The following is a 136,130-nucleotide window of genomic DNA, read 5'->3' on the forward strand; positions in this document are numbered from 1 at the left end:
AGTGCAAGTGTCACTTGCACCCTCTATGTGTTGGTAACATTTTTCCCCAATTCCCACCTTCATATAGTTTCTCATATATATATAGATATATGGGTAATTTGGTCATTTCGTAGAAGCAATCCTTATAGACTTAGGTTTCATTTAGGATGAGAATTGGCTTTTAACTGTTTTAGTTTGGAACTAAAAAGTCTCGTTTAAGTTGGATTTTTTTTACTTTTTTGACTTTTGTGAGAGAAAAAATAAAATGATTATGATTTGGATGTGACATTTTATCTTATTGACTTTTTAGTTTATTTTGTCTTTTTGTGACTATTTTAGCCTTTTAACCCTTAAAACTAACATACCAAATGAGAGCTTAATAATGTAGCACATGTACACTTTTGGACCAAAAAAAATTTAATTTGAATTTATGGACTAAGCGCCCTTCTTTATTCCTTTTTTTTATTTGTAACTAAAACGCTTTTTATTATGAGTTATATTTCAAACATTGCCACTGCTACATCATTTTGATTGAACTTTTTATAAAAAAAATTATATTTGTAAATTGTTTTCTTAAAATTACAAATGGATAACATATGATCATGTAAATAGTAACCAAATAAAATTCAAAGAGAAATGTAATGATCATTGATTTTTTATCACCCTTTTACATCACTTCATACCTGATGTACAAAACATTTTCATTAGAAGTGTAAAAATGGCCCGTAACCCGTGGGCTACCCAAAGCTCACCTACGACTCTGAATGGGCCTGGCCCGGTTAGGCCCAGGCCCGAACCCAGCCTGAAACCTTGGGTCTAGGCCTGGGCCGTCATTTTGAAGCCAGGCCTGGCCCGTGGTCCTGACCTCCTTGGGTCGGCCCGTGGTCCAACCCATTAGCCCACTCAAAGCCCGACCTGAGGCTTAGTGTCTTTTTTAGTGAAAAATAAAAATATTTTGGTGGAAAAAATAAAAATAAATAAATAAAATGTTCAGGCCCACCAAAGCCCGGCTCAAGCATGAGCCCAAGCCCAAGCCCACCGGCCCGGCCGGCCCGAGGCCCGAATACCCCCTAAGTCTGAGACTAATTTTCTGACCCATGGGCCAGCCCAGCTCGATCTGAATTTTGGCGAGAACCCACGAGGCCTGACATGGGCTGGCTCGAGCTCGAGCTCGAGCTCGGGCCCGGGTGGGCCGGGTTACACTCCTACTTTTCATATAATTGGTTTCTTTGTTAGAAAATAATAATTAATGAAAATAAATTATTTCACACCATATACTCTAGTGTTATAAAAGGATGAAAAAAAATAAACAATATATAACATTCCTCAAATTTCAAAGAAAAAGCCTGCAAGGCCAAATTACATGGATTACATGTGTATGGATTACATGTGTTTAGAAGTAAGGGTGGTCATGGGGAATTTTATTTACACTCAAAAAAATTAAGTGAGTCCAATTTTTTTTACACAGTTTATTAAATTATTTAGAATTATAATCTATTCTCAGTACGCTTTATTTTGGTCTCCAATTATTCTTTTGAGGTACACTCAAATAAAACAAATTAAAAAATCAAAATTATTTTTGAAAAATCTTTTGAAAAACCTTTTTTTTATCCATATACATATAGGGAATAATAGGGCGAAGGAGAACAACGAAAGGAGAAGAAAGAGTGAAATTTGTGTTTGCCTTTGCATTCATCAAGCTTGAAGCTTTGAGTTTGAAACTTGAACTTTGCATTCGCATTCACCAATCACTATTCATTGTCATCCACCGGAGCTCGCTCATAGAGTGAATCAGGCTCTTTCTCCAAACTTGAAATTGAATGAAAATAGATGGATTTTTCATGACTTTGTTGGGGTATATCTCCTTATTGGAGTTTGAGACCCAATTGGTTTTGGTTAAAGAATTTTAATTTGGTTTGGTTTGGGTATAATATATTTTATATATATTATATCTAATTTGTGGAAACCCAATTCAATTTGGATACAACTAGGGTTTTGATTAATAGTCCAAAAATCAACAATATAATATATATATATATATATTGTCTTTGTCCCGTGATACAGAGTAGTGGCTGCCGATTAATATTTTTCGGTGAGATCGGTGAGATTGTGCTGGGTTTTTGTCAATTGGGGACTAAGATTGGTCATCAAGTCAATGCTTGGTTCTTAATTTATTGTTGTTGCTACTACCTTGGATTTGAAGCTAATTGGGATTTGTTATTTTGGATCTTCTTCAACTCTGGTTCTGAAGATTTTGGTTCATCTATTTGGTGAGATCTTTCCTCTTGTTTATTTGTGATCATTTGAATTCACCTAAGGGTGGTTTTGTGAGACCATTCGTGTCTCGTTTGTAATCGTTTGGAAACTTATGTGGTTGATAGTGGAATCGGATTTCGATCCCATGAACGTACCTCACATTGAGGGAACCATGTAAAAATTCTCGTGTCGCCTTTGATTTAATTTTTCCGCATCAATTTTTATTCCCATTGATTGATTTACTTGTGGAGAATCACATATTTTCCCTAACAACTGGTATCAGAGCTTACGGTTTATTTGGGTTTATTTATTTGTTTAAATCAATGGAGAGGACTGTGGGTCATATGTCTAGCTTCAATGGAAGCAATTGGATAACTTGAAAAACTAAAATGGAGGACCTATTATTTTGTAAAGATTTGTATGGGCCAATTGAGGGTGATAGTGGTAAACCTAAAGGTATGAAAGATGATGAGTGGAATAGGCTTAATCGAAAAGTCGTTGGTGTAATCCGTCAATGGATTGATGACAGTGTGTTTCATCATGTTGCTACTGAAACTTCGGCACATGATTTATGAAAAAAATTAGAAGGCCTTTATGATAGGAAATCAGCCACAAATACAGCCTTTTCTGTTTCGTAAGTTGGTTAATTTAAAATATAAAGATGGCAGCCTATTCCAGAACATTTGAATGAAATAAAGAGTATTGTTAACCAACTTGCTTCTATGAAAATTATTTTTAATGATGAGTTACAGGCTTTGATGCTACTTAGTTCTTTGTCTGAAAGTTGGGAGACTTTGGTTGTAACGGTTAGTAATTCGGCACCTGATGGAGTTGTCACAATGGGCTAAGTCACTAGTAGCTTGTTGAATAAAGAAACTAGAAGAAAATCAACGAGTTTCTCTCATTCGGAAGCATTTATTGTGAGAGGCCGAAACAAAACAAGGGGGTGGAGTAAGACTCCTCATGGTCGTGATCAAAGCCGTGACAAATCAAGAGATTATTCTTTTTCAAAGAAAGACATTGAGTGCTATTATTGCCATGGGAAAGGACACATGAAGTGAGAATGCCGAAAGCTCAAAAACAAGGAGAAAAGGCATGACAAAAGTGTAGATAAGAAACAAGAAGACACAACGGCAGTTACTACCGATGATCTCATGGTCGTTTGTGAAAATGATTGTATCAATTTTGTGGGCAAAGAGAGCAATTGGGTGATTGATTCTGGTGCTTCTTTTCATGTGACTTCTCGAGTTGATTTCTTCACAACCTACACCAAAGGAGATTATGGTTATGTTCGAATGGGTAATGAAGATTTGTCCAAGATTATTGGCTTGGGTGATGTTTGCTTGGAAACAAATTTGGGCTGCAAGCTGTTGTTTAAAGATGTGAGGCATGTTCCCGACATTCGCCTCAATTTGATCTCTACTGGGAAGCTAGATGATGAAGGCTTCAACAACAAATTTGGTGATGGAATATGGAAGCTCACAAAGGGTTCTTTGGTGGTGGCTAAGTACAAGAAGACTCATACATTTTACTCGATGCAAGGAAAAATTTGTAAAGGTGTTGTCAATGCACTTGAAGATGATACTTCTACTGAATTGTGGCACAAGCGACTTGGACACATGAGTGAAAAGGGGCTGCAAGTTTTGTTCAAGAAAGAGCTTCTACCCGATTTGAAAGGTACACATCTTAAAACTTGTGTTCATTGTTTGGCAGGTAAACAACATAGAGTTTCTTTTCAGAAAAATGTTGCTTCTAGAAAAGAAAATGTTTTGGAGTTAATTCATTCAGATGTTTGTGGTCCTTTGAAAGTTAGAACACATAATGGTGCACTTTATTTTGTTACTTTCATTGATGATTATTCAAGGAAAGTTTGGGCTTTTCTACTAAAAACTAAAGATCAAGTTCTAGAAGTATTTAAGCATTTTCAGGTCATGGTTGAAAGAGAAACATGGTAGAAATTGAAGTGCATCCGATCAGACAATGGTGGTCAATACATTGGGCCATTTGATGAGTATTATCGCAGCCAAGGTATTCAGCACCAAAAGATAGTTAAGAAGACTCCTCAACAAAATGGCATTGCCGAAACGATGAACGGCACTATTGTGGAAAGAACAAGGTGTTTGCTTTCACAAGCTAAATTGCCAAGATCCTTTTGGGGTGAGGCAATGAAAACAGCGGTTGACGTAATCAATTTGTCTCATTCCTATCCTTTGAATGGTGATGTTCCAGAAAGAGTTTGGACCGATAAAGATGTGTCTTATGGGCACTTGAGAATGTTTGGTTACCGAGCTTTTGTTCACATTCCAAAGAATGAGAGGTCCAAGCTTGATAATAAGTCAAGACAATGTATTTTTCTTGGCTATGGGCGTGATGAATTTGGGTATAGATTATGGGATCCAGTCGACAAGAAAATCATTCAAAGCCGTGATGTTGTGTTTCTTGAAGACCAAACAATTGAAGACTTTGGCAAAGGTGATCAACCGGAGCCAAAAACTAGTGATCTCATTGACATGGATCCATCTCCTTCATCTTCGGTGGATGATGAAAATAGGGGAGATGTGCAGCCACCTATTGAAGATGTAGAGGATGATGCTAATCCTAATGAAGTTGAGCCAGAAATTGAGGAAGAGCATCCAACTCAAGAACCACCACCACAACTTGAGTTGAGGAAATCTACAAGGGACCGACAACCTTCAAGAAAGTATCCTCCCAATGAATTTGTGTTGATTTCCGATCAAGGGGAGCCTGAGAGCTACCAAAAAGCAATTAAGCATTCAAAGAAAGGTGATTGGAAAAAGGCCATGGACGAGGAGATGAATTCCTTGCTTGAAAACTAGACTTATGATTTAGTGAAGTTGCCTAAAGGGAGGAAAATTTTGAAAAATAAGTGGATTTTCAAATTGAAGAATGATGGCAAGAATCTGAGGTACAAGGCACGTCTTGTTGTGAAAGGCTTTGGGCAAAAGAAATGTATTGACTTTGATGAAATTTTCTCGCTGGTTGTGAAGATGTCTTCTATTCGGGTTGTACTTGGCATGGCTGCAAGTGTGAACCTTGAAGTTGAACAACTTGATGTGAAGACTGCATTTCTTCACGGTAATCTTGAAAAAGAAATTTACATGGAGCAACCAGAAGGTTTTGTGGAAAAAGGGAAAGAGAAATTTGTTTGCAAATTAAAGAAAAGTTTGTATGGTCTCAAGCAAGCTTCGCGGCAATGGTACAAAAAAAATTGACTCTTTCATGATGAATAATGGTTTTTCTAAAACCACTTCGGACCACTGTGTGTTTGTGAAAATTGTTCGTGATCGCAAAGAGGGACTGATTTGGTTGTCTCAAGAAAGCTACAGTGAGAAAGTTCTTGAGAGGTTCAACATGGATAAAGCAAAGCCGATTGGTTGTCCACTTGGGGGTCACTTCAAGCTTAGTTCGAATCAATGTCCTACAAGTGAGAAAGACAAAAAAGAAATGTTGAAAGTTTCTTATGCTTCAGCAGTTAGTTCTTTGATGTATGTCATGGTTTGTACAAGGCCGGATATTGCTCACGTTGTTGGTGTGGTGAGTCGTTTTCTCTCTAATCCGAGTAAAGAACATTGGGCAGCGGTAAAATGGATTTTAAGATATCTCCGAGGGACTTCGAAGGTGTGTTTGTGTTTTGGGGATGGTAAGCCGATACTTGATGGGTTCACAGATTCTGACATGGCCGGTGATGTTGATTCTAAGAAATCTATTTCGGGGTATTTGATGACTTTTGTAGGGGGAGCTGTGGCGTGGCAATCTAAATTACAAAAATGTGTTGCTCTCTCAACTACTGAAGCTGAATTTATTGCCATTACAGAAGCTTGCAAAGAAGAGTTATGGTTGAAGAAATTTTTGCAAGAGCTGGGTTTGAAGCAAGAAAAGTATGTGCTTTATTTTAATAGTCAAAGTGCTATTCATTTGAGTAAAAGTTATACTTTTCATTCGAGATCGAAACACATTGATGTGAGATACCATTGGATTCGTGATGTGTTATATTCGAAATTGTTGCAACTCGAAAAGGTTCACACAGATGATAATATTTCGGATATGTTGACTAAGACTTTGTCGAGGGACAAACATTTAAAGTATCGAACTTTGGCGGGTATGGTTGATGTTTCCACCTAAGTCGATAGGGGGAGAATTGTTGGGGTATATCTCCTTATTGGAGTTTGAGACTCAATTGGTTTTGGTTAAAGAATTTTAATTTGGTTTGGTTTGGATATAATATATTTTATATATATATTATATCTAATTTGTGGAAACCCAATTCAATTTGGATACAACTAGGGTTTTGATTAATAGTCCAAAAATCAACAATATATAATATATATTGTCTTTGTCCCGTGATATAGAGTAGTGGCTGCCGATTAATATTTTTTGGTGAGATCGGTGAGATTGAGCTGGGTTTTTGTCAATTGGGGACTAAGATTGGTCATCAAATCAATGCTTGGTTCTTAATTTATTGTTCTTGCTGCTACCTTGGATTTGAAGCTAATTGGGGTTTGTTATTTTGGATCTTCTTCAACTCTGGTTTTGAAGATTTTGGTTCATCTATTTGGTGAGGTCTTTCCTCTGGTTTATTTGTGATCATTTGAATTCACCTAAGGGTGATTTTGTGAGACCATTCGTGTCTCGTTTGTAATTGTTTGGAAACTTATTTGGTTAATAGTGGAATCAGATTTTGATCCCGTGAACATATCTCACATTGAGGGAACCACGTAAAAATTCTCGTATCGCCTTTGATTTAATTTTTCCACATTAATTTTTATTCCCATTGATTAATTTACTTGTGAGGAATCACATATTTTTCCTCGCAGACTTTTCATATTACATGCCCATCATGTAAAGGGATTGAAGAAGAGAAACAAATTAACATACTTTTTAATTAAAATATTATATAATAACGTGAACACATCAAGCCTTAATGTTACAAAATAAATAAATAAATAAATAAAAATTCTGAAGTTGGAGAAAGAGAAAGAAAATTCTAGAATTTTTATTCATATATTTATTTGTTTGTTTTGTTTGGTGGGGAATACTGCCACAGAAATCACATAAATCAATAATGGTGAATAATTGAAACTCGGGTTTTATGTATTAAAAAAAAAAAAAAACAATTTCGAGCAAAATGAGCTATAAATTTGAGCAAACACAGAAATCATTACAGAAATCAATAATGGTGAATAATTGAGCCAAACAACTCATTTAAAAACAATTTTATGAATTTTTAATTCTTTTTTGTTTTTTTGTTTCAGTGAATATCTTAAACATTTTAATAATTTTTTTTTACAATTTAATTAGATTCACTTAATCTAAATATACTTAAAATATATATATAATTTGTACAAAATCATTGAATAACAAAAACAAAAAAAAAATTGTCTTGAAATTTTATAATTTTTTGTATTTAATGAATTTTTGAAAGATTTTTGCATAAATTTTATAGTTTTTAAATATATTTAGATGAACTGAATCTTTCTTTCTTTTTTTAAATGATTAAAATATTGAAAAATCACATAAAACAAAAAAAATATATAGATTAAAAATTCAAAAAATTATTTTTGAAAATTTTAAATCAACAAAGTTGGGTTAACAATTCAAAAAAAAAGTCAATAATACACCTGATTGTTGTCGGTTATAAAAGTCAAAAATTGGCTCAACTTTTTCAATGAAAAAAAGGAAAACTAAAAATGCACTTAACTTTCTATAGGCTTCAACTTTTTCAAATGGATAAATTATATGAGATTTATTTGAAGTATAAATTGTCTTATATAATTTAGAAAATTATAAATATTCTTATGGTATAATTTTTTATTTAACAGAATTAATTAAAAAAATAAAATTCATAATTGATCTCCTATATAATAATAAAATTATTTAAATTATTAATTGAAACATATTTCTAATATCATTAAAAACTGTTAATTGACTTAATAATTTATTAATAAAATGAGGAATTTGTTATGAAATTAGAAACATCATGGGTGGATTGTAATTTTCAAAACTATAGAAGTAATTCGTATTTTAATCAAATCTCAGGACATGTATTTATAATTTATCTTTTTCAAATTATAAAATAATAATTTAAAAAAATACTAAAAAAAAAGCCGACCCAAAAGTCTTCAAAGGTGTAGACGCTTAGGGTATGCAATAGGGAGGGAGCTTCTAAAGAATTTCTTGGTCATTGTAATTTGTATCGCTTCTTCTTCCTCCAACGCAAAGACGGTGAGCCCGGTACTGATTTAGGACGTTCCCCTTTCCTTGTTATGATTTTTTCACATTCTATTTTCCTTGCACTTTTCTTTAGGAGAAATCTCCAAGAAAGTACAACCTTTTTGGATGAAAATTATAAATATTTGTGATGTGTGTTACATTAATTTGTGATAAAAGTTATGAATAAAAAGTAAAAGTTACTTGCAATGCAGAAAAAGTATAGTGTTTGTATTGATAAAAGTTATGACATTTTATAATTTATATTATGAAATTTTGTGGTGCGATGAAGTTCATACCATATATATCCCTTTTTACATATTAGCATCTCCCTTTCCTATATAAATCTGTTACGGAAAAATTTACAATGTGCACCTGAAAAGAGACATTCTAAGGTCTCGTTTGTTTTCAGAGATGAATGAAGGGAATTCATAGTAAGCATATTGTTAGTGAGGAGATTAAGTAAAGTTGTGTTTGTTTTGATGATAGTTATTAGTGTAAGAATTGTTAAATTATTTTTATATAAAATAATAAAACAAATAAAAAATATAAAAAAGTAAACATTAATGCTCAAAAAAAATACCCAATATGAAAAAAATAAAAAAAAGTTCTAATCTCCTCACTACTTTTCTAATGCCACCTCACCTCTTCCATCTCAATCTCCCTTCCAACATTTATCTTAATTCCCCCCTCCATCCTAATCCCTTTCCCAACTCTACAAACAAACACAATACTAAATGAGCCCTATCTCTATCCTAATCTCATTCCACCCTCTACACCCCAAAACAAATGGGGCCTAAAGTTATTGTTTTTTTTTTTTGTAGTGAAATTTATAAATATTTGTGGCGTGTCATGCCAATTTATAGTAAAACTACTAACAATGAATTTATGATATCCATTCTAATGTAAAAGTTTTTTTTTTTTTTTTCTTGAAAAAACCTTTTTTTTTTTTGATAAAAATATTATAATTAATGCTACAAAAATTTGTGATGTTATAAAATGCATACCATACACGTCTTTTTTTTGAGTGCACGTAAGCATCTCACAGCCATTACAAATCCAAAACACAACAGTCTTAGGCTCACTTGACTGGGAAGAAATTTCTCGTCACTTTCCTTTTTTGTTTTTTTTTTTTTTTTTTTTTTGAGGAATATTATATTATTTACAACACGAATTTCTCTGTCACTTATCTATTAGTCAGGTGAAGAAATTTCTATGCACTTGTCTATGTAATAGGTATGTAGTAGGTGTTTTTGTCGTCACTTGATTGGGATGAAATTTCACTACAGCTTCTGTTTGCTTTCTATGGTCTCCGTTGACCTTGACCCTCTTTATTCTTTTTAACTTACTACACTAGCATTACATTTACTAATAGTATAATAGTATAAATACTGATCATATTGTTATAAACTCTCTCACCAATTCTCACTCTCATCGTTTTCTTTTTTTGGTAGTAGATTTCATTTCATTCATATATATTGAAGTTACTTGGGTAAGCTGCTCACAAATGAATCCTACTTGCTACCATAACTCTCTTCTGTCTTGTTTAAATCTGCTAGGAAACTTTGATTTCAGATCTAGAATTGTAATTCCCCTTCTTGTTTTTAATGTTTAAATTGTTGGATGACAGATTCTTTAGTTTGGATTTTCTTGTTCTTCATAAAAATGTATGAGTGGTGTTTTCATATGAACATGATTAGCAATAACTGTAAAGCTCCTTCACCATGTATACTTGAATCTAATTTATGAACTTTGAGTATTTGCCTTGCCTTTCCTGTCAATCAGAGTTTTAAATATCGGCCGTTATGTATCGTATCAGCCATTCCGTTAAGCGATTTTGTTTTTGTAATACTGCTATTCACTGAAATATCGGTTGATATTTTTTTGTTACTCTCTGATATCGGCTGATATATGACTGTATCACCTATACCGATATATATCCTGATACCGCTATTTAAAACCATGTCAATTAAGGTTATGTTTGGATTAATGATTTGAGATGAGATTTGTGCAGGGAAAGGAAAGAGGGAGCGAAAAGTGAATGAAATAGAAGTTAAATTTTTGTCATATTTCCCTTTTCTTTTCTCTCAACAAAAATCACTTCTCAAATTCTAGAACCAAACATAGCCAAAGTGTGCCTCCCCTAGCTTTGGACATTTGTATATCCATTTGTTGGTGCTAGTTCTTGACCATTAAAATGTGCAAAAAGATCATACTGTGGTATATGTGACTGAAACTAAGAAAAATAAAATTGCATTTTGTCCATCCATGAGAAGAAAAGTGGCTTTTGAAGGCCTGATTTTGACAAAGAAACACAAAAGAACGTTAGTTTTTAAATCACATTTTTTTGTTCTTTTGGATTTTGATGAACTATTTAAATTTGTTGAAGCAGCATACACAAAAGTTTCAACTTAAACATGGGAGGCAATCCGACCAAACTTGATAGCTACCACGGAGGTAGTGCAAGTGGTTATGGGTCTCATTCTTACGCTGAAAGTTATGTCAATTCTGAAAGAAGGAGGGCACATTCAAGGTATACAAGAATTGGTGATGACTACAGTTCTCTTGACCAGGTATTGCCACTATATCTCTCTTAAATTCAACTTAGATGCATACAATTGATAGCAAGTCACAATCTTGCTCTAAGAATATTATAAAATCATAAAAATTTTGAAAATTGGATTGAGTGCAACGAAGACCTTAGTTAACAAAAGAGAAAACATGCAACAGTTCAGAGGACCAGACAAACATTTTTTTGTTACAGGACCAAACAAATATTGATTCTGCTGTAAAGGGTAGAATGCATTAAATTGGGAATTGGGTTCGGAGTTTCCTTTTCTTTCTGTGCTTTTTCAATAGGTGGCTCAAATTCTCGGTAGCAAAGTATTTTTCCTCTAGGGAAGTAGCTAATGATAATGAAATTTCTGTTAAATTGATTTGATGTTCTAATTTTAGTCTGTTCTCACTCACTGTCCCTAAGTTTATTACAAATGGAAGAAATACTGGGGCACAGTGCTCTTACTGGTCTTACATTGTCTATTACTGCTTAGGATTAGTGTATTGTTACTTTCATTCATCACTAGATTAATGAAGTTATTGAGCTTAGCAATTGAATTTGATACTCATTGCTGCATTGCATAGTCAATATGATATTTTATCCTTGTCCTGTTGTTGGCTCTGAAGATTGAGCTTAGCTAGCAATTTTGTAAATTTAGGATTTAGAACTTGATGCTAAACTTCTAACCATTAACTATAGGTGACAGAAGCTCTTACCCAAGCTGGTTTAGAATCTTCTAATCTCATTGTGGGTATCGATTTCACGAAAAGCAATGAGTGGACAGGTGCACGGTCTTTCGACCGTAAGAGCCTACATCACCTTGGAGATTCTCCAAATCCCTATGAACAAGCAATATCGATCATTGGAAGGACAATTGCTGCTTTTGATGAGGATAACCTTATTCCTTGTTATGGCTTTGGAGACGGTTAGTTTATAGTATAGCTTAATTTATATTCACATAGGATTTTGGAAAAATAGGAGTTTTAATTTGAGGAAACCAAAGCTTAATTAGTTGCATCTTAATTCTGTGTTGCAGCAACTACACATGATCAAGAAGTTTTCAGCTTTTATCCAGATGATAAGCCATGCAATGGCTTTGAGGAGGCACTCTCTCGTTATAGAGAATTGGTTCCACAAATTTGTTTATCTGGTTGGTTTAATCAATCGATCGCTTTTCTTGGTTTCATTGTTCATTGCATATTGGATTTTCATTGCATACAATTCTTTTATGATAGGACCGACATCCTTTGCTCCAATGATTGAAACTGCTACTACAATTGTTGATGCTAGCGGTGGTCAATATCATGTTCTTCTGATCATTGCTGATGGACAGGTAAGTTGTGCTAGACATGTCTCAACTGATTTCAAATGTTTCTTCATTTTTCAAAAATAAATTAAAATTTTCCTTTTAATCTCAAGGGAATTGAGTTTTCTATTCTGCTCTTGCGAGCACGTGGGTCTTTTTTCTCATTAAATCTGATACTGATGATTCTGACCTAATATTGAAGGTCACACAAAGTGCTGGCACTAAAATTGGTAAGTTAAGTTCGCAAGAGCAAAATACAATTAATGCCATCGCCAAAGCAAGGTAAAAATGTATATATATCTAGTGCTCCATGTACTAAGCTATGCATTTTTTCTTCTTCTTTTGATCTGTCCTTCTATTTGTAGTGAATTCCCATTGTCAATAGTTTTGGTTGGTGTTGGTGATGGACCGTGGGACATGATGCAGCAGTTTGATGACAACATTCCTTGTAGGACTTTTGACAATTTTCAGGTTATAAATCAATTCTGAGAATACCCTTAACCTAATCCATATAACTGTTTGTGCTCAATTTTGAATTCAGTGTGTAATGATTTTTATTGTCTGCAGTTTGTGAACTTTACCGAGATTATGTCAAGAAACACCCCAATATCCAAGAAAGAGGCAGCATTTGCCCTGGCGGCATTAATGGAAATACCATCACAGTACAAAGCAACAATAGATCTTCATCTTTTGGGGTAACATATTAGCATATCTAGTTTCAGTCATGTCTTTTCTATACTATCTATCCATCTATACTATTATAAAGAGCACAAGTGACTTGAACGTTTCCCTCACAACTTTTTTTATTCCTAAATTACCCTTCTATAACTGTTGATCTCAAACACACCTATGTGCGCGTGCACACCTTCTAGTTGTAGTAAAATTTACTAATAGATAGAATGGTTAATTATTTTTATTGCAGATGCCAGAAAGGAATTCCTGGAAGAATTAGGCTCCCTCCTCCAATCAGGAACTACAAATCAACCAAGAATACTAAAGTTTATCATACAACTTCTTCTGCTCCTACAGAAAGTAACCCACAAAATAAGGTAGGTCTATTTTGCAAGATCTCATACAATTTTTTCTTTCTTGAGTTTTTACATTATCTTATCTCTCTTTTTATCCTTCTATTTTGCTCCACAGATTTGTCCTGCATGTTTATGGAATAAGAAAGATCTTGCCTTTGGATGTGGACATCAGGTAAATAACAAAACACAATATTAAACGAATTTTAAGCTTTTATGGTCTCTTTATTTATTTATTTAGGGCAAATAACACGGTAGTCCATGTAATTTGGGCATTGTATCATTTTGATCTATACACTTTCAATTGGTTTGACTTTGACCCTTAATTTTAGATTTGATGTCAATTTGGTCCAATTGATAATGCTGGTTATGGTTTTTGATGGACAATGACCACTGAGTTTGTTGAGGTTAACTCACTGAGTTGTGCAAGTTTATAATTTTGCCTCTGAAAACACGACACATGCCACTCATGTGCATATTTTCTATAAAAAAATAAAAATAATAGAAAAATTCTAACAATTGTAATCAATTAGACAATATTGAGGCAAAATCATAAATTTAGATTCAAAATCAAATCAATTAAAATAAAAGAATCAAAATGACATAAATGTAAAAATGATATAAGGACTGCCAATGTAATTTGCTCATTGTTTATTTAATTTTACCTAATTTTCAACCTCAGTAAATCTTTGGCAGATGTGCAATGATTGTGGGAAGAACCTCAACTTATGCCCGATTTGTCAGACCCATATAACCACTAGGATAAGGCTTTATTAGTGACAATCTGAGGTCCAGCAGAGCAGCCTATTTACAACGGTGGGCTTGACAGAATGAAGTTTTGTTGGTTCAATGGTCCTTATCCTATTATAAATACTCTCAATTAGTTCTTGGAGTTCTTTTAGGTACAATCTTTTGTGTATAATGAGTGTTTAATTAGCAAAAACAGAAGACAAGATTTTGGTTTCTTCTGGTTTGATTTGATTTGTTTTTTATCAGGAAAATCTGATGTTGTTTTCGTTAGTAATGTTTAAAGGTAAATGATTATTGTCTTCCATTCCTATGATATGCAAATTGTTGGATTTATTTTTCTTTTTTATATTTTTTTTACATCATGACATGAAAGCAAATCATGGTGGTTGTTTGGTGCAGTTTATCTGAGATGCTTATAACTTTTTTTATTTTAGTAGTATGTGACAGACTATTTGATATAACTTTTGCTAATAGTTTATTAAGCAAACCAAAGCAAATCAAGCCTTAAGTTTCATCAAATGGGGGTTGTATAAATCCTTCTTCTCCACTTGACTTTATCTAATGCTATTTCGTTAGTCAAATTAAGAAGATTCATATCTCTATTTACTACAGTAATCCACGTTAATCAAGATCTACCCATTTTCCTTCCCATAACACTACCATCTACCTTCACTATATCGCATCTCTTCACTACTGCATCTATTGGTCCGTTGTATATAACCAAATCATTTTAATCTATTCTCTCTCAACTTATCTTCTATCAGTATTATTCCTACCCATTCTTGAATATACTCATTCTTAACCCTATCTTTTCCAGTCTTGCCACACATCCACCTTAACATCATCATCTCAACAACATTCATCTTATCTACATGTTATTTCTTAGTTGCTCAATATTTCGTCTCATACAACATCGCTGGTCTAATAGTCGTTCTATAGAATTTTCCTTTTGGTCTAATGGGTACTCATTTATCGCACAATACTCTAGACATACTCTTTTACTTAAGCCACCTCGCCTTAATTATGTGGACCACGTCTGCTCCAATCTCCCCAGTCGATGTGATAATCGATCCTTAAGAACGAAAATATTCACTCTTAAGTAGTTATTGGTTCTCAATCTTCACTTATCCTCTGTTTCCATTGTGACTGTTACTAAAATTACACTTCATATACTCTGTCTTAGTTCTTCTTTCTAAATTCTTTAGATTCAAATATTTTTTTCTAAATCCCCAACTTAGTGCTAACTCATTCTCTAGTCTTATCCACTAACACAGTATTATCTGCAAAAAGCATACATCGTGGAGCGTCATCCTGATTATTGCTCGTCAACTCATCCATAACTAAAACGAAAAGATAAAGACTTAAGGTTGTTCCTTGGTATAACCCTATAGTAATTGAAAATTTACTCGTCTCTCTAGTAGTCGATCTAATAGTGGTCACTGCACCTTCATACATATCTCTAATCATATCAATGTAACATTTCGTCACCCATTTCTTCTCTAACACCCACCAAATGATATCTTTAGGTACTCTATCATATGCTTTCTCAAGATCGATAAAAAAACCATATGAATGTCTCTTTTCTTTTCTCTATACTTTTTTATTACTCTCCTCAAAAGATAGATCGCTACCATTGTTGACCTACCAGGTATAAACCCAAATTGATTCTCTAACACCTCTGTTATATCTCACAATTGATGTTCCATCACTCTCTCTCTCACACACTTTCATTGTGTGACATATTAACTTGATTCTTCTATAATTGGTGCAATTTTGGACATCTCCTTTATTCTTATATATTGGCACTAAAATACTCTTCTTCCATTCCTCTAACATTTTCCTAGTTAACAAAATTTTGTGAAATAACCTAGTCAACCAAACAATCCCCTTCTTACCCAAACATTTTCACGCTTCAATAGGTATGTCATTGGGTCCTAAAGCCCTATTCAATTTCATCTTCTTAAATACAAACTTCACTTCAAAGTCCCTAATCCTATGATAGAACTTATAGTCCTGATTTTCCTTATTACTGTCCACTTTCTCCCATTTTGACTTACCTCTATGTTCCTCATTTAACAACTTCTCAAAATAGTTATTCCACCTTTCCTTAATCTCTTCATCATTCACCAACACCTTAGAGTCATCATCCTTAATGCACTTAACCTGATTAAAATCTCTTATTTTCTTCTCTCTTATCTTAGCAAGTTGGTATATCCGCTTCACTCCTTTTTTACTATCTAGTCTAATATATAGGTCATCATAGGCTTTCAACTTTGTCTCCCTCATTACTTTTTTGACCTCTTTATTGGTCAATCTGTAACGCTTAAGATTTTCATCAATTCTGTCATTCTGCCACTTTTTAAAGCTTTCTTTTTCGTCTTTATTACCGTTTGGACCTTCTCTCTCCACTACCAAGTTTCCCTAAAGTTAGATTCTTTTCCTTTCGACTCTCTAAGAACTTCCCTTGAGATTCTCCTCATACAACTAGCCATCAAGTTCCACATAGTGTTAGAATTATCTTCTAAGTACCAAGTACCTTCTTTATCAATTATATTCTTAAATGTGTCTAGTTTATCCCTTTTTAGGTTCCACCATCTAGTCATGTGATGCCTACTATCTTTCCAAACTTGGTATTGTCCTTTAAAGCATAAATCTAGTAACAAAATTCTATGTTGAGACGTCAAACTCTCTCTAGGAATCACCTTACAGTCACTGTATTTTAGATGATCCCATTTTCTTACTAGAAAGTAATCTATTTGGCTCCTAATTGACCTACTCTTGAAAGTTATCAAATGCCCATCTCTCTTCTTATACATAATATTGGCCACCACTAGGTCACTTAAATAAATTGAAAACAATTGATTTCTGAAAGTTGGGTGAGAGATGTTTTTAACTTCTACTTTTGAATTATCAACTTCTAACTTACAATAAATTACACTAAATAACACTGTCATTTTTTGGGAGCCTCTATTTACACACCACCATTTCTCTCATCCCACAACATTTCTTAATTCACACCACACAAAAAAAAAAAAAAAAAAAAACAAAGCAAAACAAAACAAATAATCTCTCAATTCACATCACCAAATTCCTAAAATATCTTCATTTTCATCATTCTTCTACCAACCCAAACCCTAAACTACCACCACCTCCATTGCCGGCGTTGGAGTTGGAGCCAGAGCCAGAGCTAGAGCTAGAGCCATAACCCTAACACCGTCGGCTGCCTTCTTCTCCAGCGGCCCCCTCTTCTCAGCCACTATTTTGCTCGTGCTACCACTTTTTCCTCCTCAGCCTTTCGTCGTAGCCCTTTTTCTGGCCACTTCTCTCAATTCACATCACCAAATTCCTAAAATATCCTCGTCTTCATCATTCTTCTACCAACCCTAACCCTAAACTACCATCATCTCCATCACCGATGCTGGAGCCAGAGCCAGAGCCATAACCCTAACACCGTCGGCTGCCTTCTTCTCCAGCGGACCCCTCTCCCCAGCCACTATTCCTCTCGCGCCACCACCTTTTCCTCCTCAGCCTTTCGTCGTAGCCCTTTTTCTGGTCACCGCTGCCTCCCATCACCACTTCTCTTCCGCAACCCCCTCTCTTGTTGTCATTCTCTCCTAATGTTCTCTATCTCTGGTAACACGATATGCATTACGACGATATGGGTTGTGATGGTGGTGTGGTGGTGGGGAAACAGGACTGGGGGTCTCCGATAGGGGCTAGGAGGCTATGATGGTGACCTGAGAGGAAAGTCATCGTCGTGGTGACGCAAAGACAACATGCAAAGGTGGAAAACCGATGGCATCAACCTTTTCAGTTACTGTAGCCTCCATAACCAGCCTTCTCTCATCTTTTCTTTTTCTTCAAGTGGATCTGGGTCTTTCTGTCTACTGGTGATGGTAGTGGCTAGTGGTGAAGATCAAAAGGGATGAAGGAGGTGCTGCTAGCATGGGAGAAGTTTTGGGTCTTGTTTGCCCCCACTGCCACCGCCACCGCCACCTAGGGTTTGTAGCGGCAAAAAATGGTTTCGGAGGTTTAAGTTGGTTTTAATTGTCCACTTTGGTAATTTTTTTGAGAGGCAAAATAATAATTAAAAAAATTTAAAAATGGTACGAGATAAGAGAAATGGTGGTAAAATGTAGATAGAAGCTAATTTGTTTAGAATCCAAGCTTGGAAACTATCCAACACTCCCTCCCTACCTCAAGTGTCATTTTTCCGTGCGCCTACTAACTTTTGTGGAGTCCCTTCAGCTGTAAGAACAGTGACTCGGCATATTTTTCAGTAGACACGTGGCCTCAAAATGTTGGACAAAAAAAAGAAGATTGAATCAAACCAGAGGTCTCAACGCCTTATTACTCCTACCTCCTAATAAGTAGATTTATTATCTAATACGTCTTATAAAAAAAATTATCATAAAAAGGTCATTATTTATAACTTTTAATAATAATTTATAAAAATTATGACAAAAAAAATTTATTAATTATTAATTTTTAGTGATATATATATAAAATTATCACAAAAAAATTATTTTTAACGACAATTTTACTAAGACTTATTTTCAATAAGACTTGATGAGAATTAAGTCTAATTATTAAGATCTATTCGTAGTTTACCCATTTAATAAAGGATTATTTTGAAAAGTTAGTTAAAATTTGGTTTTTTGATTTTTTGGATTTTTTTTTTTTTTTTTTTGAAAAAATTTATAAAAAAAAAAAGTAGAAGGTAATGTGGCTCAAAACAAGTTAAAAATCAAAAATTGACTTTAATTATGCTCCTAAATTGTTTTGTGAAATAATTATTCTGTTATAATAATAAATAATAATTTTATTTGTGATGTAATTTTATTTGTTATAACGGTGAATAATAATGGATATTTTGATAAAATCATCACTCTATTTCAATCTATTTTAGTAAATCAAATGGTAGTTTTTTTTTTTTTTTTTAACCAAGGCTTTTGGCATAGTGGTTGTGTAATTTTCCTTATGGTGTTAGGTTTCGGGTTTAACTCCTATAGAGAGAAACTAGATATCTTTTGTAGTGATGATTTATTTCTTTCTTATTATAGAGATTATGATTATTGGGCTTAGGCTTGGGTTTGTGGTAATTTACTTCTCTTATGTTATAAAGGTTGTATGCAGTAATTGTTGGGTTTAGGCTTAATTTATCGACTGTGTTAAATTTTATTAACTTTCTAATTATTGTGAAAAAAGACTAAGTACGTTTGGTTTAGTTTTGGAATTATGATTTAAGTATGAAATTGTATTTTGAGTTTTAAGTTTTTGAATTATGATTTGAAAAGAGAAATTTTTTTGGATTATGAGTTTTGAAAATAGTTTTGGGATGATTTGTACCTTTTTCTTTTTTTTTTTTGATTGATTGATGTATAGAATGTGAGAGAGTGGAGAAATGAGAGACAAAAAGTGATTGATTAATTGATTAATAATAATAAAATAAATAAATAAAATAAAATAAAATAAGAGAAGAAAGGAGTTTTGAAATTAATTTGGAATTGTATTAAATTTATTGGTTATAAATTTTGATTCGAATCATGATTTGAAAACAGAATTGAATTTTAAAAATTAAACCAAACGTTGCCTAAATTTTTGTTAGCAATAGCATTATTACCGGCACACTTTCAAATTTAATAGTATTTTTTGTGTGTGTGTGTGTGTGTATTGCAAAAATAAACCAATGGGCTTAACTTTATTTCACACAACTTTTTTTTTTTTTTTTTAATGATCGGGTATCCGGGCCAGTTTATACATATCTTGACTAATTATAGGACCTATGCAAAGTACCATCTCTACGTGGATCGAGCAAATCTCGAACAGAGCCTGTGAGTATGGCCCCAATGAGTTGATAGTACCCAGTGGAAGTTGAACATGAGACGTGAAGGAAATACACCCCTAAATCCCAAGCTGCACCCACTAGGTCAGGCCAACCCTAATGCAAGGCAAGCAAGACTACCACCGCGGGCCCCAAATACTATTTCAAAAACAAGGTCCCAAAATAATTTTAATTTGAAGTTATCTTTGGTTAATTATTTCAATTTTAACTACTTTTTTTTTATTAAAATGAAATAATCATTTCAACAATAATGTCCATCATGATGTTTAGTTTACTAAAAGATAAAAATAAAAAATAAAAAAAAGACAAATTACGGCATTAGTCCTTGTACTTTGATCCTTGTAATTTTAATTGGCTTGATTTTGATTCTGAATTTATATTTTGTTTTAATTTGGTCCAATTGATTACAACTCTTAGCATTTTTTATGAAAAATATATATATAAGTGACATGTGTCACATTTTTTAGAGAGATTATAAATTTATTAACCTCAATGAGTTAATCTCAATCAATTCAATTATTATTTTCAGTGAAAAACACTATGGTATTATCAATTGGACTAAATTGATATAAAATAAAAAATCAAAAATTAAAATTGTACCAATTAAAAGTATAGAGATCAAAATGATACAATGGATAAATATAAGAATCACTAGTATAATTTGGTTTATAATTTATCTTGATTCTTATTCAATACTCCATTTTTTGAAGAGAGATTGACTGTAATAACCCCGACTCATAATTAGCTACTAATCCGTAATTAATGATGCTAATGAGAGGATTAAAATAAATTATGTGTTTATTCTGTATTTTGCATGATTTTTGGCTTTCTATCTGTTGCCTGTAGAAATATCTGTTTGGATTTTCCACTTTAATATGTAAATTGAAAGCCTTATCGGCATCCGAAAACGAAATTGACTACACCGATATGTTATTTGGAATTTTTAGAACCATATGGTAAATTTTATTAAAATTTAATTCAGTCTGATTAATTAAGTCGTGTTTGGTTAGCCTAATTTTCTAATTAGTGTATTTTTAGCATTATAGCTATGCATATGAGCCTTAAGCTCATTTGAGCTCATTTCTTTCATTTCCTTTAGAGCAAAAATCTGAGATTTCACCTTAGACAGAGAGTATGTGCATTCTAGAGAGAGAGAAGAAGAGATTGAAGAGGAATTGAAGGAATTCACCAAGATTGTGCAAGTACCTAGCTAATTCAAGACTCTAGGTAAGATTACAACCTCTAGATTATGTAACTAAGTCATTTAACATGAAATTTCTTCAAAATTATGAGTTTAAAGGTGTATATTGAGCTTAGAATAGAGTTTGAGTTGCAATTCATGCATGCATGTCTATTTTCTTACAAATTGAGCATGATTTCCAAGAATTCTCTCTTGCATGTTTGAAATTCATCTTCATTTAGGGAAATCATCAAGTTCCAAGTTGTTTTGTGTGGTTTGATCATGTTTTGAGGAGTTTGATGCAAGAAAATTCATGCACGTTGTGTTCATGAACATTCATCATGTTTTAAGTTCAAAATGTGAGCTTTTGACAAAACCTTGGGCCATGATTTTATGAAATGATCCTAAATTCTTCATGTTTTACAAGTTTACTATGTTATCTCAAGTTTTGGGGCCCAAGAGATGTGTTTTGGAAGATTGAATTCGAGTTTTGAGCTTGGTGATCAAATCTGGAAATTCCAGAATTTGCATCCACGCTCGAGCGTGGGAGTTTACGCTCGAGCGACCACTCTGAGTGCGTGCACTCTGCTCGAGCGACCAAAAGTTCACTCGAGCGTGAATTGCAAACTCCCAGAAGTTTCATGTCGTTTACAGATCACTCGAGCAAAGGAATGTGCGCTCAAGCGACCATTCACATTTTGTATGTCCGCTTGAGCGTGGAAGTTGTAGCTCGAGCGTAGATTGAGACCAAACAGTACTTTCTCCGAGTTTGCAGATCGCTCGAGCGAAGAAAGTCTCGCTCGAGCGACCCCTCTCATTTTGCATGTCCGCTCGAGCGAGGAAGTCTACGCTCAAGCGGGGACCTTATTTTTAGAAAATTTGCCTAAGTGTTCTAACTCATGTTTTGGCATCCTCATTGCATCTTAGGCATTCCTAAGACCTAATTAAGCTTTGATAATGAGGTTATGGATTAAAAACACACTAAGTGAAGAATGTTCTAAGTTATGAGATTCAAGAGTGTGTTTTGAGCAATGTGTTAAGCAAGAAACCTATGTAAAGTAAGCTAAGCCGTGTTGGCCACATGAATGTGTAATGATAAGACATACTTGTGTTATGTATTTTGTGATTGTAGGCCAAGACTCGAGAATTGATTGACCGCTTACTGGAACCACTATGAGTAACGTTATCGTAAAGATACGTTTATATGAAATTATGTTCCAAATAAAATGTGATAAGCTATGATTTCTGAAATGATATCTGTTTACGTGAACGAACATCCCAAGTTTGAAATCTATTATGGCATCCATAGATAGTCCCAAGTCATGGGGGACGACATGAAAATGCGAGTCCATGACATACAAGTAATTACCAGATCTCGTTAGCCACTTCATTGTGGTGATATGTGTTTAATCGGTATCCGGAACCGATTACTCTAGTCGGAAGACATTCTGTAATGTGTTCTATGGGATGTACCATTATTATGTTCTGATATGAGAATGATTATGCTATGATCTGTTTTCTGCTTATGATATGTTCGGATTTCGTTCACTAACCTCTTTACCTTAATGTTATCCACTGGGCTCTAGCTCACTGTTTATATATATGTATATGTATAGGTGAGCATTCTGGAGTTCAAGTCTGGAGACTTTTTGTCTGGATCTGTGTTCTGTTGTCAGCCAGCCATTGTGCCTCACGTGGAGGTTCCCGAAGTGTCCTGTGTTCATGTTCTGTTGGTTCTGTGTATATATATGACTTGATGTAATTTTGTTGGCTGTACTTCAGATACTTTAATGTGTGTGGGTATAATGTATGATTGACTTTTGACTATGTATATAAAATTTTAAATATTCTGTTTCATATAAGTCAGCACAGCTCATTGGACAACTATATTTATGTATTTGTTTCTGCTAGCCCCTTATTATATGCTTATCTGTTCAGAGGCCTTCGGTAATCTAAGGATTACTGGCCGGTTACGATGCTAAACCTATAGGGGCGGGTTTGGGTTATGACATTGACCAATAAGTCTCATATTTTGGACCTGTAATCCATATAGTCCCATATTTTTTCTTGTAATCCATTTAGTCCTTTTAAATGTGTAATGACTCATTTACCCACCACATTAAAGTGTCACATTTGGAAAAAGTGTTGGAAAATAATGGTTTTCGGCAACTTTAATTCGAAATTAAAGAGGGACCCAACCGCCGGTTAAGGTGGGTCTGAGTAGTTTTGCATTCTCTCAAGTGAGAAGATTACAATATAAAAATGATGGGCCGAAACCATTGAGGTGTGAATGAGAATTGCCTCATAAAGTGGACATCAATAAACGTTGGGCTTACATTTGGACTTAATCTTAGTTTAGACTAGGCCTAGACTTGTGCTTGTGCTTGTATATGTATTGGGTTTGGTCTTGGACTTAGACTTGGACTTAATCTTAAGCTTGAGCTAAGTTATGTTGTGTTAGGCTTAGCTTGTGCATGTATTTGAGAATTGGGTTTGGATCGAGTTGTGACCTAATATTGGTATCCATTGTGTAACTCATCTAGTTGGTTTATTCAAACATCATTATATACATATTTATTTGTATATATTAAGCATATGGGAGGTTAAGACCTTTGTAACTCTCATCTTTTGATGGTGAAGTTGATGACCATATTAGTGGCATAGGTTTTCAACCTTTGTAACTCTAGCCCTAATGGCTAGAATTGATGGCCATGGTTAATGGCATTTGATGAGCCTATTGATGTATAATCTTTATGGCTAGGGATTCCCCTACTTGTATAAATAGAGGCCTTTCCCCTCCAACTTGAAATATATAAGTTTTGAGAGTTTTTTTTATGGAAAATAGAGATGGTGTTTTGATAAAGAGTTGGAGATGGTTTTTACACCAAAGAAAATTTTCCTATCTTCTTTTGCTAGTCCCTTCTTTGGTTCTTGTTAGAGAGAGTGCAACCATTATCAAGTTCACCGAAGCTATTCAGAAGGTGCTTCTGCATTAGCTGGTTTTAACCGCCGTATCCTGGGAGACAGAAGTCGACATACCTCCAGCACCCATGGTGAAGCGGCTAATCTGTTTTAAGGACACTGTGGTATCACACAGGCTTCGGTTTACTTCTTACTACTAGTTTTATTTTATTATGAATTTCTGTAAATTTTAGTATGTTCTTATTCTGAAATTCAAAGTGGTTGTTCAGAATGAAACTATTTATTTAATTTAAGTACACAATTTCACAACAAACTTAAAACAGATGATGTATTTCTCATGGAAAATAAATAAATAGATTCATATGTAATTTATATCTGTAAGTCCACTATTTTCTTGGAAATTCATACTTGTAAATCATGCTTTTTTGACATGTTGATTATTTTCTAGATTTTAGTTTTCGTACATGATTTAATTTTCGAATTATTTACATGTTAATTTCTCAATGATTATTGTTTTGTAACAAGCATATATAATTTTGCCTATTTAAATGTTTGTAACTTGTTTATATTTATGTACATAGTTAATGTATAAATTAAACTATCAATTTAATTTTTTGGAGTTTTAGTTTTATAATTTTACATGCTTATGGAAGTTACAAATTAGGAGTTTACTGTTTTCTATGCACATGTATTTGCATAGTTTCATTAGGCTGCCTTTGATGACTAGATCTCTAGCATATTTGGATAATCTGATTATATGAGTACTAATTTAGTTTTGTATCTTAGCATGCTCATGATTTATAGCTTTATAATAAAATTTGCATGTTCAAAATTCCTGGATTTTAATTTTTATTACATGCTTATTGTTTCTATAGTTATGTGTATGATATTTACATATTAATTGTCTTTAAAGTTTTAATTTAATTTAGGAGTTACATATTTTAATTTAAAGTTTTAATTTAATTATGGAGTTACAAACTTTATTTTAAAAGTTTCAATTTAATATTTAGAGTTATAAAGTTTGTAATTTGTTTGGGTGAATTAAATTTTGAATTGAATTTATTTATTTGGAGTTATATGTCTAAATGTTTATTGTGAATTAACTTCATTCATAACTCATGGCTATTAACTTTTAAATTAATTGTGAAGTTACATATATTTAGTTATGTAACTCATCTAGCATTTTAATTCATTGGTTAATTTGATTATTCAATAGTTGGCTAGATGGTTTCAATTAATTTAGTACATTTACATTTTGTTTAGATTGTTTGGTTTGTATTTTCTTGTGTTTTCTGCTAACTTTCTTTACAGGAATACTTATGCGAAAGGGAATGGAAAAATAAATACAAAACCAAATGAATAATATTTGGGGTGTCAAAACAAAAAGTCTGGACAACTAACCTTTGTGATGAACAGGAATTTCTAAGCGTGGAAAAGATTTTGGATCTTGATGGATTGGCTATTTTATTTAAATGGTTGAAGCATTTTTTGCTTGAGATTTAGTTGGTTTGTTTACCAATTTGTAGTAGCAAATTTTATTTGCTTGTATTATCATTTTATATGCATGTATTTGGTTGTAACAATTTTTAAATTGCTTGTAAGTTTGGAACTTGGCTTGGTTTTCTAGAATAGAAACCAAAGTGCTTAGCTTTGGCTAAAGAGTAGTTCTTATTTGTTCAGAAATGACAACTAAGACGGATTTGGTTTCAAACCTTTGGGGTTTGAGGAAGTCTTTGGGTTTAATCATTTTATTCCCAAAGTGTTGAAAAACCAAGTTTGGAGAAAGTCTTTGGTTATAATCTGATTATTTCCAAAGTGTTTTGGTTGGAAAAAGAAACCAAATTTTAGCATTAGCTGAAATATTTTTGAGTTTATTCAGAAATAATAGGCTTAGTTCCGGGAGTACCGGTTAACTTTTATGAGTGGTATAACTCTGGTAGTAAATTTTGTTTGCTTGGGAATTGGTTTGTTATAACCTATAACCTGGTTTATTCCCTGGAAAACTTAATTTTAAATTTGTTTCCCATGGACTAGGAGTCAACATGCTTTTGAAAGTTTTGTCAAAAGGTTAATTGGGTTTTAAGTGGGACCGATGTGACCCCTCCAGTCTTCCTGGGAACATTCTTGACCATGTTCGATTCTAGGTTAAGTGGTAAGACTAATTTTGAATTAAATTTCCAACTGTGGATTTTCTAGTGTTAAGCTTGTTTTCTGGAAAAACAGAATAGTGAAATTTTGTTGTAACTTTTCAGAAATGGCTTCAAGAAGTGACAACAGAAATGTTGTTTCACCTGTCAACCTTAAAGCCTTGCGAGGTTCTTAGAAGAAAATCTAGAGAGATCAAGTGTGAGTAAAGGAAATCATAAGATTGCATGATAACATTTCTGAATTAATCAGAGGCAATTAGTATGTTATCCTTGTGTCAATTATAGCATATATGATTGCTATGTGACTTTGCTTGAAAGCAAAGATGAGACAACCCATTAGGATGGGTGAATATATTTTTGAATTTTTAAATTCCAAATATATTCTTAAATTGGTGGCTCCTAGTGTGGTTCCTAGGAGGTGTTAGACCACTGGCTACACAGTTATGAGATTGCGGTTCCTAGTAGTAGAGAGGCTACTGATCATATGTCAAGACATGCTGATTCCGAGTAATGAAAGAGTCCATTGATCTATGTTAGGACATTGTGATTCCTAGTAGTAAAGTGACCACGGATCACAAGTTAAGACATTGTGATTCCTAGTAGTAATAAAGTCTACTTACCACATGCTGAGAAATTAGTGATTCCTAGTGATAAGACTACTGACCATGTTATGAAGTTCCGAATAGTAGACTATAGAACATTGGATTTGTGTTTCCTAGTAGTAAGACTATGGGCTTCAGAGTGATAGGTTGGACCAAATATATTTAGGTGCCTAATTCGGTTGATGACAGTCTGAGAATGTATTTACTGTGATATGATTTTGAGAGTTTCATAATCATTGTGACACAAGGAATTGTTTAAAGACCCTGTATGAATTTTCGGAAAAAGGCCAAAAGCCTTTGTATAAATTCAACAAATGTGGGGGTGTCATGTAAAAGGTGGGAATACCTAAACCCAAGAGGGTTAGGATAAGCCTAAAAATCCGTTGACTTTATATTCAACGGTTGTGCACAATATAGCAGTGCATATCGATTTCTTGTGGTTCAATCTGCTATTCCAGATATACACAAGAATACTATCATGGAATCAAGAAATGCATCTTTCTTTAAAAATGTATTCTGAGTTCCATGAAAGAAGTTGAAAGTGACAATGATCACATAGCTGATCAAACAGATGATCAAATTGAGGATTTAAATGAGCCGAGAAGGAGTAAGAGGGCTAGGACTACCAAGTCCTTTGGCCCGGACTTCTTGACTTATATGTTTCATAATCATTAAAGTCATGTTACTATACATCAAAGCAACATTTTGTTCTTTTAACAAAAAAACGGGAGGTATGAGGGAGTTTTGCAAGGATTGAATTTTTTTTTTTTTTTTTTTTTTGTCATTTTGACAAAAAAAAAAAAACAAAAGGTGTGAGAAACTTGTGGCCAAATCTCCCAATAATAAACACGTAGGCATAATAAAAAATATGGGACCTTCATTAGAATGGGCCCAAGGCAACATGGCTTTAATGACCTTGCACTTGGGCCGGCCCTGGTGAAGGGGTTGGAGAGAGGGGGATCGTTGTGGTGAAGAGATTAGGGAGAGAGGGTCACATTGGTGAGGGTGTTGATAGGATAGAGGTAATTTTGTTACGAAGTGAGGTGTCAAAAGATCTTTTGGGGGATCAAGGAAATGGGAGTCCACATAATTTTTGTGGGGTAAGCTCGCACACACTTGCTAAATACAAATAACTAGATATGATTTTCCATTACGTCCTGGAGGTCTCTGGCTCAGCAGCCTAACCTCGTTTGTCAAATTGTCTCGTCACCCTATCATTTGGTAAACTAACTGGCATCACACACATTCTTTTAGACAGATTATACCCCCCAGCCCCCTCCTATATTTTTGAGGGATGAGGGGAGGGAGGAGATTCTTTTTACCACTATTCTTTTTTTCATTTTTTGTTTTCTTATCAAAGGTGCTAATTTACAACTTCCAAGCCCACCTCAACTCACCAGACCATGAGCTTGAGCTTGAGCATGAGCATGAACATGACAATAGTATCACAATCTCCAAGAAGTGTGCAATTCAATGCCTGCTTCTTAGGATCCAGCACTACTCAGAGGATACACGTACACCCACATCCATATCCCATATGTGAGTGTAGGGGTGAGGGTGGTACATCATGGTCATCATCGCAGTCAGTGCAATTTCATGACAGAAGTACAGAGAGGAGGAGACATTCTATGTTTATCAGTCCAAAACCAAAACCCATCATTGAAGATGGAGTTCTCAGCATTAATGGCAAGGATGTACTGACTGCAGTTCCAGATAATGTCATTCTCACCCCATGGACTGATTCAGCAGCATTTTTGGGTGCCACTGCCACCACCACCAATAGGCATAGGCATAGGCATAGCTATTCCCGACACGTTTTCAAGCTCGGTGTCATTCAGTAAGCTCTTTATTATATTGTTAGCTTTTCACATTCAATTTCCCTTAATTTTCCCATATGTATATGTATGTATATAGATTAATCATAATAGGCTTGGACCTTAACTCACAATGGACTGCAATGTTCATCTGCAAGATTTATTTTGGTTTGTGCTTGCTTCAATCAAATATGTACAAATACTCCAATGTTATGGTTTATTATGAAAGTTGTACACCATTTAAAATCAGGGAATAGAAACCACAAAATAGAATTTATAACCCAAAAAATGAAATTCATTCAATGACTTGGAGATGATCCATTTTCTACTCAAACATGCCCCGTGAAAGATGCATGCTAATGCCGCAGTACCATTTTACAAGGGGGAGTTCAGAGTTCTTCAAAATTCTACTTATGCGTCCATCATTCTCTAAAGAAAAAGTCTAGGAACACATAAACCGATCATATAACCAGATACAACCATCTCACATGAGGAGGGTCCCACACCCATGTGAGAGAGTTGCGTCACTAGTGCATATATAGTTGCAGCAAAAGTAATGGGAAAGATGTGTTTGGTGGTTGATACAGGGATGCCAGATTGCTATGTTTGTTTAGAGTTAAGCTTTGGTGGATGATACCTCGGGTGGGAAATTCAGCAAGTGACATTCCTGTTGAAACCCAGATGTTGTTGATGGAATCAAAGGAAGCACCAACTTCTAATCAACCTAAAGGATCTATCTCTTATATTGTTTTCTTGCCATTCTTAGATGGTGAATTCAGAAGCAGTTTGCAGGGAAACTCTGCCAATGAACTTCAATTTTGTGTTGAAAGTGGTAAGAATTTTTTTTTTTAAAAAAAATTATTCAGTAAATCCATTTATTCCATTGTGTGGATATGACCTATCCAAAATTCAACCACAATTCAATATAGAAGATAAACCTTGCGCGAAGCACTACCAAAAACCATATCTATATTCTGTATATCTAGTGTGTGTGGTAACAGTCTGTTCCAAGTTACTGACACTCTTCTCATTTGCTTTCTCTTTAATTGACATGGGCTGCCTATCAATTCTATAGGTGACCCTGCTGTTGTTGCATCAGAGTCTCTAAAAGCAGTTTTTGTGAATTATGGAAACAATCCATTTGATCTGATGACGGAATCTATGAAGTAGGTGGCCCATCTTAGTGACTTTTAGATAATTACATAGTTTATAAGTTGCTGTTGTAGTATGGCAGCTAAAATTCACAAGTTGGGATTCTCTGCAATAATCCTAGCTTGCAACAATATTGCAATGTTAGTTTAGGAGCCCAAAACATAATCGTTAGATGTTTAAGAGTGGTTTAATCTTGCAGTGATTGTGTTTTGAGCTCCTAAACTAACATTGCAAGATTATTGCAATTTAGAATTATTTTAGAGAATCCCAACTCAAAATTCACAGGGGGTCCAAGCAGCTCGCTTGGATCTGAGTTCAATTGACAATACATATGCAACTCCCACAGCCAACTTCTTGGGATTCCAATGCGTGTAGCAGCAGGATACTAGACAATTGACATTTTTATAAAAACAAAAATGGTAATGAAAATATGCAGGATTTTGGAGAAGTACAGTGGGACCTTTACTGTCCGGGAAAGAAAACAGGCAAGTCAGCCTACGAATTAAAATTTACTGAGCCTGCTCAATCTGGTCTTAGTAAATTGATTGAAAGCTCTGTTGTTGCTTTCTTATGCAGATGCCTGGAATGCTCGATTGGTTTGGTTGGTGCACTTGGGATGCTTTCTATACAGACGTAAATCCACAAGGAATCAAAGATGGCCTGAAAAGGTTAATATAAAACCTTGTATAATGATATCATTTTGCTTCCATTAACTTTCTGCAAGTTTGTCTTTCGTTGCTTTTGCTCTAAACAAAAAAAATGTTTTGTATTTTTGAATAATTATTACTATATGAATGCACAGCTTTTATGGGCACTGTATGCTTAACTCTATCTCCCTCACAACCACAGCTTATCCGAGGGAGGCACTCCAGCAAAATTTTTGATAATTGATGATGGGTGGCAAGATACATCTAATGAGTTCCAGAAAGAAGGGGAGCCTATAGAAGAAGGGTCACAGTAAGTTCGTACATGCCTTTTCTTGATCAATAGAAAGCAAAGCATATATATATATATATATATGTATGTACCCTCTGATTGCATTGCTCAAAACTGCAGGTATGGTGGCCGATTAGTCAGCATACAAGAAAACTATAAGTTCCAGAAAACAACAAATGAAGCTCCAAGTGAAGCACCTACCAATCTTAAAGAATTTGTTTCCGACATAAAGAGAAATTTTGGCCTCAAGTATGTTCTCTTTAGTTTCATCTCCCTCCCCTCCTCCTGTTTCCAGTAGGTGAAATATAACCTAAATTTTTTCCTGCATTTCTCACCTTTTCCATCCCCCTTCCAAATCCCTATCCAAACCCATGATCCAAACACGGCCTCAATGATCTTCCTGACAAAAGTATCAATCTCATCGTTTATATTGCCAACATTAAATAAGTGAATTAATATCTGTGATTTGGTTTTCATTTCATCAGGTATGTCTATGTGTGGCATGCGCTAATGGGATACTGGGGTGGACTTCACCCGGATGCTCCTGGGACCAAAAAGTACAATCCAAAATTAAAATTTCCAGTGCAGTCACCGGGGAATCTTGCACATTTAAGAGATATAGCAATGGATTGTATGGAGAAGTATGGTGTTGGTACAATTGATCCAGACAAAATATTTGAATTTTATGATGATCTACATAAATATCTTGTCTCACAGGAGGTGGATGGGGTTAAGGTTGATGCACAGAACATATTGGAAACCATAGCAACTGGGTTAGGAGGCCGAGTCACTTTAACTAGACATTTTCAACAGGCACTTGAGAAGTCCATAGCCACCAATTTCCAAGACAATAGCATAATCTGCTGCATGGGACAGAACACAGATTCCGTTTACAAGTAAGAATATGCACACAATCTCCTCTACTGTATCTCAATACGTACCTAGTATCAGTTTAAATAATTTAGAAAACATATAAATGTTAAGAATCAATTAATCTGTTTAGATATTTAAAATAACCAAACAATTTGTACTCTTTTAGGTATTGGGAAAATTAAATGTGCCTGCCAATTCAGAATAAATTGAAATTTATTTTTACATTCATGTGTAGCATCTTTGCATACCACAATAATTTAGATATGATAGTGCCCAACATGTTAATGCCTCCTAGTTTGAAATATTTATCCTGCTCAAGATTTCACAATTATATGTAATAGTGCTTTTGTTTGTAATTTGGTGTCGCAGCACAAAAAGAAGTGTCATTACACGTGCATCTGATGACTACTATCCGAAAAATCCAACAACACAAACACTGCACATAGCTGCTGTGGCTTATAACAGCATGTTGTTTGGTGAAATTTTTGTCCCGGATTGGGACATGTTTTATGTACGTATGATATGGCCTCTTTTTTTTTTTTGTTTATTACTAGACTTTCTTTCTCTTTTGTTTTTTGGCTTATTGTTTTAACATTTGTGCAATTTCCTTTAACATTTTTTAGAGCCGCCATAATGCAGCTGAGTTTCATGCAGTTGCCCGAGCAGTTGGAGGATGTGGAGTCTATGTTAGGTAAGTTTATTTTAAATGTGAATCTGATGACATATCAAACCTTAACTTTCCTCGGAAACAGAAAATATGGAAATCCAAAGGTGAAAGAAAACATATTGAAATTAAAAGAAGCATGGATTGGATTTAGCTCCCTGATCTTACCTTGTACAGGAGAAAACTACCCCTTTCTTTGACCAGTATTATTTTGTACAAGGAATTGGTTGGCCTGAGCAGTCATCTTAAGATTTTCTGACTTCATTCCATAGTTATTTTTAATCACTCAACTACCCAAAATCACTTCTTTACTTATCCAACTTATCATAATTTTTCTTAGCATATAGCTTTCATCTTTTGAGACTTGCAAGTAGCATGTTATGTTCTTGGTGATCCAATTGTCCTTTAATTTCAAATGGGAGATCCAATTGTCCTTTAGTTTTAAACATTTGGATCCAACAGTATAACTGATTTCCTGAATTTTTAGCATAGCTTCTAAGCATGTGGTTTATTGTGCTATTATTATCATTAGAAGCATATATCTTGAAGAGAAGGACCAAGTCTATGGATTGATCTTGTAGTCTGTTTTAAGCATCAATAATCTTTCATTGTCCTTGATTACATTGCCAATTCCAATAACAAGAATTATTCGATCGTTCTACAATTTCTACATTTCACTGGGTTTTTTTTTCTCCATTTTATGCCCTTGGAACTTATGGTTTTGCCAAGGAATTCAATTATGAATCGTTTTTTCAAAAATTCTTCTTTTTTCCCGTATCCCTCTTTTCCTTCACTTTCTGCAGAAAAGGTTAGAAAAAAAAAAAAAAAAAAAACACTTCCTTCTTAATAATATGTTGAGTATATCACTGCTGATATAACAGTGACAAACCCGGGCAGCATGATTTCAAGATACTGAAAAGGCTTGTACTTCCTAATGGATCATTGCTGAGAGCTAAATACCATGGGAGGCCGTCCCGAGATTGTTTATTCAACGATCCAGTTATGGATGGAAAGAGGTATTTCCTAACCAGCTATACTATATATAGTTGTGTACCCTTCTTTTATTTATTTGTTTGTTTATTTTTGTGTCTGTGTTTTCCTCTCAACATCTCATATGTTTGCTTTTCTTACGGTTAGTCTTCTGAAGATTTGGAATCTTAACAAATATACTGGAGTTATTGGCATCTTCAATTGCCAAGGAGCGGGAAGCTGGCCGCGTCTAGACAATCATGTTCAGAAGGATGTTAGTCCTAATCTATCTGGACACGTATCTCCTGCTGATATTGAGTATTTTGAAGAGGTTTGCGGGAAGTCATGGACAGGAGATTGTGCAGTATTCTCTTCCATCACAGGTATAACTATTTTTTTTTTTTTTTTAAGTGCAACAATGCAGTTATAGAAATGTTTTAATGTTTGATTTATGGGTTTTTAAGATTGGACTAAATATGTGTAATTCTATTAGATTGATCTTCTTCGACATTGTTTTTATGTTGTGGTCTAATTTCAGGGTCTCTGTCTCGATTATCAGAGCAACAATCATTTGCAGTAACACTAAAAATCTTGCAGTGTGATGTATTTACTGTATCTCCTATCAAGGTTAGGTTGGCTAGTCATGTCTGTAGTTGTACCTCACTTTCCTGACCTGATAAAATTTATAATATGTAAAGTTCCCCGTGCGAAAAATGAATTCTCCTTGTGATTTTTACAGGTTTACAATCAAAAGATTCATTTTGCACCTCTTGGATTGATAGACATGTATAATTCTGGAGGAGCTATTGAGGCAATGGAATTTTCTAAAGATTTGTCCGCTTGTAGAATCAGTATCAAAGGAAGAGGGGCGGGTCGTTTTGGAGCATATTCCAATCAAAAACCAAAATTTTGCTACGTGAATTCAAGAGAAGAGGGGTTCGATTTCAGAAGCGAAGACAATCTTTTGACTACAATAATTCCACATGAGGCGAATTCTTGGAACATTACCATTGGTTATTGAGGCCTTATTGTTTCAATGATGTCAGTGCCAATGATATCTCCCACCCAGTCCCCATGTAACATGGCATCTACTGTTCGAGGGAGGGACAATGCATCTTTTGTGGTGAAGCAGTGTCCTCTGTTGGCCGAATAATAGTCACTTTTACAAATTCACAATAAACTGAAAGCATGGGAAAGTTTATTGTATATTTTTACAGCTGATGTAGTAAGCAAACATGAATTACATTTTCAGATAGGAACACCATTTTAAATGGATATCTCTATACTAATTACATATGCGAGCACATGATTTAGTATCTAATAGTGTGGTGGCTTCTCCTTTCACGTGACAAACTTTTCTATCCTAAAATAAAAAAATATTATTTGAAGGCGTGAGTAAGATTTGAACATTTGAACTCAAGAACTTAGGTTTCATTAAGAACACTCTTTTCATTTAGACAACATACATATTATTATATCAATTTCTTTATTATTTATTTTTATACTTACTTATCTGAATTGCACACGCATTGCGTGTGCCACCCATACCTGAAGTGTTGGCACACAGGATTGAAACAATTAGATTGGCTGTTTGCTTTATAATAACATAGATAGATAGATAGATATATGGATGAGCATGCATCCTAACTTAGGGAGTTTGTTGCTAGTGGGCTTAGTGTGTGAGGGACACTTGGCATCTTGAAAGGAAGTCCTAGAATGTGGGTGTGGTGGTTGCAAACCACCATTAGTGGTAGGAGACTTGTCAAGAGGGCTGCAAAACCATGAATTAACATGGTTTCAACACCATGAATTAACATGGTTCCAAACAGTTGAGACATGTGGCAACCCTTGATTGAAAGAGTCGGTCACTACCCGACAATTATGAATCATCGGTTAGTGGCTAACCCAAGAGTTAACTATCATGGGGCCAATAAATAAATTATGTGAAGATGGGATTCTGTCAAATTCAATACACAATTTACTCGGACTACTTTTATACCCGTTCCGTACTGATCAACAAGTTTTCTTAAGTTTAGTAGTTCGTTTCCACTTGTATTTCCATTCCTTCTTCAATGGTAATGCTTGTTAGCTTCAGTCTTAATGCATAAATGTTCTACTTTTAATTTTAAGCCCAGTGTTTCCTTTTCATTTCAGTTCACACACACTTGGGGAAGTGTTGAAGTTCACTGAATTATGGCAACAAACGAACAGGTGGTTTGGCCCTTGAAGCCACACATGGTGTATTGATTAGAAGTCAGTCTGCGATTACACATTGGATCAGGTCACAAGTCTTGGCACACCCGCACAATCAGAAATCTCCGTAAGGAGTTGTTGCAGCAGTGACATCTTGGTGCCAATAGGTTCTTGGAAGCTTAGTCGTACCCTTCTCGTTTATGAGTCCTCGACTTCCATCCCTTACATTTGGTTCAATGCTTGGGTTGGGCCAACAAAATGACATCATGAACCAGTCTGGATGGTAGAACTGGGTTGGTCTCCAACTGATTCAAGTTGATCCAGTATTCTTTCTTTTCTAAGCAAAATGTCCATATGGTGCAATCTAAAATCTTAAATGAACTGGGTGAGTATGGATTGGATTAGGCGGTATTTGCCATTCCTATATGTTGAGGTGATCACAATTCAAGCTACAGAATAATCTCTTATGAAACTCAAAAGTTTTACCATTTCTCTTTTGGCATTTTATAACTTGTTCTTCAAATGTACATGGCATTTACAGTTTGGTGCCAGCACAATGGGCCCTATGAATGGAGGTAACAGTCTTAACAACAATCCTAGCCTGGCGGCCTCTAAGCAACGATTGCATTGGATACATGAGCTTCATGAACGCTTCCTTCATGCTGTAGCACAGTTGGGTGGCCCAGATCGTGAGTCATCTTGATCTTAATCTTAAATGAGGAAAAATAAATAGATGAAGAAAAGAAGGATAAGAACATAATTTGTAACCAAACATGCTAAGCAAAATTTGTAACCAAACATGTTTTTAGAAATTTTCTTCCAAAAACATGTTTCAAAACACAAACCAAACACACCAATGTTTCCTTATGTTCAACTTCTTTCTTTTCATTTAGAGTTCTTCTCATAACAAGAAGTATTTGTTGGATGACTGTTCACGGCCATTCTATGACAACTTAAACAACTGAATGTCAAAAATGCATTTATTTTTAAATGTGACGAATCCATATATCTAGATTTTGGTTTCAGCTCAATTGGGCAAAACTGATTTTTGAATCACTTTTCAGCAACTGGGTGATTTTAATTGAAAATTGAAAATTTATACAATTTTTACTGTTGATTCCCCCTAAAGGGCTTACACCAAAGGTGTAGTTAAGAGTATAAAACCAACAAGGTGTAGTCAAGAGTAACGGATTTACAAGGTCAAACGATTTACCACTTCAAGAACCATCTACAAGCATGTATTGTTTCATTCTGTCCCACAGATTTTCTTCAGGATCTTTTTTCCACCCAAAAAATAAAAAATTAATTGTCTTCTTTGTGACTTACAGTAGTTATGTTATGCTTTCTAATTTGGATTGTTCATCATAAGTAAATTAGCAAATTGACCATAGTTGTATATAACTATATGTTTGTGAACATTTCCGCATGCAAAAGGGGTGGTCAAATGTTCCTGCCCAAAAATGTGTTTGGATCCCATAATTTTCAGAGTGAATAATTCAGCAATTTAATCAGCCTTCTATGAAATGGTCTAAAAAAATACTCCCCCATTTTTTTGGTCCACCTTTCCATTTTAGCCTGTCCTAAAATGTTTGTCCACTTTCTATTTTTGGATACTAAATTTTGTTAGATTTTCAAAATTTCTCATTATAAATCATTATAAACACATTTTAAAATTCAAATAGAAGGGCAATGGAGGAAAAAATATTCAAAATTTGAATTATACTATAATGATTGCATGTCTCCTCAATAAAAAATTTCTATGATGGACAAATAAATTGGCACAGAGGGAATACTCTAATGTACAGTTGAGAAGTCTAAATAATGAAGCATTATGAAGCAGATAATGAAGCATGATGAGGCTGACAAGATTACATAATGAAGCATTTAGTTATGCTCATGCAGCTTGCTATTTGAGAAGTGTTCTCATCTCTGTTGGGAAACAGTAGACTGAGAAGCACTCCAGCTGCAGTAGGAGGAGTACTTGAAGAAGATATAACTGAAGAGCAACGACGACTCGGTGGTCTTCTGCCCCAGCAACAGGTGCCTAACTACCCAAGAATCCACCCAAATTTCTGAGTCCCGCTTACTGGAAAAGACTCGTGCCCCAGCCAAGCGCTTTTCTGTTGATGAGCCACCTACTATGGATTCCAATAGCCATGGCAGTATGCCATCTGAAAGCCCAAAAGAGAAACACAAAACCCTCTGTCCTTCATCACTCCAAATCCTCCCCCACCCTCGCCCTCCTCTACCTCAGACCCTTTCCATCACTTCCCACACCACTTCCACTTTTTAAATGTCCCTTACGACAAAAAGAGATTTGCTTGGCTTTTTGCTTAATTTTGAAATGCAAAGAGTCGGAAATCTGTAGACAGCTAGTTAGTTGACTCAACATATGGAGCTGTATAAAGTAAATATGGATTCATAGGAATATATATTTCTATATAGTGCAAGTACAATGGTTTCGGTACCTACATCCAAGTTTAGATGTAGGACATCTAGATGAGTATGTGTATTGAGTGTATTATGCTTTATATATGCTCTTATTGATGTATTATGTATGTAAGTACGTACATTCATATAGGCATAGTAATCATGTTTTTGGTTTCTTTAAAACATGTACATGCAGGTACAAACATATGTATAAGCATACATATGGGAATTTGAGGCAAACTTGGTTCACACTTGAACTAAATTTCAATTCCAAGACATGGATTCTGCACCCACTTGACATGAGAGAGAGAGAGAGAGAGAGTTCATTAACCTGTGAATTTAGAAAACACATGACAGCTGAACAATGCCCTAAAATCAAAATCAGATCATAACCCATGCTTGCATACTGTGTAACAGAGATAAATGATACAAGGACATGATGGAAGACTTGAAAAATAGCACAAAAGTAATGAAACAGTTACAGCTACATACAGTACTGTTGCAAGAAGCTATCTACCTACAGTACAGAATTAGTCATGAAGAGCGATGCCTCCTATGGTTAACTTGCCTCAAAATGCAAAGACGAAGACGTTGGCTAAGGGCTTCTAGTTTTTCAAATTTATCACGTTTTGGCTTCTTTGAATCTGTAAGAGCTATCTTTTTCTTCTTCTTTGTCTTCTTCATACTTTCCTCTTGTGACAGGTCTGACGGTTTAAGTGGAACTTTTCGAAGAGGTGTGGCAAGCACTTTTACAGTTGTCTAGAAATGATAAAAGAAGTTGCTTATTAAGGAGTATAAGATCAGAAATGAAGTAAACAGATCAATAATACAGATTACTTAACTACAAAATATATATATATATAATTCAAGTGCAAGCCATCAGGCAAGCTAGTATTAATTTAGTTTTGCTAACAGTGTGCCTGAAACATGCTAGCTACCTGTAATACTTATGAGCAAAAGTTAGGGTAATGTCCAGCCAAGATCCAGCAATTGGTAGAACCGTTTATGGTCAGGAGGGTGTAGTATACAGAAATCAAAACTGTAAAGGGATGGTGCAGAAAATATGATGGTTTTTGCTTTGTTGGGTTTTGGGGATGGGGGGGAGGGGCATCCAATTTTCGGGGTGAAGAATGCATTTTGGTTTCAATAATTCCAGATGCTTTTAATAAGCTGGAGTGAGGGAACACAATTCATGATTAAGGGTTCAATTTTTTATTTTTTATTTTTTTAATTATTAATTTTTTTTTTAACCAGCCTGGAAGACCAACTCAAGTGGGAAGGTAGAAGATTCTGCCTAACATCCAAGGCATGTTGTAAGTGATTAAAGCTCCGTTTGTTTCGCCGTAAAATATTTTTCATGTAAAATGATTTTGTCCAAAAATACATTTTATTTTTGTTTTCCACAGCAAAAATCTTAATAAGGAACCAATTATAGAGTAAATTCTAAAAATAAAAAGGATAAAAGATAAATGATATTCATATATAATTTTTATGTAGAATTAAACACAAATGATGTGGCAATGTCATTCTTACAATTATGGACTATAGTAATGAGAATTTTAACAACTTTCAATAAGCAAATATGAATGTCACACATCATTATATATAATAATTTTTTTTTTTTTTTTTTTTTGATAAGTAATCATTATATATAAATTTTGTGTATACAAATTCTGTTTTTATATCATTACTAAAGAATAAAATAAGACAATGATTAAATGTAACAAAAATAAAAATTCCAAAACCTAATTCCGATCAATTGCTCAATCATAATATGTATATGTATAGTGTTAAAATCCACCTACTCTCCACCTACTTCACCCACTTAAACCTGCTCCACTAAACCTAACCCACTACACCACTACCACCTCACCTACTCCACTAAACCTAACCCACTACACCACTACCACCTCCACTTAACCTACTCCTTACCTACTACACACTCACCCTCTTCTATATATAGGAATCATGAATCATTGTAATATATATCAATATAAATCAATCAATAATACAATTCTCTATTTCTCTTTATACATTAAATTTCTACATGGTATCAGAGCAAGGTTAAGCACTTAGTATTTTTCGCTTCACCGGCGGGCGGCAACCTCGCCTTAGCCGCCCGCCGGACCTCAACCTATTCCGCTTATTTTCTACACATACCTTCCCATCACTGCCTAAATCCTCTCTCTTGAGGCCAATGTGAATTCCTCTTCTTCATAATCTGCACTAACTGTGGCATCTTTTCCTGGGGCAAACTCTGCAACCCAACACTCAATCTATGCTTCTCCTCCATGCTCATTTGCCTCTTGTTAGGATCCTTCGCCTTCGGCTTTGGTTTGGGCTTCGCCACAGCCTTGAGCTTTACTGCAGCTTTCAGCTTCACGGCAGCCTTCGGTTTCACAGCAGCTTTTGGCTTTGCAGCTGGCTTGGCCTTTGCCGCTGGCTTGGGCTTCACAGCGGCTTTAGCTTTTGGCACAGCAGCTTTTGTCTTAGCCGGAGCCTTCTTTTCCTTTTTCGCTTTTACAGCCTTCGGCTTTGCTTCCCTCTGGTGGCTCCCCAGGTTCCACCTGAGCTGCATGATTCATTTATAGCTGCAATTGATAAGGGAAGTATTAGAACAATGCCCAATAGAAGTATGCCAGCTGCTCCTTACCCTACTCCTGGAGCACTATTAATAGGTGATGCTTTCAACATGCGTCATCCTTTAACTGGTGGAGGAATGACTGGAGCCCTGTATAAGGTGTTTTGTGCATCTCCTGATCAAGCAAGGAAGGAAATGCGTGAAGCATGTTTTGATTATTTGAGCCTTGGAGGTGTGTGTTCAACAGGACCAGTGGCTTTACTCTCTGGTCTAAATCCTAGCCCATTGAGCTTGATACTCCATTTCTTTGCTATAGCCATATATGGTGTTGGCCGTCTCTTGCTACCATTTCCTTCCCCTAAGCGCCTGTGGATAGCAGCTAGATTATTTTTGGGTGCATCGGCTATCATTTTTCCCCTCTTTCTCTCGCATGGGCTTGTCCCCTCTCTCTCCTCCGTTTGATTTCAAAATCCATTATTTTTATTTATTTTCTCCAAACCACTTTCCTTATTTCCCCCATCTTTCATTTTGATTTCAAATATATTTTTATTATTTCTTTCTTTATTTTTCTTTCACATTATTTTTTAATCTTTTTCAAATTCCATTCATACCATATAGCTTTGCACACCAAACCATCTTTTATTCATCTCAGGGATCAACCCCGATCACAATTTTAACAAAAAAAAAAAAAAAAAAAAAAACAACCACAACAACACAAACCACAACACCACAAGATTTGTTTTCTTTTCTGCAGACGGCCACCCAGCGACCTCACTTTTTCGCCTATTCCGCCGGTCTTTTCTTCTTGCCTCCGTCCTGGGCGGCCCTTGACGGTGTTGCCTCCGTGTTTCCCACTCCACTGGGCACGATCACTCCACCCTGCTCCTCCACTACAGCATATGGCGGACCTCCAAATCGGAACATAACGGTGGCCTTCCGCTTCAGCTCCTTATTTTCCGCCTTTAGCACACTTATCTCTGCTCGCGCATCCTTATACATGCGTTGGAGCAGAGCCAGTTGGGCTTTTAACTGCTGCACCTCATTTGTCCTACTCTGCAGCCGGTGCGACAAGTTTGTGACCGCAGTCATAGTTTCAACACAGGACTTCAATGTATACTGATTAGCTTCAATATCCGTTTGCACTGCCATTTTTTGCTCCACCGACCGCATCGGAAAGTTCAACGGAGCAAAACCAGAGGTGTTTGGTTGAGGTTCACAGGCCACCGCACCAGTTATCTCTCTTGTTGACTCGTTGAGGTCGGGAAAGAGAGTGAGCAGACCACGGGAAGAAGAGGCTATGTTCTGGGTAGCTGAACGGGAAGAAGAAGCCATGTTTTTGGGTTGCTGAGTGTTTCAGAGAAGGGTTGGTTACAGAATGTTACAGAGAACGAAGAGGTTTCAACTGGTTTGTTATGCTTCCAAGCCTCAGACTTCGCTTTGGTTTATAAAGACAGAGACGACGAGGCCGACACGCGCTCTGTCAATCACGTGCATCGCCGCGTGTCAGGCGCCCCTTTTGATGGCTCGACGCTTTCTGTCGGGCACGTCTTTTGATGAAGTGGGCGCGCCTTTTGATGGCACGCCTTTTGATGGCACGCCTTTTTATGGATTGGGCACGCCTTTTGATGGCACGCCTTTTGAAAGATTGGGCACACCTTTTGAGGATGCGACTTTTTAAGGGTCCGACAAGACTCTGTAAACTGTCCCGACATTGATTCCGGTTAGCTCCTTCATGGGTCCGACAAGACTCTGTAAACTGTCCCGACATTGATTCCGGTTAGTTTCTACAAGGGTCCAGCAAGACTCCGTAAACTGTCACCACAACTGTCACAACATTGTCTGCTACAACGGTCCGACATGACCCCATAAACTGTCTTCTACATCGGTCTGACACCGCCATCCAGTGTCCTCTACACCGTTATGACACCACCATACAGTGTCCTCTACATGGTTATGACACCCCCATACAGTGTCCTCTACAACGTTATGACACCACCATCCAGTGTCTTCACCAATGGTCTGACACGACCATACAGTGTCTCTTATCCTCTTTTATTTTTATGTATTTTCTTGTTTTGTTACTCTCTCCAAACTCAAGTTGGTTAGTTCCTATCCCCCTTGAGTTTGCGGGGGGCTGTTAAAATCCACCTACTCTCCACCTACTTCACCCACTTAAACCTACTCCACTAAACCTAACCCACTACACCACTACCACCTCACCTACTCCACTAAACCTAACCCACTACACCACTACCACCTCCACTTAACCTACTCCTTACCTACTACACACTCACCCTCTTCTATATATAGGAATCATGAATCATTGTAATATATATCAATATAAATCAATCAATAATACAATTCTCTATTTCTCTTTATACATTAAATTTCTACATATAGGTATATATATATGGAGAGAGAGAGAGAGAGAGAGAGAGAGCGCGCGCAAAAACGTTCAATGTGTATGAAAGTAATGAAACTTGATATGTAAGTAGTATCAACTGTGAAGAGTAAAAAAAATAACTTGTGGAATTATTAAACGTAAATCATTTCACACTACATGATGTAAAATATTTTACTTATTTTCTGGCCAACCAAACAACGAAAATTAGGTAAAATATTTTACAGCAAAACAAACAAAGCCTAAAAGAAAAATAAGGAGTAAAACATTACAAGCAACTCTGTGCAAAGGTATTTGTGTGTGTGTGTGTGTGTGCGCGCGCGCGCGCGCATGTGTGTGTGAGAGAGAGAGAGAGAGAGAGGACCTCGTGGTTGTTAGCGGCAAAGCAATCTGATGATTGTTCATCATCGCTCCCCAAAGATGAGCATCTTCCCCAACTCTCTCTGTTTGAGCTTGTATACGAGCAACATTCGTCATTCTGGCCAATTTGCTTATCCTGAGACAAGAAATGAAGAACTCCCATAAAAACATCTTATTGAACAACAAAATTTACTCAAAAATTCAAGTTTTGGCATGGGCTATGTTTCCAGCCCAAGACCCATCTGTAGCAGTAAACATCAGAGGTAGATGAGTATCGAAACAGGCAGAAACAATTTTAATATTGCATTAAACTAAAACAAAAGTGTAGGACTTTAGACGAAGGAGTCAGTTTGGTTTTCATTTTCAATGTTCCATTTTTCATTTTTGCTTTTTATGTTTTCACAAATAAAAACAATGAATAGTTCAGAAACACAGAATTTTCATAGATTTTTTTTTTTTTGGATAAATACAGAATTTTCAAAGATTTAGAAGGGGTTAATTACATTTTATCCCCCTCAGTTCGGCTCAAAAACATATAAGCCCCTTGTGGTTAATATATATATATATATATAACCTCTCTATAGTTGGGATTAAAATGCAAAAGGGAAATTCTATTTGTACACCAGCACATCACTCAGCAGTACACACCATTTGGTAATTTTTTTTAGGGGAAAATTCACTTTATTCCCTTGAGGTTTCGCCTTGGAGAACTTTACCTCCCTATAGTTCAAATATAAGCAGAGACCTCCTCCCTTATGGTTTTGAACAAAGTGCTATTGTTAGTTTTTCCGTTAAATATAACGGAAGGTGTGTCACACTCTCAAATTGAGAGTGGACAATGCAAAAGTCCCAAGTCAAAGTCAAAAATTGAATCAAATGTCAATAATACCCTCATATTCATCTTATTCTCCAAATTAAATCTTAATCCTACCCTAACCCTAACCCTAATTGTCATCCTTTATCAACAATTTAATTTAATTTAAAATGTTATTAAATGAGAAATTGAGTTAAAAATTAAATAGTAGAATAAGGTAATTTTATTTTAATAAATTAGAGTAACTAGGTTAATTTATGGTTTAATTTAATATAACCAAATCAAACCAAGCCTTAAGTCCCATCAGATGAGGTCGGCTACATGAATCCTTCTTCTCCACGCGGCCCTATCAAAAGCCATTTCGTTAGTCAAATTAAGTAGATCCATATCTCTATTTACAACGCTAACCAACGTTAATATAGGCCTATCCCATCCCCTAACATTTCCATCTACCGTTACAACATCGCATCTCTTCACTACTGTCTCTGTTGGTCTCCTTTGAATATGACCAAACCATCTCAATCAATTCTCTCTCAGCTTATCTTCTATCGATACTACTCATATCCATTCCCGAATACACTAATTCCTAATTCTGTCTTGTCTAGACTTGCCACACATCCACCTTAGTATTCTCATCTCAACCACACTTATCTTATCGACATGTTGTTTCTTGGTTGCCCAACACTCCGTCCCATACAACATCACTGATCTAATAGCCATTCTATAGAACTTACCTTTAAGTCTAGTGGGTATTCGTCTATCGCACAGTATCCCAGACGCACTTCTCTACTTACACCATCACACTTTAATCATATGGGCTACATCCGCATCAATCTCCCCCGCTGTTGTGACAATACATCCTAAATAACAAAAATGTTCACTCTTAGGCAGTTTTTGGTTCTCAATCTTCACTTCTCCTCTGTTTTCATTGTTACTGTTACTAAATTTACACTCTGTGTATTCTGCCTTAGTTCTGCTTATCCGAAATCTTTTAGATTCAAGAGCTTTCTCCAAATCTTCAACTTTGTATTAACTCCTTCTCTTGTCTCATCTACTAGTACTATATCGTCTGCAAAAAGCATACACCATTGCACATCATTCTGGATATTTCTCGTCAACTCATCCATAACTAAAGCAAAAAGAAAAGAACTTAAGGTAGATCATTGGTGTAACCCTACAGTGATAGGACTTATGGTTTAATTTAATATATATATATATATATATGTAAATGTTTAATTTAAAATTTTATTAAATAATAAATTGGGGTAATTTTATGGTAATAAATTAAGGTATTTAGGTTAATTTATGATTCAAGTTGTTAAATATATATTTATATGTTTAATTTAAAATGTTATTAAATAAGGTAATTTTATAATTAGGGTGTTTAGTTTAATTTATGATTTAATTTATTAAGGCCTCGTTTGGGAACAGGCTAATTTAGTAACTTTTTGGCTATTTGGCTAAAAAAGTAGATAAAAAAAACTTATATGTTTGGGATGACTTTTTGGCTAATTACGAAAAGATGTGCAAAAAGTAGAGAGAAAAGAGAATCTTTGACTTTTTTGTATGAGTTGTTGACTTTTTGGCTAAAAAGGTAACTTTTTGGCTTTTTGGCTAAAAAGGTAAGTCTCCAAACGGGGCCTAAATATATATATATTCATATGTTCAATAAAAAATGGTACTAAATAAGGTAGTTTTATGGTGAAAAATTAGGTATTTAGTTTAATTTATGATTTAATTAGTTATATATATGCTTATTTTAAAATTTTATTAAATAAGAAATTAGATTAAAAATTAAAAATTAAAAATTAGATTAAGATAATTTTATGGTAATAAATTAAGATGTTTAGGTTACTGTTTAATGTAAAATGCTATTAAATAAGAAATTGGATTACAAATTAAAAATTAAAAATTAGATTAAGGTAATTTTATGGTACTAAATTAGGGTGTTTAGTTTCGTTATTTAGGATTGATTATCACAACAGCTAGGGAGATTGTATCGGATGTAGTCCATAGAATTAAGGCGGGGTCACTTAAGTGGTGGAATGCGTCTGAGGTACTGTGCGATAAACAAGTACATATTAGATTAAAATGAAAGTTCTATAGAATGACTATTAGACCAATCACGGTTTCGGTTACTGTGCGATAAACGAGTACATATTAGATTAAAAGGAAAGTTCTATAGAACGACTATTAGACCAACCACGGTTTCGGTTACTGTGCGATAAACGAGTACCTACTAGATTAAAAGAAAAGAACTATGCGTATCAGTAAGTTTTTTTCAAATTGTGTGAAAAATTAAAAAATCACAATTTCGGTTACCGTAACTATTACACTACGACCTTTACATCCCGCGAGTGCAACTGCGCCACTACAATCGCTTTTGGAAACCTTGCCACCGCCACTAAGGAGGATAGCGTTCAGGTAACCATTGACAATTTTGATGCTCAATTTCTCGAAAGAGGAGAAAGAAGAGAACGAGGATGGAGGGAGGTTGGGGAGGGGGCTGTGACAAGAGGTTTGCAATGGGAAGGGGAGGCGGTTGGGGATGGGGTGGCGGCCAGTAGCGGTGGTTGTTGAAAATAAGAATTAAAATGTTGGATATAGGAATTAGAATATTTCTATTTTTGGTAGATTGTATAAAATCCGTAATTGTATGAATCACGGATTTAGAGCCTTGTTTATATTGTTTCCTAAATTGTATCATGAATATATTATATATACATGGCCTCTACCTCATTCATAGGTAAGCCAATACCATTCTTTTCATTTTTCTTGGTATCAGAGCCAAACCCTAGCCACCCTCTCTCTCTCTCTCTCTCGATAGTTTACAGCCACACCCACCACTCCAACAGCCCTTTCCTCCCTTACCCATCCACTGACAACCCTTTCTCTTCCCTCTACATTAGCTAACAATCCTTTCTCTCCCCTTCCAGCACCTCTATAGCTCTCTCCACCTATTGTCAAGGGTTCTTTGAGTGCCAACTAGACCCCTGCTGTATTGGGTCTAGTTCGATAGCCCTTTTAGGGTAGTGTGAACCTCTTTTTACCCTTGTAGGGTTCTTATTTTAATGTAATAAGCACTTTTTTGTGTTTACTTTGCTCATTGGGCTACCGGGTTTGTTCGGTAGCATTTATTTCGATAAACCGTTAAGTTTTTTTCGGCTTCTTGCAATGTTTCGGACTGTTTTGCTGTGATTCTGTGTTTTTCAGCCCCTATTATTCCACCATGACTGAACCATATCTTCTTGTCTCTTTTGATGTACCCACAAAACCTGTCCTAGTTAATTCTAATTTTTCTCTCTCACCATACTCCTATTCATCATATTACGAGTGTGGTGTTGAATAGGAAATATTTTGCCTCATGGAACAACTCCCTTAAACTCTATTTAGAGGGAAAGGGGAAGGCCCATTGGCTTTACCTTCTACCACCTAGACAGTTGCGACAGACCCTACCTATGCCCAGTGGGATATTAATAATTGTACTATCTTCGGATGGATGTTCAACTCCGTGGAGATGGTAAACCACATGTTCCTTTATTGCGGCATAGTTTTGATTCTATGGCGTGTCTTGTCACAGATATATACTTATGCTCATAATGATGCTCGCATTTTTAAGCTCTATCAGGATATTGCTCGTGCCTTCCAATCTACTTTGGGACTTTCTATGGCAGGGTTCTTCAGATCTTTTCAAGCTCGTTGGGAAGAGTTGGCTCAATATGAGCCCTTAACTGAGTTACTAGCATATGCTGCCTCTTCTGTCCACATGCCTTGCTCGCCAGCACACTTAATAATTTTTTATGGGTTTAAACTCTGAGTTTGAATCTCTTGGAACCCATATTTTAAACACATCACCCATGCTATCCCTCTACGAGGCCTTTGCCACCATTGATAGTGATGAGCGTTGTAAGCATTTGGTTTAGCCGAGCCCTCCTACCGTGTCTACAATTTCATCTAATCAGATGGCTCTTGCTGCAAAGTCTGGTTCTCGAGGTTCTACTAGTTCAGTTACTTGTCATCATTGTGGTGCTTCTAATCATGTTAAGGCTCGTTGCTTCAAAATTAATCCTAAATTGAGGCAACATTCTTCTCATCCTTGTCATACTAGCACCCCTCGCACTGCTACTTTAGTAGAGGCTACTCCTACTCTTGGGTCTCCTAATATCCCTAATTTACAAGAGTTACAGACTCATATTTGTCAGCTTCAGGCTCAGCTTAGATCTCTCACTGCTAGTTCTCATAGCCCATCGTATTCCACTACTACCACCCTTGCTACAGGTACTTCTGCTGCTTTCTATGTTCGGTCTACTTGTCCCTTATAGGTTTCGGATTCTGGGGCTAATGATCATATGACGGGTGAGTTTTCCTTTCTTTCTTCTCTAGTCCCTACTACTATTGCCCAATCTGTGTGTCTTGCTGATGGTTCTTCATCTTATGTTCGTCATAAGGATGTAGTGTCTTTATCCCCTACCATCACATTATCGTCTGTTTTACATGTTCTAAATTTTGCACATGATCACTTATCCATTAGTCTTTTGCCAAACAATTTAATTATGTTGTCATCTTCTTACCCTTTTCTTGCCTTTTACAAGACCCGAGTTCGAAGAGGATTTTTGGCAAGGGCTATAAGCGTGATGGACTTTACTATTTTAGGGATCCATCAGAAGAGCATTCCTCTTCTTCTTTAGCTATTTTTCAAGCCTCTGTTTTGCCTGCTTCCATGCCTTATATTTTTAATATTCAGACTTTAGGATTACGGCATGCTCATATGGGTCATGTTAATTTTCAATATTTATGTCAACTTTTTCCTTCATTTAATAAAACTTGCAAAGATTTCAAATTTCATTGTATGGTTTGTGAGTTGTCTAAGCATACTTGTACTAGTTATATCCCTCATTGAACTCGTGCTCCCAATGCTTTTACTGCTTTTTCTTATCATAGATATTATGTCACTTTTATTGATGATCACACTAGGTGCATTTGGGTTTATCTACTGTGTCGTAAGTCTGACGTATTTCTCATTTTTGTTCAATTTTTACAAATATTTGAAACTCAGTTTCATACAATTATTAGGAATATTTGTTCTGATAATGGTAGGGAATATATTTCTAATGAATTTCGTTCATATCTTAATCAAACTGGTATTCTTCAACAACTTACTTGTCTTCGGACCTCTGAACAAAATGGTGTTGCTAACTACAAAAACCGTCATATTATGTCTATTGTTTGGTGTCTTCTTCAGGGTATGGGTGTTTCCAAGTCTTATTGGCATATGGTTGTCCTTACTGTTGTTTACCTCATTAATAGGACCCCTAGTCATGTGTTGCATGGTCTCACTCCATTTCATATCCTTGTGCTCACTACCATTATGTTTCTTCTCTTACCTTGTGTCTTTGGATGTACCTCTTTTGTTCAAAATCAGAGTCTCACTCGCACTAAGTTAGCTGACACATCTATTCATTGTGTCTTCTTAGGGTACTCTTCCATATCCAAAAGGTATAGGTGTTATGATCTAGTATCTCATCACTTTTACTACACTTTAGATGTTACATTTTGTGAGGATCTTCCTTTCTTTGGTACTAACCCTCCTTTGTAGGCTTCTCCTCCCGTTACTTCCAGTGTTCGCCTAGTGGACATTTTAGACGAGATTGAGGATGAGGTTGTTCCCCTCTCTCCTTCTCAACCTTCACCTCCTTCCCCCTTTATTGCAGGTATACTTTCATCGCCCACGCACTCAACTGCACACTACCGCCTCTCCGATCTCTGGGTCAAGTAACTCTTTTCCTTTAGCTCAATCTCCTCCACCTCCTCGTTGTTACCCACCTCGGGATCGACATCCTCCAGATCGTTGGGGTTATTTGAGTAGTACTAATCATCCCATTTCCCAATCTCTTTCACATGACTGAGTTTCCAATTCTTATTGTTCTTTTCTTAGCAAACTTGAGTCGGAGTCCATTCCTCGTTTTATGTTCAAGGCCCTTCAGAATCCCAAATGGGTAAAGGCTATACAGACTGAGATGGTAGCCTTAGAACAGAATCACACTTGGGATCTTATACCTTTACCTCCTGGGGCAAGCACTCTTGGTTACAAAGAGGCGTTCACTATAAAGTACCTTACTGATGGCTCAATTGATCATTACAAAGCCCGTCTGGTGGTCAAAGGTTTCACACAGATCCCTAGCAAGGATTTTGGCGCCACTTTTGCCCCTATCGCCAAGCTTACTTCTGTGCATCTCCTTATCTCTCCTGTAGTATCACATTCTTGGCCCCTTCATCAGCTTGATGTCAAGAATGCGTTTTTTCATGAGGATCTCTTTGAGATGATTTACATGGCTCCTCCACCACAGGTTTCAGGCTAAGGAGGAGTATTTGGGAAAAGTGTATCGGTTACGCAAATCTTTGTATGGTCTAAAACAATCTCCACTAACATGATTTGGTCACTTTAGTTCTGTTATCATATCTATGGGCTTTATTCAGTGCCACTCAGTAGGTCAGTGTATAGTCTTGTTAGTTTATGTGGTTGACATTATTCTCACGAGTGATGGCTCTCTTAGCATTGGTCAAGTAAAGAAGGACTTGAGCCAAACTTTCGATATTAAGGATCTGAGATGTCTTAAATATTTTCTGGGAATTAAAGTGGCTCGCTCAAGGCAGGGGATTTCCTCGTCTCAAAGAAAATACACTCTGGACTCGCGTTTCACCGATATTGACTATGCAAGATCCAGGACTAATCAACGTTCCACTTCTAGCTTTTGTACTTTCTATGGTGACCATCTTATATTATGGAAAAGTAAGAAATAAGCAATTGTTTCTAGTTATTTTGCAGAGGCTAAATATCGGGCTATGGCACATGGGTCATGTAAGATTTTTTGGCTTCACTCTATTATGGCAAAGTTGGGTTTTGAGGAGTTGCACCTTCCTATTTATTTTGTGATAGAAAATCTACCATTATATTATCCCTTGATTCTGTACTTCATGAGCGTACCAAACATATTGAGGTTGACATACATTTCATTAGAGAAAAGGTTCGGACTAACATTGTGAGTCCATCCTTTGTCTCTTCTTCTTAGCAGTTAGTAAACATGTTCACAAAGTCTGTGGACAGATGTTACTCTAGTCATCCATTAACAAGCTACGTTTGTTGAATGTCTTCACGCCAGTTTTAGGGGGAGTGTTGAATATAGGAATTAGAATGTTGACTATAGAAATTAGAATATTTTTATTTTTGGTAGATTGATAAAATCCGTGATTGTATGAATCATAGATTTAGAGCCTTATTTATATTGTTTCCTAAATTGTATCACGAATATATTATATATATATGGCCTCTACCACATTCATAGATAAGCCAATACTATTCTTTTCGTTCTTTTGTGGTAAGCGTTAGGGTTAGCGTTTGCTGGAGACAAGAGGGTAATTTCGTATTATATGAAAATTGATATCAAAAAATTCAATTTGTGTTGTGTGGTGTAGTACTTGGCAGTGTGTACTAAGACAATAAATACTTTGAAAATAGAATTTCCCAATGCAAAAACATGACAGAACTAGTTTGTGTGAAATGTCTAAATTAGCCCAACTCTTTTTTCCTAATTTCTATGTGCTTTTGTTCTATTGTCAAATGTGTTATGGGTCAAACCTAAATTAGGACATACCCATTTGAACCTCTCTCTCTCTCACACACACACATCTGACAATAAATATTATCTCCAACAACTGCTGTCCTCCATCATTCTTTTACTTTATTTTCATTGTTTATCACCTCATCCACAAGACTATGAACAGACCGACATGAGAATGGGTCCACTTAGAACAAATGGATTTCGAGTCACCCATCAATTGGAAAATACTGCTGTCTAGAGGACCTCCCAACAAGAATGGCGATATAAGAAGTAATAACACATATGGCAAATGGATTAAGAAAAATCTATAAGGCAAGTAACAAAAGCTGCCCATGAACCAATAATATTCACAAGAAACAGAGTAGCTGTCATGGAGTAGAAAAAAAAAAGCCGGCAGAATAAAGGAACAATAAAATAGGCAGAGAACTTGCAGATGTTGGGTGTAATGTGTGTGAGTGCATGGGTGTGTGTTGTGAATTTAGAGAGAAAAATGAGAGATAAGTAGTGTGGTTGGCGGTAGATGTCGGGCGCACACCATGGAGACCAACCACTGTCAGACATACGCCTTTGGCCCCCAGCCTACTCCTTGACACAACCAGCCAAGCACCATCATTTTCATCTCTGAATCTTCATTTGCCTCTTGTTTTATCATACAAAAAAGTAAACCATTTCCCACTTTAATTCTCCCATTCTCAATCTCATTTTTTCTCTCTACACTTCCATCACTCCTTTACAGTAAATCATGTGACGTACTCCCTTCGGGTCAAGACCTCACAGTCAAACCAAAAAAGTAAAGTAGAGAATGAAGATAGCTAGTAAGAAAGTAAAAAGAAAGAGAGACTTCGGCAATGGCAGTCGAAGCACGGTGGAGGGTTAAGGTGGTGCAAATTGTGAGGAACTAAGAGGCATGGACACAAACACATGGCACGCAACAGACACAACACAAATTTTCAAAAATGTAGGACATGAAACGTGAGAGACACGTGCAAAGCACATAATTTTATATAACTAATACGTCCTGTTTTTTTGATATTATGTGTACTCTATCAAAAATTTATTCTCAGCGTGTCCAACTTCTTCTAGCTTGTCTAACACGTGTGCAGAGCGAGTCCATGTCGGACACAGATATGTGACCACCGGAGAGGTGTCCATGCTAGGTGAGGAATGGAGAAGAATAAAAAGATAACGAAAGTTTTAAGCAAGGGTAGTAAAGTAATTTTGTTCTTCAAATTTTATCTATCTTATCACAAATATCATGCATTTTGAGAAAACACACTGTTATCTTGAACAGATTTCAATAATTTTGCACTTAAATTAATCCTCAACCTTAAGGGGGTTATGTGTAGAATTCTGGATCACATGGGGGGTTAAAGTGTAATCAACCCAGTTCAGAAAACAACTTTAACAGGGTGTTTTCAAGAACAGGGTGTTTTCAAGAAGCTTTCTAGAATAGTTTTTGATTGCCAATGAAGTTTTCCGTATCAGTTTTCAGTTTTTCTACGATCGAGAATAGAAAACTGTTTCTGAAAATGATACCACACATGCGTGTTCTTCTAGGAAGAACTATCTTCACGTCAAACCCATGTGGAAGAACTTTGAGAAAAGAATAATTCAGTGGAAATTGGGGAAACAAATTACTAAATGGCAGATTTTTTTTATTGTAACACATGGAAAAAAATAAAACAATTACAAATGGGGTGGAATCCTCACCACACTCCCCCTCTCCCCCAATCCCAGCCACCAATGGCCACCACCGTGACCCCGCCCCAAATCCCCATTGCAAGCCACTGTTATATAGCTTCGGTCTTCATGTCCTCTCTTTTCTTTAATTTTTGCTTTATTTCATTGTTGTTGATGATGATTAGGCAGGCCAACAAGGAGGGATGGTGGGAAAGGGTGAGTAAAGAATGATTGGGGCTGGGGATGCCGGGGGAGCAGTGGCCGATGGTGGGAGGGCAAGAGGAGAGAGAGGGAGAAGGAAAGAGAAAGGAGTAAAAATGGGCAAAAAAATGGCATTCCATGATTTTGCTTTCTTCTGTTCTTTCCATTCCTAGTGTAAATAAAAATAATAACAAAAATAAATAAATAAATAAAATAATCATCATTTTGTAATTTGTTGCCCTAGATTCCACTTAATTGTTATTTTCCCAAGAACTTCTGGGTTCACAAAGAACTAGTATCAATCAATGGCTTTATATTGGGAATTGAACCCATTTTTTAGAGTTAAAGATAATTTAAGATTTGATGAATATCCTGAACTAAAATCACCTGCATTTCTGATGGATCATCCCCAACAAGTGCATTAGCTTCATTGATCATCGAATCCTGCAGTTACATAAACAATTAAGAAATAACAATATAGTTCATACAAAAATAATGATTAGGGGAAAAAATGTGACTAAACCAGGAGAGCTCATACAATTACACTTGCAACGGGGGCAACATCAGTAAGAAGCTCACTGACAGATTTTGTGGTTGAAATGCCAGGTGGAGCAGATGAAGAACTTGCAACATCAGTACCCACAGTTCGAAGACCAGCAATTATCTCATATAGCAGACTCTGAAAACAAAAGAAGCTGATATGTTATAGTTGATTTCCCATAGTTCAGAAAAGAAGAGAAGAATGAACAATAAAATAGAGACACACAGACAGTCAGAGAGAGAGAGAGAGAGTTCCCACAAACTTCATATCATGACACTATATGTGAAGAAAAAACAAAATTTTTTTTTTTTCTTTTCGGGTGAATAAAATAACAAAATAGCCTTTACAACAATTCATAATAACTTACACTCCCCCCTCAAAGTGGTGTAAAGCAGTCATATGCTCAGCTTGGACAAATTAACATGAAAGCTTTTGCTTGGTAGTTGGTATCCTTTTGCCAAGGCATTAGCAAACTAATCTCCCATTTTCACAGAAGGGGTAAAATATCATATCATACAGGATTGTGAGCAAAGTTCATAATTGTTTTCTTATTGCAGTAGAACCTTATGGGATCTTTAAAGACAAAACCTAATTCCTCATAATTTTTGGCCAAGTAGTTCGCAAACTCCATAAGCCACTGCTCTAAACTCAGCTTCCACTCTTGATGTAGCAACAAGTGATAATTTCTACTTTGTTAAGTCACTAAATTACCACCCACAAAAGTACAATAGCATGACACGGATCTCTTTTTATTGAGCCTACCCATTCAGCATTAGTTTAAGACTCGTCTGTAAACCATGTTTCAAAAACAGACAACCTTCTCCATAACAGATTTTACCTACCAAACAATCCAAAAAAACTGCTTCCAGTTGAGAGGCATGATTGCGTGCATTTACTGACTTACACACTCACTGCATAAGCAATATCATGTTGAATGTGTGTTATGACAAATAAAAATGAGTTTCATCCATTGATGTCTGGTATCGTCCTGCATCCACACTAGCAACCTTGACGTCTTCACCTAGTTTGTGATTACATTCAATAGGTCTTACAAAAGATCCAGGATGTACTTTCTTTGAAAAATAAAAATGATTCAGAGTCTCCACTTGACTCCGTCTCTTAGTAGCAAGAATCGTTTCAGATGGCGACGACTCTGAGGAAAAAGCGCGATTTTGCACTTCTGAGGAAGAATCGCAGCAGAAACGCAAATCTGATGCGAGAAGGGAGCACTATTGAGAGAGCAAGGAGAGTACCTGATCGCTGGCTTCGATCCTCTATTCGACGACTTCGATCTCGCCGTTTGACTTCCCTGTCGAAGCCCTAGTCTTCGTCCCTCTCTTCGAAGCCCTAGGTCTTCGTCTCTCTCTCTCTCTCTTCTCTTACCCTCGATCTCCTCTTCGTCTCTGCTTCTCTCTTTCTTCATCTCTGTTGCGCCTCTTGCTTCTCCCTCTCTCGATCTATTATGTTCTCTCTCACTCTCACTCTCTCTCTCTTTCTCTTTCCCTCTCCGTTTTCATTGTTTTATAAACATATAATTTATCATATAATATATATATATAATATAATTTATAAATTATAAATTATAATATAATTTATCATAAACAATGTAATTTTTATTTGTAAAATAAAAAATTATTTATTTTGTCATATATAATATAATTTTTATTTATTATTTATTTTTTTAACAATTATTTCTTAACTTTGTAACATATAATAAATCATCTAATTGTTTAAAAGAAATCTATTTAAATCATATATAATAAAAAAATCTTAAAAAATTTATAAAATAAAACATCTAATTTTTATTTATTATTTATTTTAACATAATTTATTATTCATTATAATAAATAAAATATAATTAATAAAAATAATACATAAGCGCTCCTAATTTACGACTCCTCTAAATGGCAACATTTCCCCGCGCCCGCTCCCGCTTCGTGCAACTAAGTTGTATCCATATTCTAGTATATAGCCTCTCAAACTATGCTCTTAGGTATTGCTTTAGTTATATGGTCATGTCACAGGATAATAATACATGATTCAGAGTCTCCTTGGCCTTCTAATACATAATGCACCAGTTGGGCAGCATCACTCCCTCTTACCCAAGTTATCCAATATCAAGGCTGCATCAAAAGCTGATTTCAAAACAAAAACAATACCTTCATAGGAACCCTGGCACTCCAAATGATCTTCCAATGGAAATTAGCTCTACAAGCATCACTTAGGAGATGATGAAAGGACTCAACAGAGAACCTCCCACAATTAATTGCCCAAACCATTATATTCTGATGTGTTCTAAACATTTTATTCTGACGTGTTCTAAAGCCCAGCTCCTCATATAGAACCCGCAAGAATTCTCCCATCATATCCAATTCCCAATCCCACATCCCCCAAATAAAAGTAGGTTCCCACATTGTACCTGTCTCTTTGATCCTTGGACAATCTAAAACCCAAGATTCCTTATCCAAAGCAATCTGGAATAAGCTCAGAATAGTGAAAAGCGACATGACGTAGGTGGGTAAGCTCGCCAATGAAACTCTTGTTAAGTGTCAGCTTCCCTCCCCTTGTAGAGATACTGTCTTTTCTACAGCCAGCCTTTTCTCCATTCTTTCAATGATATAGTGCCAAACAGAGATAGCTTTGAAGGAAGAGCTCCCATCTAAAACGAGGATTTGTACTCCTAAGGAGAGAGGCGGTTTGGGAGTTAGAAAGTTAGTTGTGTTTAATCGGGCTCTTTTGGGGAAATAGTTGTGGCGTTTTGTTAAGGAGTGGGAGAGGCTATAGAGGAAGGTGGTGGTGGCCAAGTATGGGTTGGGAGGGGGGTTACAAATTGGGTGGGCCAATCTCATGGCCAAGGTTTGTGGAAGGGGATTTGGTTAGGTCGGAAGGAGTTTCAAGACAGGATTTGGTTTAATGTAGGGGTGGGGTATAGGGTTCGTTTTTGGCAGGACAGGTGGTATGGTAGGTTGTCCTTGGCGAGGATGTTTCCTTTAATATATGATTTTGCAGCTGATGGTGAGGAGGTGGTGGCCTCTATTAGGGCTAGGAAGGGGTAGTCGTTTGTTTGGTATGTTCATTTGCATCGTGATGTTCAGGATTGGGAGCTAGATCAGTTAGTGGATCTTTTGGGATTTTGGAATGGAGTGCATGTTGGGGGGGGATGGGGTGAATTCTTTGGTGTGGTATTGTCCAAGGTCTAAAGGATTTTTTCGGTATCTTCATTTTATAGTGTGAATGTAGGTGATGATGTTGTTGTTTTTCCTTGAAAGTGTATATGGGTGACGGGGTTACAATCTAAGGTAGCTTTTTTCGTTTGGACGGCATCTTTGGGCCGCATTGTGACTATTGACAATTTAATTCATCGTCTACACGTTTTGGTGAATTGGTGTTGTATATGCTATGGGGATGCAGAGACAGTGGATCACTTGTTTATTCATTGTCCGGTTGCGTCTCGGTTTTGGATATTGATTGTTGCAATTTTCGGCTTGGTTTGGGTGCATCCAGGCTCCATGTTGTGTGTGTTGCAGAGTTGGGGTGGGGTTAGGGTTGGGAGAAGGCATCGGAAGGCTTGGTTATTTGCTTCCCATTGTTTACTTTGGTTGGTTTAGATGGAGCGCAATAAGTGTGTCTCATTCAGGTCCTCAGTTAGAGAGCTAGCTTCTTCTGATGTTACACAATTGGGTTATCGGTTCAATAGATCCAGATGTTTTGGCTTTTATAGATTTTGGGGAGGATTTGATTAGCTAAGTTTTTGGGCCCTTTGAGGGTTTTCTATTCTTTGTTTTTTTTTTTTTTGCATCGCCTTGATACTTTTCTAATAAAGTTTGATTATTTATCTCAAAAAAAAAAAAAAAAGAGCTCCCATCTAAAACTAGTTCTCCTCCGGTCTTTGAACATCCTGAACAGTACTTACTGGAATGATTTCACTCTTGCCCACATTTACTTTGAGTCAAGAAACAACTTCAAAACATACAAGTACACATCTCAAATGCCTAAGCTCTTCCTCCTCTGCTCCACAAAAGATGATGGGATATCAACAAACAAGTGAAACACCATTTCAAAAGTGCCACCAATTCTGCCTACTTCAAACCCCATAATCATGCCCCTCTCAACCGCTCTACATAAGAATCTACTCAAAGCCTCCATCACTAGGATGGACAAAAGGGGAGATAATGGATCATCCTATCCTATCTCACGCCGCTAGGTCTAGAAAAGTAACCTGTTGGAGACCAATTAACCAAGATTGAAAACATTGCTGCCAAATGCACACAAACACACACGTGCGCGCGCACACACAGAGGAAAAAAAAAAAGAATCCACGATCTCCACCTATCCCAAAATCCATCCTTTACATCATATAAATTAGGGAACCCAAATTTACATTATCATATGCATTCTCTAGGTCTAGTTTTCATATCACACCTAAGGCTCCACTCCTAATTCTTGAATCTACCACTTCATTAGCAATGAGAACCACAACTAAAATCTATCTTGCATTAACAAAAGTATTTTGGGAATCCGAAACCACTAATCCCACCACATTCCTCAATCTCAGGGCCTATTATTGATGCATCCCATCAAACTTGCCATGCTCATTCAAGTACTGAAATAAAGCCAGTACCCACCCTCTCACAATGCTCCAACCTGCAAGAAGAAAATCCGTGGTCATCTCGTCTAGTCCAGGTGCTTTGTCCCCGTTGTAGTCTCTAAGAGTTGCCACAATCTTCTCTTTAGAAAAAGATTTTTCCAATTCCGTTATATTACATCTGCTTAGAAAGAGAAACAAACTCTAAGCCATCCAAACAAGGACTCCTTTCGCAATTCTCAGTATGCAACTGCTTATGGAAACAAACTAGCTCCTCCCTGGATCTCCTCCTCCTCATCACCACTCCATTCACCCTGACACTTCCTATATGGTTGCACGGTTGCACCTCCTGTGGGCATTAGCTATCTTGTGAAATATATATATATATATATATATATATATATTTCTATCTCCTTTAAGCCACAAGAACCTAGCTCTCTCCCTTCAACTAATCTCCATCTAATTTATGCCCATATGCTTCAATTCACATGAACTTTCAGCACGCATGTGATCTTATTTATAGTCTGTGGGCTATTTGAAGGCTCATGGACAGATTTAATGTGTTGCATTTTATGGGTAATTTATTTACCTGTGTTTGTTTGTCCTAGCCTCTCTGGGCTGTGACGGTTATTTTAAGTAGGCAAGGTTTTAGTGTTCAGAAGTATGCTATTGCATTTTTTCAGTACAATGCTTCTGACCATGTGAGCGTAGACTGCATATCCCTAAGTAAATTATGGCCCCCGTCATAACTGGACTTAACTGTATATGCAGTGCAGAGGTGTAGCTCAAACTCCCAGCCTCTTGCTAGGAGGATTGGGACAACATCATTAGACCAGTTGCAATCAGAGCTCATTGGTTCTACTTGAGATGTGTAGGCACAAATTCTTAAAGCTGGGAGTAGAAGTAAGAAAACAAAATTTTAATTAAAAGGGAAGCAAGCTCAGAGCTGTTAAGTAGTCCATCAAAACAATATTTACAAAAGATACATTATGAAATTAAATTACCTCATCCATACCAGTGCTGACTTTTAAGTCCCCCAAATCATAATATTTCTCAAGCTTACTTGCATGAACAGAAGAAACTCGAGGGGGATGAAGGATGTTATGGAAGAAAATGGATACTGAATCATAATAAAACTGTGGTCGAGAAGAGTTGTGATCACCATCAAATTTTATTATATTTTTATCCCCCTGCACAAATCACAAACAAATGGTAAATATTTTATAAAGGTTATTACTTTAAGAGAAGACCATAGATATTTGGATTAGTTAGTACCACATATGACTTAAAGATGCGGTCAGAGTGGTGAGGTTGAATAAATTTGTCATCATTAGCATGTCCAAATAAAGCAGGAATAAATGTTTTGGGTGCAACCTGCACACGTTATGCAACATAAAAAATATGAAATAATAATGGCCAAAATTATTTGCACAATTTTACATATCATACAGGAGAAATATGGACACACACACACACCCAAAAAATAAACAGTTGTATCCAGCTTAATTTGTATAACATATTAAGTAATAAATTTCACAATCAATATAAAATTCTCCTGTAAAGTGATTTGTTGGATTCATAAATTAGTTGAACCAAAAAAAAATATAATGATGGTAGGATAGAAAGGCCAAAGTCATCATTCTTGAGGATGAATGCACACAAACCTGTATACAATTAAGGTCCATAATATCAAATTTTGCCTTCTTTTGAATTACCCGCCGCATGTACTGTACTGCAACCTTAACCTGATGGAAGAGGGAACAAAGAAATATAACTATATGATCAAGGATTATGATTTTTCTGTGAGAATATTCGGTTTTATGTATATATGGGATTTATGTATATATGGTAGTATATATATATAAAACCGAATATTCTCACATTTTCATGGGTATGTGAAACTCAATCCTAACAATGAAATGTTAATGCTAATTAAATGCAACAGTCCAACATGGATAGCTATCATATAAAGGTATTTTTATTTTGGTTTTTCCTTCCAATTAATAACAACAAACATATTTTTTAAGGTTGAGATTAATATGGTACTAGGAATGAGACCCAAAGTTCATGGCACTGTAGTGTCTAAGAAATACAGCGCAACTCAACGAAGATGTGTCCCTATCTACTACTTGGGGTCGCCTATATGAATCAAGTCCACATTCAGCTTGAACAAGGGACCATAATTTTAGTTAAACCACAAACTAACATATCTTTTGTTAGTATCTTAACCCAAGTTAATTTTGATCTTCTTCATCCCTTAGTATTATCCACAGCACGGTCAATGTCAACCTTCCTAATTGGGCAACAATCAGTCCTCTTTGAACATGGACAAAACCATCTTAATTGAGTTTTTCACATTTTATGTTCAATAGTAGAGGACGAATTATGTTATTCCTAATTTCATCTTTCTTAGTTTTGTTGTACATCCACGTCCACCTCAACATCCTCATGATTGGCTTATGAACATATTTCTTGAATATTGGAATATTTGTGCCTTTATGCACTCTTGGTCTAGTAGTCGGTTTGTAGAATTTTACTTTTGACCTCATGGGCGTGCATCAATCACACAATACTCCGAAAGCACTCCTACACTTTGTAACATCATTACCAACCTCTGTCTCCATATGCATAATCAAGGCTAGGTATCGAAATTGTTCATTTTTTGGTATTTATTGGCCTTCAGTTATAAACACCCCCCCATTTTTATTTTCTGTTTTAACTGAAATTAATGCAACATATTCAATTTTTAATCATACTTAGACCCTTTTCACATTCTACTTGAACTTTTAATTGAACATTTTCCCCTACATTTGTTTTATTCGATAAAACAACATGAAGAACAATAATAAAAAAAGACAAGGGCTTAACGTTGGCCTTTGGTGACCCTAATGCAGACCTTCAGCAATAGGGAAACACAAGTTTCTCCTACGGATACAGTTGTTCTCGCGTGGCCATAGTTCCATCATACAAGTCCTTTATCATTTCAATATATCTATTTGTGACTGCTTTCTTTTCCAAAGCTGACCATATTATATCTCTAGAGACCTTGTCACTGGCTTTCTCCAAGTTTATAAAACCAATCGAAGATCTTTCATTTTTTCTTATACTTTTTCATTAATCACTCTAATAAATAAATCACTTTGTGCACTATGCCAAAGATTAGGTGTGCACCTAATCTTTCCCCTCTCAAACACACATTAATGTATACTAATTGGACGTTATTTTATTGTTAACCTCCTGAGTATGAATCAAATTGATTTTATAATGCTATTGTGTCAAGTCTCACTAAAGGCTTAATCACTCGATCTTAAAAGTTTTATAAGATGATCCATAACCTCAAATAGCCCTATATTTTGTACAACTTGAAGTATCTCTTCCATTTCTATACATGGGTATTAAATACTTTGTCACTACCAAGGTTTGAAAAGTGGTTGTGGTTGCGAAGTGTAAAGGCCGTAACGTAATGGTTGCAGTAATCGGAACCATAAATTTTTTTATTTTTTGCACAATTTGAAGAAAACTTACCGATTCGGCATTTTTTTTTTTTCAGAATCACATTTATTGGGGTTCAAAATAAAATTTGATCAATTTTTGTTAACTTTAAAGTATGATCTAACATATGTCACTATGAAGCACGAACACGGACACGTACACGTATACGGACACGGACACGGACACGGCAATTTTTGAAAAATAGGGACACGGAAACGGTAGGGAACACAGTAAATTTTTTAATTTTTTTTATAAATACTTTTATTTTTATTTATATATTATATTTTTTAAATAATGTGTTATTATTAATTTATTTTTTATTTTTAATTGATATATATTATAAATAAATAAAAAATATAACAAATAAGGAATAATAAAATATGTTAAAATAAAGAAAAAGAAAATTTTAATATTTTATTTTATAATTTTTTTATTATATGATTTAATTAGATTTTTTTTAAATAATTGGATGATTAACTTTATTTATTATATGTTAAAAAGTTTAAGAAATAATAATTTACAAAAATTATTATCATATATGATATTTTAAGAAATAACCATCAGATATTTTATTATATATGATATATATATATATATAATATGATAAATCATATTATATATATTATATATGATCAGAGAGAGAACAAAGACGAAGCCCTCAGAGATCGAGATCGACAGGCGAAGGCCCCAAATGATCGAAGCCCTAATCGAAGCCCTAATCCAATCCAACTACAAAGCTACTACCACTCGATGTCGAAGTCGAAGTCGAAGGTGAAGGCTAGGGCTAGAGCAAAGCTGCTACCAGGTCTCTCTGTCTCTCTCTCTCTCTTCCCTTTACGATCCCATCTTGGGCTAGAGCAAAGCTGCAACTAAGCCCATAGCGTGTCCAAATTTGGACACACGTGTCCCCGTTGTGCCATTTGCAAAAAAAATAAATTAAATTAAAGAGACACGCCACGTGTCCCTGCCGTGTCCCCGTATCCGAAACCGCCACGACTTCCATTTTGGCATGTCCATGCTTCATAGATATTTCATATTTTCAAATCACTATAAAAAGAGCTTTTTAAATTTTATTTTAATAGTTAATGATTTTAAGAATAATTGATTTTAAATGTCTACAAATTATTTTTTACCAATACCTAAACTAACTGAATAAAAAAATATTCACAATTATTGAATGAAAAGATTATAAAATAAAAAGTGTGCCATAAATTTAAAAAAAAAAAATCATATAAGATTTTTTTCTTTGGGATTGAATCACTTGAGTATTTTTTTTTTTTTTTTTTGGTAAGCTTTTGTTTTTTTTGGGGGGGGGGGAAATGAAACTATTCAGAGTATTATAAAAGTGCGTAACGGACCATTACAGCCGTTACATAACACCGAAACGGCCATTACACATGTGAATTTCCATCACACCACTACAGTGGCCGTAACAGGTGGCGGTAACTGATGCTTTTAGAGAGTAACCAACTTAGGGTTTGATAGGATATCATCCCCTATTTATATTAATGAAGATCAAAGTTTGTAAAAATTACAAGGGAGCCCTAAGGCATAGAATAATTACAAACTAATAACTCATATAATAATATAATAATATAATATGCTAACACTCCCCCTCAAGCTAGTGCGAAGATATCACTCATGCCCAGCTTGCCTAATATGTCATAAAATGGCTTATTCCCAACCCCCTTGGTGAAAATGTCAGTAAGTTGTTCACCAGACTGGACAAAAAGAATACAAATGGTACCACTAGTGAGTTTCTCCTTAATGAAGTGGCGATCAATCTCAACATGTTTTGTCCTGTCATGTTGAACCGGATTGTGAACGATGTTGATAGCGGCCTTATTATCACAGTATAACCGCATGGAGTCCGTCTGATCAATACCTAGATCACTCAACAATAACTTGATCCATAAAAACTCACACACCCCTTGTGTCATAGCTCTAAACTCAGCTTCTGCACTTAACCTGGCAACCACATTCTGTTTCTTACTCCTCCAAGTAACTAGGTTGCCTCCAACAAAGGTGCAATACCCTGAAGTCGATCTCCTATCAGTTACGGATACAGCCCAGTCAGCATCTGTATAGGCTTCCACACGAAGATGATCATATTTTGAAAAATAAAGACCCTTACCAAGAGCAGACTTCAAGTACCTCAAGATTCTCATGACAGCCTCAAAGTGAATCTAATGAGGAGCATGCATAAACTGACTAATCACACTGACAGCAACAGCAATATCAGGACGGGAGTGAGATAGGTAAATGAGCTTACCTACTAATCGCTGATAGCTCCCCCTATCAACAGCTTCTCCCCCTTCATCATCTCCTAATTTCTTATTGGGTTCCAGTGGAGTGTCACATGCCTTGCAGCCAAGCATCCCAGTTTCTTTCAACAGGTTAAGCACATATTTTCTCTATGAGATAAATATCCCATCCTTGGAGTGAGCAACTTCAATTCCCAAAAAATACTTCAAGCTTCCCAAGTCTTTGATTTCAAACTCACTAGCTAAATATTTCTTCAACAGAGGTATTTCCCCACTATCATTGCCCGTAAGAACTATGTCATCTACATAAATAATAAGTGTTGTAGTCTTACCATGTGAGGAATGTTTCACAAACAATGTGTGATCTGCCTGACTCTGTTTGAAGCCATATTTAAGCATAGCCGGAGTGAATCTCTCAAACCAAGCCCTTGAAGACTATTTGAGACCATATAATGACTTCCGAAGCTTGCATACTTTGCCTTCTGTCTAATGGTCCTCAAAACCAGGAGGAATGTCCATATATACCTCTTCTTTGAGATCACCATGGAGAAAGACATTCTTGACATCAAACCGATAAAGCGGCCAATCTAGATTAGCTGCTAGAGAGAGAAGTACTCTGACTGAATTCATCTTAGCCACGGGTGCGAAGGTCTCCTGATAATCAATGCCATATGTCTGAGTGAACCCTTTTGCCACAAGTCTTGCCTTGTAACGCTCAATAGAACCATCTGCTTTGTGTTTCACAGTATACACCCATTTACATCCCACAGGTCGTTTGCCCGTAGGTAACTCAGTCAATTCCCAAGTGCCATTCTTCCTAAGTGCTTTCATTTCCTCAATCATGGCTAGTTTCCACTCTGAGGTTGCAAGAGCATCTTGAAAATGGTTTGGAATGCTAACAAAGGAAATATTTGACACAAACACTCTATATGAGGATGACAAATGAGAGTATGACACAAAATGTGAGATAGGATGTTAAGTACAAGATCTCACACCCTTCCTCTTGGCAATAGGAACATCAAGATCAATGGACTCAAGAGATTCAAAGTTATCTAGACTCTCATCAGAAGCAAGAGATGGCAATGGAAGAGCAGAAGTGGTTCCTTGTATCCAGTTAACTTTCTGTCTGTCTATGTCCCGAACATAAACATGCCCTTCCCTATCCTTGGTGACATTGACATTGGGTTCTATAGTCCCAGTAGAAGAGGGTGGTGCAAGAACAACTGGTTCCACCATAGGAATCATAGGACTCACTTCACACCAAGGCTCTCCCGGAAATGAGGACTGTGACACCGGAGAGGACAAGAAATAGGATTGGGACTCAAAGAAAGTAACATCCATGGACACAAATCACTTACGAGAAGAAGGGTGGTAACACTTATACTCCTTTTGAGTAGGAGAGTAACCAAGAAAAACACATTTGAGGGAGCGAGGGTCCAACTTACCACGAGTAGGAGAGTGATTATGAACAAAACAGACAACCAAATATTTTGGGAGGAATAGAAAACAAGGACTAGGAACCTAGGAGAACTTGAAGAGGAGCTTGTTTTTGCAAGACCTGGGTAGGAAGACGATTAATAAGATGTGCAGCAGTGAGAACAGCGTCACCCCAATAAGGCCGAGGCACACTCATAGAAAAACACATGCACCGAGCCATGTCTAGAAGATGACGATTCTTGCGTTCCGCCACCCCATTTTGTTGAGAGGTATTGGTGCAAGAGGTCTGATGGATAATGCCATAAGTAGAAAAATATTGTCCTAACCCAGAGTCTATGTACTCCCCTCCGTTATCAAAGCGAAATAGTTTGACAGTAGCCCTAAACTGAGTACAAATCATCTTATGAAAATTGCGAAACACACAAAAAACCTCACTCTTATCTTTCATGAGATACACCCAAGTAGTACGAGAAAAATCATCAATAAATGTAACAAACCATCGATGGCCTTTCACAGACATAACACGAGAGGGACCCCAAACATCAGAATGTATTAATGAAAAAGGAACTAAACTTTTATTAAAACTTGGAGCAAAAGAAGCTCTGTGTTGTTTTCCAAGTTGACAAGACTCACAAAGAAATTCAGCCACATGATGATTTGCGAAACCAAATGGAAATAAATGGTTAAGTAAATAAAAAGAAGGATGCCCAAGACGCCAGTGCCACAACCATAAATCAGCGGGGGTAGTAGAATGCGTGGTGGAAGAATAAGCAAGCTTGTCCAGTTGATCCAGGAAATAGAGACCATTTTCTGCACTTCCACTACCAATCGTCCTCCTCGTGACAAGGTCCTGAAAAAGACAATGATTAGGAAAAAACGTCACACTACAATTCAAATCCTGGGTAAGACGACTCAAGGATAACAGATTAACAGAAAAATTGGGAACATAGAGGACAGAAGATAGAGGTATGATAGAAGTGACTTGAACTAAACCTTTCCCAGAAATAGAAAAAACAGTACCATCTGCAATCTTAACTTTGTCCTAGCCTAAAGAGAGCTTATAGGCAAAGAAAAGATCAGAGGAGCCAGACATATGATCTGAGGCACCGGAATCAATAATCCAAGGCAAAGACTTATGAGACAGGAAAACACAAGGAAAAGATGCCAAGTTACCTGAGCGGGCAAATGACGAGGAAGATGTACTGAGAGCAGTAGAAGACCGGCGGTCCAGCGATTAGCGCAGAGCATCCTCAAACTCAGAATCAGAAGCTTGGCCTACGAAAGCAGAATTAGAATCAAGTGAATCAATGGCACTAGACTGATGAGCCCGGGAAAATGAGCCACATCCTCTAGACTGGCCTGACCGACCTCCTCTAGAACCAGACCGATCACCTCGACCCCCGGATGGAGTCCCATGAAGCTTCCAACACGTTTCACGAGTATGCCGCGGCTTCTTACAATAATCACAGAATACAGACTCCTTAGCAGCAGACGGAGGGATGGGAGTCAGGCTGAGGCCAGCTTGAGGGGTAGACAGTAATGTTGAGCAGTCAATAGAGACAGGGGACATCATAGCAGACCGGCGACTCTCCTCATTCTGTACATAGGTAAATGCCTCCTGAAGTGAAGGAAGAGTGTCCATACCCAGAACTCGACCCCTAACTGGATCATACTCCACATTTAGGCCTGCCAGAAATTTAAAGACCCGTTCCTATGCGATGAACTTCTTATACCCGACAGAATCAGCTGGGCAAACAAGCTTATAGTCTTGCAGGTGATCAAGGCGTTTCTAGCTGTTGGTGAGAAAGGTGAAATACTGAAGAACAGTCTGCTCCCCCTGAAAAGAGCTCTCAATAGAGCGGTGCAACTCAAAAGCCTGTGAGAAATTCCCTTTGCGGGAATAGGTGATAGCTATAGCATCCCAAACATCCTGGGCAGTCTCCAAAGACAAGTAACCCTCACCAATTTCTGGAACCATCGAATGAATAAGCCAACCCATAATCAAAGAGTTGGTAATCTCCCATTGGTCATAACCCAGGTCAGTGGTGCCAGGTGTCTGTATCCTGCCATCAACATACCTCATCTTCCCTCTGCTCTTCAAAAATATAGTCAAACTCTGAGACCATGCTAGATAGTTCTGACCATTAAATAGAGAGGTGGTGATTTTCAGACTAGGGTTGGGGTTATCAGGCATGGTAGTAGGTACAATGGGACTCTCACTCCTAGGTGTTTGAGAGGTAGGGGACACACTGGTGGAATCTGCCATGGATATTATACTACCGAACCCGCAACAAACTAGTGGCAATCACAAATCCGGAAGGTGATGGTGAAAGAATAGGCACAAGGACCACTATAAAGACATGATAAAATTAAGAAAACATAAAATTATTTATTTTTTATTTTATTTTATTTTATTTTTTGGGACAAACTGTGTTGAAGATCAAACAGAGCCTATACACGACATATTAGAGGTAAGACCAAACAGAGGGTATACCAGAGACTGAAGATCGATTGAAGATGAGGCGACAAAGGAGATCGATCGACTGAAGATCGACAAAGGACAAACTGAAGATGAGCAGAGGTGATCGACGAAGTGACGAAGTGACGAAGTGATCGACTGAAGTGACGAAGTGGAGATCGACGAAGTGACGAAGTGACCAAGCAGAGGAGATGAGCGACAACTGAAGCTGCTTGATGGCATAGAATAAGTCGACTGAGGCAGGGAGGACTACCAGGAGTAGTCGACACCAGCAGATGACCAACCCAGGTAAGTTTCGAACTCTAGAGTGATCGTTGGTGCTAAGTTTGAGTAACAAGGGTGAGCCGAAACCCTAGGTGTTAGGGTTTAGCTCTAATACCATGATGCTTTTAGAGAGTAACTAGCTTAGGGTTTGATAGGATATCATCCCCTATTTATATTAATGAAGATCAAAGTTTGTTAAAATTACAAGGGAGCCCTGAGGCATAGAATAATTACAAACTAATAACTCAGATAATAATATAATAATATAATATGCTAGTAACAGTAACCACCACAACCATTACGTAACAGCGTTACTTAATGGTTGTAGCCGCTTTTTAAAACTTTGGTCACTACTATTAGCATTTTATTAGTTAATATACTGTTAATAGTTTTGTTAAACAAGAGACCTACATCTCCTGGCAATTCCACGCCAATATAGATATGCCATCTAGCCCTAGAACTTTTTTTGTTTTCATATTCCTCATTGTAGTATTCACCAAAAATACCCCAATTCTATCGAAAAATCTACTACTCTTTCTAATCTCCCCACGAGAGACAGGGCTGTAAGGATTACAAAACAGACTTTATGTGGATTTTTATGGTTGCTTAAAGCTGAAAATCAATAGGAATTTTAGGATTTCAATTAATGAATGGAATGAAGTACGTTTAGGATTAATAAACCGGGTGAAAGAGATCAAAACAGGGGCTGTTCTGGGTGCTGTGAACAGTATCCGTGAACAGTAATTAGGCTGTGGAAGTGCTGAAATTTAAGGAAGAAATGCACATCGCACCTAGATTCCTTAGGTATCACACCTAGGGTTTGAATGCATCACATAATCCATAAAGAAGCTTCAAAGCTCTCATTTTTTTATAAAATATCAACTCTATTCAATTATGAGCATTACATGAAACCAACTTCCAAAACTAATCTAAAACTAAATAAGAAACAAAAACAAAGACTAAATAAATAATTTGACTCACAAGACAACCCATAAAATAAAACTATAATAATATTAGAAACATGATTATGTATAGTTCCTATTGATTCCTCTTTGAAATCATTCCAATTTCCACGTCGCCGCTTCTTTGAATTGACTCTTCCTTGAGCTGCTTATACTCTGCATCAACTAATGTCTTCTAACATTGATGTCATGTTTGATTCACAAAACTAATAGTGAAGTATTAATAATCCTATTAAATTAGTGTGGTATTCACTATCCAATTGAATTAATATCCATTGGATTAATAATCTCACCCCTACCCCATTACTAATAATCCTACAAATTTGTTGGATTAATTATCCATTGGATTAATTATCCTAAACCAAAATGTTAAAACAAACATAGGATAATTGGGTCCACGGATTAATAATCTAATCACATGCTCTAATCCACCCAATCAATTCCTTGCAAGAATTTCAATCATAGTATTAGCCCAAAACTATTTTGGCAACCCGACATTAATCCTTATATGCCTAGCTCATTCTAGGATTGATGATGATCTATACATGTGTTATGCAATGTCATTCTAACATGATTTTTCCAAACAATTGTCGTTAATTAACTAATTTTGTTCTGTACACAATATTTTCCAAAATCTCAAACAATGCACTATCCACCAAAGGCTTTCAATTTGTCTCATTCTCAACCAAGGCTTTCAACTTATTAAAGTCATCAAACAAATCAAATTCGTTCTTTATAAAGCAAATCCATAGTTTACAAGTAAAATCATCAATAAAAAACAAAACAAAACAAAACAAAAAAACCACCAAGAGACGATACCTAAGATGATCTTCATACACTAGTGTGTAACAACTCCAACTGTTCAACTTGTGCAGTTTCCCAACTTTGGTGGAATCGACCTTTTTCTATTTTCCCACTATAGTATTTGCAAAAATTCATGTCCAAATACTTCAAACCTAACAACTTTCCTCACCAAAACCTTAATCCCTTTCTTGCTTATACATCCAAGTCTACGATGCCACATTCTTGATTCAACTTTCAATGATGTTACTACAATCACACTATGAGTACTTGACGTCACACAACCTTTTTGTCATGAGCTACCACCATAACTCCTTTGGTCATCTATCTATGAGTTGGTCGACTAAAATCAAATTATTCTTCAAAAAAAGACACGTGTCTGAAACCCATGATCCTCAAGATTATTCACTTGGTTACTTTATTACGGGAAATTCTATTTCCACGCACTTAATTACCTCAGTGCACATCTTCTCTTAGTACACATACTTATTAATTTGATTATTAATTAATTTTCTCAATCCACACACTAAAAGTTACAATTATACCCTTCACTCATAATCATTGTACACACACCACTCAACTCTCCTTTCCACACACTTGTTGAGTGACCTTGCTTCCAGATTCGTAAACCCATTGTAGACCCACGTGAAGATCATTCAAGACCACAGTGTGAAGTGAAAGTCCTCCATTGAAGACCCTATTGAACCTCCATTAAAATCACCACTGAAAACCCTCCAAAATATTGTTGAAGATGAGACATCTTTCCATTTTGTTATTGCATTTACCATTTCTAGATCTCTGTGCACTCCATTGCCATAAAACCATCGGGTTTTTTTTTTTTTTTGGTGTTATTCAATTTGAGGATTTCGGCACTGGTTTTTCAAAATTATACATTTAATTCGAAACTTAACTTCCAAATAAAAGTGATTAATTCGACAAATTTGTTCCAAAAAAAAAAATCAACAGTTGATGTCCAAATATAATAAAATAATTCAGCAATCGATATCTGAATATAATGAAATAATTTGGCACTGGTTGTCCGACTGGAAAAAATAAAAATAAAAATAATTTCTCTACACAAAAAAACTAACAATTTCATCACTAATAGAGTATAAATCTAGAGATTAAGACAATATGATAGATGTTATGAGCGTATTGTTTTGCAAGTAATAGAGGAGTATAAAGTGTGTAGCAAGTAAAGTGGCAACAATGGAAAAATTAGGGTTTAGTTTTTTTTACTCAAAAGGTGTACTTGAGATATTTTTGTTTTTAAAATATGTGAGAATATTTTCATATAATATTATTGGTGCTAGTGGATGTCCATTATGGTCATTTTAGTTTAAGGTATAATTACCATTAAAATAATATTTCATAAAGTGTGTGCATTGAGATAATTAGATGTGTGGAAATAGAATTTCCCTTTTATTAGGTCTCATCAATTCTAAGATACTCTTTACCGAAATTACCTTGTATCCTACGAAGCACGAACACTCAAAATAAGCGTCATAGTGGTGTCGGACACGGAGACACGCTCTGGACACTAGGAGACACGCCATTTCGTGTGTTTCGTGTGTCCCCTTTTTTTTTTTGGTATGGGAGACAGTGGATACACGGCAGGGGACATGGCGAGAAGAAGAAAGAGAAGAAGAGATCCAAAATCAAAAGAAAAAAAAGAGAGAAGAGAGAAAAGAACCTGTTCATCGAGTGACGTCCTCAGTCGATCTCCATCTCAATCTCCATTGAGCTCCATCTCAGTCGATCTCCATCACCGAACGACCTGGTAAGTAGTAAAGCTCTCGTCTCTGTCTCTCTTCTTTCTCAATTGATCTCCATCTCTCTCGTCTCTGTCTCGTCCCTCTCTGCTCTGTTCTCTCTGTTTCACCTCTCGCCTCTCGTCTCATTGTCTTCTATCTCTGTTCTATCTCGTTTCTCTCTCTTCTCTGTTGATCGCATGGTTATATATATATATATTATATATATTTTAGTTTATATATATATTATATGTCTTCTCTTTGTCTTCTTTCTTCTTTATTTTTTATTTATTTTATGATTAGATATTTATATATATATATATATTGTATATTTTAATCTAATTTTTTCTTTACAAATTTATATATTGCAAATTTATTTTTATCATATATTTAATTTTTTCTTTATATAATGTTTATAATATATAGAAAATATGTTTATAATGTTTAAATGTAATGGTTTTTATATATACATTAAATTAATATTACATTTTATTAATTTTGATTGTTTGATAATATAAAATTAATCTACATAGCAAATACGTAACATGTATATTTAAAAAATAAATAAATAAATAAATTTGTCGTGTGCCCCGCTGTGTCCGTGCCCCATTTTTTTGAAATCGCCGTGTCCCGTGTCCGTGTCCATGTTTCATAGCTTGTATCTAATTATGCAGCAGCTCCTTGTGTGAAATGACATACCCAAGTCAATCACCTACAATTCAATTTGAGTTTCTAAAGCCAACACTAATACATTAGAATGGTCTTCATCTAAAACATTACACAATCCTTGTCACCTTGGTTGTCATTGTCATGTTTCTTTAGTACTTTGCAATCTCACCTTATGTAACCCTTCTGGTTGCAGTTGCAGCACTTGCCATCATGCTTTGGTTGATCGGCCCTTTCCCAACCTCTATTTGCTTGTATTCTGTATATTGTTGCCACCTCTATTAGGTTTCTTGTCACTGTCATCTGTAGCCAATGTTAAACCAGAGGTTTCACCGCCATCTTCTTGTAGGTCTCTTCACTTAGAACAAACCAACAACATTACCAAGCCCGTGAAATTTCTTAATACAACAACTAAGGTGTTTCAACTCTCAAGAAGACTTCATAACAGTGTACAAACCTTAACTTCATCATGAAATGAGATATCAATGAAATTGTTGATCGACTCAACTCAATCATAACTTCTCATTCAAGCAAATTGAACAAAACAAACCTTATTCCAAGACCTGAGCAATTACACAAACATACGAATCTAGAACAGAAAAAAGACCAAACACACAAGAATAAAAAACAAGATTTTCGCAATTCACTCAAAAAAAAACTTATGTCCATGGTGTCACTGCATCTTCCCTATATTCTCCAAACAAACATAGAAGAATTACAGAAATCTTACAAATCCTCACAATCTCGCCCAACTCTCTTTATAGATCTAGTAGTCTCTCAGGAGTATAGACCTCTCAAGATCAAAACACACTACTCACAATAGAGTAATAGAGTAGAAATAATTCTTGTCCCAAGCTCACGTAGGACTACCAAGATTAGAAGTATAGTTGCCAAAATCGAGTGGGAAACTACCATTCTTGTCACACAAAAAAAAGGCAACCTCATTAAAGCAGCCTTTCACCCTGCTCTAGCAGCCTTCTATGCTAGGCAACCTACTAGAGCAACCTTTGACCCATCTCTAGTGGCATTCTCCACTAGAGCTCATTATCAAGCAAAGCACATTGAAAATATTTACGTTAAAAATATTGCTGTGCACTTGAGCGGCCTAGGACCTAGCTCAAGCAGCCTCCACACTAGATTTCCACACAACACATCTTGTCACCTACCCAAGCAACCCAAGTACACGTTTGAGGGGCTTCATTATAAGCAAGCTCCATGCTCCTTATATCCACATCAAAGAGGACTTACAAGAGAGAGATTCTAACGAATGAATAATCCACATTCTCTTATCACTAGCATCATATCTCAAAAAGACACCGTCAAGAATAGATAGAAAAATAGGTCAACTCATTGGCCTCATGATAGTTAAAGTTCCTAAAGAATTAAAATCCAAGAAATTGAGATCAAATAAGATGCCATATAAGCAATAGAGACATTGCGACAATAATTTAGGCAATACAATCAGGTAACAAAAGATCAAACAAAACCCCACAAGACAATGACCCGAAGCTACTCTAGGAAGTACCTCATATCTACATTAGAGAACCTCTCTTCCTGCCTGAAAGAGTTAAAAAAAAAAAAAATTCTAACCAATCTGTTATAAACCAAATTTGCCTAAAGATTAGATCAGGTGAACCAAGCAATCAATAATGAAGGATCAATCAAATCACACTCCCAAATAAATGCATCACAATCTCTCATACTTCTACTAGCCCTATACCTCTTGAGTTTCTCTAAAATAAACCTAATGATGTTGGAATCAAACCTAAAAACCAATTGGGAGAGCCTTGGCTAAATAGACCAGCCACCTCATCGCATAAAACTTTTCTCAATCTTGGGCTATTGGGCCTATATACACCCATTAGCCACCATTCATTACTATCAAATTCCTAAACCTAATAGACACAAAAACTTCCCCCAAAACTCTCGCCTCTCACTTAAAGAAATCACTCTTTCATCCCAAATAAGTGAAAACAGGTGCTGATGTACCAAATGAAGTTGAAGCAACCGAACTCTTATATCTAGTGCCCCCCAAATATTCTTCATCAATTTCCAATAAAACTTTCAATTTTTGTTTCTTGAAAAATTACAATATCCTGATTATTTTGTTAGGACCACTTCATTGCATGAGGCTTTGATATGCAATAATGAATTGGAACAAATAGCAAATGCAAATGAGTATTGCTGGCAAGTATATCTACCCTTTAGCATCAAAAGAATGGCTCATAACTAAATTGTTTAAGGTGTTGAATTTCGTCTGTAACATCTAAAGTGAAATAGTCCGGTATTCAATGCGTGCAATGGGGAAAACGGTGTATATTCTAGTGATTTTACAAACTAAAAATGCCATCATCCCTTTTGTAAACAAGACTTGCTAGGAACACATTCAGCAGCACGTGTATACTTGGTATTAAAGGCGTTACAGTTTGTCCAAAAAGAAAAGTAGCCAATGTGACATGAAGCATTACCATTATCGTACATGGAACAAAAAATAGGAAGGAAGCAAACCAAATTCTCTTAGAAGTGAAATAGCAAGTATAGGCATATATAAATGACATTGTTGGAATGTATAAGTAACCAAAGTTGATAGTGATTTTTGCACTTCATGAGATGAATAACAAATAATTAAGCCCTCGTATGGCAACTTGATGTTTTAGCCAAAAAGTCAAAAAGTCACTAAAAAGCCAAAATATCAACAAACTACACAAAAAAGTCAAAGATTCCCTTTCCTCTCTACTTTTTGCACCCGAAAGGAATTGAAAATGAAAGAAGTCCCAAGTTCAAGTTTTGTCATGGCTATTTGTTCCGATGTTATATTTGTTAGCCAGCACATTTGGTTAGTAGCTCGTGTGCCTTGTTCAATTCAGTTTGAGAATTAGTTTGTCTCTCAACAAGCAAGAGAAGTTGCACATGTAAGAGGGTGTCGAAGCTTGATATACATTAGTGAGCCCGTTACCCAACAACTAAGCTTTTGTGGCAACTGATCACCAAATATGGTATTAGCTATGATATAAATAGAGGAACCACCCTTAGGCAAGCTCTCCCTCCCTTGTAAAAAGTGAACAATATGAAATTTTCCTAATTATAGCATTGTAGAATGGAAGTCTTCAATATTTCACCATACAAATTATGATATGTAAATCTCTAGGTTAAAATTGTTTATGTACACCATATACATGGAACACTTGTATTAATGGACCCAAAAATTGCATCAAGAAACAATTAACTTCTGGGGGTACATGCAACTAACTTCATACAAGTCCACTAACCTAAGGGAGAGGGGGAAGGGGGTGTTGAGGGTTGAAGTCCAAACCTAAAGAGCACTCTTTCAATACCTTTGCACCACTAGGCTAACGGGCTAGCTCAAGAAACAACTTTGAACAATAGGTATTTATCAACTTGATGAAATATGAAAATTCATCAAGAGCTAATATCATAAGGTTGTAGCTATACAAAAGCAAAATGGTCATAAATAAAGATAATGGTTGCATGAAGAGAGGGTCTCAACATGTATTCTCACAATTTTTTTAAATGACTATTCTACTCCAGGAGGAGGGAGAGAATGATCATTCTATTTGGCAACATATTATATTATATAAGAAGGGAGCATCTGGAAGAGAGGGTTGACATTTGATCACTAATAGCACTGAGTGAAGGGGACTTGTCCTAAGAAAAACAAATAACTCCAATAATATGCAAATATATAAACATAATAAATATATTTATCTTAATATATTCTCAGTAAGAGTGGTTTTGATGTAGCAGGAAGGTTGCTCGATTGTCACATGGGCGATGTGGGTTTGAAACACGAAAACAGCCTTTCCACATGCAAGGAAAAGTTTGTGTACATAACCCTTCCAGACCCTGCAATGACAAGAGCCTCATGCATTGGGTTGCCTTTTTTTAATATATTACAAATCATATAATAACTAACAAAATAATAATAAATATTAATAAAAATAATTATTATATTATTTGTACAACATCTACTGACGTATGGCACTCAAGATAAATGTCTCTTCACATCTACTGATGTATACACGATATATGCGTATGTATAATATATATATATATATGCATGTAAAATATACATATATACACACATGCACACATATTCAAAAAGAGACCCATACTGTAAATTTTGGAAGCCGGATTTTGTACACATCCACAAGTTCCATCATGAGATCAAATAAGTTTGAGAAGGCACTGTCCAACACCATTCCAGCTATAGATGGGTCTTCTGCTCCATAAAGAAGACTGCATTACATCAAACAAAATCAGAGTATCACATTTCTGGAGTCTAATATTACATGATACAACAAGAAAAATGATTACCAACTAATGCCTCAGACATAATTTAAAACTAAAATGGTTGTCGATTTGATTGGTCTGCTCTTGTATTTACCATCAATGGCCTCAAAAAGTTTTAATTTCAGGAGATTGACTTCTCCAATATAGTGTGTATCCTTTTGTGCAAACCAATGAGCATTTCTAACACTTGCCATTGTAGGTGTTACGTTGGCCAAGCTTTCAAAGATGTAGAGAATTGCGAACAAAGGCAATTATGATAAACAAACATAATAGTAATTGGGTGGAGAAGGGACAAGATGTGATACCTAGTGACTGCACCCATAGAACGTCCCCAAAGACCGATGCACGATATTTGTTCATTGCTTCTCAAATAAGACACCACAACCTTGAGATCATCTTTCTGGCATACAGATGAAAAGAAACCAACAAGCTTCACAAACACATCAACTCAAGGATAACATTAACACGGAGAAAGAGAAAAATGCACCTCATGCCAACCAAGGCTCACATAATCACCATCAGATAAGCCAGAACCCGAAAAATCAAGAGTAAATACAGTAATATTGGATGGAAGAAGAATTACAGCAGCCTCATTTGCATCAGCCCTGCATCCACTGCAAGGTCCACAGGAACAAAATGATTAATTTTCCACCTCTTAATATGTGAAGCAGTATTCATAGAGACTCCAAATTCTTTCAGAATGTGATATAAGCAATATATCTTCTCAAGCAAGGAATAATTTGAGAACAATATGCATACATTACACATACAAGATTCACTAATACTTACGAGTGCTCAATCCACAGTCAAGTATTAAATTTTCTGGCAATGAAATATCGTGATTGTGACAAACCTGTTTCCATGGCAGTATATAACACAAGGTAGAGGAGTGTCCTCCGGGAAAGGTGAAGGCACATAATGACTGCACTGCAAGGTGTGGCCTCTTTGATTCCTTAGCTGCAAATATGAAATAATACATAGTCTGCGAAGCTTAAAACCATAATAAATATGAAACAGAATGTGTATTGTAAATAGGTAGTGGCAATGGAAGCTGAAAGTTTGGTAATGGATGTCCATACTTGCCTCAAGGTCCTGTCTTTTGTATTTTCTGCCCGCGAGAGTAAAATCCTTTTCCCATAAATACTGATCTGGATTATAATCCGCCCTGCATGTCCAGCATATAGATGGAACAACAAATACAAGGAAGATTAAACATTGAGAAACGCTAGCAAAACCTCATAGATGTTGCATAACATTAAGCTACAAGTTAATAACATGAGAATGTGTGGCACCACCATTTAACGTACGAGATGAGAGAAGTGGTCGATCTAATCAGCTATTTGCAAAGATTAATGACTAATTTGTTCCAGTCAATTGGTGCTATTGAACAAGGACCACTTGAAAGAAGGTTTTTTGGGCTAGTAAGAAAACCTGAAGCCTTAAATAAAGCAACTTGGGAGAATCTTTTTGGGTTAATTTCACTTTACTCCCATGTGGTTTACCTTGAAAACACACACTCCTTGAACTTCAAACGCAACACTTAAACCTTGTGTTCATGACTATAAAGAGAAATTATCATTTTTTTTCAATGCATTTTAACAAAGAGAATAATGCACACACTTAGAAATTGACTGAATGATTGGGCAGCAGTTTTTCCACCATATTGAATAAATAAAAGGATAATATTGCCCTTGTTATACCAGGCCACAGAGTTGCAGCATCACTGTCTGCTACTTTTTCTTCATTATAATTTAAGCATATAGTTGTGATGAGGACAAAAACGGCAATTAAAATGTGCATATTACAAAGGAGCAGTATCGAGCAATGACTGGAAAACACATTCAGAAGTACAAGAGAAGGCTCAATGATCATCTTCAAGTCCTAAAACTACCTGAATTGGGATGCCCTAAAAAGTAGTTCCAAGGTTTCAAAATTGGGAAATGAGCTTCAAGATGGGTAACATAAAATTGAATCAACACCAGATCTTCTCAATGATGTTAGTCCTCAAAAGCTGAGAAATCATCATGAAGTAGATTTTTCTTTGGAATATGACATTGATAGGTTTTCTTTTTCTTAAAAACTGGTACAAGTGCAGATATGTTTCATTGACATTTGAACTTTGAAATGATATTTTTTCTTTATTCAAATTTGGAAAAAAAATTGTAGATCAATTTATGAACCTAGTTACTTGGATTTTGGGCACAGCATCACTCATAGGATAATTAAAGCTTATGAAAAGCTAGCTGTATTGTTGACCTTGCTTGTTACCTAAAGGAATCCCTTGATTTGGGGTCATTGGCTGCAATAATGACTAATGAGAAGAGGTTTAGGCCTAGAAGCCAGGTGGGGTGGGTAAGTATAGGCCCCAAAATCTTGTCATATTTATAGTTTTGTTTTTGAAGCTTACTGGTGTTTTTTCTTTTCCAAGTGAGAAGGAAGGTAAGTAGATCACTTAAATTGATGAGGGGTGTTGCAATTCGTACAAGGAAACCGGCCAAAGACATGTTGTCATGGAAGAGTGTCAATAAGAAGATAGTATTCTTCTTCTTTTTTTCCTTTGTTAAACTGTTTTGAATGAACTTTGTTGTTAAAAGGATTTTACAACATAGATCTTGCAATGCAAAGAGGTAAATTTATTTGTAATTTCAGTATAGATTAAATAAGCTCTCTCACAAACTTGGACTAGCTCTGCCATAAAGGAAAAAATATATGGGGGGTCTTCTCTAGTTGGTGCACCTGCTTCTATCTTGAACAACTGGACTGATGAAGGCTCTTCTTGATTGGGGTGAGCACCTATGTTTTGGCAGTTTGTATATGTTCAATAGACTTAAATTCATGTACGTAATTTAATCTTTTTACATTCCTCGTAAGCAGCATATGTGTTATCACTTTAGTCATGATCACAGGGGTGCAAGTGTCAGCTTTTGAAGTTCAAGGAATTTATCTGTTTTCAAGGTAAACTGAAACTAACAATCTTTTTGATAAGCAAGATAAATTGTTTTAAAGGCATTACTTTGGGGGTAAATTCATGGACCTTGAACCCCAGCAGGGTAAACAAAACATTGCCATTGTTGACGAGTCGAATAATTTGAGGAATGCACATGGTAAAATCTATGATCTCAAAAATGCTAGTCTAAAAAAAAAGAACCCCATGAAGGTAGCACAAATTCCAAATAATTAACTTTTTCATCCTTGTATAGGAAATGAGGCAATATTATATCATCAAACCTAGAGGTGTTAACAACAAAGTTACAAGGCAAAGATGGTAAATAGAAGGATGACTTGTCATAAATTTTAAAATATTGCATAGCCACAAACTGACTTCTATATGAAGAATTAATATTTTTAAATGGTAATTTGATCTTTCCTTCTGAAAATGTAATGTGTGGATGGGAAATGTATAATTTTTTTTCACAATTTTCAAATTTCAAGAGTTAGAAAATTTGAGGAAGACAAAAATAGACCTAGAAGATTAAGGAAATTAAGGATGGATTCAAGTTGCATTTGGATGTAGCTTTAAACTTAATCTTCACCCAACTAGTCAAAAGACAAGTTTGCCCATGGTTTCCCATTAATTGTCGGCGGAAATAGAAGCTTTTAGACATCACTTACTCCCTCTACGGAAGGCACAAACAAGAAGGGCTAAGAAGATCAGAATCACTTGGGTATTAAATGAACGGCTGACTCTTGGTTTACATATAGACCTGTCGGCATCTTATCTATAATTGATAAGACAAGTCCTTCAGAAGTGTTGACACATAACGAAACATTTTTTTGAAGATAACCTGGATCTCATTTTAGACTGCACAGCAAAGGCACAAGCCAACACCAACCATCCAGCTTTGAACTAAAACTTCCTCTTTGATGATAGGATAAAAAACTATAAATAGAAACTAGAGAACTCAAACAAATACAGGCTTCCAAAGGGGAAATATTTTATGTCTGTTCTTGTAAGGTTTTATCGCTATTTGACCTGTAAAAATGACATAGACATGCCACTTCTTGAGTAATCCCATCTTTCCCATAACAAAATTCATGGGAACCCCCAGACTCTCAATCCTAGACACCTTGAACAAAAAAGTAATACACATCACGGAAGTGAATTCTTCAAAATAACAACCAACAAGGCAAGTGACAATTATCTATTCGGCAAAAAGAAAACGACAAGGCAAGTGAAAAGTACAGTAATGCCCTTACTATGGTTTCTTTCAGTGCAACAGGTAGCAGTCTATTTAGTAGCTCAAGACATATAGGATATATATATAGTTAACAGCAACATTCAAATGTAATCAGAAGCCAATAGGTCCAGCAAGTGAAGCATTGACAGGTGTGAAAAAAAAATAGAGCAAACAAATGCAAATAATCAGCTGGCCAGGCATGCAATAGATATCGAGCAAAAAAACACTAACTTGTCACATACAGAGGGTACAAGAGATGAATATACCTGGGCGGCCGAATGACAAAATTGATGAATTGATCTATCATCTTGCACCCAGATAGAGCTTAAAACCCACCTCGCCCGATGAAAGATCAACAAGAGTAGAGCGCCCCTGGGAGGCTGGAATTCAATTCTCAGTCCTTACTGTAACAGAAAACCCTTGTGGTAGTTTGAGCTTATGCACATAGAGGGGAATAAAATAAATTTTCCAAAGGCTGACTCTTAATATGGAAAATCTGGTCTCCAAAATCCCAAAATTTCAAGAGCGAAATTGGATGAGATGGACTCAAGTTGAGGCAAACAAGGATAACACCAAAATACCCATTTTAGTTTTTGGCAAGCATTGTTAGATCCATTCTCAAATTCTCAATAAAAACCAAACTTAAAGAAGTAAAATGTGAGAGAAGCCTCTGAATCTAAAAGCTCAAAGCATTACAATACCCTTTAAAAATGGGCCATTTCTCTGAGTCTCCAGGTCCTCCATCTGATGAAAGACAATAATAAACATATAATAATCCATTAACAAGGCTTTCTGACAAGTATGTTGCAAAATTAATCCACAATAAAAAAAATAAATAAATATAAAAAATAATAAAATAACAATTTAGAAGGAAAACAAAAAACAAAAAAATCAACTGAAAAAGTTCATCCCATTTCCACCATGCCCAATTTCAGATCTCAGAACTAGCCATACTTTCATCTAAGAAAACCCAGTGAAATTCTTTATGTAAAAAAGACAAATATATATAGGCAAAAAGAAAATGAAGTGAAAATAGAAAGGGTCAAGGGTTCCGATACCTGGCAAACAATGAGAGGAATCAGAGAAACTGGAATATGATTGAGGCTTGTTTGGTGATTTCAAGATATCACCATACCCAGAAGAAAGTAGACTGGAAATGTGTTTGCGAGTGTGATAGAGAGAGAGAGAGAGAGAGAGAAGGCAGTGACGCCGAGATCAGGAAGATGGAATGAAATGAGTGAGTTGATGAGAGCTCTCTCTCTTTCTTTGTATTGTTTCCTCCTCCCAATTAGCTCGAAAGAAGCAACTCTCTCTCTCTCTATTTCTGCGAACAAAAAGCGATTAAGGCCAAATTTCACATGGATTAATGTGCGGTATACCCTGGCATCACCATCCGTACAGTTAACATTTTTTGAAAAAACAAAGACAAATAGCGTTGTTTATGAATAATTAGGAGGTGATTTGGATCGTAGTCACTTTTTTTTCTAGAAGGTTTTGCATAATTATTACTAGAAAGCTAACTTATTCATTTTTTAATTTTTTTAATTATACCACCTCTCTATTTTTTTATATATATTTTTTAAAAAAATTAAAAAGTCAACTTTTAACTCTTTTTTTTTTTTTTTTCTAAAATAAGCTTCAATTGTAACTTTTGAATTAATTGTTAAGTAACATCTAAACCCAAAAAAAAGGCTAAAAATTAGGAAAAAATTATGACTTTGGTAATAAAAGTTACAATTTTCATAATAAAAATGATCGGTAAAGTTATAATATGCACTTAAACGTTATGTATAACTAAAATTATATTGAGACTTGAGAAAGAGTTTTGAGCCCTCAAAACTCATACGAATTATGTCTTGGAGGGCAATAAAAATTCAAAAAATATTCACCAATCAACCTTATCCCGTCGGAGAAATAATAATATTATTGGCTTCAATGATCAAAATGAGAATTGGGTTTTTGGGGAATCTGAGATCGAACTTTTTCTTATTAGTTACTTCCATGACCTTTTCACTACCAACACCTTACATAAGTTTTTGAACTGTAATACCACTCTTTGTTTTCCAAAGTTACTAGAATGTTTGCATGATTTTCTTGTGGCCATTCATCTACTATGTAAATCAAAGTTGTTCTTTAGACTTTCAAACCTTGGAAGGCTCCTAGGCCCAGTGGTTTGCATCCGGGTTTTTTATAAAAATGTTGTTGTAAATGTGGTTTCTCATGCTTTCACTACTGGTAAAATAGATGCCATTCTAAACCACAAATTTTTTGTTCCTCATTCCCAAATTAGATAAACCTGAATATGAGACCCAGTTTCAACCCATTAGTCTTTGCAACATTATTTATAAACTCAATAGTTGTAATGAGACTCAAACCCTTTCTCGATGTCCTCTTCAGTCTTTTCCAAGCTAGTTGCATCCATCATAGAGTAGGTATTGATAATGTAGCCATTGTTCAAGAAGTGGCTCACTCTTTCAAGGCTAAATCTGGTTCGGTTGGCCATATGCTCATTAAAATTGATTTGGAAAAAGCCTACGATAGCCTCGAATGGAGCTTTATTCGAAAAAACCCTCTATGTCTTCAATTTTCCTCCAAAATTGATTGAGTTGATTCTTTCTTGTATCTCCTCTTCCTCTAATCATTTTCAATGAGGGGTCACAGAAACTTTTACTCTCACTCGAGGTATAAGGCAAGGAAACCCATTATCTCCTTATTTGTTTATTGTTTGTCTTCAATACCTTTCAATAGCAATTTCAGAAGCTTGTAACAAAAAAACAATGGAAACCCATCAAGATTTATAGGTCCGGTCATAAATTCTCCCATTTATTTTTTGTGGACAATCTTATTCTATTTGGAGTGGCTAATAAGCAAAATTGTTCTTGTACTTTCGACCATTTTGAATGATGTTTGTAACTTTTTGGGATTAAAAATCAACTTGAACAAGTCCAAAATCCTTTTCTCAAATAACCTAGACTTGGATAAACAAGTTTTCTTTGCAGATTGCCTTCAAATTCCCAAAACCCAAACCGTAGGCAAATATCTAGGCTGGCCCATTCATTATAATAGACCCAAGGCTAGCAAATTTCAATTCATTATTGATAAACTCACCACCAAATTGTTTGGCTGGAAATCAAGAATTCTCTCGTTAGCTGGGAGACATACCGTCATCAAATAAATGAATTCTGCTGTTTTAAACCACATCATGCAGTGTAACCACCTCCCAAAGTTTGTATCTTCTACTATTGACAAAATCAACAAGGATTTTCTTATGGGGTTCTACTTATGAGAAACACAAGTTACATATGATTGGGTGGTCAACCGTTACTAAACCTAAGCAACATGAGGGACTATGCATCTGTCAGACAACAATTGTCAATAAGGTTGCTATGGCCAAGCTTAACTAGTGGCTAGCTACTGATACTAACTCCTTATGGGCTAGGGTTCTACAAGCCAAGTATGCACAAAATTCTAACAACAGGCCATCTCTGTTTTGGAGAGGTATGGAAAATGGTGAATACCTATTCCTTTTAGGCACTAGCATCCATGTTCAGAGTGGCCTCAACACCTCTTTCTAGTGGGACAATTGGTTAGGTCTTGGTCCCATTAGAAACTCTATGATGGGTCTCCTTAATTATGAGGAGTTTGCTAGTAAAGTAAGAGATTATTGGTGGAACAACTCTTGGCATCTAGAAAATATCTCCTTTAATCTTGCTTTTAGCATAGTTCAATGCTTAAAGTTTTCCCCCCAATGGTTTGGTAGTCAACCTCGATCAAGTCACTTGGAAATTCACAACAGATAGGTACTAGAGTCTGCACCTCTTACAAACTAGAACTAGGTTTGGAAAATCCTATGCACTCCTAAAGTTATTCACTTCTTTTGGCTTATTTTGCGTCAAATAATTTGCATCGAATTCCTTTTTTTCATCAAAAGATGGTAAATAACAACCTTTGTGAATCATGTGGTAGCCCTGAAACCAACCATGCTTGGAGATTGTACTACGGTGCTTGATTTTTGGACTATAATCAGCATTTCTCCATTTAATCTTCATTCTTTTTCTCTAAGTCTGGTGGAGTGGGTGAAAGCAAATTGTTAATCAAATTCTCTCTATCATTCATCTTTAAAGTAGTCCATTGTATTTTCCCATGCTTGCTAGGCCATTTGGAAAAACATAAACACCAAACCCTTTGCCACCATTTAAGCATCAATCTTAAAACGTTTCTCTATGTTAACCTAAGCTAGGGTTGTGTACGGGTCTATACAACTCGGGTAAACTGATCGACTCGATTCATGTTCGATCAATTTCGAGAAATCAAATGGTCGGCTGCACTTTTAAATACATACATAAATCAATTTTCAAGTCGGATTAAGGTTTTACATTTAAAAATTCCATTAAAACTGAATCGTCTGACCAATTATAGTCTCTTATACCTTTCATATGTCATCGTTATTTAATTGATGCTGATGAAATACAATTATATATGTGGTGGTTAAAAATTGAACCACCAAGCTCCAACAGTTGTTGAAATCTTTGGAACCTACAAGCACTCACAAAATGTGAAAGGTCTGGCTGGGAAGCAGACTGGGGACACTCTGATACGTAAGTTAGTAAGCAAGTAGACAAATAGCAGAATGTGTGAGTATAAGTGCAAGTAGGATTTATTGTGTACCTTAACCATGGAAGTTACCTTTATTTATACTTTGCTCCTACTAGCCGTTGTGGGTTGTTAGCCTTCCTCTTACTCCTCACGTCAACCCCATTTCTTGAGGGATCATGTTCTACTAGGTGCGGATTTCTAGGAATTAGTTGGGCCAAGGATTTAGGAACACACCTTGACTAAGTCTACTCCTCAAGGGCACATTTCTCGTTCCTTATTTCTGGTCCTAAACCTTCATACTAGAACCTGGCCTCTTGGACCTAGATCTCTGGATCCTATACAACAAGTCTTTTGGACATATTGAGACATTATTTTGGACCTAAACTTCTAGTCCTGCTTTGTTGTAGCTCATTTTTGCCTCCCACTGTATGCATACAAATATCTTAAAGAAATAATAAATTATTTTATACTCCCTATACATCATAGTTGTATCACTCCAAATAAGTTTTTTTCTTCTTTCTTAATAAGGTCATCAATCAGTCTCTCTCTATTCTTTTATTCATTTGTTTTGTCTCATTCTTATCTATTCATCAGAGAACATTTATTCTTTCTAACTTTTCTATCTCACCCTTCAAACACTCTTCTCTTTCTAACTTCTCACTCTTCAACTTGTCTTTTCTTTCTTTTCACTGTCTAAATCTTCTCTCACTATTGAGACAATGAGAATGTGGAGTTGAGATTATGAGCCAGCAGCAATCACCGAGATCATTATGATGGCGGCGACAACAATTAAATTATGGCTGTGGAAGAGGTGGTGGCTATAAGATCGAAGGTAGTGGAATAATAAAGATAAGATCTACCTTCTTGAAAGCCCATAGTTTATCTCTTCTTTTAAATCCCTAAACCTCGTCTCTCGCTATGATTTACATTGGTTCTTTGTTGCTTTGATGTTGAAATTACCTTTGAAGAAGACGATGGCAGTTGTTACAAGACTGATCGAAAAGCTAACTGATTTTCTTCTACTTGATTTGTTTGATTTTGAATCATTAGTTGGTCGGGATTGGATGGCATAATCTCTAACCCAAAGGTGTAGTTCGAGTAACGAGTAACTCAGAAAACTGATCTGAACCCACATGTACACAACCTTAGCCCAAGCTACTGAATGACAATTCATGTCAACCTTCTAACCTAGCAAAACAAGCAAGTTTTGTACGTTAGTTGATTAGCTACCTCCTAAAAGAGATTGTCTGACACCTCAAGTTCTTTTCTAAGTAACAAGGTCAAGAAACGTCACTAATGAGTCTTTTGGTCAATAGCCAAGTATCCCAAGAAAAATCGAAGGAGTCAAAATAAACTCCTTTCGAAGTCCAATCTCCTTAGATAGTAGAGTTACCTTTTTGACAAATCTTTCCAAAGTATTAACACAAGAACGACGAGAGTTGATAAGGGATATAAGTAGTAGATAGGTTTACATAAGATATATAATACATATAAGCAAAATATAATAATTGTAAACATCAAGTCTTAGTTATAAAATAGGAATTTTCAGCAATATTACAACCCGGAATGAGATTGCAAAATAGGCATGAACAAAACAAGTCTTGTAATTCTTTTACGGAAGCCATACTTCTTAAAAGTCTCGGTTGTACCATCTTTCGGGTAGTACTCTTCTGCACTTGGCATGAAACATCATGAGTTTGGAATGCCCAGTATATACATACACGCCTCGTCCTCCTTTCCTAATTCGAAGATTAGCCTCTGCTCACTCGCTATTTTATGATCTTAGTGGTTAATCATATATACAATTCATTTTAAATCTAAAACCATTACTACCCTAAAACTAAATGATTGAATAAAATAAATATTATTCATTTTGGATATAAAGGATAAAACCATATATTTATAATAATAAAAAATTGATGATTTTTCCAAAAAGAGGATTTTTCATGATTCATGGCTATAGACTCAACCCAAAATAAACAATATTTATGAAAATTACTAAAACAACCAATTTTCCATAGAAAGCATGTAACTTGGATTATTAAAGAACAATACAACAAGGACACACACATGCTATGGAGATTAAGAGGACTATTCTGGTCGTCCACTTTCAGCATCTTACATGTAATACATAAACTAAATATGACCCTAGCATACAACTTATACACACAAAATATGGTCTTAGGCCCGGTTTGAGGCTACTGAATGATACTTGTGCATGAAGAAGTAAATAACAAGTAAAAAGCCAAAAATACAAACTAAACTACATGATGATTCAAACTAGGCTATGCATGATTATCATATGATTAAAAACAAACCTAAAACATGTTGTCTTAATTAAAAGAAAGAAAATATGCAAGAGAATATGAGAAAGTGAAAAAAACTATGAAATTATATGATGGAATGATAAAACTAACAATCTAACATGAACAAATATTGAAAAGTAAAGAAAAAAGGGACTGAAATTAGAGAGGTAAAGGAGTTTTACCTGCTGGTTTGATCAGCTGAAGGACACACAAAAAGAATGCATGAAAGCTTCAAGTTTCTTACTCACAAGCCTCCATCAAGTTTAGGTTTCTGAGTTTGGATCCAAGTTCCAAGTCCTTAGAATGTTTCTAGAGCTTTTTAGTTGTTGTGGGGGTGAGAAATTTTGTGGCTAAGGCTAAAGAGAGAGAATGGAGGAGCTTTTTTTTCAAAAGCTTGTAAAAGGTACAAAATTCTTCACCTCCTCCAAAGAGAGGAGAAAAGGCTCTATTTATGGAGCCAGGGGGAGGCTCTGGAACCCTCCTAGGGTTTCATCGCTCTCCCTTTCGTTGTTCCCTCAAAAAATGCGCCAAGATTGAGTTTCCATACTTGGCTTTGCGACAATTCAACGTACACATGCACCAATCTCTCATGCATGCATAGTCGACATGGGCACACACTAATCTCGTGCACGCACACGTACTTCATATGCGCACACGCATCAATTCTCTTGGTTCACGTGCCATACATACATGCACCAGTGCGGGGGTCTCATGCCATTGGTTTGCTTGCAGCACAAATAAGCCCGAATTAAATTCTGATCAATGTTTTTGATAAAACTGGCTACTAATTTTAGATAATTTGATTAATCGAAGTACAACTAGACTTCTCTCTTTTTCTTAGGGTTAAAAATTTGATTTTTGGCTAAAAATGAGTTTAGGGATAAAATGGTCATTTTCGTAAAAAGTTGATTTTTGGATAAAACAGGTTTACACAGAAACTCCAAACATTCTTAAATATTCTAAGGATGAGGTCAGTACCATTTCATCATCAAGAGGCTTTCAAGCGCCCGAAGTCTTAAGGTCAGTCAAAATGAGGTGTCTATAGATACCAAGAGAGTATAAATGATGGATTACCATAACATATGTTGAATATAAGCATAGATAATCATCAACATCATATTCATAAAAACACACAAGATCTATACTTTATGCATATGGGTAAGGTGTTAGAAGAGAAATAAAAGGATAGGGTGTTAGTGAGGCTTACTCTTTGCTAAGCTTTTGGACAAAATCTCCTTTCTATCTTTCTTTTTTCCTTTCAAGCTCACTCTTGCTCTCTTTTTTCTCAAAATCTTGGAGGGAAGAATGATGGTGTTTTTGAAGTGTGGAAAAGATATTGGGGGGTGTTTCTGATTATAAGCAAGTGAGGTGGGTGCATAAAGAAAAAAAGGTGTAAAGAACATAATTGAATTCTAAGTAAATGAAAAGGTGACCTAGTTAGGATGAAATGGAATCAAAGTGGATTGGTGTAAATTAAGTATGATTAGTGATATAAAACATATTACTGACTAATGACGGGACACACAAAGTACATCTTGTACAAATCTTTATAAATTTTCTAATTTTCTTTTCCTTAATTTCATGAAATTTGTTCCCAAAAGTACACTCCACAAATCTCTCCTAGGGTGGCCGACCATCATCTCCTTAGAGCTAGTAGATTTCATTTTTTTTTTTTGTACATATATATTCAAAAGTATTGTAGATATTTATGAAAGAATAATATTATAATAAGGTGTACCTTGATATGGCTTCATTTGGGAAGTGAGTTTTCTTTTTGACTTTTGTGAGAGAAAAGTGAAATAATTATTGTCATGACTCAAACCCGCCCCTATAGGTTAAAGTCATAACCAGCCAGTAATCATAAGATTATTTACAGCCTCAGACAAAACCAAACACAGTATAATATTAAAGGGGCCAAACGGAAGCAGTCCTAAAAATTTTGTCCATTGAGTTGTGCTTACGTGGCATACCAAAACAATTTCCACATATGTCATAATAACTTACACCAAAAACCAAAATAAACATCTTGTTCATCCAGGATCACACAAATATATGGCCAGCCAAACAAAGGGTCTATATACATAAGTGATCCAACGGATTCACCAAAATAGCAAAAAAGAGTGAATCAAAAGAACAAAACAAAGTCTCGTGTGTGAGGCGTTCAAGCTGACTTCCACAAAAACTTGGACTCCTCCCACATTCTTCATTGAAGTTGGGGTTGGACATCTCTTTGCTCACCTACATCCATATAAATAAGAATGAGCAAAAACCCAATGAATAATACCAAAGAGGTTATATGAACAAAATTCTCTAATAGGAATCATCATTGTCAAACACAACAAACGACCTTGGGCCCATTCATATTCTTATCAATATGCCAAACGGCCTCAGGCCCAAACATATCAAGCGGCCTCTAGCCCATTATATCAAGCAGCATCGGGCCTAATTCATTCATATCAAACGGCCTCGGGCCTAATCATCGTATCAAACGGCCTTTGGCCCAATCATATCAAATGGCCTTTGGCCTATTATTTTCATATTCATGTATGCATTTCACATTCGTGATCATATTCAAACGGCCTTAAGCCTAATGCATCTGTATTCGAACGGCCTTAGGCCCATTTATATCCTTATCAAATATATCAAACGGCCTTAGGCCCAATTCATGTTCTTCACGGACCTTATACAAAAATTTGACATAAAGCATACTCGTTCATAATTCAAACCAACAAATCCATGAAGCTTATATGGAAGTAGCAGTTGGAAAGTAACATACTTGAAAATATTTATAACAACCCTGACCCACGAGTAACGTTAATTCATGCTTAATATGCCTAATAAGTTTTTGAGTTTAAATTCTGAATTAATTATATGTGTGCTACATTATTTGTGATTATATCTGTTTAACGTAGAGAGATCTGTTCATGTTTTCTTTTCGGTTTGCGAATTGAAGGTCTTATCGATATTCGATTCAAAAATTGATTTGATTTATGTGTTATTTGGAATTTTTAGAACCTCATGGTAGGTTTAATTAAAATTTGATTTGGAACGATTAAATTAGATTAATGGCTGGTTTGGCAAGTTTTAGAAAAGTCAAAAAATCACTATCCTATTTAAGTCACATCACCTCTCTAACACATCACTTCAAACCCAACCCAAATGCAACCCATATTTCATAAAAAGCCAAAAAGTGCATTTATTTAGATTATCACAAACAACCCCTAAGTTAATGCCCACTTATTTAACCTTAATTAATTACACTATTATCCAAGCCTATATAAGGCACCAATTGAGCTCCCACTCATCTTCTTATTTCTTCATTTCAATACATTTTGAGCCTATTCAAGTAAAAAAACATGAGAGAGGGAGAGTAGGGAGAAATTGAGCTCAAACAAAGAAATTGCTAGGAAATGTTGTGAGATTGAAGAGAATTTGAGAGTTTCAACTTCAACTTTTGTAAAGTCAAGTCTCTAGGTAAGAATTTTATTCTTAAGCCTTGGAATCTAGACTATATTGCATGAACACGAGAGAATCATGTTGATTAATGGAGAATTGAGTTAGAAATGAAGAGTATATTTTCTCATATTTTGAGTTTAATTTCCAAGATTTCCCTTATGCATGTCTTGACTTTACCTTAATTTTAGGAAACCATCAAGTCTCATGTTGTTTTGAAGCATTTGATCATGTATTCAAGTGATTACATGCATGTCATATTGAGAGCATGCTCTTACATTTTAAGTTGAATTTTGCACAATTAACAACCTATTGGGCCATGATTTCTTGGATTGATCTTTAATTCATGTTGTTTTAAGAGTTTCCATGTATTTCCTCAAGTCTTGGCTGAGGAAAAATCAAGTTTTGAAGCTTTAAGTTTGAGTTCTGAGCTCGGTGATCAAATCTGGAAATTCCAGAATTTGCATCTACGCTCGAGCGTAGGAACCCACACTCGAGTGACCATTCTGAGTGCGTGCACTTCTGCTCGAGCGACTTGAAGTACGCTCGAGCGTGAAATGCAAGCCCTCAGAAGTTCTTGTGTTTTGCAGCATGCTCGAGCGACAAAAGTCACGCTCGAGCGAGGGTCTGACTCTCACGTTCGAGTGGGGATCGAGCGTCCGTCGAGCGTGAAAAACAAGCAACCAGTACTTTTTCAAAGTTTACAGACCGCTCGAGTTAAGAAAGTTACGCTCAAGCGAACCCTCACTTTTTGTGTGTCTGCTCGAGCGTGGACCCTACTTCTAGCAAGTTTTGAAAAATGTTTTCAAGTACATTTTTGCATCCTTATTCCATCATAGGCATTCCTAGGCCATGATTAAGACACAATAATGAGGATAAATGGTAAAAACACACTAAGAACAATGAAATAAGTTATGTATGATATGAGCGTGTGTTTCAAATGTGTATTTTGTTATGTGTTAATGTAGGTCACGTGCCGTAAACCATTTGATTAGTCTACTCTGTCTGTTTGCATCAAAGCCAACTATGAGTAATAACTTAGTAAAGTTATATTCAACTTTATTTATTTTCTATATAATGAATTAAGATCTATTTCTGAAATGATATGTTTTGTATAATGAATGATTGTCCAATTTCTAATAATGTATTCGTGGCACCTTAGCATCATGTGATATCGGTTAGCTATTACCCGGTATCGGAGGTTCCATCATGGAATTTAATATATCTGCAATCTGTTACCCGTACCGGAGGCTCCATCATGGGGCTCAGCATGTTTATTCTCTATTATCCGGATCCGGAGGTTCCTTTATGAAACTAGTTATTCATAACCACAATATGTTCTGCATCTGTTCTATATCTATTCTGTTAACGCTAATGGATGTACTATGTATGATTAAGTATGAACTCTGATTTCTGTATATGATTTGAACAAGAATACGAACATGAATATGAATATGAATATGAATCTGTTTATGAATTTGAATTATGATTTCTGAATCTGGTATGGACTTCATTCATTAAATCCTTTACTCTGTTATTATTCACTGGGCTTCCGCTCATTATCTATATTATCTATGTAGGCGATCAGGCATGTAACCAGGCTCAGAGTTGAGGACCTGGCGTTTCAATTTTTGTCAGCCAACCACTGTGCCTCCCGAGGAGGTTCCGGATTAAGTCGAGTTTAGGGGCAGTTTTTATGAATGTACTAGACTTTATTTCTTGAATTCAAGTAAGATTTCTGATACTATTTCTTGGTGTGATGTGTAAATACAATATCTTTTAAAGTCTCTCGCAAGGTTATAAAATTTTTGAAATTATCTGTCCCGTGTATGTTTTCACAGCTCAATGGACTATGTATTTTTAGTATATGTAACGACCCCATCACGTATAATGATTAGTACTTGATTAATTAAGAGGATTTGAAATTTAAGTGCCGATTATTATAATTTAATCTGGGATTCACGAAAAGTATGGAGATTGATTCATTTAAGATTCTATTAATTGCTTATTTTGGGAATTAGAAATTAAGGGTCCAAATGGTTTTAAAAAGTGAAATTAAGAAATTGAGTCAATTTAATCTTAATTATGGACCCATTTAGGAGTTTAATTAAATATTCGTTTCAGTTTAGTAAAATTGAGATTTGATTAATTAGATCCTAATTGGAGTTAATCAAGTTAATTAAATTATGAAGATTGAGAATTATAATTATTATGAATTAAATTTATTTATGGGGTATCTAATTTGAACATGTAATTTAATTGACAAAAATTTGGAATCTAATCAGAAGTTGAAGGCCTAGATGATTTAAGAAAACAAAATTGAGGATGATAATAAGTTCAATTTAATAATTGGAGCATTTTGGGATATTGATTAAAAATATGATTCAGATTGATGAATTTAGTTATGATTGATTGGGACTTATTTGAAGTCAATTAGATTAATTAAGCTATGTAGAAATTTATCGGTCACGATCAAGTATGGTTAATTGTGGTTTAATTAAATTAAAGCGTAATTGGTGTGCCAAACTAATCCTAATTAATTAAGTTGATGTGCAATTAGTAAATTAAGTTAATTCTAAATAATTACATAATTAAGAAGAAGAGTTAGGGCAATGGTGCAAAATATAGAATTCTTTTGCTAGAGGGTGTGTTTGGCTACATGTGAGGAGAGAGAGAATGAGTGCTCAATTTGTTGTTGGTAGGAACTATGAATTGAAAAACACTATAAGGAAGGAGAGAGAGAGAGAACCGTACAGTGACAGAGGAAGAAAGGTTCTGGAGAAGTGAAGTCAAGAAAGGAGAGGGAAGATAGGATGAATAAAGAAGAAGAGAGTTTTGTGGGATACTAAAATTGAAGTCAAAATTGTGGAAAAATCATTCTAAGGTAAGAAATCTCATCCTCTTCCTTTTATTGTTTAAATAATATAGATATAAATTGATTTAAGGTGAATTTTGAGGGAATTAAAAATAAAACTTTGTAGATCCATTATAAATTGTTAAGATTTGGGTTTGCATGTAAAATCAAGTTAGAACCAAGAATATGAACTATGATTTCTTAAATTTGTTAAACTTGGGTTCAATTTCATATAAATAGAAGAAGTTAGCAAGATGATGAATTCATGTAGTTATGTTCAATTTATGGAAATCAATTTAGAAATTAATTATTTTGCATTTAATTTTTGTAATCTTGCATGAATTGGGCCTTATTTCTACATGCATGTAGTTTGGAAGAATTAAAGAATGAATAGGGGTTTTGATTTTAATTATTAACCCATGCATGTAATATAATCTAAGAGTTTGACTCAAATTAAACATATTTTGGTACGTCTATGACTATGAATTAAATTGAGGTTAAAATAAATTGAGTTAAGCTTGAGATTAAAGAAATGAGTTTGGGAAAATTTATCAAGTAAGTTTAATTTGTGTTATTCCTCATGAATTTGGACTTCATCTTTACATGCATCAATGAATCTTTGAGAAAGTTGGAGAATTAATTTCATGTTTGGGTATAAGGAGAGCAAGTTTTGGGAAATTATGAATTCATGAACATTTTGAACTTAATATTGAATTAACGGAATTTTGGATGTAATTGGTTTGAATTTTGACCCTAATTTTACACATGCAAATATTTTCTAAGAGTTGTATAACTTTAATTTCATGTTTTAGATAATCCTCCATGCATCATGAATTAAGAAAGTTATGGAATTAGTCTCATGGATTTTGTAAGAAATAAGGTTCTAAGTAAGAAATTAAGTAGACTCATATTTGTGGAAATTAATTTAGAAAATTAATTGTTTTGATTTGATTTTGTAGTATTTTCTTGTAATACATAAATTTTAAGGGAATTGAGCCATTCAAGTTCCTATTTTGAAGAGACAAAGGAAATGTTTTAAGAAAATCAAGTTTATGGAAATTTGGAATTAATCCTAAAGTTTTGATTTTATAATTAGATTTTTATTTAATCCATGCATGTGATGTAATTTAAGAATTTTATTCGATTTAGATGCATTTTAGAACACTCGTGATTGTAAATTAAGTATTTGGTTAAAAAAATTGAGTTAAGTTGATTTTGTTATTAATAGTAAAATTGGATCTATTTGTATTACATACATCATGGAATTTCAAGAGGTTGGGAAGTCTAATTTATATTTTAGAATTGTGGGTTGATATAAAGAAGATGAATTAAAACTAAATTTGGGCAATTGGAGCATGATTTTGGATGAATGTTTTCTAATTGAAAGTGTTTACTAAATCATACAATGGTCCTCCATTTTTGTGTACCAAAAGTACATGTTTTGAGGCTTTGAATACCAAACTTTAACTTCAATTGCAATTTTGGAATTTCAGAATTTACGTTGTCCGCTCGAGCGAGGAAAGTCTCGCTTGAGCGTGAAAATCGAGCTCCCAGTAGTTTTTCAAATTTTACAGTCCGCTCGAGCGACCAAAGTGGCGCTCGAGCGGAGACCCATTTTCAGCATATTTTGAAAAATTGCATTTAGTTCACATTTTTATTCTCATATCTTTCCAAGGCATTCTAGACATGATTTATGACTCAATAAGAATTAATAAGCTACCAATCAACATAGATTAGTTAGTTGAAGAATGAATCATTGATCTAGTGGTAATTGTTTAAGAAGCCAAGTAAAAGATCAATCTATTTGGAAAAGAAGGGCTTAGTAATGAAAGAATATGTGAAATAAGAACCCGGTTTATTTGAATGAGAAATAATAAGCGTGGTAGAACTTCGGACTATTTAGACGGAAAAAAGACTAGAAAAGTCAAGATTGATCAAAGGAGTAATATTGTATTTCAATGTGTACATGTTATGTACTTGTGTAGGTCACACGCCATTGTCTGCCTGATTTATTTGATATGTCAAGTCCGTCTGATTTGCTTCTGCAGCTATCTGTGAGAAATAACTTTGTAAAGTTATGTTCAATGTTAAATATTTTCTGAACATTATGACATGAAATGCTACGCTATGTTTTGAATGAATGAATGACTGTCCAAGATTTTGAAAGTTATTCGTGGCATCCTTAACATCATATGATATACGTCCCTTTATGGGTCATCAGAAACATCTCTGTGCACATGAGTCATCGGAATACCTTCAAGACTGTCCCTTCATGGGTCATCGGATTTGTTAACGCTAATGGATGTACCACGTATGATTATATGTAAAATCTGAATATGAAAATGATTATGAATATGTATATGAATCTGTTTCTGATTTGGAATCTGAATATGCATAAGAATCTGATTTCTGACTCTGTGATGGACATTATTCATTAAAACCCTTTACTCTGTTATTATTCACTAGGCTCTAGCTCACTGTATTATTTATGTATGTAGGTGATCAGGCGTGTGACCAGGCTTAGAGACATCTGCCTAGAATCTATTTTTTGTCAGCCAGCATATGTGCCTCCCGTGGAGGTTCCGAATATGCCAAGTGATTATGGCCATATGATTTAAAGTTTAAGTTTTGTTTTCGTGTTTGGTTGAACAAGTCTTGCGTATTTTGTAAATAGGGCTAAATCTTTTTTTTTGTCTAATTTGTGTATATATAATGACTTAAAGATGATGTGTGTATATATATATAAATAGTTTAAAATTTTTCTGTCTCATATAAGTCTATACAGCTGAACGAACGTTGTATATTGGTATTTGCTTTCGCTAGCCCCTAATGTTATGTTAATTTGTCTCAGAGGCCTTCGGTAATCCCAGGATTACTGGCCGGTTACGATACTAAACCTATAGGGACAGGTTTGGGTCTGGGTCGTGACAGTATTTTTGCTTCCACAGCCCCTGTTTATATATTATTTTGTTTAGAGGCCATTGGTAATCCAAGAATTACTGGCCGGTTATGATGCTAAACCTATAGGGGCAGATTTGGGTCGTGACAACATCTTTACTAAGTTATTACTTACAGTGTTCCGTAGATGGATTTACCATCGTGCTTGACCCTACACATTTCAAAACATATTGGGTCACAAACAATTCAATCCGTTCTTAACTTATTTATTTCTCTTAGATCTCTTTCTTATCCTTTTAGTTCATTTATAATACTCAATACATGCCTAAGAGTGCTTAGAAATGAAAGAGAACGGAGAAAGGAACATAAAACAACTTTTCAAAATTTTTGAAATAAGGTTTTTCACTCGAGCGCAGCTCTGGTCGCTCGAGCGACCTGCAAAACTCTGTAAAAGTACTGGTTGTATGAATTTTACGCTCAAGCGAGAATTCTGACGCTCGAGTGAGGAGTCTTACAAAACAGGGTTCGCTCAAGCGTAAGTTTGGCAGCTCGAGCCACCGTGCAAATCTCTGTAAAACTTCTGGGAACTAAATTTTCATGCTCGAGCGAGACTTTCTTTGCTTAAGCGAACAGGTCGAATTCTGAAATTTCTAAAATTCTATTTGAAACTCAAAACTCAAAAACTTCAAAAATATGTATTTGAACATTAATACTTGAAGAATTTTATTTTTTATACATAAAACTTCATGAATTTTCAAATCATCATTATAAATTTCCATGCAAGCATGAACTCAACTTAAACTCTTTTCTATCATCATCAAGACATGGGCTTGAGCTCTATGACTTCAAAGGTCATGCAACTAAGTTCCATAATTCTATAATTCATGGATTCTTGTCTAAAATAACCACCAATTCTACAAGTTTAACATGCTTTAAGCTCAAGTGTACATAATCATGGTGAATGCTTACATGGATGTATATACAAACTTCAATTTCATTATATTCAACTCTAATCTCATTCTTAGCTACATTTTATTTTGAATTCACATAACCATGACCTTGAACTCATAAATTTGAGTTTGATTACTCACCAAAAGCTTCAATTCTTCCAACTATAGCCAAATCTTGAGCTAACCCACCTAGTTCTTCAATTTCTTAACCAAATGTTCAATGTTGAGCCATTTCTCTCTCTAAATTCGATTCACTCTCCATCTCTAGAGTGTATATTCAGATTTTTGAGCTCAAAATATGAGCTTAAGTGTTTAGCCCATATATATGTACTAGGGGATTAGATTAAATTAATCAATCTCTATTAAAATCACGCTAATCACAATAACACAATCAATTTCAAGGTCTTCAAATTTCAAATTATAACGGTAAGTTAGATAGATTTTCCTACAGTGAACAAATATAGTTTCAAAAACATAATTAATCACATAATTATCACAAAAAATCACATTAAGCACATAATCGCAATCATAATCAAGGTTAATTGAGATAACACAGAATAAGGTTATCACAATTATGACTTAGATGCGATATTTTGTCTTATTGACTTTTTAACCTATTTTGTTTTTTTGTGACTAAATTAGCCCCCCAACCTAAAAAAGGCCTCATGCTAAACGAAGGCTATATATAAAAGTATGAAATTAGGGTCAACATGCAATAATAATAAAGTATGAGGACATGGGTTGAAATTATGGATTAAAATACTTATTTCAAATATAAAATTAATTGAAATATAGATAGGAAAAATAATTCAGGTAGTACTTCATTGTTTTGTAATGAAAGTGAGCAATAGGGCAAAAATGGTAGTAATCGGGAACTAGGGTTTAGTTCGCAAGAAAAGAGAAACTTAGGACTTTATTGTAATAACCCAAAAGTTAGGGTCTTAATAGAGTTTACAAAAATTAGAGGCCTCACAGATTGGTTTAAGCTTTATACTGATGGAGTTATGAAAGGAAATCCAGGTGCAGCTTTTGCAAGTGGTTTAATTAGAGATCATTTAAGGCTATGGGTGATAGGTTTTTGTAGGAACATAGGGTTTACAACCAGTGTAGAGGTGGAATTGTGGGCTTCAAGAGATGGTCTGAATCTTGCAATGGAGCAAAACCTTGTTAATCTTGAAGTTGAAACATATGCTCAACTTGTTAAACTCCTTATTCTGGGAGGATCAAATGAATTCCATCAGTTTAACAATTACATCTTCAATTGCAGGTACCTCATGCAATAGCTTAGGGTGAGATTAATAAATAATATCTATCGGGAAGCAAATGCTTGTGCAGACATCCTTGCCAACCAAGGAAGCAACATCACAGAAGGATTTTTTATTTTTTCCTTTTTCTCTTTTTTGTATTTCAACACAAATATTTGATGATGCTAAAGGGGTTGTTTACCTTAGATTATTATACTCTTAACTTTATCTAGTTTAATATATCTCCTCTTGTTTACAAAAAAAAAAAAAAAAGAAAGAAAAGAAATAGTGTACATAATAGTCCTTTCCTAAAATTTATTTTATGTTAAAGGTGGTGTTTGGCAACCCGGTTTTGGTGCATATTTTAGTCCCAATGGAAAAAATTTCAAAAATCCGGCACTGTAGCTGAGTGAAGGGAGTGTCCAGCTGTATCGCATTATGTACGGTAAAAAGACAATTTTGCCCTCCGAACCTGCGTCATCTGGCAAGAGACACACGCACGTCTCTTCTCTCTCATATCTCACATGCTCTCTACCCTCTACCTGGACGATTTCGCAGCAGAGGCGATTAGCTACCTCCGGCGCACGCATTCTGGCGGAACCGACGGTGAACACCAACAAGCCGATCGTCGAGGATTCTTAAAGGTACAGATGCGAAACACCATTTGTTAGCTTTTTCTTCACCGATCTGTGAAAATGATGAACTTCCCTGCAATTTCTTTTCTTCCTTCAGCTTTGGTCGTGAACTCCCCTGATCTTTCTGGTGCGCTTCACCAGGAAGTCATTTTTTCATATTGATGTGTTTCGAACTAAACCAAACAAACCATTTTCCCTCTTTCAAATTTTCCTTCATTTTGGGTTTTATAAAATGATTTTCTAGATCAACCTTTTTTTTCGTTTGTCATGTCAATAACAACTAAAAAATCCATTTCAAGGGTTGAACAGCAGCTCTGATTCTTGTTAGGAATTTTTTTTCCCCCTATTTTTATGTTCATTGTAAATACCAAAAAATTGGACAAAATAACAAAAATGAAAATTATTTTTCGTACTGTAATTTTTCATAAAAATCTGAAATTCAAAATTATGAAAAAATATATAAAATTTGCCTTTCATCAACAATTAATCAAATTAACAATTTACATTTGTTTCACTTATTTATTTGGGGAAAAACTTAGGAAATCTTGTAATATGTTAACCTGTTTTAAAGTGACTGAGAAATTATCCGAAAGTAAAGGACAAAAAAAATATTGACCGATGCTTTTAGTTGGGTTAATGAACTTGTTTACAACAGTTGTTTAAAAATTAATAAATACATAAAAATACAAAAAAATATACTGAATTCTTGTATTTTTTTATATTTTTGATATTTAGCGAATTTTTAAAAGATTTTTTTTAGAAATTTTTTACTTTTTAGGCGTATTTATGTTAGGTGTGTCTAAAAGATAAAAAAAATTGCTTAAAATATTTAAAAAAATCAGTAAAAACAAAAAAACACGAAAAATAAGAAAGTAAAATTTTTTAAAAAGTGTTTTTTGAAAATTAGAAACAAGCAAGCTGATTAATTTTAATATGGCAATTTTCAATGAAAAATACAATTTTTATTTTTAATATGAAAAATACAATTTTCAATTGTTTGCACCATGTGATAATTGCTTCGTAAATGTGGCCACGTGTTGCCTCAGATTTCCGTTTCTAATGTGGGAGGAATGGTGGCCACGTGGCCATTACCAAATAAGTGCAATTAAATATTCAATAGGGGCAATTTGGTAACTTTACATTCCACTATCATTTCAAACACATTTTCCAATACAATAAACCTAAAAAAATCCATCTCATCTTCCCAAACACACAAATAAACTACCCTACTAAAATACTCAAACCACATAAAAACCTCATAAAAACTCACTTCCCAAACACCCTCAAAGTATATACACCAACATAGGCATTCATTTACAAGTATATACATACCAGCACAAAACTCTCTATCTCTAATCAAATAACTCAACATGCTACTTTATCCAATTATACTTTATTTTTCTTAGCTCCATTAACTTTTATGTTTCATTAGTTAATCAATCTAGTTCCTAATTATTTGTTCTAATTATCTATCTAGTACCATCATTCATGAATTCTATCATATTTTAATATCACTTAGAGAAAATTTTGAAAGTCATCTTTATTGAGGCAAAGAATATGTGGTTGTTCTTCAATTATGCATAATTTGCTATTCGAAGTCAAATTTTTAAGTTCCTCTATACTGACCAAATTTGGTCCTAGCAATCCAAAGCACACCACTTCACCAAATTTGTATTTTTTTCTTCTTAAAAGGAAACATTTTTAGTGCACCCATTGAGACTCTTAGGTGATATACAATTATTTACGCTAAGCTCGCTATCCGGCTATTGGAAATGATTTCTGGGGCAGATATGCCTTTCGGTTATTAAGTAGAATAACACAAAGTGAGGTATAAACCCCCAAAATCGGTTATACTCTAAGAGGGATACCATGGTATATGTACGCCAAAACCATATTTTGAATGAAGCGAAAGCTTTAGAAAATATAATACAATTTCTCCAATCCCAAAATGCCTCTCTAAAAAATAGACTCTTTTTTGAAAGATAGACTCTTTCTAGATATACCATGGTATCACTCTTTAGAGTATAACCGCTTTCGAGGGTTTATACCTCACTTTGTGTTATTCTACTTAATAACCAAAAGGCATATCCGCCCCGGATATCATTCCCAATAACTGGATGCACCCTACATTATATAGGCTTTTATATCAACATTAGGGAGAGGGATCTTAAATCCAGGGTAAGGCAAAAGGCAGTCGTTATATGTCCATTCATCATTTTGAATTGAAATTTGCAATTCAATGTAGGAAAATTAGAAATACATAGTGGAAATAAATAAACGAATTTGGGCATACATTTTATGTCCAAACCGAATCTAATGATCATGTGGGTGAAACACATGCTTCCATTGATATCTTCGAATAATTCCTAGTAGTGGGTAGAACTACTAGAGAACTACCTACACTATTCACAGTACAAAGGCATGGTTGTTCTTCAATGGCAGAGGGCTATAGAGAGAGTCTTTTTTTGTCGAAAAACTATTTGATTAAACCCAAAATCTGTTATACGTAATATGTATAGACTTAGTAAATATGTAACCACCCACAACTTTATCTCCTCATAAGATGAGCTTGTGGGTTATTCACTCTTATCTCCAAGATAAGGTGGCTTGAAATTTAAACTAACAGGGTCACTTAATGGGTCATGCCACCATGGGCGTCTAAACCCGAGCCTGAAACTCGATGCGATTTTTAACATCTCTTACTTGTACATGGGTTGGCATGATAGTGCCACATCTCAATCTCAATCTACTCAAACCTAAAACAAACTCATACTCGCCAATAGACTGTGCGACCGTTGAGAACACCTGCATGTGGGAGCTCTACACTAAAAACTCAAAAGAGCCAATATATAAACATCAATTCGAAGATAAAAATAGCGTCTCATATACCCAATCCTATCCAATTACATCGGTCCAAGAACACCTCTAATCTTTTAGAAGATCATGTTTGACTCTCTCAAATCTTGCAATATATTCATACTCAATCCGTCTCTCATACAGAGCAATGTAAGTTGCCAAATATAAAACAGGGGTATAATACTAGATGATCTTCCATTTGCCCTCATGTCATTTAGTTTAGGATTGAGTGATTTCCCTATGATGTCCCTTAAAGATGAATCATGCATGACTGAAGGCAATATACCAAAGTAGCAGAATGTCAGTCCCTTACCTTATGACATAGTTAAGGGTCACAAAAGGGTACGAAAGTGAAAGTCATATCAATAATGACATGTAAGACTCACACGGTGAGATCCATTCTCTTACCTCATTACTCGATCGCCAAGCACATGTAGTATGAATACATGTTACGGTGAAGTAACTCGTCCAAAGAGTGACATCATACTCAATACACCATACAAATCTTAGTCTAGTCGCTCTTATGCGCACAAGTCACTTTCCAGCACTTAACCCGAATTCTTTATTTGCTCATATTCCAAGTGCCAAATGAGATCTCGCATATGGTTAATCATAATAGGCAAAACATGGAAAGTAGCTACTAGCATCCATGTTTGCTCTTTAATACGACCTCATCTTGGCTACAACCAAGGCGACATACATAGTTGTGACAACCCTCACCACTATTCACTGATAATACCACTGATTACTGCCAAACTGTGACTGAACATGATTAAGTAACTGATTTGACTGACATTCTGAACTGATTGATTGAGTGTATTAGTTTAAACGCATTTCTATCTGTTTGACTGTTAATTGATCTGTTCATGTTTTAAGTGTCGAACTGTGAATTGAAAGCCTTATCGGCGGCTGAATCTGAAATTGATTAGTGTTTCATGTTAATTAGAATTTATGTGATTTTATGGTAGATTTAATTTGGATTTGATTTGGTATGACTATGTTAGATTAAGTAAAGCTAAATCTCATTAGTTTAAGTATTTACCAAAATGCCACTTAGTGGACTTTTTCATGAGCCATTTATTTGATTTATATATGTTAGCATTATCACAACTCTTCAGCCATTTTCCTCAAGTCCAAAACCGAGTGAGTGAGAGAGGGAGAGTAGGAGAATTGATTTCAACAAGTTTTGGCTAGGAAAATTTGAAGAATTGAAGAAAGGATTGCATAATTAGGCTCCTACACCTTAACATTCGTGACCTAAGGTAAGAACTCATCTTCTTGATTATGAGTTTAAGTTATGTCTTGCATGGTCTAGGATGATATTGAAGTCTAGAGCCAAGATATGATTTAAGATGTTGAATTGAGTAGTAACCCATGCATGCATGTTTACATTGTTGAGTTTTGAGTTGATTTCATGGAAATCCTCACATGCATGTCCATATTCTAGCTTTGGTCTATGAATTCAGCATGTTTTTGGAAGGATTGACTCATTTGATCAAGTATTTGAAACTTTTATTTCAATTGAACACTTGCATGTCATATGTTCATCATGTTCATGAAGTTTTGTTTGGATTTGTGTTTAATTGAACTACCTTTGGGCTTTGATTTTACAAATTGATCTTTGAAACATGTCATCTTATGAGTTTTAAAGTGTTTTCATAAAATTAGCCCAAAATGATCGAATTTGATGCTTTAAATGTTGAGTTTCATGTTTGGAGACAAATCTGAAAATTCCAGATTTTGGATCTATGCTCGAGCGGGGAACTCCACGCTCGAGCGTAAACTCTGAGTTCATGCTGTCCGCTCGAGCGGGGAAAGTAACGCTCGAGCGTGAAATGCGTGTATCCAGTACTTTGCATGTGTTTACAGTCTGCTCAAGTGAGGGAATGCACGCTCGAGCGAGGACTTGTATCTCACGCTCGAGCGGGGGTCGAGCGCCCGTCGAGCGTGAATTTCGTGCATGCAGTACTTTTGCAGTCCGCTCGAGCGAGGAAAGTCACGCTCGAGCGTAGTTCTTTTGTCTGCATGTCCACTCGAGCGGAGAAAGACACGCTCGAGCGAGACCCATGTTTCAGCAAAAAAATTGAAAAGTGTTTTAATGTGCATCTTTGCATCCTCATTCCATCCTAGGCATTCCTAGGCCTAGTTTAAGGCATCTTAATGAGGATAATGTTATAGAACCACACCGAGTCAAGATAGGGACTAAGTTATTGTTTCCCAAACGTGCAACTTAGTGTGTGTTCATCCTGTAACTGTGTAGGGTTGGCATCCGATGACGCTCACTAGCCTATCTGTAGCCCAGAACTCTGTGAGTAACAATGTTGTAAAGATATATTCAATCATGAATATTTTCTGAATGATCAACTGTACTGCTTTCTGAAATGATATTTCTTACTAAATGAATGCTTGTTCTATTTGCGAACTGTATTCGTGGCATCCATAGCAATTTACTGTTACTGTACTGCACTGCTACTGTCACAGAGATCTCTGTCGGTTCCCATGTTGGAACCACTACTGTTTACTGATATGATGGCCATCAACTGACTGCTCGGTCTATTAAGACCTACTGTACTGTTTTGCTATGGGATGTACCACATAGGACTGCTATGATTGAATGACTGATATACTGTTATAACTGACTGTTTTAAATACTGAAAGGACATTTATTCTTAACCTCTTTACGCATATGTTATTCACTGGGCTTTAGCTCACTGTTTATATATATATATATATATATGTAGGTGTCCAAGCACTGGATCGAAGCTAGGAGCGTTGGGTTTAACTCCCTTTTTGTCAAGCCAACCACTGTGCTTCACTGAGAGGTTCCAAGTCCTTCAAGCTAGGGCTTTTTGGGGTGTTTTAGATTCATCCTTCCTGTCTCTGTTTTTGTATAGACTAACTGTACTTGTACTGTACTGTGAATAGGGATTAGGTCCCTGTCCTGGATGATTGTATATGTATGTATATACTGTTTTGGTTCTGAATGTGAATATGTATGAAAAGTCTTTTTTGCATACAGACTGTCACAGCTCATTGGACATCTTTTATTCTGTTTTGGCTTCCACCAGCCCCTGTACTCTGTATTACTGTTATTACTGTTAAGCAGGCCTTCGGTAATCACGGATTACTGGCCGGTTACGGTGCTAAGCCCATAGGGGCGGGTTTGGGTCATGACAATAGTGGATAATTTAAACCTCTTTTGGCTTTAAATAAAATAAATCACTAATCTCATCCTTGCTCAATCTTGAACACCAAGGGCAATCGCTCGTGTGAGTAAGCCAATCTGATTTGCTAACATCATCATTTGCCAATCATTATGCTACAAACCATAATAACATTAATATCCCATAATATCATAAAAATAAGTGATCGATTGAAAAAACAACAACCACAGTTTGCACGATTCTAGATTCTAAACATAGGCTTTATTAACATCTCTTGCGATAGGCATATGCAACGAAATCCACCATGTACGCCTCCTATGAAGTGGTTCAAAATCACGTGCCCATATGTAACTACTGCTCTAAAAATATTTTAGTGACCAATTTGCGTTCATTCAAGGTGCACTTAACTAGCGCATTGAATCTTACAAGAGGCAAATTTATACACTACCAATAGAGCATCCTATCCACAGCCTAATGAGCCAAGTCAAAGTCTAAACTACTCAACTGACCATCTACAAAAGATAACACTCATCATGCCAAATACGCCCACATAGCATACTTCAGGCTTCCACAACAAAAGATCAAGGAATATTGAGCATTTGTTTCTTTCTGAGACAATATGAGGATTCACTCAATAGCTAAGGCTCTAGCTTTTAGCAACAGGTAAGTCAATGAGTTTGCAATTTCACATCTAGAATCATTTTAGGGTATTCCTTATGTAAGTCATCAAAGACAAACCAAGAATTCTCCCAGCAGAATTCCTAAGGATAATACACCTGAGTTTATAAATTGCATCACCCATGTCCATCATATCTAAAACAGAGGTCTTCATCGATTATCGTTGGCCTATCATAGCGACAACCCTATAAATTCTTGACTTATAATGAATAAGTTAGGAAAAACTTATTTTAGACCATTGATCATGCCTTAGTGGTCTTCATCGATCCACCATCGTTGGCCCATCATGGCTTGATGAAACCTAAAAACCACTAATTAGATAATTGCTTTAGGCCGTAAAAGATTTATTTGAACTAGCAATCTTTTACGCTTCTACTTTTCGTCATAAAAGTCGAAGGTAAATCGCTACAGATTTACTTGTCCAATTCTCCAATGAGAAGTTGGGTCATAATGTCTACAAAGTAAAGTTCCAAACTCATGTCAATCATAGCCTATATCGAAATAAGCCTCACTCCCCAAGAAGAAGTCTTTTCATAGTTTATACCTTCCTCAATGGTGTAACTTTTTAGCATCTAGTGAGCTATATCTAAAAACGACTATCCAAATCGAGCATAACTTTAAAATAGTTTTGCGTCATAGTGGAAAGTCAACCAAATCCTAGAAATGGTTAATCTTCAAAGACTTCATCTTAAAATGGGCAACATTGATCCACTTTCTAAACACAAAGGACTAGAGAGTCTTTGGCACTATCCTAGGCTATTTGTCATCTTGCGGAGCAATCATGAATGTTTCCCTCTTAATCACCCAGTGATGATGTGAAATTTTTTTACATTTGCTATCACGTAACTAAGAATGTAGAGTATTCTTCTCTAATGGAGTAATCCACTAGTAAGCACGTCACTCCTTTTATCCCTAGAATATTGGAAATTTCTTTATATTCTCATTAGGCTACATAAAGTGTCATACTTAGAATTCTATATCTTATATTTCTGTAAGCATTTAATTTATTAAATTATTTTCTAAATTAATTTATTTTATTGTTTATTTAATTTATACATTTAATTTACACACATACACACACCACTGTGGGTATAACAATCTTAAAGTAGATTTCTTAGTTTTTATTTTTCTGTGTTAGACAGATGAATATTTTGTTTCGGGAAATTAAAAAGTAGCAATATACTGTTTAAGTTCTTAAATAGTAGTAATATACTGTTTAATAATTTCTTTGATAACATAGTAGTTTTATACTGTTTATCATTGGAGTTTTGTTACAAAATATTATTCTGTTTATTTTGTGTGTAAAATCTTTTTGTATAAATTTGTGATTGGTGTCTTAATATTTCGCCAGAATTACGACAACTGAAATAAACAGTACTGAGACTGTTATTACTCAAACCTCCACACCTGTTATGCTAGTGATGACTCCGGCAATACTGGTGAATCATGGAGAGAAGCCAGAAAAATTCAATGGAAATGATTTTAAAAGATGGCAAAAAAGATGATGTTTTATCTTACCACATTGAATTTGGCTCGATTCACTCATGAAAGGACTCCGGCACTGAACGAAGGAGAAACTGACCGACAAGTGGTTGCCGTAATCGATGCATGGAAACATGGTGATTTTATTTGTCGGAATTATATCCTCAATGGGTTGGACAATACACTGTGCAATGTGTATAATGTCAAAAGCACTGCTAAAGACCTGTGGGAATCCCTAGATCATAAGTATAAAACAGAAGACGCCGGTACAAAGAAATTTATTGTCGGCTGTTTTCTGGATTTTAAGATAATGGATTCCAAGACAGTTATTAGACAAGTTTAAGATCTCCAATTAATTCTCCACGACATACACGCGGAAGGGATGGTTCTCAGTGAATCTTTTCAAGTAGCGGCAATCATTGAAAAATTGCCACCATCCTAGAAAGAATTCAAGGATTATCTAAAGCATAAACACAAGGAGATAAAATTGAAGGAACTGATAGTGCGACTCAGAATTAAGGAGGACAACCGTGGTTCTGACAAGAAGTCAGGGAACCATGTCATGCAGACTAAAACAAATGTTATAGAACATGAACAAGGTTCAAAGTTCAACAACAAGAAGCGGAAGCATGATGGCAATGGTCCCAAACAAGGATCCACTAGTAAGATCAATAAAGGGATCAGCAACGGGTTCAACAAGAGATTCAAAGGAAAGTATTTTGTGTGCGACAAAAATGGGCATCACACTAAGGATTGTCACGTTCGCAAGGACGGAGGGAGTTTGAGCAAAAAGCCAACATAAGCCAACATAGCCGAGGATTTTTATCTTTCCGATGGAGTGGCAGAAATCAATCTTGTTGCAGTAGTCTCTGAAGCAAATTTGGTAGGCAATCCCAAGGAGTGATGGATGGATACTGGAGCAACCCGCCATATATGTGCAGATAAGAAGATGTTCACAACCTACAAAGTGGTGGAAGGGGGGGAACAACTTTTTATGGGAAACTTTTCCACTTTAACTGTAGAAGGACAATGAAAGATTGTGCTGAAAATGACCTCGGGAAAAGAATTCACTCTTAACAATGTACTCCATGTGCCAAAAATTCACAAAAAATTGATTTCTAGGTCATTGTTGATCAAGAATGAGTTTAAATTAGTCTTTGAATCTGATAAAGTTGCACTCTCCAATAGTGGAATGTATGTGGGGCGAGGTTACATGAGTGATGGGCTTTTCAAGCTCAATGTAATAATTGTTGTACCTAATTTGGCTTTTAATAATAAGAACACATCTTCTGTTTATATTGCTGAGTATTCTTTTTTATGGCATGGTAGATTAAGACATGTTAATTTTAATTCTTTACGTAGACTTGTTGTTACAGAATGTTTACCAAACTTAGGATTTGATCCTAATCATAAATGTGAGATTGGGTTGAGACAAAACTCACTAAGGTATTATTTAATAAAGTTGAAAGAAGTACTGAACCTCTAAATTTAATTCACATAGATATCTGTGATTTAAAATTTGTTCAAACTAGAGAAAGTAAGAAGTACTTTATTACTTTTATTGATGATTGCACTCGATATTGCTATGCTTACTTATTGAGAAGTAAAGATGAAGCCGTAGAAGCTTTTAGGCAATATAAACTTGAGGTTGAAAATCAACTTGGCAAAACTATAAAGATAGTGAGGAGTGACAAAAGTAGTGAGTTGTAGACACCTCATTTTTGACCGTCCTCAAGACTTGGATATGCTTGTAGGTACATCCAATGAGAAGTTTGATTGCTCGTCGAGTACTTGAATTTTGCAGCGAAACGTCACAGGTTTGAGCTTTCCAAACCCTGTGTCCTTTCTGCTCCATTTTTGGACCATGTGTTGGTCCTTTCAGCATGATTCTTGTGGTGCACTGCCGGCCTTTTTTTGGCATTGCCGGCCATCAATTTAGCCCTGCCGGCCATTGATGAGGCCTATCGGCCATCAATAAGGCACTGCCGGCCACCACTTATGGCTGGCCAGCCACCATGTTTCAACAAATATTATTTTAGATCTTTTGAGCCAGCTGTGGCTCACTGAGCCATCCTCCATATGTGTATGGAAGGATGGAGGCAAGTTTAAGCTTGTCAAGTAAGCTTTTTCTTGCATTGCTTATATAAAGAGGAGGCCACTCTCCCTATCCTGAGGTTCAGAAAATTTAGCGACAAAATCTCTCTCTCTAGAATTCTCACACTTTCTCTCTATATTGTGCTCAATAGTGCCTTAAAGTGTGTTTTCTTCACAATTTTGCAAAAGAACACCTAGTCAAACACCACTACCTTGGAGCTGAGGTTTTTGAAGGTTTGTTTGGAACTCAAAAGACTGGTTTTGGCTCAAAGGAAGACCTGCCTTACTGCTGTGCTTCAAGGGTGAGCATGTTCCCCTTTTAAGCTTATTTTTGTATACCATGTTAGCCACCTTTGCATGTTGTTTTAGGCTTGGATTTTAACTATAAAAAGCTCTGATTTTAAGTGTTAAAAATGTTGGTTTGAGTCCTTGTTGGAGTTAGGGGTGGTCTACCCTCTTTCTTTGCTTATTTGTTAAGCTTTTAAGCCACCCTTTGAAGCTTTTGTAATAGCCTTTGCATGGCCTTTCTACCATTGAAACTTAGAGGAATTTCAGTGGTGGAAAGGTGGCTTTGAGGTCCAAAATGGGAGAGGGTGGTCCCCCTCTCCTCTTGTCTTACTTGCTTGTGTTGTTGGCCTATTAAACGAGCATGTGTTTCTACTCTTTTGTGACTTAGTTCGAGAATGTTTTTGGCTTTGTTTTGACATGCTTTAACTCTGTTTTTGGGTGTTTGGGTCACCTCTTGCTTGCTTTTGGTACTTGTAGTGCAATCATGTTTGTTGGCCTAACATGCTTCATGCTTTAGTTCATCATTCTAGCATGTGTTAGCTTTGCTCCAGCATATTTTTGCCACTGGTTTAACATGCTTGAGGTCTGTTTTAAGTGGTCTTGGTCATATATGCTTAGCTTTGTATAGCTATAGTATAGTTAGGCTTCACTAGCTTTGTGTTTGAGGTCCCTAACATGCTTTGAATGTGATAATTGCATGCCTTAACCTCATTTCTCACATGATTTCAGTGTATATAGCATGGTCACACTCTCACATGTTCTACTCTTTCAATACTTTTAAGAGATGTGCCTTATGCCTTGTTTGTGAGCCAATACGTATGCATGCTTGTCTAAGCCTTTGGGCTATCATTTGAGCATGTTTTAGCCTTTGATTTGGCATGGTTGAGCTCTATCTAGAGTTGGTTTGGTTGTTTGGGCTATGTATTGCATACTTCTTGTGTAGGGCTCTTTACTAGCCTTGTGCTTTAGGTCTTCTAGGATGTCTTATTTGTGATGTTTATGTGATATGGCATCATTTAACACATAATTTCAGAGCATATAGTCTTGTTATACTCTCATGTTTATCACTCTTTCAATGCTTTTGAGAGTTGAGCATTATGCCTTGTTTGTGAGCCAATGCATGAACATCATTCTCTTACCTTTCATGCTATCATTTCAGATCATTTTGGCCACTGTTTTGGCATGCATGAGGTCTGTTTGGGGTTGGTTTAGTCCATTGAACATTATATTGCATGGTCCTAGTGTTGTATCCTTCACTAGTTTTAATGCTTAAGTCTCTTAACATGTTGTGCATGCGTTGTTTGCATGTTAGAGTCTTGCGTTTCATGCCAAGATGAGCATGTTGTTTGCATTGCATCGTGTTCAACCGGACGTTATGTTGAACACAAGGTGGATTGGCCCACTTCATACTCAAAGTGATGAAAGTGAGCCAATCCCCTTTGTCTCCATTGCCTTTGATCACTTATGATAAGCCCGTGGTCTTAGTGTCTTGTTTGTTGTGCATTCATCGAATTTGTGCAAGTTGGATCTTTGGCCATCATGCATTAAGATGCTTGATTGATGGTCTTGGATCCAATGGTGTCTCTCCCTTGATGTTTTGAGGTGATATGGAGTGGCATAGTACGTATATACCCCTGGGAGACCCTCACTTTTCCTCTAGTTTGTGCTCCGTTGCAGAATGGTGGTGCAGCACACCAGTGGCCGACAGTGCCTTGCAGATGGCCGACACTGCTTTGTCATTGGCCGGTAGTGCACATCATTGGCCGACATGTGGCCGGCAGAAGCTTCTCATGGCCGGCAGGCCATTGGTGGATTCCTCAGAGTTGGTTTGGTAAGGTGGAGTAGAAAGTTCCTAAAGACACCCCGCAAACAGAGCCTCTCAAAAGCAAACCGGAAGGCATTTTAAGGCGGCAACTGAGAGCATGCATCCTTTATTGTTCAAGGCAGAAGCTGAGGCAGCCTAGTTTACATATCTTACATGCTTAGTAAGATGCCATGATTAGTTAATTTGTTAAGTAATTAAAGTATTGTAATAATTAGTAATTGGTTTGCTAGTTATTCGATTTGGTTGTGTAATAATTAATCTAATTAGATTATTAGATTAGTTGATTAGCTTAGCTTAGATTAGCTTAGCTTATTCGGACCCTCTGTCGAGAGGGCAAAATGTTATAATAAGGGTGCATGTGTGTGTGCATGTCTTCCAACCCCATTTCTTTCTCCCTTTTACTTATCAGCTTTCGATGGTTAGTTTTAGGGCATGTTTTGATTAGTATCCTTATGCTTGCATGCGTGCATCATTCATATGTCTTGCATACACCGGGCTCGGCACATCATACAAACTGCATTATATTTCAATACTTACTTGAATACGTGTTTCAAAGCATGTTATCAAGTGTTGCATTCATATGCCATCTTAGATAGCCGAGCCTACTTAGTTGCATTTTTGCATGTGTTGCATTAAGCATCTAACATAGTCAGGATCATGCATTGATTTCTAATTAGCTTCTATTTTGGCTCGAAGTACACTGTAAGTATTTACGCTTTAGCATATTGCATGAGTGTAAGTGATTGCCATGTTTAGCATGCTTGCCACGAGGCTATGTGCTTATTTGATAAACTGCATGAATGCTTGTGGATAAAGGCTTGATTGCCTGAATTGGAACAACTCGATGATTGTGAGTTTTAAGCCCACTTGAAGTGGCAAAATCATGTTTTAAGCCCACATGAGGGTGGCAAATCCGCACTTTAGCCTACTTGCGAGTAGCACTTTCAAACCATTTTAAAAAATAAACATGAGTTGCTTTGTTCCAATTCTCGTGATTGAGTCTATACTTATATGCTGTGCGCATCACATAGTAAGTTAAGCTAATAACCGAAATAAGAACACATGTGTTTTCCAAACAACATATCGTGATTAGTAGAGACCGATCCTTTGATCAGGCGAGCGGGGGTGCTCATTTTAGGATCTTCCCCTCTCGTACCCAAGTACCCAAGCTGAGATAACTTTGGTGATTACGGACACGTGGCCTTAGGCACGAGTCAGGATTTCCTAAATTTTCCAAAAAATAAAACATTTAGTTGGCGACTTTGTAATCTGGCAAAGCAGTCCATGTGTTGGCACTTCTTGATTAAAATCGATTTTCCAAAATGATTTGCCGGATTTGGACTCTTTGGTGATTTATCAATCTTACATTGCACTTTGTGAGACTAGATATAAAACCGTGACAGGAGTCCAAACTAGAGTAGCTATGAACCCAAATCCGCGCCCTCTCCGAGAGGGAGCCGCGTGGAGGAAGTTCGGGCGGTCTACATGAGTATGATGCACCATTTGAAGAATTTTGGTGTGAACATGGTATCATTCACCAAACCACTGCACCCTATTCTCCTCAATCAAATAGAGTTGCTGAGAGAAAGAATCAAACTCTTAAAGAGATAATGAATGCCATGTTGATTAGTTCAAGATTACCTCAAAACTTGTGGGAGGAGGCTATTTGGTCTGCTAACTTTATCCTTAATAGGGCACCCCACAAGAAACTCAATCAAACACCTTATGAATTATGGAAAGGTTGAAGACCTACCTATAATTACCTCTTGGCCAATGTGGCAGTCCCTAGTTCCAAAACAATTAAGATAGGACCAAAGACCGTTGATTGTGTGTTCATTGGTTATGCAAATAATAGTAGTGCATATAGATTTTTAGTTTATAGATCTAAAAATCTGGATATGCATGTAAACACTATTATTGAGTCAAGAAATGCGTCGTTTTTTTAACACATTTTTCCATGCAAGGAAACTGAAGAGAAAAGTTCAAATAAAAGAACTTTTGATACTGCTATGGATAGCAGTGAAGACCACAATGATAATGAATCAGATGAACCTAGACGTAGCAAGAGGACTAGGATATCTAAATCATTTGGTCTAAATTTTTTGACATACCTGTTAGAAATTGAGCCTCAAAGCTTCAAGGAAGCAATGTCAAGTCCTGAAGCTCTGTTGCGGAGAGAGGCTGTGAATAGTGAAATTGAATCAATACTACAAAATCATACTTTGGAACTGGTGGATCTTCCACCACGGTGTAAACCTCTTGGATATAAATAGATATTCAAGAGAAAAATGAAAGCAGATGGTTCAATTGATAAATACAAGGCTAGGCTTCTTGTTAAGGGAAACAAACAGAAAGAAGGGCTTGATTAGTTTGACACATATTCACTAGTAACAAGAATAACATCTATTCGCATGTTGATTGCGATTGCAGCTCTGTATAATCTGGAAATACATCAAATGGATGTTAAAACAACTTTTTTGAATTACGAGTTAGATGAGAAAATCTATATGGAACAACCGGAAGGGTTTCAAGTTCCTGACCAAGAGAAAGAGGTTTGTAAACTTGTCAAATCTCTTTATGGATTAAAAGAAGCCCCGAAACAATGACATGAAAAATTTGATCACGTTATGCTTTCGGATGATTTTAAGATAAACGAATGTGACAAATGTGTCTATGTTAAAAACACAGACAAAGGCTATGTCATAGCTTGTCTTTATGTGGATGACATGCTCATTATCATAAGCAATAATGACATGATTAAATCCACAAAGAAAATGTTGAACAAAAAGTTTGACACGAAAGATCTGAGAGTAGCAAATGTAATTCTAGGAATAAAAATTACTAGAATATCTGAAGGATATGTTTTATCTCACTCTCATTATGTTGAGAAAATTCTGGAGAAATTTGGAAAGTATGATGACCGTCCTGCTAAAACACCTATTGACATTAGTCTTCATTTGTCAAAAAATACAAGTGTAGGCATATCACAATTAGAGTACTCTCGGATAATCAGAAGTTTGATGTACTTAATGAATTGCACAAGGCTAGATATAGCTTATGCTGTAAGCAAGTTGAGTAGATACACAAGTAATCCAGGGTCCGATTATTGGAAAGCAACAATTAGGGTACTTAGGTATCTAAGACATACCCAAAACTATGGCTTACATTATACCAAATATCCAGCGGTACTCGAGGGGTACAGCGATGCGAATTGGATATCGGATACTAAAGACTCAAAATCCACTAGTGGATATGTCTTTACCTTGGAAGGTGCTGCGGTCTCTTGGAAATCCTCTAAGCAGACATGCATAACAAGGTCGACAATGGAATTTGAGTTTATCACATTAGATAAAACAGGAGAAGAAGCAGAATGGCTTCGTAATTTCTTAGAAGACATTTCAATGTGGTCTAAACCTGTGCCCGCTATATGCATTCACTGTGATAGTAAAGCAGCAATAGGATGGGCACAAAATCATATATATAACGGTAAGTCTTGACACATTTGTCGAAGACATAATACCGTTAGGCATTTGCTCTCACATGGAATAATTTTCATAGAATATGTAAAGTCAAATGAGAATACTGCGAATCCATTGCCTAAAGGGCTAGCCAGAGAGCAAGTGTACTATTTATCAAGGGGAATGGGATTAAAGCCTGTTACTTAAAAGTTGCCATAATGGCAACCCAGCCTAGTTGACTAGAGATCCCAAGATCTAGGTTCAAAGAGACAACTGAATTATGGATGACTTCACGTATCACTAAGGAGGTTTACTCCTACCCATTTCTATGATAAGAAGAGTGATACCTACAGTGTTAGTAGGATAAACTTTTCTTTTAATGATTTTTATGGCTAGGACATTCAAGTGGGGTATAGCAGATTACTCTTAATAAGAAATCACCTATATGAGTGTGAATTAGGCCCGTTCTGTGAGAATTGAGAAGGCTAAATTCTCTAGAGCACTCATGAATTATCAGGCGTTGTTCAGGGCCAAAATGAACACAACCGTAATAACCAAACTGTGTCTGTGGATACACTATGTACAGTATATTGTCTTGGTTTACACAAATAGCTGAACAGTTCAAGGCATCGCGTCCACTAGCTAGACAATAAGTCCGATAGGCTTTCATTAGAGGAGGTTCAAAGCCAAAAGCTACCTATCTCGATGTGGTGTATCTTCTTAATGTACTCTTTCTTTGTTTGCATCTTGTTGCATATCCGTTATCGTGAATTCCATTCATGTGAGGGATTGTTGGAAAATGGCTTTGGATGGTTTTGAAAATCCTTATTTTTTGCTAACTTTGAGCATTATTTAAGGTGGGACTCGAGCGTTATTTTTAACGTTTTTCAGTGGGTTCATGTTTAATGCCGCGTAGTGAATAAAACCATGTATTTGGTTCCTCAAAATCATTTCCGAATGAATAAGAATTCAACACGCATTTTCGGGTTCGTAGAAATGGATTTAGGTGGGTTTCTTACACATTTGTGAAATGTGTTTGTCCCACATTGGAAAAACTTAAGGATTTATTTGGGTTTAAATACCTTAGCTTGAGATACTTAGGATGGCCCCCATGGGGTACCCAAGTTTGTAGAATGGTGAGGTTATGAGTGAAATGGGCTAGACTTATTGGACCCAAAACAAAAAACACGCGAGCGCACCGTCGCCGCCGTTCGTTCGTCCGGTCAGTCGGGCAGCCTGGGCCTGGATGCGTGGTGTAAGGTCAGGTTGGGCTTGTCCAACCCAACACTTATTTTTTTGGGCCAAAAACAATTTTTATTTTTTAATTTCAGTTTCAAAAATTAAAATAATTTTGGTCCAGAGTTTTTCTCACTCAAACAGGTCCGAACAGGTTCATACCTGTTGGTTTCCACCTGAAACAGGTTTGAACCTGTTGAATCCTTTCCCGGACAGATCTGGAACTGTCCAAATAATTCAAACAGATTTTCTATCTGTTGAAATCTGTTCGAACAGTTGCCTATCTATTGGCACCTGTTCGAACAACCACTATTCTGCCTATATAAAGCCTACTTCCGGCAATTCATTTCATTGGATTTTTCTATCAGAATTTCGTCCTCCTTCTCTATGTTTCTCTGTATTTTTTTTTGCATTTATTTTTAGGAAAAGAAAGAAAAAGAGTTACAATATATTTGGTTCGCAAGGCTTGGTTTTGTTATGCTGCAAAATTCAAGTGTTAGTCGTTTCATCTTGGGAAGTAGACGCCGTTACAACTAGAAGTACCGGAGTGAGGGCGAAATCTATTTTAAGGAGATTGTGTCCAACATAAGCCTCGACTTTAATTTCTATAAGCATTTAATTTATTAAATTACTTCTGAATTAATTTATTTTGCTGTTTATTTAATTTATACATTTAATTTACACACACACCACTGTGGGTATAACAATCTTAAAGTAGATTTCTCCGATTTTATTTTTCTGTGTTAGACAGACGAATATTTTGTTTCGGGAAATTAAATAATAGTAATATACTGTTTAATAAGAGTTCTGGAGAGGTTGGACTAATCATTATAAAAGTAAGGCACCCCCATGGGTCTAAGGTATGCTTTAATTGAGAGTTGTTTTACTTGTGCTGATATCTTTGAGAGATAAGTGACTGACTTGATTGTCGGAGTGCTCTCGGGTAGAAGAGCCACCGTGGTATTTCTTGTCGGAGTGCTCCTAGGTGAAAGAGCTACTGTGGTATTTCTTATCTTTTTGTGTGCATGTATTGGGCTTAATCTACTCTTTTGTGTGTTCTACCGTTAAGTTCCTTAGATCTCGATAGAAAGATCTGATTGGTTGTAAGGTCGGAAATCAACATCCACAGATAAAAATAAGAGTTTTCAAAGAATTAGAATATTCTTCATTTTAATACTCCATCTGTCCTAAAATATTAGTCGCTTATTTCATTTTTCATTGTCCCGAAATATTAGTCCATTTTCAAAAATTAAGGACTAAAATAATATGAATTTCCTATTTTTCTCTTCTTTTAAATTTATTAACAACACAAAAAGTACAATTATGACAATTAATATTTTCAAAAAATGTACTATCAAAAGGTAATTTTAGAAAATTAATATTTTTAAAGTGTCATAATTGTATTATCAAAAAAGTTAAATTTCTCCAAAAAATTATTATTTTGAGACGAAATGAGTAATTTAATTTAAAATTATTGTTAGGTTTTTATTCTTGGCAATTCCGTTTGACAAAACTCATTTCTATTGTAATTTTATTTGATCTTTTTTATTTTAGTGAGGTCTAGATGTGAATCCAACCCGAATTGTGCCTTGTAGAAATGTTTGGGAGCGAAGAATCCTTGGTCCCAAAAGTTTTCACTGACTGTAAAAATACTGAGAAGTTGCATTTCTTGCTCGAGCGACACTTTGGTAGTTCGAGTGAAGACACTTGGAAAAACACGCATTTTAGTTTCCTCACTCGAGCAAGAGATCCTTCACTCGAGCGACCATCGGGGACTTGTTTTCTATAAATACGTGTTTCAGTCATATTTTAGTGTTACGACTTTCAGATCTTCTTTAAGGGTTTTAGGGTTTTCCTCTGGGTTTATTTTGCTAGTTTTATTTGATGTTTAATTGAGTATTTAACTCATGGTTTAAGAAGTATACATCAAATGATTGTTTGTTTATTCTATACAAAAGAGAGAGTTGTTCCTCGGTGGATTCCATGGAATTTAGGCTTGAATTTTGGTAGATTATGGAGTGGCTCATTGTCATGGATTCGATATCGGCGTTGTGGATTCAACGTTGGGCAGACAATTCCGAGGTGAAGACCGTGGTGGAAGAGACATATAGGGATCGGTTCAGTTTGAGTGTGAATTCGCTAGGTGATTGAGAGTCCACTTGTGTAATTCATTTTGTCTTCTTAGTGGATTGTTTTGTGACTTTTGCCCGTAATTTTTTTTATCAAAATTGGGGGATTTATAGATTTTTCAAGTATAATGGTATAATCTAAAAATATAATTGCTTGGTTAGGTTTTCCAAAAAACACTTTTTAGAAAATTTTACTTTCTTGTTTTTCGTGTTTTTTTTTTGTGTTTACTGAATTTTTTTAATATTTTAAGCAATTTTTTTACTTTTTAGATACTAAGATGGATTGTAGTAGCAACTACAATCCATAATTAATGTTTGATTAATCCATCTTGGTCCAAAAAATTCCCTCCCTGCTTCATCATAATTAATGAAGAAGATGTTGAAATACAAAATGATCAAATTAATTCTGGATGGAATATTCCAAAACTACCTATTAAAGAGATTTATAAAACTTCTTTTATACAGGATGTTTTTAAAGTTACTCTCCATGTTAAAACTATTGAACAAGTTTATGCTTTAGAAAAACCAAGAGAAACCTGTCAGTTATTTGACAAAAAATTAATCAAACGACATTTAGATCGTGGTTACAATTCTATGCATATTGGTTTAATTCAAATTGGTGTCAATCCATTAACTATGATAGGCCAAAATACTTCTGTTTTACTCTGTTTAAGAGATGCTCGTTTTCTTAATTACAATGCTAGTTTAATGGGAATGATGGAAACTGGTCTTAATAAAGGTCCAGTACATTTTAACTGTTTTCCTGATTTTACATTAAGTTTAAGAGATCCACATATTCTTAAGGCATTAACCCTGAATATTCAATTACATGGTGAATATACTGAAATGTTAGATTCTTCTCATAATATTGCTTTAATTTATCGTGTTCATTATAAATGTATGCAAACTAATTTAAATGTTCATGCTTTACATAAAAGTCCCAAAGATAAAACCTTATTAATCCAAAGCAGTAGTACCAATGAATCAAACATTAATATTCCTCACATGATTGAATGGAAAGATATTAATTTACCTGATCAATGGGTTACTGTCAATGAAAATTACAAACATAATCAACAACAATCTTCAATCCAAGACATTCAACATATCCAGCAAAACAATGATGGATCAGTTAATATTAAATTTAATCGAAGTCAATCTTCTAGACATAGTACATCTAGTGTCCCTTCAGAAATGTCAACTGAAGATGAAATATTTAACACTCCTCTATTTAGAAAAAATAGCCAAATCCATCTTGGTCCAATTAATCCAACTTCAACAAATAAATTAAAAGGAATTGATAATTCTACCACTTCCCAAATTAGTAAACCTGTTTATACTACTACCTCACATTTCCCTGAAGAAGAAATAGCTTCAAATAATTCCCCAACTCAAACTGATTTCGACGGATATATACCACCTGTCAATTCTCAGCTAATGACCATTAAAAAAGATTTTACTCCTGATTTAGATAAATTACTTATTGAATTCCGATCTAAAGCAAATAAAACTAAACGACATGCTTATAGTGCTAAATATAATTCTGTCCAACAATCCAGAATCACTAGAGAATGGTATAATTTTATGGTTCAATATAGTTTTGAATTATCTTTCTTTGATTATATGGATCAATATTACAAAAAGGTTAATACAATCACCAAACATAAATGGAAAACTTCTCCAAATACTTCTGTTAGTTCTAATCATCCTCCATTAGAAAATATAATTATTGATCACCAAGGTTCTGAAGTTCCAGCCTCTCCTTTTAAACTACCAGGTACTGATCCTGAAATCAAAAAAGTTATTGAACAAAACAATTATACTAACCAATGTCTCAAAACAATTGGTAAACAATTAGATAAATTAGAAACTACTTTAGATGACCAATCTGCCAAGTCAGCTAAATCCCTAGATCAACCATTGCTTACTCTACCTAGTCATCGTTCTAAACGAAATAGTCTAGTTACTACCGACCAATCTACTGTCAAAGCTATTGAACAATTATTTACCAAATTAACTCCTAATGATACTTCTACATCTAAAGATAAAGGTCTTACTGTTTTAAATCAACAACCTATTACTAATACTATATCTGATCAATCTGAAAATGACACTACTGATAATGAACTAAATCAATTAGCTCAACAATTTCAACCTACTACGCTTAACAAAATTCACTATCCTAAAGTTAATCCTCAAACTACCAAAAACTGGTATTCTAAACCTACTCCTGTCGACCTCCAATTTGAAGACACAAATATTAGTAATCAATTTTCTGTTTCTGCTAAACGATTATACGAATGGAATATTGATGGTCTCAGTGAAGATCAAATCCTCCAAAAATTAAATCATTTATCTATGGTCGCCAATAGTTATCTCAGTAATTATCCCCAATACACTCAACCTGAAATTGTTTCCTTACTTACCTCTGGTTTTACTGGTATGCTCAAATCTTGGTGGGAAAAATACCTCACTGAAACAGACCGTGACTCTGTTATTTATGCCAATCAAACTGATGAAAATGGACTCCCTCTTTTTGATGAATCTATTGGATGTTGTCACCCTGATGGAATTAATCAATTAATTTATACAATAATTCGCCATTTTATTGGTACCCCTACAAATATATATTCTCGAATCCATGATCAATTAAGTAATCTTAACTGTCCAACCTTAAGTGATTTTAGATGGTATAAAGATGTATTTACCTCTCGTGTCATGTTACGCGAAGACTGTACTAAATCATTTTGGAAAGAAAAATTTATTAATGGATTACCTAGCTTATTTGCCCATAAAATTAGAGATGTTCTTAGTCAACCCACTGGTGTTATTGAATATGATAATCTCACGTATGGTGATATAATTAGTACTATTCAAAAAGAAGGTTTAAAAATGTGTATTGACCTCAAACTTACTCAAAAAGCTAATAAAGATAAACACAAAGCTAAATATGAATTAGGAAATTTCTGTGAACAATATGGTTTACCTCCTGTTGCACCCTCTCGTAGAAAATCACACAAATACTCCAAACATAAATCATCCTATAAACATTCCAATAAACATAAATATCAGAAGAACTATACACCTTCCAAATCCAATGATAAATTTTATACTAAACCTAAAAAGAAATATTATAAATCTAAATCACATCCAAAATCTAAATCCACTAGAGATGTTACTTGTTATAACTGTGGTCAAAAAGGTCATTATTCTAATAAATGTAAAGAAAAACAAAAATTAAAAGATAGAGTCAATCAACTCCAAATTGATGATAACTCCAAAAATCAGTTATATGATATTTTCCAATTAAATCACTCTGTTAGTAATTCTTCCTCTTCTGATCAACCTGATACGTCATCTGATTACCATTCACCTAGTGATAATTCCGATAATGATATTACCATAGGTTGTAATGATGTTTGTTGTAAACCCGTTAAACAAATTACTGTCCTTACCAAAACTACTCAAGAAGAATCCGCTCTAATCGATCTAATTAGTAAGTTAGATGATCCTAAGTTAAAACAAAAATATACAGATAAATTAAAATCCTTATTAATCCATTCAGATTCCAAACCTAAGTTTGATAAACCTATAATTAGTTTATCCAAAACTTTAGAAAGATTTAAAAATAAACAAAAAGAAGTCACATTACAAGATTTACAACAAGAAATTACTCAAATTAAACAAACAATCAAAGACTTACAACATAAAGATAAAAAATTAGAAGATGAAATTATTACTTTAAAACTTGATAAAAGTTTAGTCAATTTTCAAACAAATGAACATGAATCCCCACATGAATCTGAACATGAATCTGATCCTAATCCGGATAACTTAATATTTGATAACCGATCACACCAATCTCAATCCAATAACCCTGACGAAAAACGATTAAGTCTAATTAACAAACTGTACATTCAAAAATGGTATTCTAAAATCAAAATAATCGTAAATGATTTTGAATTAGAATTAATTGCCTTAATTGATACTGGTGCTGATTTAAATTGTATCCAAGAAGGATTACTTCCTACTACATATTATGAAAAATGTCAAGAAAAATTAACTTCTGCCAATGGTACTAAAATGCATATCAAATATAAGTTACCAAAAGTACATGTTTGCCAAGATAATATATGTTTTAACACCTCTTTTGTTCTAGTCACTAATATGACAGATAAAATTATCTTGGGTTCCCCATTTATATATTTACTATATCCCTTTACTACATCTAGTACCGGAATTACTACACATGTTTTAGGCCAACCAGTTACATTTAAGTTTTTATCTCCTCCTGAATTATTATACTTAAATCAATTAAAAGATTGTTCTATTTCTCATCAAATTAACCGCCTTACTAGGCATTTAAAATTTCTAAAAGAAGAAATCAATCACAAAAGAATTGATCAACAATTAACTAATCCAGTTCTTGTCTCTCAAATCAAGGATTTTCAATTAAAACTCGAATCAACTGTTTGCTCCACTTTACCTACTGCATTTTGGCATAGGAAAAAACATGTAGTTACCTTACCCTATATTAAGAATTTTCATGAATCCCAAATTCCTACTAAATCTCGACCTATCCAAATGAATCATGAATTACTTGAAATGTGTAAAAAAGAAATTAAGGAATTATTGAAAAATCATATAATTCGTCCAAGTAAATCACCTTGGTCCTGCCCTGCTTTTTATGTTAATAAAAATGCTGAATTAGAACGAGGTGTCCCTCGCCTTGTTATTAATTACAAACCATTAAATTCTGTTTTAGAATGGATTCGGTATCCTATTCCTAATAAAAAAGATTTAATTAAACGACTTAGTCAAGCCGTTATTTTCAGCAAATTTGATTTAAAAAGTGGTTTTTGGCAAATTCAAATTCACCCTAAGGACAGGTATAAAACTGCATTCAATACACCCTTTGGTCAATATGAATGGAATGTCATGCCATTTGGTTTAAAAAATGCCCCTAGTGAATTTCAACATATAATGAATGACATATTTAACCCATTTAGTCATTTTTCCATTGTCTACATTGATGACATATTAATCTTCTCGAAATCAATTAGTGAACATTGGAAATATTTAACTGCATTCTTTTACACAATTAAAAGTCATGGTCTTGTTCTTTCTGCTCCTAAAATTAAATTATTTCAAACTAAAGTCAGATTTTTAGGATATGATATTCATCATAATACTATCCTACCTATTAGTCGATCCATTGAATTTGCTTCAAAATTCCCTGATGAAATCCTTGATAAAACTCAATTACAAAGGTTCTTAGGTTCCCTCAATTACATTGCTGAGTTTTACAAAGACCTTAGGAAAACTTGTCAACCTTTATTTGATAGGTTAAAAGATAATCCTCCTCCTTGGTCTTCTGTTCATACTTCTATTGTTAAACAAGTCAAACAATATGTTAAGTCTCTTCCTTGTCTTGGTATTCCCACTGAAAATTCATTCAAAATTATCCAAACTGATGCCTCCGATATTGGTTATGGTGGCATTCTTCTTCAGCAACTTACTCCTCAATCATCTGAACAAATTGTTCGCTATCATTCTGGTGTCTGGAATAAAGCACAATTTAATTATAGTACTATTAAAAAAGAAATTTTATCCACTGTTTTATGTATTCAAAAATTTCAAGATGATGTTTTAAATCAAAAATTCTTACTTCGTGTTGATTGCAAATCTGCTAAATTTATTTTAGAAAAAGATGTTGAAAACCTTGCTAGTAAACAGATTTTTGCCCGTTGGCAAGCTATTTTAAGTATTTTTGATTTTGATATTACCTATATCCCTGGTTGTCAAAATTCCCTCCCTGATTTTCTTACCCGGGAATTTTTACAGGGGGGTAAGAGATGACTGCACCATTTACTGCTTACCATAAATCCCGAATTACCTATTTCAAAACTCTCATTAAACAACTTACCCATCGCATTCACCGCCTCAAATCAGCCAGACCCACTACCAAAAGAGCCCAGTATATCAATTACCAACAGATTCAAGCTCGCCGCAATTTACTTGCTCACAACTACAATTGTTTACATCATCATCAAGATTATCTAGATCTTCTTTCTGGTTGCTAATCATTGTTTATTATTTCACAGATGTCTCGACCAAGGCCTCCTTCAAAGGCTTTGGCCTCCTCTTCCCATCAACCAAATCAACTCATTGTCCCTCCTCCTTTGGAGTCAGTTACCCCCTCTTATTCACTTGACCTCATTAACCGTTACCAAACCCTTGGTACTATTCAACGCCCTGATTATTCATCTGCATTGGCCTCTGATCCTTTTGTATCTAGCCAATCGGTTTCAGTTACTCCATTCCCAGTTAACCCTGCTAAATCATCTCGGTCTGACTATACCAATTCACACGTTACCAACCTGTTCTATAAAGAACCCAGTCACCCAAGAAATCAACCCATCAATGACATTGCTAAATTCCATTTTGGCTCTGGGTGCCATTTCACCCTTTCCCATCCAGAGAAAACTTTAGCCTATTACAAGGATATTTTAATCAACCATCATTCCATCTTAATCAAGCCAATTCAGGACCGCACCTATGCCTATAAGGTCCTATACCATTCACTCTATATTCACAACATTGTTTCCATGGCTGAATGGGGAAATCCTAACCAGCTTCGAGATCTACCTGGTCATTCTATTCCATACAATTATCATGATTACGTTGATGCTTGGTTCAAGATTTTCTTGTACCAAAATGAAACTTTTAGTCATTCCTGGTTCATCTCATTTGATCAAAAATTCAAATCTGAATTACCAACTTGGTTTCTGAGATGGTGGTCTCACTATGGCGCCATTTCAGCTATCCTTCCTGATGATCTCAAAAATATAATTCATTATTTCAACTCTGTTTATCCATTTTCTGCTCACCAGAAGCAATTTCCCTTATTACTCATATTCATTGCCAAATACAAGATTCCATGGATATTCAAATGGCATTATGGGATTGATGATAATATTATCATCCGCCAACACACAGTTAAATGGTGGGATAAATTCAATGTTCCCAGAATTCTTGAAATTGTCCCAGCAGAATTTCCACCTGATCAATATGCTCCAACTCCTGCTCTTGCTCAAGTCCAGCAGAACCCAACTGCTGCAAGCACTCAAGGCAGCCAGCCCAGTCTTCCTCCAGTCAACCTTGGCAGCCCCTCATCCAGTGGCTCCAAGCCCAAATCAACAAAATCAAAGTCCAAAGCTGTTGCTGCTCAACCAGCCCAATCCAAGCCCAAAGCACAATCCAAAGTCAAGGCAAAGCCCATTCCACCTCCTGTTCAGCCCAAAGGGAAATCCAAAAGTAAAGCCCAATCATCCAAAGCCGACATGATCCAGTTAGCCCATCAATTGTTGAATCAAGCTAAAGCCCAATCCACCGATTCAGATAATTCAGATGATTCATCTCAGGACCATTCCTCTGAAGAATCAACCAATCAATATTCCGGACCAGAGTTTCAAGATGCTCAAGACCCATTCATCTGATCAACATTGGATTCCATATAGATACAAATTAGCTTCAATCAATACTCTTTTGAGAAAAGCTGCCAATTTGTATTTATATTGATTCATAATTCACATGTTCCACCGAAAGTAATGAATAGTAAAAACTACTGTTCACTTTTACTGTTCAATGTCACTATTCAACCAATCAACTTTTGCTAAAGGCTGCTCAGTTGTGTAATCACTCCACCGAAAGCATCCGACAGCATCTGCTTTTCACCTGCTCGGCCATCTGCTTTTCAACAGTGAGCATGTGAATTCTGAAAGCAGCTGGCCGAGCAGGTGAAAAGCAGATGCTGTCGGATGCTTTCGGTGGAGTGATTACACAACTGAGCAGCCTTTAGCAAAAGTTGATTGGTTGAATAGTGACATTGAACAGTAAAAGTGAACAGTAGTTTTTACTATTCATTACTTTCGGTGGAACATGTGAATTATGAATCAATATAAATACAAATTGGCAGCTTTTCTCAAAAGAGTATTGATTGAAGCTAATTTGTATCTATATGGAATCCAATGTTGATCAGATGAATGGGTCTTGAGCATCTTGAAACTCTGGTCCGGAATATTGATTGGTTGATTCTTCAGAGGAATGGTCCTGAGATGAATCATCTGAATTATCTGAATCGGTGGATTGGGCTTTAGCTTGATTCAACAATTGATGGGCTAACTGGATCATGTCGGCTTTGGATGATTGGGCTTTACTTTTGGATTTCCCTTTGGGCTGAACAGGAGGTGGAATGGGCTTTGCCTTGACTTTGGATTGTGCTTTGGGCTTGGATTGGGCTGGTTGAGCAGCAACAGCTTTGGACTTTGATTTTGTTGATTTGGGCTTGGAGCCACTGGATGAGGGGCTGCCAAGGTTGACTGGAGGAAGACTGGGCTGGCTGCCTTGAGTGCTTGCAGCAGTTGGGTTCTGCTGGACTTGAGCAAGAGCAGGAGTTGGAGCATATTGATCAGGTGGAAATTCTGCTGGGACAATTTCAAGAATTCTGGGAACATTGAATTTATCCCACCATTTAACTGTGTGTTGGCGGATGATAATATTATCATCAATCCCATAATGCCATTTGAATATCCATGGAATCTTGTATTTGGCAATGAATATGAGTAATAAGGGAAATTGCTTCTGGTGAGCAGAAAATGGATAAACAGAGTTGAAATAATGAATTATATTTTTGAGATCATCAGGAAGGATAGCTGAAATGGCGCCATAGTGAGACCACCATCTCAGAAACCAAGTTGGTAATTCAGATTTGAATTTTTGATCAAATGAGATGAACCAGGAATGACTAAAAGTTTCATTTTGGTACAAGAAAATCTTGAACCAAGCATCAACGTAATCATGATAATTGTATGGAATAGAATGACCAGGTAGATCTCGAAGCTGGTTAGGATTTCCCCATTCAGCCATGGAAACAATGTTGTGAATATAGAGTGAATGGTATAGGACCTTATAGGCATAGGTGCGGTCCTGAATTGGCTTGATTAAGATGGAATGATGGTTGATTAAAATATCCTTGTAATAGGCTAAAGTTTTCTCTGGATGGGAAAGGGTGAAATGGCACCCAGAGCCAAAATGGAATTTAGCAATGTCATTGATGGGTTGATTTCTTGGGTGACTGGGTTCTTTATAGAACAGGTTGGTAACGTGTGAATTGGTATAGTCAGACCGAGATGATTTAGCAGGGTTAACTGGGAATGGAGTAACTGAAACCGATTGGCTAGATACAAAAGGATCAGAGGCCAATGCAGATGAATAATCAGGGCGTTGAATAGTACCAAGGGTTTGGTAACGGTTAATGAGGTCAAGTGAATAAGAGGGGGTAACTGACTCCAAAGGAGGAGGGACAATGAGTTGATTTGGTTGATGGGAAGAGGAGGCCAAAGCCTTTGAAGGAGGCCTTGGTCGAGACATCTGTGAAATAATAAACAATGATTAGCAACCAGAAAGAAGATCTAGATAATCTTGATGATGATGTAAACAATTGTAGTTGTGAGCAAGTAAATTGCGGCGAGCTTGAATCTGTTGGTAATTGATATACTGGGCTCTTTTGGTAGTGGGTCTGGCTGATTTGAGGCGGTGAATGCGATGGGTAAGTTGTTTAATGAGAGTTTTGAAATAGGTAATTCGGGATTTATGGTAAGCAGTAAATGGTGCAGTCATCTCTTACCCCCCTGTAAAAATTCCCGGGTAAGAAAATCAGGGAGGGAATTTTGACAACCAGGGATATAGGTAATATCAAAATCAAAAATACTTAAAATAGCTTGCCAACGGGCAAAAATCTGTTTACTAGCAAGGTTTTCAACATCTTTTTCTAAAATAAATTTAGCAGATTTGCAATCAACACGAAGTAAGAATTTTTGATTTAAAACATCATCTTGAAATTTTTGAATACATAAAACAGTGGATAAAATTTCTTTTTTAATAGTACTATAATTAAATTGTGCTTTATTCCAGACACCAGAATGATAGCGAACAATTTGTTCAGATGATTGAGGAGTAAGTTGCTGAAGAAGAATGCCACCATAACCAATATCGGAGGCATCAGTTTGGATAATTTTGAATGAATTTTCAGTGGGAATACCAAGACAAGGAAGAGACTTAACATATTGTTTGACTTGTTTAACAATAGAAGTATGAACAGAAGACCAAGGAGGAGGATTATCTTTTAACCTATCAAATAAAGGTTGACAAGTTTTCCTAAGGTCTTTGTAAAACTCAGCAATGTAATTGAGGGAACCTAAGAACCTTTGTAATTGAGTTTTATCAAGGATTTCATCAGGGAATTTTGAAGCAAATTCAATGGATCGACTAATAGGTAGGATAGTATTATGATGAATATCATATCCTAAAAATCTGACTTTAGTTTGAAATAATTTAATTTTAGGAGCAGAAAGAACAAGACCATGACTTTTAATTGTGTAAAAGAATGCAGTTAAATATTTCCAATGTTCACTAATTGATTTCGAGAAGATTAATATGTCATCAATGTAGACAATGGAAAAATGACTAAATGGGTTAAATATGTCATTCATTATATGTTGAAATTCACTAGGGGCATTTTTTAAACCAAATGGCATGACATTCCATTCATATTGACCAAAGGGTGTATTGAATGCAGTTTTATACCTGTCCTTAGGGTGAATTTGAATTTGCCAAAAACCACTTTTTAAATCAAATTTGCTGAAAATAACGGCTTGACTAAGTCGTTTAATTAAATCTTTTTTATTAGGAATAGGATACCGAATCCATTCTAAAACAGAATTTAATGGTTTGTAATTAATAACAAGGCGAGGGACACCTCGTTCTAATTCAGCATTTTTATTAACATAAAAAGCAGGGCAGGACCAAGGTGATTTACTTGGACGAATTATATGATTTTTCAATAATTCCTTAATTTCTTTTTTACACATTTCAAGTAATTCATGATTCATTTGGATAGGTCGAGATTTAGTAGGAATTTGGGATTCATGAAAATTCTTAATATAGGGTAAGGTAACTACATGTTTTTTCCTATGCCAAAATGCAGTAGGTAAAGTGGAGCAAACAGTTGATTCGAGTTTTAATTGAAAATCCTTGATTTGAGAGACAAGAACTGGATTAGTTAATTGTTGATCAATTCTTTTGTGATTGATTTCTTCTTTTAGAAATTTTAAATGCCTAGTAAGGCGGTTAATTTGATGAGAAATAGAACAATCTTTTAATTGATTTAAGTATAATAATTCAGGAGGAGATAAAAACTTAAATGTAACTGGTTGGCCTAAAACATGTGTAGTAATTCCGGTACTAGATGTAGTAAAGGGATATAGTAAATATATAAATGGGGAACCCAAGATAATTTTATCTGTCATATTAGTGACTAGAACAAAAGAGGTGTTAAAACATATATTATCTTGGCAAACATGTACTTTTGGTAACTTATATTTGATATGCATTTTAGTACCATTGGCAGAAGTTAATTTTTCTTGACATTTTTCATAATATGTAGTAGGAAGTAATCCTTCTTGGATACAATTTAAATCAGCACCAGTATCAATTAAGGCAATTAATTCTAATTCAAAATCATTTACGATTATTTTGATTTTAGAATACCATTTTTGAATGTACAGTTTGTTAATTAGACTTAATCGTTTTTCGTCAGGGTTATTGGATTGAGATTGGTGTGATCGGTTATCAAATATTAAGTTATCCGGATTAGGATCAGATTCATGTTCAGATTCATGTGGGGATTCATGTTCATTTGTTTGAAAATTGACTAAACTTTTATCAAGTTTTAAAGTAATAATTTCATCTTCTAATTTTTTATCTTTATGTTGTAAGTCTTTGATTGTTTGTTTAATTTGAGTAATTTCTTGTTGTAAATCTTGTAATGTGACTTCTTTTTGTTTATTTTTAAATCTTTCTAAAGTTTTGGATAAACTAATTATAGGTTTATCAAACTTAGGTTTGGAATCTGAATGGATTAATAAGGATTTTAATTTATCTGTATATTTTTGTTTTAACTTAGGATCATCTAACTTACTAATTAGATCGATTAGAGCGGATTCTTCTTGAGTAGTTTTGGTAAGGACAGTAATTTGTTTAACGGGTTTACAACAAACATCATTACAACCTATGGTAATATCATTATCGGAATTATCACTAGGTGAATGGTAATCAGATGACGTATCAGGTTGATCAGAAGAGGAAGAATTACTAACAGAGTGATTTAATTGGAAAATATCATATAACTGATTTTTGGAGTTATCATCAATTTGGAGTTGATTGACTCTATCTTTTAATTTTTGTTTTTCTTTACATTTATTAGAATAATGACCTTTTTGACCACAGTTATAACAAGTAACATCTCTAGTGGATTTAGATTTTGGATGTGATTTAGATTTATAATATTTCTTTTTAGGTTTAGTATAAAATTTATCATTGGATTTGGAAGGTGTATAGTTCTTCTGATATTTATGTTTATTGGAATGTTTATAGGATGATTTATGTTTGGAGTATTTGTGTGATTTTCTACGAGAGGGTGCAACAGGAGGTAAACCATATTGTTCACAGAAATTTCCTAATTCATATTTAGCTTTGTGTTTATCTTTATTAGCTTTTTGAGTAAGTTTGAGGTCAATACACATTTTTAAACCTTCTTTTTGAATAGTACTAATTATATCACCATACGTGAGATTATCATATTCAATAACACCAGTGGGTTGACTAAGAACATCTCTAATTTTATGGGCAAATAAGCTAGGTAATCCATTAATAAATTTTTCTTTCCAAAATGATTTAGTACAGTCTTCGCGTAACATGACACGAGAGGTAAATACATCTTTATACCATCTAAAATCACTTAAGGTTGGACAGTTAAGATTACTTAATTGATCATGGATTCGAGAATATATATTTGTAGGGGTACCAATAAAATGGCGAATTATTGTATAAATTAATTGATTAATTCCATCAGGGTGACAACATCCAATAGATTCATCAAAAAGAGGGAGTCCATTTTCATCAGTTTGATTGGCATAAATAACAGAGTCACGGTCTGTTTCAGTGAGGTATTTTTCCCACCAAGATTTGAGCATACCAGTAAAACCAGAGGTAAGTAAGGAAACAATTTCAGGTTGAGTGTATTGGGGATAATTACTGAGATAACTATTGGCGACCATAGATAAATGATTTAATTTTTGGAGGATTTGATCTTCACTGAGACCATCAATATTCCATTCGTATAATCGTTTAGCAGAAACAGAAAATTGATTACTAATATTTGTGTCTTCAAATTGGAGGTCGACAGGAGTAGGTTTAGAATACCAGTTTTTGGTAGTTTGAGGATTAACTTTAGGATAGTGAATTTTGTTAAGCGTAGTAGGTTGAAATTGTTGAGCTAATTGATTTAGTTCATTATCAGTAGTGTCATTTTCAGATTGATCAGATATAGTATTAGTAATAGGTTGTTGATTTAAAACAGTAAGACCTTTATCTTTAGATGTAGAAGTATCATTAGGAGTTAATTTGGTAAATAATTGTTCAATAGCTTTGACAGTAGATTGGTCGGTAGTAACTAGACTATTTCGTTTAGAACGATGACTAGGTAGAGTAAGCAATGGTTGATCTAGGGATTTAGCTGACTTGGCAGATTGGTCATCTAAAGTAGTTTCTAATTTATCTAATTGTTTACCAATTGTTTTGAGACATTGGTTAGTATAATTGTTTTGTTCAATAACTTTTTTGATTTCAGGATCAGTACCTGGTAGTTTAAAAGGAGAGGCTGGAACTTCAGAACCTTGGTGATCAATAATTATATTTTCTAATGGAGGATGATTAGAACTAACAGAAGTATTTGGAGAAGTTTTCCATTTATGTTTGGTGATTGTATTAACCTTTTTGTAATATTGATCCATATAATCAAAGAAAGATAATTCAAAACTATATTGAACCATAAAATTATACCATTCTCTAGTGATTCTGGATTGTTGGACAGAATTATATTTAGCACTATAAGCATGTCGTTTAGTTTTATTTGCTTTAGATCGGAATTCAATAAGTAATTTATCTAAATCAGGAGTAAAATCTTTTTTAATGGTCATTAGCTGAGAATTGACAGGTGGTATATATCCGTCGAAATCAGTTTGAGTTGGGGAATTATTTGAAGCTATTTCTTCTTCAGGGAAATGTGAGGTAGTAGTATAAACAGGTTTACTAATTTGGGAAGTGGTAGAATTATCAATTCCTTTTAATTTATTTGTTGAAGTTGGATTAATTGGACCAAGATGGATTTGGCTATTTTTTCTAAATAGAGGAGTGTTAAATATTTCATCTTCAGTTGACATTTCTGAAGGGACACTAGATGTACTATGTCTAGAAGATTGACTTCGATTAAATTTAATATTAACTGATCCATCATTGTTTTGCTGGATATGTTGAATGTCTTGGATTGAAGATTGTTGTTGATTATGTTTGTAATTTTCATTGACAGTAACCCATTGATCAGGTAAATTAATATCTTTCCATTCAATCATGTGAGGAATATTAATGTTTGATTCATTGGTACTACTGCTTTGGATTAATAAGGTTTTATCTTTGGGACTTTTATGTAAAGCATGAACATTTAAATTAGTTTGCATACATTTATAATGAACACGATAAATTAAAGCAATATTATGAGAAGAATCTAACATTTCAGTATATTCACCATGTAATTGAATATTCAGGGTTAATGCCTTAAGAATATGTGGATCTCTTAAACTTAATGTAAAATCAGGAAAACAGTTAAAATGTACTGGACCTTTATTAAGACCAGTTTCCATCATTCCCATTAAACTAGCATTGTAATTAAGAAAACGAGCATCTCTTAAACAGAGTAAAACAGAAGTATTTTGGCCTATCATAGTTAATGGATTGACACCAATTTGAATTAAACCAATATGCATAGAATTGTAACCACGATCTAAATGTCGTTTGATTAATTTTTTGTCAAATAACTGACAGGTTTCTCTTGGTTTTTCTAAAGCATAAACTTGTTCAATAGTTTTAACATGGAGAGTAACTTTAAAAACATCCTGTATAAAAGAAGTTTTATAAATCTCTTTAATAGGTAGTTTTGGAATATTCCATCCAGAATTAATTTGATCATTTTGTATTTCAACATCTTCTTCATTAATTATGATGCCTGGATTAGGTATGGAAGGCAAAGCAGTTGACCTAGAACTGACTGATGAGTTACTTCTAAATAATCGATTCATTGTTCTGTATTAATTAACCAGTTTTACAGATATCTTAATACATACCCTAGTCTTGTCAATTTTACCACATACCTAGTGTACATACATACCCTATCTTTAAACCCCTAAGTCTGACTCTGCCTAAAACGAAGGACTTACTGAAGACTGGGAAGAAGTGGGTGACTTAAACTAGGTGGATAGAACAGACTGATCTTTCGGGTGATTAAGATGAACTGAAAACATGATTAATTAAGCAAACAAGGAAGGCGATTAAACAGAAGTAGCTAAACAGTTAGAAACAGGATACAACACCACTTGGCTCTGATACCAAACAGGCGGAAGCAGCATATACAAATGAAGGAGATGGATTACGAAATCAAAACCAGACCAAACATTGGAATAACACATTAAAACAACATATTAAAACATTTGATATATTACAATATAACATAACTATAATTTAATAATTTAAAACATTGAAATAAACCATTGAATAACTTACAATTGTAGTAGCAACTGTAAGGATCTGTTAAATAAGTAATAATTTAAAACATTGAAATAAACCATTGAATAACTTCACATTAAAACAACATATTAAAACATTTGATATATTATACAAAATGATCAAATGAAGAAGTAAGGATCTGTTAAATAAGTTACTTTTTTCATTAATTATGAAAAAAACCTTTTAAAGATTTACTAAATATCAAAAATACAAAAAAATGAGAATTCAGTGCATTTTTTATATTTTTATGTATTTATTAATTTTTTAAAATATTTTTTTCACAAATTTTTTATTTTTTAAATATATCTAAGTAAGGTACATCTAAAAAAGTAAAAAAAATATTTAAAATTTTAAAAATATTTACTAAAAGTAAAACTTTTAATTTTTAAAAAATTTAATCCAAAAAATCTTAAACTAAACGCACTGAATGATATTAAAAACAATCAAGAACCACATTCCATGAACCATCTTAACTCGACTTATAATTTTTAATCTTTGTCAGATCAGATGATTCACAATGATTTTTATTTTTTAATAGAAAAAGTTTGTTTCTAGATAATATTATAAAAAAAAAAGTAGACACCTACTCTTTTTTCTTGAAAAAAAATGAAGATAGAGCATCTCCAATTTTTTTTATTATATATTTTTATCAAATTTAAAATTAATAAAAAGATATTTAAAAATGATCTCTAAGAATTTCATCAAATTAAGAGAGTTTATTTTATTTTATTTTATATTATTTATTCATAAAATTGAAAACTCATCAAATCTTTAATTAAATTTGAATTTGATAAAAATTTTAAAAAATAAAATATTAGACCATCTCCAATGTTCAATAAAAAATTTCATCAAATTTGATGAAAAATTTGATTTGATATTGTTCAATCTAATGCTAAAATTAAAACTTTCATCAAATTTTTTCACATCTCAATTGTCTGAGAAGACTTTTGGGTGGATGTTTTGGAGGTTGTCTGGACACGAACAAAAAAATTATCAAGGTTGCACTTGGATGGATATCTAGGAAGATGTTT

General features: G+C 35.3%; 4 protein-coding genes across 9 annotated transcripts; 2 read left to right on the forward strand and 2 right to left on the reverse strand.

The window, feature by feature from the left end:
- The first annotated feature begins 9,826 nt into the window (after positions 1-9,826).
- On the forward strand, positions 9,827-14,405 carry LOC114319020 (E3 ubiquitin-protein ligase RGLG2). 2 transcript variants are annotated; one of them, XM_028265994.2, is made up of 11 exons: positions 9,827-9,955; positions 10,856-11,036; positions 11,720-11,945; positions 12,057-12,170; positions 12,256-12,353; positions 12,529-12,608; positions 12,692-12,797; positions 12,894-13,021; positions 13,249-13,375; positions 13,470-13,526; positions 14,034-14,405. In XM_028265994.2, exons 2-11 carry the CDS (start codon positions 10,881-10,883, stop codon positions 14,034-14,036), a joined length of 1,095 nt encoding a protein of 364 aa, XP_028121795.2. In that variant the 5' UTR covers positions 9,827-9,955; positions 10,856-10,880; the 3' UTR covers positions 14,037-14,405. The 2 variants fall into 2 exon arrangements, with proteins under 2 accessions (XP_028121795.2, XP_028121794.2); XM_028265993.2 differs by having other exon boundaries at positions 14,048-14,405.
- A 1,601-nt stretch (positions 14,406-16,006) lies between these two features.
- On the reverse strand, positions 16,007-16,387 carry LOC145799587 (uncharacterized). Its single transcript, XM_082889186.1, has one exon. It carries the CDS (start codon positions 16,385-16,387, stop codon positions 16,007-16,009), a length of 381 nt encoding a protein of 126 aa, XP_082745312.1.
- Positions 16,388-28,026: 11,639 nt separating this feature from the next.
- On the forward strand, positions 28,027-37,435 carry LOC114298465 (putative galactinol--sucrose galactosyltransferase 2). Of its 3 annotated transcripts, none has more exons than XR_003641916.2 (17): positions 28,027-28,634; positions 29,199-29,443; positions 29,687-29,777; positions 30,200-30,248; positions 30,340-30,431; positions 30,613-30,720; positions 30,820-30,948; positions 31,185-31,595; positions 31,942-32,083; positions 32,196-32,263; positions 33,118-33,252; positions 33,374-33,588; positions 33,744-33,832; positions 33,945-34,430; positions 35,360-35,831; positions 35,940-36,087; positions 37,239-37,435. XR_003641916.2 is itself a non-coding variant. In XM_028243032.2 (14 exons), the coding sequence occupies exons 1-14, from the start codon at positions 28,201-28,203 to the stop codon at positions 34,224-34,226; spliced, it is 2,490 nt and encodes an 829-aa protein (XP_028098833.2). In that variant the 5' UTR covers positions 28,027-28,200; the 3' UTR covers positions 34,227-34,497. The 3 variants fall into 3 exon arrangements, 1 of the variants encoding a protein (XP_028098833.2); XR_014340043.1 differs by having other exon boundaries at positions 37,301-37,435; XM_028243032.2 differs by lacking the exons at positions 35,360-35,831; positions 35,940-36,087; positions 37,239-37,435 and having other exon boundaries at positions 33,945-34,497.
- Positions 37,436-38,193: 758 nt separating this feature from the next.
- Positions 38,194-82,652, reverse strand: LOC114298466 (alpha/beta-Hydrolases superfamily protein). 3 transcript variants are annotated; one of them, XM_028243033.2, is made up of 15 exons: positions 82,274-82,652; positions 81,917-81,959; positions 81,482-81,619; positions 78,121-78,202; positions 77,891-77,994; positions 77,525-77,651; positions 77,343-77,437; positions 76,860-76,983; positions 60,275-60,355; positions 59,886-59,984; positions 59,615-59,800; positions 54,023-54,163; positions 53,872-53,928; positions 43,175-43,306; positions 38,194-38,587 (listed from the first exon to the last, which is right to left on the reverse strand). In XM_028243033.2, exons 3-15 carry the CDS (start codon positions 81,520-81,522, stop codon positions 38,363-38,365), a joined length of 1,494 nt encoding a protein of 497 aa, XP_028098834.2. In that variant the 5' UTR covers positions 81,523-81,619; positions 81,917-81,959; positions 82,274-82,652; the 3' UTR covers positions 38,194-38,362. The 3 variants fall into 3 exon arrangements, with proteins under 3 accessions (XP_028098834.2, XP_028098835.2, XP_028098836.2); XM_028243034.2 differs by having other exon boundaries at positions 81,482-81,595; positions 82,274-82,642; XM_028243035.2 differs by lacking the exon at positions 43,175-43,306.
- Positions 82,653-136,130: the final 53,478 nt, after the last annotated feature.

Source organism: Camellia sinensis, chromosome 9, assembly GCF_055761805.1.
Source record: "Camellia sinensis isolate YWXY chromosome 9, ASM5576180v1, whole genome shotgun sequence".
Classification (NCBI taxonomy): Eukaryota; Viridiplantae; Streptophyta; class Magnoliopsida; order Ericales; family Theaceae; genus Camellia; species Camellia sinensis.

Bases quoted from the DNA above. Each gene is read 5' to 3' on its own strand.
- LOC114319020 (XM_028265993.2), top strand. From the start codon at position 10,881: ATGGGAGGCAATCCGACCAAACTTGATAGCTACCACGGAGGTAGTGCA. The intron at 12,354-12,528 runs GTAAGTTGTGCT...CTAATATTGAAG, and splicing joins TGATCATTGCTGATGGACAG to GTCACACAAAGTGCTGGCAC. The intron at 13,527-14,047 runs GTAAATAACAAA...AATCTTTGGCAG, and splicing joins CCTTTGGATGTGGACATCAG to ATGTGCAATGATTGTGGGAA.
- LOC145799587 (XM_082889186.1), bottom strand. From the start codon at position 16,387: ATGAGGGAGACAAAGTTGAAAGCCTATGATGACCTATATATTAGACTA.
- LOC114298465 (XM_028243032.2), top strand. From the start codon at position 28,201: ATGAGCTTGAGCTTGAGCATGAGCATGAACATGACAATAGTATCACAA. The intron at 33,589-33,743 runs GTATAACTATTT...GTCTAATTTCAG, and splicing joins AGTATTCTCTTCCATCACAG to GGTCTCTGTCTCGATTATCA. The intron at 33,833-33,944 runs GTTAGGTTGGCT...TGATTTTTACAG, and splicing joins TTACTGTATCTCCTATCAAG to GTTTACAATCAAAAGATTCA.
- LOC114298466 (XM_028243033.2), bottom strand. From the start codon at position 81,522: ATGATAGATCAATTCATCAATTTTGTCATTCGGCCGCCCAG. The intron at 78,203-81,481 runs GTATATTCATCT...CTGGACATGCAG, and splicing joins TTTGTCATTCGGCCGCCCAG to GGCGGATTATAATCCAGATC. The intron at 77,438-77,524 runs GTGCATTTTTCT...TCTGTATGCCAG, and splicing joins TGAGCCTTGGTTGGCATGAG to AAAGATGATCTCAAGGTTGT.